Consider the following 144179-nt stretch of genomic DNA (forward strand, 5'->3'; position numbering starts at 1 on the left):
GCATTGATGGGCCTTGGTTCACTGCTGTCTTTCCGGAGGAGTTTAATGCGACACATGCAACGAGGAGGGGCTGTGGGTCCCGACTCTCTACCTCCAGCTATTGCATTGCATCACTCTCTGCTGTTGAACATTTCTCGAAACCCGCCCATAGCCCCACTAGCCGCGGATGCCAGGAACTTTAGACGCGTGGAGAGGGGGGGAGGTGGGGGAGGAGTCAGGTCAGGTGAAGCCTTCTAGGACACCGAAAAACATTCTCGTGCTTCATAAATCACTTGGCTGCGAGTGGAGTACTCACAACTCCTGAATCTACTGTTGTGAGAAAAACAAAGAAGAAGCCGAGAAGTCGTAGCATTGCTTCACTCGCATCGACACTACCAATTTTTTCTTGCGTTTTTCATCTTCGTTTTTTCTCTGATATTCAAACCGAAAAAAAAACGATACGCTTCTTCACAGTTTTTGTAGATCAAGAAATTGCATCCGATTCCAATAATTGCTGCAGAGGTAGGATACCGAAGCGAGGGTACTGAACGTTGTCAGATAAGAATCTATATTCAATCCATATATTAGGTGTCGAAGTCAACCACCGATTGATCTGACATTCCGATCCTCTTTGTTTTTGTAAGGTGCCATAACCACCTCCACTCCTTGGGAAGTTACAATACTTGAAGTTTCCTTTCTCGACTTCGGCCAACAACCTTACAAGTCAGGGCCATCTCTGACCACAACCACAACGAAACAAAGAAAATAAAAACTAAAACAAAATCAAAACTCGGCAGCAGCAGCAGCACTAGTTCATTCTGAGTCTCACTGTATCTGGTCTCATGAAGGCCGTCCAGATTCATTCCTTTGTGTTACTACATCTGGACTCACATGTTCACAGGAAAAATCTATCCTTGATATCTCAAACAGTAGTAACAATGTGTGTATGATAAAAAGTTGAGGTGGTTATTATTATTTGTTTGTTTATTTTGGATCATGGAAGAGTTATGACCTAGTATCCCATTGGCAAGGTTTAAGTTTTTACAGTTTGGATTTGAATCATCAGCTTAATGATATCAACTTGCCATCATTTGGTGGTTTGAAATCATTGCAGAATAATAACTAGAAGCAGTTTGATAAAAGAAGCCTCAAACCTGGATCTTGTTTTTAACCATTCGAAGCGGACAAGTTGAGACAGGTTGTCCTGTTTAATTTGCTATTTTCATTTTTATTTTCAAGCATGTGTCTCTCTATGCAATTTGAGCTCAAAATTGGGAGGGCAGGAGAGGAGAACGAAGAGGACATTGTGATTGTTGGACTTTGCACGATGATGCTCTGCAAAATGCAGCCGCTACCCAAAGGCAGGGGAACACCTTAGACATGCTCCCCATAGAAGCACAACCTGTTTTCTCTCTTTCTTCCCAATTGTTGATAGTATGACATAAGGAGATAATACATTTGCACATAGGTTGCCACTAGCTTCCCAAAGAATTAAAAATCAACGCTGACAAAGTAGTGACATAAGAACTACCCAACATCCTATTTTATTTATTTATTCATTTTATCATTTACTTATTTATTTATAATTTTATATGGATTCTTTGTTTATGTTTATGTTTATGTTTTTTTTTGTTCAAATTCACCACAATCTTTGTAGGTATCTAAACTATATTACATCTTTCAAAGGAGGTTTTGCCATGGCAAAATCCATAGCACCTACATAAGCCTCAATTTAGACAAGGACACTTAAGTCTATTTGTACCACACTTTTTTTTTGTCTAATCCAATTTTGCAACCTAGCTTGTTTTCAAATATGTGAGTCCCACTAATGCATTTTAATTTGCAGATCAGTTAAAAATATGGTTTTAATTCATTTAATTATATAAATATTTAGATTAGAGAGTCTTTTTGAATATTTAAGTATTTATTAGAATTTAGAAGTATTTATAAGTTACAAAAGTTTTATAGAAGAAAAGTTACAAAAATTAATTCTTAGTAAGTCTTAGAGGCAATTATCTTAATTAGTTCAATATTTTTACTTATCATTAAGTATAAATGGTTAATTATTGAAACCAATGTCTATATTGGCCTTCTATCTACATGTATTATTCATAAAAATCCTATCAATGATTATTTAATAGTTAGAAGAAGTATAAAAAAGAATATCATATCTTTTTAACTAATTATATAAAAAATATAATTTTTAGTAGATTTAAATTGTTTTTATTATTATAAAAAATCACCAAGATAAAAATAAAAATTTAAATGAATATTAGTATTATTAAAATATTATATTTTTTAAAAAATTTATTTAGAATTTATTTAGAATGTTTTAGGAAGTTTTAGAGAGGATTTTAAGATTTTGATTAAATTAAGTTTTATCACTTTGGAAGCCATTATGAAAAAATGGATCAAGATTTGAAGGCCTTATAAGATTCTTAGGTAATTTGGATATTTTTAAATACTATGATGAATTAAAAAATATAAAAATATGAGTTCTATTAGTAAAAAATAGGAGTAATAGTTAGTCTAAACTTTGTAGGAAATGGGGTATATAAGTCTTGTATGGGTTGTAGCACCTTGGTTGTAGGTAGGAAGATAAGACTAAGACCTTGAGGCCTCTTTAAGAATCCATATAGACTATATATGAGCCTTAGTAAGGCTCAAATCCTTGATCTATAAGTAAATTATGTTTGAAGTAAAATATTTTTACTTAACTTTTTAATTATTCACTTCATATCTTAAAACTTTCATAAATTACTCATAGTAATTCGGATTTATAAGTTTTTTTATGTCATTAGAATGAAAATAAAATTAAATATCTAAAAATATATTTTTAAATATTTAATTTAATTTTTTATTAAATAAAAAATCAATGAATAGACTATGGACTACTTTTGTTGTATACTTGATTGTACTTATTTCACTTATTTTGTATTGTTCTTTCTTTTGCTCTTCTTTATTCTATCTTCTACGTCATACCACCAATTACAAGCAATTTTTAATTAAAGCCATCTTGTAATTTGGATTAAAGGAAAAATTTACATTCATACAATATGCTTGCCTTTATTGAAAAAGATGCAGTAACCATATTACAAACTATATTGATCAGCTTTGCTTCCACAAAACACCTCTTATTCATCAAACTCCAAGAATGTATCAACATCAACCTTATGGAACTTGTAATGGTAATAACCAAGATTTGGATGCTAATTTACAACTACTTCATATTGATATTTGAAGGTGTAGAAAAAAAGAATAATTCATTTATAGGGCCTTCTTTATTTTGGTATACATCTAATCTATTTTCAACCTTGGTAACTTTAATTTGATCTTGAGATATCAAAAAGCATCCAAATCTGATTACAAATTTATTTTTCAAAGATTGATAATATTTATTATCAAACCTTGTCAACAGTCTATTCTAAAATTGAAGAAGTTGTGTAAATTTGCAAGCAAGATAATTACTTAAGTAACTCATCTACTCTCTCAATTTTTATTTTGGTTGCACAAGTTAAAACCATTTCTTCCTCAATTATCCTACTAATTTTTATAATATAGAGGAAATTAAGATCTTCTTGGAATACAAAGACATTCTTCAAAAGTATAGCAGCTCTTTCAAATTAGAATATGATGTAGAATAATGTTCATAAACTGAATAAAGTGGGTAAAAGAAAGAAATAAATAAAAAAATAAAAAATACTATGCCTACTATGAAGATAGGTAAAATTAAGCTTCTTTATATATCATTACAACTTTTGAATTCAATGAAGGTTAAGAATTACAAAAACACTCCTTTTATTATTCTAGATAATGACATAGTATCCCATTTTATACTCACATAAGAAGTAGAAGTGAAGATGATCTTGGACAATGTCACATTAAATAGAAGTAGCTATCTTTCCACAAAATCCAATTTCTCTTTATAATATAAAGATGTATCAAGGACATGAATCTTGAAGAAAAAAAATCCTCAATACACTCTTATGTCATTGAAAAATACTACAAAATCACTCAAAGATGATATATTCTTAAACTACAATGGCTATTGCCAAAAACAAGAAGACAAGAAAGTCTTAGAATAAGACTAAGGACTAAAAAGGCATTGATATGAGTGAAGAAGGTTTCACCCTTGTCTCCATGTATACTCTTAATTAGGAATTATGTGGCAATGTCCTGTAGAACCTCTAAAATGTGTTGACTTTGCATGACATATATCTTAATTTGTAAGACAAGTTTCCTATATGTATGCCACATAGTTAGCTTGTTTTGTAAGCTATCAATACGTGGTTAACTTGTTGACCAAGTTTCTAACCTACTAATCAACTACAAACATATGTAAAGTTAAAACAATGTCTATGAAGCTTCTAAGAAGCTATTCTAGAAGGTATTAAGAAATTAACCTATTTTTTTCTACTTCTATCTAATCATATATGTATTTACTAGGATACCTATGTATATCCATGACATTATCTCTCTTTTTAGGAATGAATTCCATGAGGAGCGATCTTCATATGTTAAAGAATTCTAAGATGCAAAAAATTATATTTGCCACATATTGTGATATTTGTTTTCTTTGAAGATGGTTGATAGGTTTTCTCAGCCATCAATAGTGTCTCTTATTAGGACAAGAAGACTATCCTGTTATTTGATTATTGTTGAGGCCTTTGTATCTTCTTTCAAATAAAATATTTGGATTATTGTCAAAAGTTGTTCCTACCTCTAATAAAATCACCAAACATTGAGAGTGTCTTCCAAAGTCGTGATACCAAATATGTTATATCTTGCTATATATTCAAGGAAAGACATGATATCCATGTACGTTCATTAATATCATAGCCATGCCAATAAATAAGATATTTCAATCTATTTCGGCCCGACCTTAAATCCAAGACTTCTTCTACATTGAATTCTTGATTATTATCTATTTTTATAGGAAGAGGTGATATTTTTCTTCTTCCCAAGATATTCATTATCTTATTTAAGTCAAGAAGAGACATATTATTATATTACATAAAGTCTTGCTTGAGAATGTGATGGGCACTTGGTTGTGGAAGGTAAAAGGAATTTGCAACAACAAGTCCTAACCACTCTAATAAAATTATATATAAATTACCATTGAAGCTTAATAAACATAATCAAGCATTAATTAAGCTTAATTTATTATTATTATTATTATTTTATTTTTAAAATAAATTATAAAAAAATATAAGAAAATTTTAAAGAAATCTAAAGAATCCTAAAGAAATTCAAAAAATCTTCAAAGAATCTTAAAAGAATCATAAAAAATCTTAAAAAAATCCTAAAGAAATTCTAACCAAATCTTAATCTTAACCAAATATTAATCAATTTTTAAAATCTCAAACAAATTTCTAACAATTTTACAGCAGATTTTGAAATTCAATAATTAATGTTTGAATCATTGATTTCAATTCAAAATTTTCATATTTTTTATTAATTAAATTAATAATAATTACAAAAAAAAATTAAAAAGGATCGAAATCACCAAATAGACAATAATCTCAAAAATGTACTTGGGTGTTGTTGGCTTCTTTCTTTGATCTTGATGCCAATTTTTTAGAATCAATTACTCCCGATTGAACTATAACTTTGCTTCCAAACTTTATACACTTGTTAAAAATCAAGCTAACTACCTATATGAAAATTTTTGCTTCAATCTAATAGTTGGATTGATACATATCTAAGAAAACCTCATTGGTCCTCAAAATCCAAAATTCTGAGTTTATAACTCACAAAAACCTTCATGCTTGCCAATCTAACTATTCAATCAAATCCAAATTCTTATCATGTATCTAGCATAAGTACATCCAAAAATCCAAAATTTTTCACCTATAGATCTATTATGAAACTCCTGAAATTGCCCAAAATGTCAACCCTATTTTATTTTCCAAAAATCCAGAGTCACCAAATACAACTTCAACTTTGTAAAGCTCTTACAAAGTCATTATCCACCTAAAATCTTCAAAATCAATGCTTATAGAAATAATATTAAGTCTGTTCACCAATTCCATTCTCCGATTAATCAAAGAATTTTAGAATTGTCGTTAAGGCTTGATTTTGTGCCTCAGGGTTTGATTTCGACCTTGGTTAGTAAGTGGTCTTCTCTGAGTATCAATTTTTGTCCCTTCTGAGGTAAATTCTGCTATAATCAATTCTTAATTCTTTCTTATATATGCCTATATCTTTTATTTTTCTAATCTATCTTATTTTGCTTTATTTGTGGTCCTATAATATAAGTAGAAGCTACTTTTCTAAAAAAGTAGCATTTCTATTAAAACTTTTACTACCTTCTTATCTTTTATCTATATTTTTTTATTTTATCTTTTAACTTGGATCTTCTATAATAAGATCTATATTATTATCTTTTACCATATAATCATATCACAACATGACAATGTGAAATATGGAGTGGATCTTCATAGACTCTAGTGGATATAATCGATAAATATTAAAATTGTCTTGTTCACTAATAGGAAAAGGTCCAAGCCTATAATAGTCTAACTTATCATAAGGACGTATGTCTTGATATTATGACAAAGTAGCCATATCTTATCACCTATGTTGAATTCTCATTGTTCTTTGAGATATGCATCTGCATTAATTTTTTGTCATTTTTGAGCTTCTAATAATTGCACCTTCATTATTGCATGTAGCTTTGATAAATGATTTATCAAATATTTTGCAATAGGATTATTAAATTTTAAAAAGTAAAAAATATGAAGTCATAGATGATAACTATAGTTGATAAAAAAAAGTGTTTATTGACTAGAAGAATGTATCAAATTATTGTACAGAAATTCCACCAATGGTAAAAAAATTATCCAATCATTTTGATCATAGTTGGTGGTATACCTTAAGTACTACTTCAAAACTTAATTCACTCATTCTATTTTTCCATTAATTTATAGATGAAAAGTCAAAGAAAGCTTTATATCTATCTTTAATATCTTGAAAAGGGTTTTCTAAAATCTTGATATAAATTGAATTCCTCTATCTAATATAATATCTTTAAATAATCCATAATAGTAATAGATGTTGTTAAAAAAAAGCTTAGCTATTTCTTCACCTATGATAGATTTTGTACATAGTATAAAATATACTATCTTGTTAAAACAATCTACTACTATAAATATAGAATCATACAAATTTGAGACTGAAAGATCTATAATAAAATCCATAGAAATGAAAGACTATGGTTGTTCTGAAATAGGTAAAGGCTGAAGAAGTCCATAAGATTGATGGCGAGGAGTTTTGAATCTTAAACAAATATCACGTGATTGTACAAAGTCTTTGATTGCCTTTGACATTTGATGCCACCAAAAATCTCTTAATATTAGTTCCATCATCTTGTTGTATGCAAAATGTCAGACTGTTGGAAAGTCATGATGAGTTTGAAGAACACGTAGTTGTGTTCCATCTTCTAGAATGTAAAATCGTCCCTTGGAAGAGAGTAGGTTGTTTTTAAATAAAAACTTAGAAATATTATGAGACTTAGAAGAATTATTCTTGATTTTATGGATAAAAAGATCAAAGGATATACTTGATTGAATTTGCTTGACAAATATCGGATCAACAATTAATGTTGATTTTGTTGCTCGAAGGTGAAAATATTCCAACTTGAAGAGAATTATTCTTTATTGATCAAAAGATGCATGTTCTTCTTTTGATGTAAGATAAGAATATCTAAAAAGAACATTTGACAAATCTTGTTGTTTTTTAGGTTGATAAGTGATCTTCAAATCAAATCTTAATAAAAACATGCTCCGACAAGCTTGGTAAAAATTTAAATATATGGTGATATGAAATATTTGAGGTTCTTGTAATCTATATACATGATGATTAGACTCAAGGCACCTTTAAAATAATAACACCATTCTTGAAATAAATCCATAATTACTAAGAGCTCTTTGTTATAGATCTCATAATTAATCTCATTTGCTAAATTTTTTCTAGAATAGAAAGCTATTGGATGGAGTTGTCATCTGCTCCCATTTGTAATAATATTATACTCAAGTCAAAGTCTGATGCATCTATTTTCATAAAAAATACCTTGGAGAAGTTAATATAATATAAGATTGGTGTAGAAGTAAAATCTTTTTTTAAAGCATCAAACAATGCTTCAACTTCTTTACTCCAGTCAAGTTTGCCTTTACAAGTCAAATGTATAAGTAGAGCTGCAACTTGATTTTTTTTTTTTTATGAAGATCTAATAGTAATTGACAAAGTCCAAAAAGCATTGCACGTTCTTATTATTCTTGAAATCTTTCAATCTATGATAGTTTGGACTTTCTTTGAATCCATCATTAGTCCTTTATTAGAAATAATGTATTCTAAAAAGTCAACTTGAATAGTGTAAGAGATATACTTTTTAAACTTTGCATATAATCCTACACATCTAAGTTTTTGTAAGACATGACAAACATGAACTTTATGCTCTTTTGTATTCTTAGAGTAGATTAAGCTTTTGTCCAAATAAAAAATGACAAAATCATCAAGAAATTCACAAAAGATATCATCATTAGATGTTGAAAAGTAGCTGGTGCATTCGTAAGTCCAAAAGACATGACATTATATTCAAAATGCCCATACCTAGTTTGAAACATAGTTTTTTATTCATGTCCTTCTTTAATATGTACTAGATTATATGCTCTTTGTAGATCTATTTTTGTATAGATCTTTGCTTAATTGAATTGACGAAGAAGTCCTAAAATCAAAGGTAGAAGATACTTATTTTTTATGGTAATCTTGTTGAGTCCTCGATAGTCCACATACATCTTCAAAGATTCATATTTTTTCTTCACAAATAAAATAAGAACCTCAGCTAGAATTTTTAAATGATGTATAAATTTTTTAGCTAAGTTTTTATTAATGTATTTCTTGAGTGCAACCAACTCATTTAGTAATAGGCCATAGATTAGTCCAAATAGTAGTTGAGTTCCTTCATGAAGATCAACAGAATAATCATAAGGTTGATGTTCTAGAAGAATATTTATTTTTTTTGTTTCAAAAATATCTTAGAAATCTTGATATTTACTAAGAATACCACTTAATGTCATTTTGCCATTAAAAATGGGCATCACATATAAACCAAAAGATAACTCTTCTTTTGTGGCCTACATAAAAGCTCTCGCACATATTACTAAGGATTTGGATGTACTAGACTTATATATTTCCACTTAATTAATGGAATTTTGGATTAAACTATCAAAAAATTAAGATTACAAGAAATTCAATCTATTTGAGGATTATAATTTTTAAATTAAGTTAATTCTAAAATAATCAAATTAGATAGAGATCTTGTTATGCTTAATATTACTATACTATTATAATCTTTAATTATTACATCTAAAGAAACAGTCTCATACATAACATCTTCAAAAGATAGCAAACAACCATCTATGATTTCTACATGTACATATTTAGTTTTTTTGACAAATGATATCTCTTGCTTTTTGATAAAATATTTATTTATAAACTAGGTTGACGCTCTTGATTCTAACAAAGCTAAGATTTTGTCATATTTTGGTCCTAAATAAACTTCTATTATAAAACAAGGTGAGAAATCTAAGGAGAGAATATGATCTTTATTAGGAATTATACAAGATACTAGCCACACGATCCCTATTGTAGTCGAAGAAACTTATTTTTTAACACTTCATCTTCTTTGATAACCATGCTTTTTATTTTGTGGTTGCATTGTTTCTTTGAACAATATTGAGCAATGTATTTAGCTTCTTTATAATATAAGCATAAGCCCTCTTGACATCATTAAGTCTTTTCCTGCTTTGTGAGTGATTTAAAACATATTTTATCAATTTGTATTGGTTTTGGCCTTAATGAATAAGATTTTGAAAATGTGGGAGCTATCGTCATTATTTGATTTGTTCCTCTTCAGCCAAATCTTTGTTTTTAATATCTTTGAAATAAATGATTGTTACATGGAATGACTTGAATAATAAATTGTTTCAAAGATTCTATCTTTCGTATTGTTAACAACAAATCTTTGACATTATCTTTCAATTCATATTGAAATTGATTAATAAGGGCTTTGTCATTGTAGTCCATGTCATAAGTAAGGTTTTGGAATTTAATAGTATATATGGTGGCTAACGATGATCCTTGCTATAAACATAAAAACTTAATCTTTGCTACTTTTTTTTATTACTTTCTCTAAATGTGGCCGTAAATACTTTTAAGAATGAATTCAAATCATAAAAGAATTACAAATCTTTTTTCATTAAAGGTGCAAATCAAAAAAGAGCACTTCCTGATAGAAGTGTAATTATTAATCCGAATTGAATAAATCTATTATGATATTGGAAAGGATGCAATCTTAGATAGAGCTTGACTTGTTGCAAAAATCCTCAAAATTTTGATCTTGTTCCATCAAACTTCTCAAGCATACTAATCCTTATCTCCATCATACTTGTAGAAGCAAGACTCTTTGGATTTAGTTGCGAGATCAATTTACTTTCTTCTTTCAACAACAAAACTATTTCTTCCAAACTCTGAATTTTTTCTATAGGCATAGGTATATTACTTCCATGATTCATGTTGAAAATACATGAAATTTCTACTCTTAGAATGTTAACAAGTTCATGAAGATGTACAATAATTACAAATCTATTCTCACTTCTACTGAAAGTAGCATCTATAAACTTTCTTTCCATGTACAATTCAAATAAATTCAAAAAGTTAAATTAGAAGAAGATAATCTACAACTTCTAATATCAAATAAAAATTTCTACAAAAAAGGATAATCTGCTCTCTTTAAAGAAAAGTTCAATGTTAGAAATAAGATTTTTTGTTTAAAGTTGGGTAGTCCGCAACCTTTAAAATACAACAATAGAGAGATAATCTACCTAATTCTAAAATAAGAGAGAAACGATAAGTTAACACTCTTATCAAACTGTCATAGACATAAATCTTGAAGAAAGAAAATCTTCAATATACTCTTGTGTCATTGAAAAATACTAAAAAATCATTCAAAGATGATATATTATTGAATTAGAATGGCTATTGCCAAAGACAATAAGACTAGAAAGTCTTGGAATAAGACTAAGGACTAGAAAGGCATTGAGAAGAGTGAAGAAGGCTTCACTCTTCTCTCTATATATACTCTTAATTAGAAACTACATAGCAATATCCTATAGGACTTCTAAAATATGTTAACTTTGCAAGATATGTATCTTAACTTGTAAGGCAAGTTTCTTACATGTGTGCCACATAGTTAGCTTGTTTTACAAGCTATCAATACGTGATTAATTTATTAACCAAGTTTCCAACCCATCAATTAACTAAAAACATATGTAAAGTCAAAATAGCATCTATGAAGCCTCTAAGAATCTTTTCTAGAAGGTATTAAGAAATTAACCTATTTTTATCTACTTCTACCTAATTATATAGGTATTTACTAGAATACCTATGTATATCCATAATAAGATGTTGTAGGTTGATAATTTAATAATTATAAAAAATAAAAATAAAAATAAACCTCATACAAACAACTAGCTAATGCTACTAGCTCTATCTCCAAATATAAAGTGGCCAATTTCTTCTAATCTATTTGAAGAATAAGTCTAAAAAATCTTAGTTTTCTTAGATATCTTATATATAAGAAAAAAATATCTATAATTCTAGTTAATTATAAATAATATATTTAAAGACTTGAGAATCCAATTATTTAGCATAATTTGTAGTGAATTATAAATCATATGTAACTTCCTACTATCAAATATGGAACAAAACTTTGAGAGCCTCAAAGAAATATGTTAGAAGCAACTCAAAGCAAATATTGTTCTCAATTCCAAATTAATAAGCAAAACTTTAACCAACAAAAAATGAAAAAAGATTCAATAGATTATTATTTTATATATCCTTAACAAAAGCTATTTTATATGTTATGTCTTAATCTTCATGGAAGCGACTTCCAAAGATGAAACTTTTTATTTTTTTCAAATATAATATCAATAAATAGATGGTGAAGACCTAAGAATGTATCTATATCTTGATTGGAATCTTTTACAAAAAAAATGACATCTAATGAAGATATTAGCCATCCATTAGAGAATCAATTCAAAAAAGAAACAATGAATAGTTTTGGATGTAGAAATTAGACATCTTGTCTCCTTAAAAAAGAAGCCATATATAAAAAAATGATTCTTTAAGACGTCCAAATATAAAAAAATTCATTGTTGAATTAGAAGAACAACTCAAACCTTTTAAATTAATAAATGAGATAGATCAAGATATCATGGCTACCTTCAAGAGTTGCCACAATGGAATCTCATGGCCAATCTCACATCTCATACAAGGTCTAGTTTTGTACATTTCTTCTAAGACCAAAGCTGATTTTCATACATGAATAAAAGATATTACAAGAATTTTATAAAAAATTTAGAGTCTTGGAAATAAATCATGGAAAAGACCTCTAAAATGGGATAATTTAGAATTCCTTCTCTAAACAATTTTGATAAGAAAGAAGAATTTTCTTGAATACTTTGATAAAATACAAAGTAATAGATTTTAGGATGTTGATCTTAAGAAGAGCCTAATAGATAATCTTGAATCTAAATAATAAATAAATATATTTATTAAATATTTATACTTCCAAATGAAAGAGTAAAAGAACAACTTTTCAAGATGCAATCAATACCGGACTTCTAATAGTGTTTTTATAGATATTAGAAAGAAAGATCAACATGATTAAATATGACTTAGACCAAAGTGGAAACTACTCCACTAATCTATGCTTAGAAGAGTAATTGGCATGAGATAATTTGACATTGTGTTATGGACTTATTGATACTTAATTACATAATAACTTTGACTACTATAAATTCTTACTTTTTTCATGGTCAAACAAATAATCCTCCACTGATCACCACATAGCATACTTAGATCATTTTTATGCATGCAATTGAGGTACAATCAATGAGGATTGTATTACTATACTAAATGATTATAATCACTTCTTTAAACACTTTCTAATTTATTGATTGATTTAGAATTCAAACCAAAATGTGACTAAAGACATGTTATTTTATTTCAATATTTTATTTCAAGATGACTCAAACATAATCAAGCACTTAATATACTACTAAAAACTAGAACCTAAAGTATTGCCTAATAATCTTGATTAATTAATTTAAATAGTTGAAGTACTCCAACAAGTAAAAATATATAGCTAAGCTACAAAAGTGCATCAAGCCTAAGCTCATATAGCAAGATCGATCCAATTATGTATAATATTCTCTTCAACAGAGTAACTCTTGCAAGTCAACTTTAATGACATTTTTTTATCAAATGTACATGATGTTTTCTAAGGCTTCATAGAACAACAACTCTACAAGTCCAAATGACAAGTTATCTATAGCTCTATTTGATAGGCGCAACTTAATGGCTGAATGAAAATAAACTTCTTTCTTAATGTTCAAAAAATCAACAAAGCACCTCCAATTCAATTACTCAGCAATGAATATGGTCAAGAATATAACACTAAAAATTCTATGGCCACTTATGCAACTACATATTATCAAGAATTATTTGTAACTCAAGGCTCTTCTTTAGCCTATCTTGTTGCCCAAAATTACTATTGGTGCAAAGTTCCAAAATTAATCTTAGCTAAGAGGAACCAAATACTTATAACATCATTAACTAAGGCCAAAGCTTACAAAGCTATAAAGACATTCTTGAGTAGACGGGCCCTTGTAACCAATGAATTGCATGCCAAATTCTTCTTAAAAATTTGAAACATCTTTAGAGACAATTTACTAGAAGTCTTTACTCAAGCACTTTATTCAAGTATTTTCTTTTGCTATTTCAACTCGAGGCTCTTTTGCTTAATTTTTAAAGAGAGATATAAAAATAACTTAAAAATTAAAGATGAATGATTTTATTATTAAATTTATAAAAAAAATTAACTAAGTTGTTTGTAAAGAGACTACAATACATGCTAAATGAATTTATTAGGTCTAATCAAATTGGTTTTGTTATATAAAAAAGAAATTATAGACAATGTCTTTTTAGCCTTTGAAATCATGGATTAAAGAATAAAACCTAAACAATCTATAGTCATGTTATTTCTAGATTTTGAAAAGACATATAATGGAATTAAGTAAATATTTTTAAAAAAGAACCATGGTAGCTATGGAATTTGACATTGACTGGACTACATAGATTAAAGTTCTTTATATTAACTTGTGGTACTTGATGAAACTAAATAGTCTAATTAGTATTTTTTTAAAATTAATTAGGTATTTCAAACAAAAATATCTACTTACTCTCTTTTTTCTACTTCTTTATAGTAGATTGTTTTGATTATTTAGTAGAAAGCAAAGGTGGAGTTGAGGACATTTTCTTCCTTGGTATGCAATGAAAAGTCATTGATTAAGAATTTTTTGAAGATATTAATTTATATTTATTAAAAATTAGAAATAATTTTGATTGTATAAAACCAATCTTTATTATTTTTGCTACTACTACTAATATAAAGATCAATTAGAATAAATTCCATGTAATATAGATCTCACAAATACAAAAACTTTTTACTTGAAGAGAAGAAAAAAACCTTCAATTACTAGCACAAGATAAAATGACTATATATTTATATTTCATGATAGGTTTTGAAGTATCTCTAGAAGATAGATTTAAGATTTCTTTTAAATCCTTCAAACAAAAATTAACATATTAGTACTCCACCAAATCATCTTTAGGTAGTAGGGTACTAATTTTTAATCAATTTTTACTAATGTTAATGTGATATATAGCTTCATGTTAGTGCATTCACTTATGTTTTCTAAATAAGATACATATTTTAATATAAAATTATATATGGTTGGAGAAGGACAAAGAAAGAGTATTTCAAGCCAAAGTAGTTTAAGACTCCTTGATTTTTGCTTCAAAAACTATATAAATTAAAATTATTGAATCTTAACTTATAAATATAGGTTTTTTTGGATAAATTCTTTAGTCAAGGATTGTTGCCTAGTTTAGTACTATAGTAGGTTTTTATTAAGTATATAATCACCTTATTCCATCCAAAATAAAGAATTATATATTAGCCTTATTTATATTTTATTTTTTATGCTATAGAAGTAAAAAGATCTAAATCAGATTTATATTAGACAATTTAGAAAGCATGATCCAATATGAGACATAGACTAGACTTTCAATAGCCATTCTATGCCAACTTCATTACTTGTCAATGATTCTTTTACAACATGGAGATACTTAGCTCATAAAAAATTATACTTGGAGATGCTCCATACTCAATTTAGAGCTCAAGGATGTAGAAAGGTGTTCTCCAACTAAAGAACTTGTAGTACAATCAAAGAAAAGTTTAAAAAACCATAGAGAAGTTGTATTCTATAATAGGAACCTATAATATAAAACAACACATGTGTAAAATCATGATTTCTATATTAAATCAATGTAGTATGATATAATAGCTAGTCTTCAAACCTTACAACTAAGTAGCAGTACTGGACTCCATAGGAGTAATATACATACTTATTCAAACTTGCAATTCACACAAAGAAGCTTCTTTTGAGCAAACTAAGCCTTTATATTACTCTTGCTAGAAAGTTGATTGAGTAGTAGACATTATAAGCTTCAACCTATATAGAGTCAAAGTTGACACTTTTGTAGGGAATCTATATATTATACACATCAATCAAGATTCACCATACAACTGAGCTATTTAGAGTATGGGCCTAATTTAATCTCTTATATATAATTGAGTAAAGTAAAAATGGTGCAAGGTCTTATTTCTCTAAGTTGTTGATTTTTTCAAATACTTAAGAAAGTACAATTATCATACAATACTTGTTAATAAGTTGCAAATTACAACATTATATTCTAAACATACTGCTCTTAGACTCATGCTATTAGAAATGACATGATCAATCAAACTCTTTGTAGGATAAAAATAAACTTGTCAAGTTACAAATCTTCTTATAATTACTTAGCTCAAGAAGATTATCAAATGGCAATTGAAGAGTGACAATAGACTTTTTCAATATATATTTATCTTGCAATAAAGATATATAAGAGATGCTCGTCAAATTTAGTATCATTTTTTAAATATATGGAGATCTTTAGATATGCCTTATTATAGGTGTGGTATAAAAATACCACACAATCCAAGTGGAATTATGCTAAGTCCATTGATATAGTTCCATGGAAGAGCTGAAGATCAAAACAAAAGTACAAAATTAAACAAAAATTCTTATTATTAGCAACTAAAACCTCATGTTTTCTTTTCAAGAAGATGGAGAGAAGTTCTCTACTTCTATAGCATAACTAAAACATCTTGATGTCTCTTTAGAAAAGACTCTTATCAAAGCTTACATTTAAATGTAAATACTCTCGATAGATAGGCCAATAGAAATCATCAGACAAAATCTATCAATACACACCACTAGGTCTCAACTAGAGCACAATGAGGTTACCCAATATTCTGCTCAAGATGGCTATCTGCATCCAAAAAATCCTATAAAATACAACTAAATTCTAGCTATGCAACTATTCAAATCAGAGCTCAGTCTTGCCATTTTCCAGTCCTGAAACTTTAGGTTGTCACACCCTGAGAATGCTTGCTCTATATACTGGTTTAATACTCACACAACAAAACTTCATTAAAAACCCAAGAAAGCAACAAGCTGGAATCCAAGAATGTTTGAATAGGAGCGTATCCATGCCAATCATCGCCTCCAACATCTGGGCAGTCACAGCTGATCGTAGATCAAGTGCTCGGTAGAAATCACTTAGAACAGCCTCGCTTAGACCCGATTGTTCTCCTAATGCAGCAAATTTGGAGGAGGCCTGTCTCCAAACACGGATTGCATCCTACTTTGAAGGTTCGAATCATTGTTGCATGAAGCAACAAAATCTACCATTGACAACAAAGTATCCATAACTAGTCGCTTGTGTGATGGTTGTAATCCCTGCCAGTAATTCTTTTGGAGACTATTCTGAATATTCTGACTATTTTGGATACCCAACAGCAACAGTTGTATCTTTCATTTCGTCATCATGTCCTGCAGAAACGGACTCTTCGCTTCGCTCCTGTCGGGACCAATCTCTACCACATTCTGCGAAGAAATTTGCACACCACCATCTGTGGGTTTGCTCTTCCCACTCTTGAATGATGTGTTCCTCATCAGCAGTGTGTCCTTTACATTGCTCATGAATGATCGCCCACTCGCCAGATTTGCTCCCTTGGCATCCCCCGAAAAAAGTCAGCAATCCTGGTGCTTCAATACCTTCGGACTCCACAATGCTTAGTCTTTCTACCTTCTCCTCTGCCACTGAATTGAAGCTCAACCAACGGTTCATCTTCTATGCGTCCCCGTAGCTCACGCTCTTCAAAACGCCACCGGCTATCTGATCATCTTCCAGCCGATCCTCACAGATTTGAAGAAGAGCAATAGCCTTTAGACTCGTTTGTGGGTTGATCTTGTTGCTTGCAAATGCAATCAAGCAATTTATGCAGTCCATGAAGCAATTTTCAACCACCTGATCAAAGTGTTCCAACACAGCTAATTCCACATTCTCGAAAGCAACGACGGATACGGATACCACGCCATCGTACGCGGCTGTGGTGAACACCATCAATACGCTCCGCCACCCGGATTTGATACTCTCAACCTTCGACTTAATCATTTGTATAATGTAGCCTACGATCAAAGCCTTGATGCTTGGATTCTTGTTGCTTCGCATTATGACAACGAAAGGCTTGAGAATGTCTTTCTGGAATGTGAAGTTAGCCAACTCCGCCCTCTCCAGATAATCACTAGTTTCCTCAGAGAGCCGATCGCATACATTGCAATTTATTCCTCCGATAAATCTTCATAGCATCTCAACTGCTCCACGTAGGCTTCCTGGACCTGATAACAACTCTATTAAGTTTTTCTCGTATGTCTGTGGGAATAGACTTTGAGTGGGTTTATTCTAGGGCAAAACTCAAAGAATTTTGGTGGTTTGCTTGCCCTGAATAATCACATTGCTTTTTTGTATTGTTCCATCACCCTAGCAAAGCTTAGCAATGCTTTTCTAAAACGGACTTCCACCTCCCTCCCATTGTTGATGACTTTCCAAAATTGACATGAACAATCACCACAATATTGTAGAGTACCTTCTCTTTTCCTAATTGTGTCAAGGACAAAAATCCATAAGAAGATACATAAACAAATGAGATAAGTATCAAAGAGAGATGATAAAATGATAGTAAGAAAGTATGTATATTCAAGAAGAAATTAGAATGACTATTGCCAAAGCTTAGAAATTTAGAAACTCTTGAAACTAAATTAGAAGTAAAAAAGACAACAATGAAGAAGGCTTCACTTTTACCTCTATATATACTATCTACCAAAGAGATATGTAACAACATTTTATAGGACCTCCAATACGTGTCTAATTTGCAAGACACATGTTTTATTTTGCAAGACAAGTTTCATATATGTCCTTCACATTATTAACTTGTATGCTAAGCTCTCAATATGTGTGATATGAGGCTAACTTATTGGCCAAGTTTTTAATCTATCAATCACCTATAAACATGTATAATGATAAAATAGTATCTATGAAGCTTTGAAGAAGTTCTTCTATAAAATATTATTAAATTAATTTACTTTTACTTACTTCTATATATTCATATTATATTGATAACTATTAGAATAAATATGTTCGTGACAATCTATTCTCTTTTTCACTATTCCACTCAATTGTTTATACTCTTGCGTATGTTCTCGCAACAATTACCACCATTATAATATATAGCACAGTGTTGACTTAGCAAAATCTCCATCAACCTCAATGTCCATTGCAGCATTTGGTTCAATCAATCCAACAAATTGATGGATGTAGGTCCCTTCAATGTAAGTTATACAAGTATACAATAGATGGACTTCTATCCTTAACAATTCATTTTGAATCCTATGAAAATATCCTCTATCATAGATATATAAATCCATTCGGTTTTTTTTTTTTCTAGTCCATCTTATCTTTGTACTTATAATTTATGAGTGATCATGTGGATGGCTTTCTTTCAACAACAATCCTAAATTCATAAAATGTAACATGTCTATATTTTCCTAAAGCATTGATGCTATGAATGCTAGAGATTAATCAAATCCCTTCTTGAGATTCTTCAAAGATATCAGTGATGATTTCTCTTCATCACTACCTTCAATGCCTTCTTCAATATCTTGTAGGTTGAAAATAGAAATATTACAGTTGCTTATTGATGGAGGCTTCCTCTTCTTTATTACAACTTTTCACGACAATGCCACCAACTTGTTGTTCACTACTTGATTTCAACAACAAGCATAAATGCATTGGCATTGAGACTCCTTTAGACATAAGCATTTTTTTTCAAAATACTATACATAATTCTTTTTTATACACCATACTTTATCCAAAAGATCAATAACAAATCATGTCCAACTTGTAGCTGCATATTATCCAATGTCATGTAATAATATGACTATATAGTGAAAAATTTAAAAAATTGATGTTATTATAGAAGAACCTAGTAGAAAGATGTAAAAAAGTAATGATAAGTTATAGAAAGGTAGTAAAAAGATTTAGTCTTAATGCTATCTATTATAGAAGAAACTTCTATTTACTTTGTAGAGGCATAAATGAGGCAAATCAAAGTAAATAAGATAAGAAATTAATATAGACATATTCAAGAGAATATTATCAATAGTTTAAAGAAAAATTTACCTCAAACTACTAAAAAGTAATACTCAGAGAAGATCAATTATTAGCATGGATTAAAATTAGATCTTAAGACATAAGAATATATACCTATAGTAATTTTAGGATTTTTTTAGAAAATTAAAGATTAGAATTTGAAAACAAACTTGAAGAGAGATGTTTTGGCTTTGATTTCATGTCATTTGGATTAATATTGAAATTTTGAGGGATTTTCAAAGTTAATAATATTCTTAATGGATTTAGATTTTGAAAAATAAAAGTAAGTTTAAAAATTTGAAGATTTCTTGAGTTCTATGGCATATATATGAGTGAAATTTGGTCAAGTTTTTTTTGTGCTTATTATTAATGTGTGTGCAAAATTTGAGTCAATCAAGCAATTAAATTGAAGCATATGAGGATTTTTGTGGATTATAGTCTTAGAAATTTGAGACTTGGAGTTAGTGAGTGATTGTGAGATCTAAAAATATTTGCTAATTGGATTAAGGAAAAATTTAGAAAGTTTACTTAAGATTTAAATATTTACATAAAATCAAATTTTTGGAATAATTGAATAATTTAACAAGAAGAAATTAGTATTGAAAGATTAGCATTTGAGTTAGAAAAGGAGAGAGATCAATGATTGAGAGGTTTTGGGAGCTTTTCTTGTAATTGATAATTCTAATTCTTTTTAATCTTTGTATGCTTGTTAATTTCTTCTTGATTGAAGTTTGGATAAAATTTTAGTTAAGATCTATAATTCAATTAATATTTATTGAAGTTTCAAATAGCTATAATAATTGATTGAAATTTATTTGAGATTTTCTTAAATTATTGAAGGTTTTGGATTTCATTAGGATTTGATCTAAGATTATGGTTTAGAATTTGTTTAGGATTTATGATTACTTTAGGATTTAGGATTTTATTAGGATTTTATTAGGATTTGATCTTAGATTTGATTAAGATTTATTATGGTTTTAATTAGAATTAAACTAAAATTAATTAAGATTTATTCAAAGACTTTATTTTTAGTATCTTTTTATGATTTTTAATTATTTAATTATTTAATTAAATAATTAAAAAATACACCAAATATCAAAACAAGATTACATGTAATATGATACCAACTCTAATTCGACCATTGCTACTCTTATAATCTTCACACATGCAATGCGGATTTCACAAAGTATAGAATGTAATACACCCAAAATGTCTTCATAGCCATACTCCACATAATATAAAGAAATCCCTCTATGGTATACAATACTTTAATCAATAGTAAATGTTACATCTTCTTTTTTGCTATCACAAGTGCCAAGATTATTCTTTGTCTCTTTCAAAGACTTAAAACTTATCATATCAATTAAAGATTAGGAAAACTCTATAGAAAATTCATTTTCATGAAGAGATATTATAGTCACAAGCCAGTGTTTTTTTGTCATACAAATGAGCAATATAATGTCTCCAAATTTCATCTCCTAACTTAATGACTGAATAATGTGATCCGCTAATATTACAAAGTGTTTTTGATTTGTTGACAATTAGATTGTCCAAAACCATTGAATAATTTTGACACAATCTAGACAAGACTTCAATGGCTTTTCTTGGATTGTTCCTTTTTGGTGGTAGTATCTAACATACCAAAGCTCAAGAGCATAGAGCCTTATATATAGTTTGCCTTGGATACAAATAAATCCATTCTACGTTTATAGTCAAAGCTACCTTGAAATTTCCTTAGAATTTTTGTCACCTCCCAAAATCCTAAAAATTGGTTGCTAAACTTAGAAGTAATCTTACTTATAAGTTTTACTTAGAAGTCTTCTAAATAATATCTAAATTTGGCTAAATTTCCAAATTAGCAAGATTTTTGATATAGCCCTAAAGTCTCTTCTATAATAAATACTAAAACTACTAAAAAATTCTTTTAATTCATATTAAATATTTTGCATTCTACATTAATATTTTTTTGCTTATTTCAAGCATTTTTATCTTAATTTTTTAATCTTCTATTTTCTAAAAGAAAGAATTCTTACTAATTCAAAGTTAGATTCAAAAGGCCTTAGTTTCTAACTACCGTAAATTACTTTTACACTCTAACTAGACATTTAAGCTCTATAGTAGTTGTTCTACTTTCACCAATCTCTTTTATTAAATCTAAAAATTCTCAACACCAAGTGTGGCATTTTCTTAAAAGATGCACATGCCCTAACAATTTCTATGGCAAAAAATTTCCACATAGATCTTAATTAGTAGCTAGATTAGTTTGTAATACACATTCTTTTTTTGCACCCTTGTTTTATCAAGAAATGTCCTTTGAAGCACTTTATTGTGAAGAATTTGGTACACTAGATATAATTTTATTTTCTTTTAATAAAAAATTAATATTTATTCAAATTTTCTATAACACTTGACAAGATAAAATTCACACAAGCATGGCGTGTAGAAGCCATATACTTAGTTATATACAGTCTTGTAGCAAGAAATGATAAGAATAGCTTATCAAAGATTTTGTCATTGATATACATATTTACGTAGATAAAAAGTATTAAGTATAAAGTAAATGTAGCTAGATTTGATATTATCTTGTGGCAAAACTTCTTAGAAGATTTATAGATACATAGTTGACTTAATATATATTTATAATTGATTAATAGGTTAGAAACTTAGCCAATAAATTAGCCACATATTGTACATGTTAGTAGCTTGTGGAATAAGCTAATTATATGGCATACATATAGAAAACTTCTCTTGTAAATTAAACACATGTCTTGCAAGTTGGACACATGTTGGAGGTCCTATAAAACATCAATATATAACTTCTAGTTAGATAGTATATATAGAGGCAAGAGTAAAGCCTTCTTCATTCTTCTCAATACCTTTCTGATTTTTAATCTTATTTTTAAGACTTTTCAATCTTCTTATTTTTGGCAATAGCCATTTTGATTTGTTATTATCTCATCTTTGAGTGATTTTTCAATCTTTTTAAATGATACAAAAGTATACTGATTTTTTAATTTTTTAAGATTCATGTCCTTGATATGTTAGTATACTCAAGCATTAAAATATTTTTCTACTAAAAGCTTTGTTTTTTATTACAATTATAGATAAATTATTTCAATATCTAAAATTTTTATCTTTATTTTTTAATTTTTGGAAGTAGTAGTTATAATTAAACAAAGTGCATCTCCAAACTATCATAGATTAGAAGGTTCCAAAAAAAATAAGAGATATATAACATTTTTTGAAATTTTTCAATTATTATTAGACCTTCATTAAAAACTTTTTTCAAGTTGCGACTCTTCTTACATATCTTACATATAAAGACAAATTTAAATGGAGTAAAGAAATTGAATCATCTTTTAAGCTTTGAAAACAACTTTTATTTTTTACACGAATTATATATCTTGTTGACTTCTTTAAGGCATTTTTTAAGAAAACAAACATATTAGACTTTATTTTAAGAGCAATATTTTCACAAATAGGAATAGATAACAAACTCCATTTAGTAGCTTTTAATTTTAAAAAAATTTGAGCAATCAAAATTAATTATAAGTTCTACAACAAAGAACTTCTTGTAGTTGTGGATTTGTTTCAAAAATAACATCATTAATTAAAAGGCACTTTGAGTCTAGTCTATCATAAGAACCTCAAATATTTTATATCAGCATGTATTTAAAATTATTTCTAGGTTTGCTAGAATATGTTTTTATCAATTTTTGATTTTTAGATCATTTACGGATAAAAAAATTAATAAGATTTAATAGATGTCATTTTTAAATATTCTTATTTTGCACTAAAAGGAAATATAATTTTTGATCAACAAAGAATAATTTTCTTGAAGTTAGAGGATTTTTATGTTCAACCAATAAAATTAACATTGATTATTGATTCAACCTTTTTTAAGCAACTTCAATTGAATATGTTTTCTGATATTCTTATTAATGATATTAAAAATAAAACTTCTAAGTCTCATAATAATTTTAAGTTTGACTTTAAGATTAATTTACTCTATTTTAAAAATTACTTATATGTTCTAAAAAGTAATTCATAATTACATATTATTCAAGTTTGTTACAACTTCCTAAAAGCCAAATATTTTGGATATAATAAGACTTTAGAGCTAATATCTAAAGATTTTTAGTGGCTTCAAGTATAAAAAGAAATCAAAGATTTTGTGCAATCATGTGACATTTATTCAAGATCAAAAACTTCTCATCATCAATCTTATGGACTTCTTCAACCATTATTTATTTCAAAACAATCATAGTCTATTGTTTCTATGGACTTTATTATGGATCTTCCAATCTAAGTTCTTATGACTCTATATTCATGATAGTAGATCAATTTAGAATTATGGTATATTTTATATCATGTATAAAATTTATTACAAGTAAAAAAATAGCTATATTTTTCTTTAATAACATTTATTACTATCATGGATTACAAAAGAATATTATATTACATAGATTGACTCAATTTATTTTTATATTTTAGATTTTTTTTTTTTTTTTTTTTAAGATTTTAAAGATGGATATAAAAGTATCTTTGACTTTCTATCTTCAAATTGATGGCCAAATGAAGAAAATGAATTGAGTTTTGAAGCAATATTTGATGTGTGTTATCAACTACTAATAAGATAATTGAACAATTCTTTTTCCAATAGCAAAGTTATTTTTAATAATATGATTCATATTTCAAATTAATGAATATTTTTTTTATCAATTATGATTATCATATATAATTTGTTACTTTTGACTTTTCAAAAGTTAATAATCCTATGTTAGAAGATTTAACAAATCATTTATCAAAGCTACATGTAACAATAAAGGTACAATTAAAAAAAATTGAAGAACAATAAAAGATCAATGTAGATGCCTATCACAAGGAACAACCTTAATTCTATACTGGCAATAAGATATGATTATTTTGTCTTAATATTAAGGCTATTCATCCTTGTAACAAGTTAGATTATTGTAGATTTAGACAATTTCATATTTGTGAATATATTAATTAAGTTGCTTATTAATTGTGCCTATTAGGATCTATGAAGATCCATCTTTTGTTCCATATATCTCTTCTTAAGCCATACAACACATTAGATACACTAGAAAAATAAAAAATGCCACCTCTTTTTATAAAAATGGATAATAATCAAGAATATGAGATTGGAAAAGTTTTAGACTCAAGGCGGCAATAAAATAGGTTGGAATATCTTGTTTATTAGCATAGATATGATATCAATGAATGCTCATAGAAGCTAATCAAGAATCTTATAAATGTAACAAAGAAAGTTGATACTTTTTATAAATAGCATCTATCAAAATCAAGATAAATAATTAACAAATATTTACTATACAAGAAATATCATTTAAATAAAATTACATTCTATCTTCTATCTTTGTTTGTAATTTTTCTATATTTGTAGTGATAAGAAGATTAAATCCAACAACCAAAAGATTCAATTTAAGAGCTATCATTATTAAATTATTGGATAAGACATTGCAACTGTCACAACCTTCAAGACAATACAATAGAGATGAAGATCCTAAAAAATGACATGTTTTTTTGTCAAAGAGATAATAAAATATAACATATTTGGTATTACAACCTTGAAAGATACTTTCAATATTTGGTGATATCATTAGAGGTAGAAACCACATTTGATGGGTTTTCAAATGGTTTATTCAAAAAAAGTTACAAAAGCCTCAATAATAATTAAATATTAAGATGATCTTCTTATCTTGGTATAGAATAATATCAATGATTAAGAGAACCTATCAACCACCTTCAAAGAGAACAAAGATCAAAGTATGTGGCAAACTATGTTTGCCACATCTTAGTCTTCTTCAATATATAATTGTTGCTCTTAGTGAATTTTTTCCTAGAAAAAGAAATAATTATATATATATAGATAAAAAAAATTTAAGTATAAGATAAATGTAGATAGATTTGATATTATTTTGTAACAAAGTATCTTAGAAGTTTTATAAATACATGGTTGATTTTATACATATTTACAATTGATTAATAAGTTAGAAACTTGGCCAACAAGTTAACTACATATCACATATATTAATAGCTTATGGAATAAGTTAATAATGTAGAATATATAAAAGAAAATTTATCTTATAAGTTAAACACGTATCGAAAGTCCTATAAAATATTGCCATATAGCTCGTAGTTAGTATATATGGAGGCAAGAGTGAAGCCTTTGTCATTCTTGTTAATACCTTTCTAATCTTTTGTCATGTTTTTAAGACTTTTTAATCTTCTTATTTTTGGCAAAAGCCATTTTAGTTTAATATTATACCATCTTTGAGTAATTTTATACTCTTTTATAGTGACAAAAGAATAAATTGATCTTATAGTCATTTGAGATTCATGTCTTTGAAAAATTTTAATTAACTTTGATACAATCACAAAATCTACTGCATGGGAAGCCTTCTTTCACCTTGATAGATGATTGCTCTAATTTTATTAATTTTGCCAATCCACTCATGGATTCTATATAATACTTTTATAACCTTATATACCTTCTTTTATATATGATTTTTATAAAAAAATCTTTATTTGATAAGAATTAAAAATTAATTAATTTTAAAATAAAAATCCTTTTTTATATATACAATATTTATATAAATATATAAATAAATATAAATAAATATAAAAATAAAAATATTAAAAAATTTGATTCAATAAAAATATACATTATTTGGTTTTTTGGCCTAAAATAATTTGTTTTAAAATTAAATTAACTTAAAAAAAATTGACTTTTACAAGTTGATTTTATATAAGATTATTATAAAATATTATAAGATTAATGTAAAAATATTTAAAAAAAATCACTTCTATTTCAAGTTAGTGATAAGAAATGGTTACTTTGTAAAACATCAAGACTAATTAATATTGTGAGAAGTTCCAACATTAAAGACTTGATTTTTATCTTATTTATAAAAATATCATAATAGTTTAGTATTGATTAAATAAATTTTTTAGTTATAGTTTTTATATATTTGTTCTATTTTTAATTTTATAATTAATTTTATTCCAATAAATAACCAATTTCTAACACCTTTACTTGATAAAGATAAAAGCTATGAATTTGAAGCAAAATATGCCTCAGATTTGAGGCAATGCCAAGAGATATTAGAATATCTTGTTTGTTGGTATAACACAACATAAGTTTGCATACATACAAGCCATTGCAATGTTTTAAAAATACATCAATTAAAAATAAATAAAAATTAATGATTATATTTTATTTAAAAAAAAGACCAATTATAAAAAATAATAGTAAGGTGATGTAAAAAATGTAAAAATTAATTTAATAATTATACAATTTTATTTATATTTTGCATTTAAAAGATAAAAATCCATCAACCAATAGATTTGAATTTATAAGTTATGATATATTATAAAAAATAAAAACCATGAATGATATTAAATTTTTTTAATTTTTTTTCGAAAATAAATTAAAAAATAAATAAAACTTGTATTAATAAATATTTAATATTTATTAATTAAAGGTTGTTATGAAGTTATGAATAGTAATCAAATGATTAGATAATTTCTTTGCTTAGATATTAAGTATTATTAATAATTTATAATAATTATTAATTAATATTATTATAAAAATATTTTTTAATTTGTAGAAAATAAAATTTAATAGAAATTATATTTTATTAAATTTTGAAGTAAGTTAAAATCTAACTTAAATTTATAGGTTTTTTTTTCAAAAGAAATAAAAGGAGATGATGTTGCAAAAGCTCATATAATATAAGTAAATAGAAGTAGAAATATAGTTGTTTCTTTCTTAATTAATGTTATATGTTGTAGAAAAATTAATAATTATAAAAGGTTATTAATTTCTAAGTAAATCAAAAAATACATATATATATATATATATATATATATATATATATATATATATTTTTAATATATAGTTAAATAAATAAATACTTTTAAAAAAAAAGAATATCTATCAATTAGTTTTTTTATAAATATTATAAACATATATATATATATATATATATATATTATTTATAAAAATATCAACTTAACAATTTAATTTCTATTAATCCAATCTATTTTTTTCTCTTTTCTACTTTCCTTCTCTATCTCTTTCTTCTACCTCTCTTCTATTATGCTCTTCTAATTAAACTTAATCAATATTAAAAAGATCAAGATCTTCAAGTATAAACAATATAATTTTAAGATGTCACAAATTTTTGTTGCTAATTGTGATAAAGAGCAATTCTAATTTATAAAATCACCAATCTAAGATACAATCAACATCTTTAGCAAACATTAATAATATTTGGAAATAGTTTTTCAAAACTTGATTGCAAAGTGCACTTATATTTTCTACAATTTTCAACATTATGAAGTCTTTGCCAATTAGGACTTATAATGCCAAATAAACAAAATTCTACTCTATTTATAGATCATCAAACAAAAAATAAGATACTCTATAAGAATGTTGCAATTAGATCAAAATGCACTAAAGTTCTCAAATAGATGGCCATTTAAATTCCAAAGTCTCTATAGATTCGATGCCTTCAGACTAAATAAAGAGAATGGATAAATCCATATTGAGACTTTTAGGTAAATCATTTCTGATATCAAATTAAAGGTTGCACAATATATTAAATAGGATATCTACAAAATGGACGAGACAAATCATTTCTATTAGATGGCACTAAACAAGACTATTATACACTAATAAATTGTTGGATCCAAAAAGTGTAAAATTAAGATTATTATTGCTTTGATGGCTAATGGAGATGGATTAGATAAATGATTATAACTTAAATTTTATTATTGTCATAATATTGTAGCATGGATGACAAGACTACTTTTTTGAAAAGACTTGGATTGTAAACTAAAAGGCCTTATTCTTATTGAATAATGATTTATTACATAGAACAAAAAATCTCTAATTAACAAATATTGATTTTTTTTTTCCCAAGTATTATTTCCAAGATTTATAATAGATATTAAAATTACTCTTGCATTCAAAAGAAGATATTGGCACTTCTAGTTCTAAGATGTTATTATCAAAAATCAACAAGGAAATTCAAACATTTATAAGATTGACCAATTAACAAAAATAAATTAGTATTAAGCTAGATGAAATAATATCTTAAAGGATATTATTAAAAACTACTTTTAATATATTTAATACTTTTAAAGAATAATAATTAGTTTCTATTTATCAAGCAAAAGAAGAAATCAAATGATATCTAATGGATGTTATTTACCATATTCTAGTTGCAAATGCTATGTCTATTCAAGTCTTATTTAATTTAATGAAACAAGATGCATAGATGTAGTTTTTTTGATTAAGATCTACTTGCTATTATTCTATTAGGAGAAAATACAAAAGATGCATTGAGAGAAGATCAAAATGTGGGACCAACTTTATCCCACATATAGAAGTTATATGGCCATTAAACTATTATTTTTTTACTTGCATCTACAAAATATAGACATTTTATGATCTATAAGATTTTGCAACAACTACAAGAAATTCAGACTATAAGATATTATCAAACAATAATAGATAGATGGATTGTATAATTACTTTTATCTATTAATTATTAAATTGAATGAAAAAAATAACTATTAGATATTATGGATTTTTAATTATGTACTTTAAACATATTTGATTTATAAAGTATGGATTAATTATTAGAGATTAATACTTTTTGGAAGATAAATTTTTAGAATGATAACTTGAAGTAAAAAAAAAGTAGATAAAAAAATAGCTTATTTATAAAATATCAAAGATTTTTTGGATAATTATTAGATCTATAATGAATCATATGACTAGGTTAAGTTTTAAAGAGGTTTTGTACTTCTAATAAGGTGTCACAGAAAGATTTTAAAACTTGGATATATAGTCTACTAGCTTTGTGGTTCTAAGAAATCTTAGATATGAAATTTTTAGTTTTGCAAATATATTATTTTTATTCTAACCTTAATAGAAAACTTTACTTTTTTAATTTTTATTTATTTTTATTTTTCTCATTTATACATGAACATCTTGATTTAGTATGTCTTTAATATAGATTATATATCTAAAATTAGAATTCAATAATAAATTAAAATTAGTAAATAAGATTTTTGTATTTAAATATAAATATATGTTGATAAATTATAGACCATTTTTATACATAATTTTTTTATTATATAAAAAAATAATAATATAAGATGATTATAATCTTTGGAATTAAATTTTAATATTAATCTGAAATTGATAGTAGTAAATTATATTGAAGAACCTTTATTTTTATTATCTGTATAAGATTTAGTTATGATAAAAAAACGAAATCAAGTTCAATATAATTTGAAATTAAGGTCACATTTTTAAAATCATTAAAAATAGTATAGAATAAAATTACAAGCTTATTTTAAGTATAAATTATCTTAATAATATTAGTTGATATTTTAGATGTTAAAAGTTATTAAAATATATTAAAATTCATAGATAAAAAAACTCATCTAATAAATAAGATTATATCTAAAAAAATAAGATTTAAATATAAATAATCATAAAATATAGAATTAAGAAAAAAATTATAAAGTTTGATGAAATGCCAATCTCTTATTTTAAGTATAATTTAAAAGTTAAAATTATTACAATTTTTTAAAAATTATAAAAAAAATTAATAAATTTTAATTGATAAAACATATCTTTTTTATTCTATATCAAGGCTTTCTATTTAACTAAGTAAAGTTTTAATCTATGTTAAAATAGATATGGAATAACATGTAATTTAATATTTATTAAATAAATATTTAAACAAAAGACTATATTATAGACTAGATATGGCCATTTTGGATATAATATCATATTTCTTAGACTCAAAAATACTCTATTTTATTTTCAAATTTTAATAAATAATATAAAATTTATAAAATTTAAAACTTATTTTTTTTAATTTTATGGGAAAAGAATTATTTATTCAAATAATATAAAAGAATATAACCAATCTTTATATCTTGTGTTACGAGAACTCAAAGTAATAGGATTATATGCTAAGATAGAAGAATATGTATCTCATACAACTTAAGAAGTTTTTTGGATTACATTATTTTCAATGATACTTTGAAATTAGATTTGAAAAAATAAAAACTATTATGAATTAGATAACTACAGAAAATTTACATAATAGATGATTTTTTTGAAAATTTATTATACACTATCAAATATTAAATAAGAATATTTTATAAAATGCTACTCTATTTACAAAAGTGAATTGCAAAACAAAAAATAAAGTAGATTCAAGGTGAAAAGCAACATTTAAAGGTTTATAAACAATCCTATTACAGTTCTTACTTTATACAATTTGTTTAAAAAAAATTAATTTCTTTCTACAAATAAATGCAAAAGATTTTGCATTATATGCAATTTATTACAAATGAAGTTAGTTAAAAGACTTTATTCTATTTCTTTTTATTTAATTTTAAAAAAAACTGAATTTAATTAGTAAATCTATAAAAAATAATTTTCTTGTATCATATATTTATTATTAAAAGAAAAATATTATTCAAAATATGCTTCTAATTTAGCTACATTTTAATTGATCATAAGAGCCTTGAGTATTTTATTTTAACATGTGCCTTAATCTATAACTAAAATCCTCTTAATATATTTCTTTTCAAATACGTAATTAATATTATACATTGTTTTAAAAAAAAATACAAGGCTTGTAAAATTCCATGTCAAAACATTCTTTTCTTGCGCAACATATGATCAAAATAAAAATACCTTTTTGAAACTAGAATAATTGCACCTAGATAGTATAATGTCCATAACTCCAATTGATAATACATTTTTTCATAAAGCCTATTCAAACATGCTAATAGATTCTCTTATTTTCTATGTTAAAAATAGTCATTTTGATAAATTAATAAATTTGATTTCAAAGACAATCTTCTCTACAAAAAAAAAATTGATACATTTTAAAAGGTTAAGTACAAGTATGTGACTTTGAGACACAACATGACTTTCCAACAACAAGACATTTTTAAATACATCAACATTTGTCCATCAAAAATTTATCCATCAAAATGTTTTATTGGCACACATCAAAAAATCAACATTTATTGGCACACATCAAATTTTTCCATCAAAAATTTATCCATCAAATTGACGTTTGTCCATCAAAAATTTATGGTTTGTTAAATTTGAATGTCCAATATTTAAATTCATTAAACAACCCCTTTTCTTGGTGTTGTAATGCAATATCAATATCTCTTGAAATGATAAACAGTGCATCTTGTTTAAAAACTTTAAAAACGAAATCCCAACCTCATATCAGGTTAAATTTTTATTTATTTATTTAAGTATTTATCAATCATTATTTAATAAATATCACAAGACATGTTTAATTTTATTCTTGATATTTTTAAAATTAACATATTTATTTTTCTATAATCAAATATCTATTATGTTTAAAATTTTAATAACATATTATTTTATGATAGATATTTACAAGTCAATCAGGCTTCTTAAGATTAAAAAAGATATAGTTACAAATTTATTAAAATGTTCATGTGGTTAGAATATAGTCTTGTGTTGTATTGTAAAAATTAAAAGCCAATAATGATTTTGAGTGGAAAATTTACAATAATATTTTGGCCTTAGACATATTATATGATATATATATATATATATATATATATACACACACTTCTTCTTTCCCTCATTTATATCTATATTTTCACATACATTTAAAATGACCAACAAATGCAAATATGTTTGCACAATTATTCTTCATTTTACTATTTGATTTTGACATATTGCCCACTCCACATTTAGCATTCAACAAATACCCACAATTTTTTTTTTTTTATTTTCCCCTTTTCTAATATCACATATTCATACACTTCTCTATCCACGTATATGTTTTTTTTCAGCAACATTGAAGAGGGACTAGTTCTATACAATGCTCTACAAAAGAAATGGTTACCAATGTAAACTTATCCTTGAGGACCCCAGATTTGCAGCCCATAATTTCACATTCCTGTCCCAAAATCCACAAATAAATAAATAAATAAATAAATAAACAAGCAGGCAACTATATTCATGTCCCACCCAAGGTTTGGCGTGTGACTGTGAAAAGCACTTTAAAAGCAACGAAGTAAAAAAGCAAAAGTAGCGCACCTCCCAAGCACTCGCCATTGGCTGCCCGTGCCAAAGTCACGGCAGAGAGAAGACATTTTTAGGGCTTGATGCACGTGAATTTTTTTCTCTGAACCCAACAAAACCCAACAATTGTGAGGGTTCAGATTTCGTGGAAATTCAAGGTTTGCGCTTCCCCGATGGATCCCTCGACTTGTGGTGAAGAAAGTGGATCATAGAAGTCAGAGTTGAAGTCATCGCAATTATTTTTTATTTTTTTTTTATTTTTTTTTGTTTAAAACAGTTTGTTGCGTGTCGTAGTGGACGATACGAGATTCAACGACGGCTGTTGTGGTTCTCGAATGGAGGATTCAGATAAAATCTGAGCCCTTGCTCGTTTTTTCGTCGGAGATGATCGACACAGTAGACGATGATGCTGATGGGACAAGTCTTCTCTCCCTCCATGCTTTTGAGACAACTCGTAGGGCGGTGGACTTTTATTTCATATATTTGCAATGATGTGAGAAGATCACATGATTCCACACTATGTTCGTTACAATCCAGGCCGCCTGACAATCGGAGTACGTCCGTTGGGTGCATTCACATTGCCGCAGAGAGAGAGGTGTGCTGGGTGGTTGTACTGGAGGTCACGGTCCAACAGGCGAGTTTTTAACAGGTTACTGTCGTCTGTTTGTTTTTCTTTTTGAATAAAATTAAAAATTAATGATATTGTCTGATTTTTACAAAAGAATTTCCTCTCGTACTTGCGGGCTTTTTTGTGTTCGAATTGGGCTCTATGCTAGTAACCAGATTGTGCAAGTGCGTGCTACTTTTTGGATGTGTCATAGTGAGAGCATTTGTGGTGTTTTTCGACCTTCTGGCAACTTGAATGTGGGTTTCTTGGGCTTGTTTTTTTCTTTATCTTCTTTTTCTTCTTCTTCTTCTTGTCCCTGTTACCTGTATTTGAGTTTTCTTCGTCGTCTTCCGATTCTTCTATAATTTTCTTTTAAATGTAATTATCCATCTTGTTGTTTTTTTGCCCTGCGAGAACACCAGCCGCGGGCAAGTTCAGTTGCGTCATCTCAGTCAAATTTATTCGTGTCAACAAATTTGAAATTTGTGAAGGTGATGGACTAGATGGTTCAAGGTGCATTGGTGTTGATGCAGAACTTGGAAGTCTTCAAGACTACGTCAGACACCCAAAGTTCCAAATAGTTAGAGAACTTTTGGAAGTTGCACCCAATTCACTACATCCATTTGCAATCTCTGGGGGGAGTAATGAGTTCATTGCAGCGCAACCCATCCTGTTTGGACTTTCTTTCAACACAAGAGAGAAGAGAAAAAGAAAAGAGAAGAAAATTAAAGCACCGTTCGTCGAAACCCTCTAGATCACCATCTTGTGCAGAATGGAAATGCTCACATGCCACTGAAAAACTACAACTGAAATGACTTCATTCCATTGAACGCACTTGAACAGTCAACTCAGTATAGATCACACCAAAGTGTTGGAGATGAATGGTTAAATAACCAGAATCGTTGTTATATTCATTTTACTGTATCAGAAACTATGCTATCTGCAAGGCTGATGACAGGAGAAGACAGTCTCCTTTTTTATGTATGAACAACTATGAACATTCTGCACAGCGCAATGAAATTGAACGACTAAGCGGCGGAGAGGTTCTTCTGTGTGGGAATACTGCCTTCATAAGGGCAAGATGGGCAGCCACTACGGGTGATGAGGCGTGGCCCAACTGGAGGTCCTCCCTTCTTAGGACGAATGTCCTGCACCACCATCGATTGATATCACAAAACTAACCAGAGAGAGCACAGATTTGAACCGGAAAAACCTCATAAAACAATAAAAATGAGTCTTGCTCCAACTATTCGCAAATAAGCGCAGCAGTAGTTCACACCTGGTCGAAGATGTTGACAGGAATTGCGAGAGTGGCGCATGCGTTGGGCACGTCCACAATTCCGGAGATTCGACCCTCGCATGGACAGCAAGATAGCAGCAAATATACCTGTAATCGAACAGATGTGAGTGCACATTATATCTGTAGCCTGAATGCGCATCTCCATCGAAATCTGTAAAGGAAGAAACGGTATCAAGGCTCAAATCGATTCGAATCTTTTGAATTCAAATGGCGCCAACTTACCTGTTCTTTGGAGTAGCCGAACTTGGAGAGGTAGTCGATGCAGTTCAGCACAGCACGTTTGTACGCAATGCTAGCGTCGAGGTAATGCTGCTTGCCGTCCTCGTCGACGCTCAATCCCTCGAACACCAGCCACTCGGAGAATCGTGGCTCGAGTGGACCGATCTCGAAGATGGGATTCACGTGAAGCTTTGTTGGGCCCATGGGGGTCAAGTATTGCTCCATTCCACCCCGGATGATCGAGCACCTGAAATGCGTCCGTCATAGCCGGATCATTGATGCAAATGGCAACGGAAGGGATCCAGAAACATTTATGACGGTGAATGTGATAAATGAGGAGAGCTTGAGAATATCGGCTTACTTGAGCTCAAGGAATCCGCTCATCTCGATGGCGCCGCAGAAGGAGACTTCGCCATCACCCTGCGAGAAGTGCATGTCTCCCATGCTGAGATTGGCGCCCTCAATGAAGACGGGGAAGTAGACCCTGCAACCCCTGCTCAAGTTCTTGATGTCGCAATTTCCTCCGTTCTCCCTGCCAGGAATGGTTCGACATGCCTCCGCTGCGATTCTTTTCCAGTCCTTGCTCCCTTTCTCGACCTTGCCCAGGAGAGCCCCTTGGGTTTGGGGAAGAAGGGCAAGGGGGCGCGTGTGCAAGTGCTTTCCCAAAGTAAGAGCGTTTTCACCGTCATCAACGAGTGCCTTCTCACGTTTGTTCCAGATGTCGAGCAGCTCTTTAGATGGGGCAGTGCCAATGAGACCAGGGTGAATGAGGCCGGGAAAACGCACACCTGCAATCAACCAGAAGGATTGGTTTTGAACAACTTTTCGTCTTAAACACAAGCCAAACCCGTGAAAGAATGTAATTGCAATTGGCGATAGGATGAGTACCTGGGATGTGACGAGAAGACGCCCAGATACCCTCGAAGTCCCAGATAGCCTTGCAAGCATTTGGGAAGTGGTCAGTGAGGAATCCTCCACCGTTCTCACGATCGAAAATTCCAGTGAAGCCCCATTCATCACCAGGAAGAGGGCCGAGGTTAAGAATCTCGACAACGAGCAGATCTCCTGGCATCGCAGGTTTGCCTTCGGTGTCGTTCACGCGAATTGGCCCACTCAGGTTATGAACCTGGTGATTCGAAACGAAATTTTAGTATTCGAAGTTCCATGTAATCTAAAATTGTACAACAATTTTAGAAACTTTTTGTTAAGATTTGAAAGAGTTCTATGGCGATGGAGCATTGTAAAATCTCTGCTAGGGGATTGAACAGGCGAGAGAATTTGGTTTGGATACCAAGGTGAGGTCGATGTTCTTCATATCCTCGGCGCTGTCATTGTTGAGGATCTGCCTGCCGGTCCAGTCGACGGTCTCCACTCGGAAGACCTCGCCTTCTTCTACCTCGCCCACGGCGGGGATATCAGGGTGCCATCTGTTGTGGAGGGGGACGGTCTGCTCCCATGGCCGCTTGTTGGGGTTCACGGTCACAATTGCCCTTGGAGTCTTGATCGGCGCCATTCTTGAGAAGGAGACTTACAAAAATTCTCGGCAAATGCTTCCTGCACAATTACAACGAAAATGTTACTCATGAGTTCACGATTCCCTGCATCGGGTGGATTGTATCCCTCTAACCTTAAAAAACACAAATCTAAAGGTGGACTAATGCGCTATCGATGACGAAGCTAATGATACGATCTTTGAGAAGATGAGAAAATAATGTAAACTTGGCTATGGTCTGTGCTCTAAGCCATGAATTCTGAAGCGCACTTGAGCAACTGTCTCAAGCTTGGTAAGAGAGATCCCCAGGTCAGCGAAATTCACCGTGAATGAATCGACCAGAGGAGAGGCCCAGCAAGACCGTGCAAAGGAGCCCGATGTTCTCACAGCGATAAGATACGAAATCAAGATGAGATGCTGCGAGAGAATGGCCTGCCGAAGCATGAGTTCCAAGCATGGTATTTATACATGCAAAGGATTATCTTCCACGATGCAGCGCAGATTAGACTAAGCTGATTACTCGCGAGAATTCCTTCAAGGAGTACTAACTGGAAACCGCAACTGCCGCTTCCGCCGATAAAACAGGATGTAACTGCTCTTCGAAGGCGTTCGTGACCAACTCACTTTCGCGGCGCTAGAACCCACAAAACAGGTACTAAATATTTCCATCCATTCAGTGACGTATCTACTTGGCTCTTTCAAACAAGAATAAGGAAACACCCCAGGTGTCGGTTCTTCCCACCCTTGACAAAATGGAGTTCTCGGACGCGTACACAAACGTACCTTGAAACTCAGGACAAACAGCTTGCAACAGAGGTTTCCAAGACCAGTACAGTCGTCTAGGTGGCGCTGTCAGCTGAGTTGCGAATCTTCTCAATTGTTGAAACACGAACATTCGTCGTCTGCAACGAACCCAGATTTTGGAGAGCATGAACTTCGAAGGATGCGAGCACTGCGGCAGGGAAAGCGTCGCCTCAGCCAGGCGCTGGAATGCTTTTCTAAGAAGGAAATTTTTAGATGCCGAGAATCTGGAGGGGAAAAGCCTGGATTTCAAAATGCGAAACCAAAAGCAGGATGCTCGACCCTATTCCTCACAGAGCGAGCTGCTCAGTGGAAAATTCAGGAATTTTCACAGTGAATGATCGATCGCAGCAGGCCAGTTCGTTTGCTGAGGTTATTCCGAATTACATCGATACAGCTTTTGGTCAGTTCCTTTGTACTGCATCCTCTGTTTTTTGTTCTATTTCTACCATGTTCGGATCAGCATCCCATACCGCTGTCAAATTAGCTTCATCGGTGCCTCTACATGCAGAGATTTCTGCGGTCTACATTCCAGTTCTTGTGCTCGCATCCACACCATCGTCTCTCGCTTCGAAATCGTTTTCGGCTACCAAACAACAGACCATTCGCCGCATCTGAACCTCGCACAACCATCATCTCCATCACCACCTCACAATTGGCATGGCTCTACGAGATGGGGTTCGAACCACAATTGGCATGGCTCTACGAGATGGGGTTCGAACCACAATTGGCATGGCTCTACGAGATGGGGTTCGAACCACAATTGGCATGGCTCTACGAGATGGGGTTCGAACCACAATTGGCATGGCTCTACGAGATGGGGTTCGAACCACAATTGGCATGGCTCTACGAGATGGGGTTCGAACCATCCATGTCACAGCCCAAGGCTCAGCAAGACGCCGAAGCGCCAATCCGCTGCTAACGAACTCCAATCCTGCTTGTAGCGACAAATGGACATAGGCTAACCAAAGAGGCTCCATAGGTTAAAAATCAGTTTTGTAATTTGTATTACAGTACTGGAATTGTTACGAAAACAAGATGTGTTGTGGAATCATTCTTGATAATGAAATGTGAACAAAGCCAAGGGGAGGGCATTCTACTGTCTTACTTAAGAGCCGGATAAGTCACAACTTTTGGCATGTATAATATGGAATATTCAACACTCTTTTTCCAAAAGTGGGACATAATTCTCTACTAAAACAAGACCTAACATATCCCTAAAAGCTAGAAACTTATCTTAAGGGAGAGGTTTTGTCAAGATGATTGCTGCCATCTTCTGAGTGGGACAATACTCCAAATCAATCTGTCCTTTTTCAACACATTGCTTAAAAAATGATGTTTTGTATCCCAATGCTTTGTATGACCATGGTGTACTAGATTCTTAGCAATAGCAATGACATTTTGATTATCCTCATAAATGAGAATCCTTTTTGGCTCAAGAATGTCATAATCCCTAAATACTTAATGAAGCGACAAAGTGCCTTTTGCTGCAACAGCCAAAGTTGCATACTTTACCTCTGTTGATGAAATAGAAATTAAAGATTGTTTCTTGCTTGACCAAGTGATAGTTGTCTCACCCAATATAAATACATAACCACATACTGAATGGTGTGTCTCCACATAACCTGCTCCATCTGCATCACTGCAACCTATTAGTTACAAATTTACTTCTTTTCTTCCATACTCCAATACCAAATATTTTATTCTTTGCAAGTAAGATTTTTTTTTTATTATTATTATTCTTTCCTAATAGAAAACATGTAGGTGTGCTATGTATTGAGCAAATTGTTGACAAGCAAATGCAATGTCATACCTTATACAATTTAGAAGATACAATAATAAATTTAAAGCTTTTTTATAAAGTTTTACACCTTTTGCATCTGAAAGATCATCATTTTCATGGTTAGTGACATGACTTCATACTATTGGTGTAGCAATTGCCTTTGCATCTTTTATCTCAAATTCTTCCATCTTTTGATAAATGTACTTAGTTTGGCTCAAATTTATTGTACCATTTTTCTTATCTTGAGAAAAATCAATGTGAAGAAAATCACTAAGTTCACCAAGGTCTTTCAACTTATAATACTCTTCCCATTCATCCTTGCATTTCACAAGGATCTCAAAGTTCTTGCCACTAATAAGTATGTCATTAACATAGATAATTAGTGTAAGAACTAATCCCTCAATGTATATTGTGTACAAATAAGGATCTGCTTTTGAGCACTCCTAACAAAGTTTCAATAAAGATTTATCCAAACTTTTGTTCCATCTACATCAAAATTGCTTCAAATCATATAAAGCCTTTGGCAATGGCAACACCTTGCCTTTATGTTCCAGTGGAACTTTCAAACCTTTCAAAATCTTTATATAAAAGCCCTTTTTTTTACATTTGACATTTAAATAAGCTAAAACAATACCAAGTTGCAATATATTCTAATTAATTGTAGTGGCAATTTGTAACAAATATGCAAATTATTGCAAGTCAAGCAATTGATACAAAAGTTTCTTGGTAATCAAGACCCTTCACTTGAATAAAGTTTTTTGCAATCAATTATACTTTAAAATGTTCAATGGAGCCATTACTAGTAAGTTTTTTCTTAAAAATCCATTTTGAATCTATAGCCTTCCTACCATTGGTTAAAAATGAAAATTTCCATATACCATGATCTTTCAAAGAAACAAGTTTTTTCTTTATAGCATGACTCCATTCTTTACAAAAAGATGAATTAATAGCTTGCTCAATAGTCTCTAGTTGTATATATTCATCAATATGAATCACATCCACTATTTCAATTGGCAAGTTATAATCTCTTCAAATAAAGTTATCATCTTTTTTTCAAGGTGTGTGATGCATCTTACTACCACTTATAATATTTTCTAAATCAATGCCACCTAAATAAAAACATCTTGGTGGTAGAACTTGAGTGGATGCTTCCACTTCTAGTTGATGGAATTCTACTACTTTTGTTGGTATAGGATTTCATTCATCTTCAACTATTTTTCCATCTAATCCATCACGCACATGTAATCTTAAGACTTGAGGTTGGAATATTTCTATTTCATTTAGATGTTGAAAATCTAGAATATCTAGATTATTTCTATGATCCATATCTTCTTCAATTTTTTCTTCATGGATCAATGGCTCACCAAGTAATTCATTCTTGTTATCAAAAAAAATCACATCTCAACCAAAGATCATCTTCTTCTCTTCGTATAGAAGTTTTTAATATCTTTTTGCTATTTCTAAATATCTAACAAAAATATCCTTCTTTGCTTTTGCAATGAGCTTTTGATGGTTTTCCTTTAGTATGTGATACCAAGTACAAAAACCAAAGCAATAAGCATTTTAAAGAGAAGGTTTTTCATTGTAAAAAAACTTTGTATGGGATCTTGCGACTAAGTATTGAAAGTGGAAGGCAATTGCGAGTCCAAGTTACAAATTTTGTTGCAAATATCCAATATTAATGATCCAACTTGGTATTGTCTGGAATTATTTATATTCCTTTAAAAATAGTTCACATCATATACCCAGTCATGGCGACAATTTCATATGTATATGTAAAAGTGATTATGTGCTCATGTCATGGATTTAAACATGTAAACCAATAATTAATTATATGATTAAATAAAAGTAGGTAAAAGTAAGTTAATTCCATAATATCATCTATTGAAGCTTCTTAGAAGCTTCATAAACAGTGCTTTGACTTCATAAGTGTCTATAATTGACTTTTTAGGTTAAAAACGTAGTCAACAAGTTAGCCATGTGCTACATATGTTGGTAGCTTGAAGAGCAAGTTAACTATGTGGCACACACATAGAAAACTTGCCTTGTAAACTAAAGCATGTATCTTGCAAAGTCAACACATATTAGAGGTCCTATAGAACATTGCTTCATAAGTCTTAGTTAGATAGTATATATAGAGGTAAGAGTGAAGCCCTCTTCACTCTTGTCAATTTCTTTTTTGCATCTAGTCTAGATTTAAGAGTTTCTAGTTTCCTTATCTTTTGGCAATAGCCATTCCATTTTCTTTTTAATAAATATACCTCTTTGTTTCTATTTTTTATACTTATTTATTTACTATCATCAAGTTCTTGTTCCTGACAATTGAATGCTTTCAATTTTGAAGTAAGAACTAAGCTTACTATTTAAGAATTCAATGCCTTGATCAATAAGAAAGTTTTTGCCATTCTTCTAGTTCTTCTTAATGCCTCTACTTACCAAGTCTTATAAGCAACATGTACTTAGTCTTTAGTTTGAAGAAATACAAGGCTATAATAGCTAAAATATTCATCAATCTACATAGCTAACTATTTGGCACCACCAAAGCTAATTGTATTGGAATAACCAAGGTCAAATATTATTACATCTAAAATACCATTGGAATGCTTATACTTATGTGAAAAAGGTTGTGTATGAGCCTTACCAACAATGCATGATTTACATGTAGGTATTTTATCCTTCTTCACATTGATTTTTAATCCTTCAACACAATTCATCCGCTCTGCTTTACATATTGTATGCATTGAAGTATGGGCTAATTCTTGATGTCATTCAATTAGTGTATGATCTAAAATAGATGAATTAGAAATTATAGCAACTTCTTCAATTTTACAAGGCATAAGTTAAGCTTTACAAACTAGCATGCCTTATGTGAAAAAGTCATCTGAAGATAGAATCTAATTGATTTTATTGACATTTAAGTTATATTTGCAACCTTTCTTATATAAAGTTGCAGATGATAATAAAATATCATGTATTCTAAGAACTTAGTGGACATCCTTCGTAACTACAAGAATATGTTTTTTTATAGGGTCTAAAATTATGAGATGCATCTCACCTAAGCCTTGTAATTTGCTAATGCCACCATCATAATCTTAAAGTTGGATAGTCTCATTTTTATCAAAATTGAGAAGCTTATTCCTATCATCTTTGATGTATACATCTATTATATTATTAATACATACATAATGTTGTAATTGAAACAACAATGCAATCATTATTTTTGAATTAAATGATGTCTTTCAAGCTGAAAGAATAATATCAATTCCAACATCAATATATTGATTTCTAAGATCAAAAATCTCTCCAAGAAAAATCTCCATAGATTTTCCATCCACATATCAAAGATTATACAATTTCTTCAATAAAAATATCTGAATAATAACTTTTGAGGGCTTATGGATCTTAGCCAATATGTCCCACATCTCCTTTGCAATATTACATTTGTGTACACAAGTTAATTGCAAAGACTTAAAATTGAGTGCAATCAATGATTGTGCTTCTACTTTGCTTGATTTCCATTTTAATTTTTCATCAATATCCTTAGGACATTTAATGTCCCATCTACATGCATGTAGAGCTTGTGAATGTGTATCAAGTATTTTATAACAAATGTCCATGTGCCATATTTTTTCTCATCTAATCGATCAATGCAATGATCCATTGAAGATGCCATTGTTACATACAATTAATGCAATAGCAACAAATAACCATAAAGGGACAATTAACAAATGGTTTATAAAATACAATATTTAGAGAGTAGAAGTACCAAGTTATATTAGAACAAAAGAAAGCTTATTTTCACTATTAGCAACAAATAGAATTTAATAAAATAAAATTCAGCATCAATAGAATTAAACTCTAGCTCTTGCTGCTCGAGAAGGGCTTCAGTAGCTCCTTGGCTTCAATAGCATTGTAGCAACAATGGAGCTCCAATAGGAAGCAGATCATCTAAGTTTTCATCTACGAAAACATCCATTTTCATCTAGACTTTATTTAATGATATTCATCCATGACACTTTTCATCTAGCTTTGATACCATGTTATGAAAATGGGATGTGTTATGAAAGCAGGATGAAAAAATTAAAATAATGTGTGTAGTAAAGAAATACAAGCAGCATTAAAATACTGTTATAAGACAAAATGATTGGAGTTAGCAGTTTAGAAAATTGAGCATGTTTTCACAACCCCTCTAAAAATCAGGATTGTCATTGTCGCCCACCATTCATCGTCAAGCTGGCGTTGCATAAAAATCCCAAGCATTTTCTCTTGGGTAATAGGTAATGTTCTGATCGGTCGATAAACCGATCGGATGAGGATGGATAAGCGCTATAGCTGTGCCGACTGACAATTCTCATGATCATTTAGAGCACTGGAACTGCTATTCGGTGCTCAGGAACTGGCTGATGCTGCAGTTGGAACGCAACTTGCGATCGACCAGTTCAGTTAGTTACCCATAACAAACGTTCAATTCGATTCAAGTGTGACTGACGACGTGTGGAGGATGATTACCTGCTCTGAGGAATTTGGATTCGGTTGAAATCCTGCTTCGTGGGTTCGGTCCTAGATTTCAGGATGAAGTGGGACGTCCTGGAATTGAAAGGGTGACTGCGTCGAATCTCGCCTGACTTTTAGATTCCAATTCCAGTGAACGAACGGATCTCTATCACGAGGAGGGCATCCATCCGCAAATTTGCCAGACCAGGCGGTCACTCCACGGAACCAAATTTAGCTTGTTCATTGATGCACTTATTTTGGATACTTCCATTGATACACGATGACTACGAGCTGGGGTTTTGTTCAGTCATGATTCCTTGCGAATTGCACGACTCCTGATTGGAAGATCTCTATATTCTCAGAGAATCGTGTATCATTTTTTGTTCTCATGCGTGGGAATCTGTAACCGACCAGTGTTGCGGGTGCTGTGACTATCGAAATTGGAAATACAAGCTCCCTGTTGGTAATTGTTGGGCGTAGAGCATAAAACATACATACTGAGAACAAGCAGCATATGCATGTACATGCTGGAAACATATCTGATGCTGAAGTAATAATCCCAGAAGGTATGAAACATGCTGAATTATTTTACGTATTTTACAAAACTGAAATACAAAATATCTCACAGAATCTCACCAACACTTAAATCATGAATCCAGTTTGAGGTATCAATCTACAGGATGGCTCGGAATAATGCAGCACACTATTGACAATATGTACGATATGACGTCAAGATTAAACCGCAGCTAATCTCTGGGTTCCAGTATGACATCCACACCCACTGTCTGATCCCCACGGAGAACCTCCAAGTTCACCTGTCATCACATAACATGACACACAACATATTAGTTGTGCCTTATGTACTACGCCGGAAGAATTCACTAGAACTTATACAATCGATTCGAATTTATCACTTGAACAACTAGAAGGAAGGATGGTGGTTGCAGGAAGTTTATTCAATTTTTTATTATCAGGATTATACCGTGTCTCCCACTTTGCAACGGTCCAGGATCTTGTAGAGATCACTGCCATTAGAAATCTTCTTCCCGTTCATCGAGGTGATAACATCTCCAAGCACCAGGCGCCCGTAGGAGTCTCTCCTCGTTGAATGTAGCCCCTGCTCCCACAAAACAAATCCGGTCCCAGAACATTAGCATGTGAAGCATACCACAATCACAAATGCCAATCAGAGAAAGAACAAAAGAGGGAAAGCAAAACATCCTCAAATTTTATAATACTGGGAACTTACTGCTTTGCCTGCTGGTCCATTCGGTGGAGCATCCAGCACGAGCACGCCACTAACGCCCAATGGTTCTACTGATTGATCAGGTGCAAATGAGATTCCTAGAACGGGACGGGTTACTCCCCCATATTTCACAATCTGCTCCACAATGCTACTCACCTGGATATAGCAATCGCAAAATCCTGAATTCAGTCTAATCCAGTGGCTTAAGTCAATAAAGTTTGCAAATCATGAGCTCAGAGTTAGATTTCACTGAAAGTGAGTGCATCGAGGGCATGTCACACATCACCTTTCAACATGAAAAATGAGCTTTCACTTCCTCTGTAAGTAGATGAACCTGAAAATATAGAACTTAGTCTTCGACATAGAAACGGAGTATAGTATACCGTGTCAACGGGTATTGAGAATCCCACACCCGATGATGCGCCAGATGGTGAGTATATGGCAGTGTTGATCCCAATTAGGTTGCCACCACTATCTAGTAAGGGGCCTCCACTGTTACCAGGATTAATTGCTGCATCCGTCTGTATAACGTCCTGAATTGGACGTCCAGTTGCTGCCGAACTGATTTCTCGCCTTAAACCGCTGCGTACAATACCAACAAGATAAACCAGTTTATGTTTACGTACTCAAAATGTGAACTGAAAAAATGGCTCCAGATCGATGAAAACTACAAACTTAGTAGAAAATTAAGTATAGTCACTGTAAATACCTTATCACTCCCGTGGTAAGTGTGTGATCAAGCCCAAACTGCATCCAAAAGAATAAATTATAAAAAGAAGTAATGACACACACACACACACACATATGTATATATATATATATATATATATATCGATCTAAACATTGAGGAATTGGCTTAGCTCTTTGAGATGTGATCCAAATTCAATAAGCGTTGACAAGCCAACTCCGAGATCACGACGTAATTGGAATTATTAATTGGCTGAAATTTATCTGCTACACCACCTTGAAAGGGCAAGAAAATGGCTGGTGGGATGTAAATAAGTACCGGATTGCCGATTGCAAATACTTTCTGACCCACTAGTAGGTCATACGAGGTGCCCACCGGTAGCGGACGCAACTCCTCTTCAGGTGCGTCAATATGAAGCACTGCCACGTCCTTGTCCTCGTCATATCCAACTATATCGGCTTCATACACAGTCTGGTCGCCCATTGTCACCCTAATATGACACAGACTTTGCCTTTAGAAAACAGTAAGAAGTGAATTTCGGATGATGTTTTGTAAGGGCGAAGCAACACAAGACCAAATTCAATTTAACTCTAATAATCTTAACAGCTCTGTATGCGTTTCAAGCTTTCGAGAAGATCCAGGACAACAACAAGTTCACGGAAGAATTAAACCAAAAATTTGAATCGTACCGCAGGTCCGAAGCCCCTCGAATGACGTGATAGTTTGTTACAATGTGGCCCTTCTTATCCCAGACAAACCCTGATCCCGAGCCCTGCGGCACTTGCATGACATCAAGAGTAAAGACGTCCCTCCTCCTGCACGCACATCCTCACATCGTTTTCAACTTCTGTAACTCTTGCTCTTAAGACACACCGGAAATACTCTATTTTCACCATGCTCAGCAACTCATTCTTGATCGTTTGTGGTATGAATCAATACATCGCTATCCACGACTGAAGAGTTCATTCCATTTCCGCAACAAATTTACAACTCCGGTCTCTTTCACCCAGCACCTTTCAAAATACTTGCATCGCTAATTGCAAGTACAAAACTGAGTCCCTCACGAAGTATGACAATATTTTGGTAAATACTAAGAAAAGTACTACTCTTGCAAGTCTCAAATCCAGAAGCAGATAGAACAATATTTCGGACAAGGTTATGGCAGGTATCCAACCTGGATGCACTTTGTAACTATGAGAATTTTACACTTCTTTCTACGGAATGTCAAGCTGAAAAACACTGATTACATGGCCCTTGGGATCGGCTCATGCTCATTTTTGTCCTGACAGAATCAGAGCGAATGAAAATTTGCAAGGCCGTCTGAAATTTAGCCAAAAGAAAGATAGGAAGGATACACACCGGAAAGCAAGATTGGTGATATACACAACGGACGGAGTATTGTCTTGAAACAGTTCCACAGTGGCCAGCTCGTCGCCTTGCAACTTCCGGGGCACCAGAACAGCAGCAGCAGCGGCATCCAAGGGCTCGCTCATCAACGACACCACGATCGCGGCTGGAACCACCCACAAATACGCCGCAGACCAGGCTGCGGCCAATTTCTCCTCGAAACTGTCCCATCTCCTCTTCACTCCATCCGAACTCTCCCCAAATCGACTAAAAGAGGCATCCCCATCACCATCCTCGACAGATCTACCCAATTCAAATCTCCCGCCCACAATCCGCACCAACCTTGGAACCTTGACACCAAATTCAAATCCACCACCCGCCTTCCGATTCACCTCCAGCTTCCCACTCACGAACCCAGAGCACTTCCGCGTTCTTCTGAGAGAGGAAAATTGGGGAACGCCACGACACCTCAGCGCAACACTCACACACGCAAATTTACGACTCGACAACTGACGATGATCCAAGTGGGAGGCAAGGGAGAGCGCCATCACTTGGAAACTACAGTTGAAGGCGGAGGTCGAGTATTGTTCGCATTCACGAGAAATTGAGCTCGATTGGGGAGAGAGCGAGGAGTAAGGACATCGATCGATCGATGAGCAGCTCCTCCTCTTCCTCTGCTGCTGCTGCTGCTGAGAATGTGAGACGAGACGAGACGAGACGACAAGGGAAGCGTGTCAGGCGAATGCAATAGTTACCGTAAACAACAATGTGCCTCCACGTCGCCATTGGTGGAATCTGCAGCCAATGGGGAGATCGACGGACATCGGAATGAATGATCCGGATCGGAGAATAGAAATCAGCGAGCGAGAGCGAGTGAGTGTGAAGACAAAACAAGCAAGCGAGGGGGGGCAAAGCAAGAGGGCCAAGCAACCGGTGCTGTCCAGACACTGCCCGCGCACCTTTCATTACCATTCATTGACCCAACGGGACAGGTCCCAGTGGCGCTTCCAGAGTGGTTTACCGTGTGCTTTCACCTCTGGCGGCGGCTTCACGCTCCTCCCTCGGCTTTGGTCACCGCTGGTCGCACCCTGTTACCACTGCAACCTATTACTGGCATTCCCCATTACCGACACAAACTGTTCTCGTTGTAATCTATAACCGTCTATCCTATTACCGTCGCCGGCTCAGTCGATTGCCTCTGTTTACAATTGGTTTGAGCTTCGAAAACATCCGCTCCATTCTAGTTGCACCACCTCCGTATTTTATGTGTATATTTTTTTTCTATGTTTCTGTAAAATAAATTATTATCATTATCTCTGATTTATTTTACCCTGGATGACATTATTTGTTATTATTATTATTATTATTATTATTCAAGATTTGAAAAGGGATAAAAAAAATTAAAAATTAAAAAATGGGGGAGAGATGACATGTAATGTTTTTCCATGTGTAAAAAAACATGTGCATATAATATAGACACATGTGTGAGTTTGATTTTTCTTTTTTTAAGATTAAAATTAGACTCAAATTTCTGGTGCTTGTGCCTTTCCAATAGTACATAGTTGAACTAACATGTAAATATTTTCTTTTTCTTTTTCTTGTCTCTTTTTTTTCTTTCATCATAATTTCTATTATTAGTAGAGAGGTAATAGATATATGTGTGGTTAAAGAAAAAAAATATATTCTTATATTTTTGAATAAGGTGGAAGCAAGTTTGTCTTTATTTCTTGTAGATTGGATGTAATGGGGGATGGATAAGTTAATTATATTATTGACATGTAGAAATAGGTAATTGAGGCTATTTTTGGAAATTTTTTAGAAGTTTTTAGAATTGGGGCCAAGTTGGTGGTCTATATAGGATCCACCATAGAACATTCTAAAAGGTGGTTATCTTGGTAGGATCCATTATTAGGGATATTCTAAAAAGTTTTAAGATGGTGGAACAAAGTATAAATAGGACAGACTAAGGTCATTTGGGGCATTTGATTAGATATGGATTTGGTCCCTTTCTCTCAATAAAGTTTACTTTAAATTTTTTGTTTTGTTTTGTTCTATTTTTTTTTGCTCAATTTTGTCTTTTATGTTCTATTTTATTTAGTTCTATTTAGTTTTGTCCTACTTTATAATAGAATTTATGTTATTATAGACTAAAAGGGTTTTAGATCTTTAAGAGAATTCAATCTTCTTTCATTAGTATCAAAGCGAGTGTTAGTCTATTCTTTAGTAATATATTCATAACCATTGTCTAGTTAGAGGTCAATTGTTGTAATTACACCAGTTATAATTTTAGGACTACCACAAGCTACTTTTAAGAAGTCAATTGGAAGGGTAGAAGGCATTACAATAGCAAAATTTGGCAATGAAATTGTAGCATAGGAGATATAATAGAGCCATCCTAGATGGAGGCTCAGGTGCAACATCTCTTAGACCAAATAGCTACTTTACAAGGACAACGAAGTTGAGATCTACTATGCTAAAATTAAGCAAGTCCAAAATATATTTTAGAACTTCAAGACAAGAAGATGTATGTCAATAGCTCTTTAATATGCGACAATGCTTCCAACTATCTAGGGCAAGCACCACTCAAAGAATTATGTATGTAGCCAACTATTTGAGAGGTGTAACAGCTATTTGATGGTGACATTGAGCTCAAAATTATAGAGCTCTAGGAAGATTTTGTAACTAGAAGGAGTTTGAGACCAAACTTAGGAATCAATTTTGGCTCATCAATGTAGAAAAATTAGCATATAATAAATTGACTAACCTTATATAATTCAAGTTAGTACAAGATTATGTCTCCTGATTGAAGTCTCTATGTTTCGAAATTGACAATGTTTTTGAGGCGAAGATGATGGATCAGTTTGTATGAGGGTTAAAACTTATGGTTCAAGAAGAGGTGGAATTAAAGGATGTGCAAACATTTGCGGAGGCAATTAAGATTGCAAAGAGGATCAATGCTAAAGATTTTAGAAATAGTAGAGCACGACTTATAGAGCAAAATCTTATGCCATTATTCAATATTATAGCACAACAACCAACACTAATGGAGATTAATGCCTTGCAAGGACCATTGATATAATAGAAACAAAAAATATTGATATAGAAGATATTTTGTTATTATTGTTGTGAGCCAAGCCATCAAATTGGAGATTTTCTAAAGCATCAAAATTTAAGTAATAACAAATCAAGGTGGATTCATAATCTTGATGCTCACCAAGATGATAAAGAAGTGGAATATGAAAATATGGCTCCTTAGTAAAAACAACAAGGACTAGTACTAGGAATAATTGTTATCTCTCAAAGACAAATGGCATGACCTAAGGCAACTACCTAAAGGATTGACTAGTGTGTCTAATGGATTGACTAAGAGGACAACCATGTCAAGTACTTATAGATTGTAATTCTATAAAAAATTGCATCTCGACTTAGACTATCGATGGATTTGGCATTAAAACTAAGGTAATCAAAAGAGGAAGTATATACTTAGTTGATGACTAAAAAAATCTATTAAATAAAACATGTAAAGAAAAAATCTTGTAATTGAATGACATCTATGCCTTGAAAGAGAAGTTCAAGGTAACAAAGCTTAGATATGACATTATTCTTGATTTATCATTGCTAGAGGTAAAAAATAAGCAAGTTGATTAATTAATAAGGATGATTTTCTTCAAAGACAATGGATGCAAGATGATTCTTTGTGCCTCCGTATTGAATGAGGTAACAAAATGATCTTCGACTAAAAGCTTATTCATAGAAATGACCTTTATGAAGAAGCAAATACAACATAAGTAATCAATATCTCTAGTATTTCCAAATCTTGCCTCAATGGTGGGAAAGACATTTAAAGGAGCAGAATGAGCAGAACAATTCATACGTGAATATTGGGATATTTTTCCAACTGACTTATCTAGTGGCATGCCACCTAATTGAGGCACCTCCTTTCAAATAGAATTATTGCACAAAGTCAAACTAATAAGTCGGCCAAATTATTGCCTAGCATCAAATGAAATTAAAGAATTAAAAAAGATATTGGAGGAACTCTTAGAGAAGGACCTTATTTGAGAAAGCATATTACCATAGAGAGCACATGTATTCTTTGCACCCAAAAAGGATAGTGGACTTCGACTTTGCATCGATTATTGAGGCCTTAATAAATAGACTATCAAAAATACAAATCTACTTCTATGTGTAGATGTTCTTCTTTACCAACTTCAAGGTGCAATCATCTTTAGCAAATTAGACCTTTGTAATGGCTATGAGCAAATACCTATTGCAAAAGAGGATAAAAAAAAGATAGCATTTTTTATGCACTATGGACATTTTGAATGACTTATTTTAACTTTTGGCCTCACCAATGCTCTATTCTCTTTTATAAATCATATGAACATACTATTTTGAGACCTTTTGGATAAATATGTAGTTGTCTTCATTGATGATATTCTAATCTATACTAAAACTCATAAAGAACATGAGCAACACCTATGGCAATTACTGTGCTAGCTACAAGATAATTGCTTCTATTGCAAATAATCAAATTATGAATTTTGGAAGTTGGAGGTCACCTTTTTAAGGTATGTAGTGTCCTTTAAGAGCGTGTAGATGGAGCATGATAAGGTAAAAGCAATGGAAGATTGGTCAACCTCCAAAGATATTTTTGAAGTTTGCTCATACTTGCCATTTTATTTGACAATTTGTATTTATTGTTGCCTTATTAACAAGCCTATTAGAGAAAGGTGCTCCATTTAAATGAAAAGTGGAGTAGCAAAAAGCCTTTAATAGATTGAAAGAACCATTCATTACTACTCCAATATTACAATTATATGATCCCAACCTTCTCTGTACGCTTGACATTAATACTTCTGACTTTGCTATTAGAGCGGTCTTTCAATAAAACTTTAATAAGGGCCTTCAATCCATGGCATATAAATCATACAAGCTTAGAAGAATAAAGTGCAATTACTTTAGATATGATTAAGAGCAATTAGTGATTGTACATGCCACAAAAGTGTGACAACACTATCTATTGTAAAAGCCAATAATTATTTGGATTGATCATCAATTCCTACTATACAATTTGCATCTGAAAAATATGAAATCACAATATCATCATTTGAAATAACAGTTGCAACTTTTTAACATTCAACTTGAGTACAAGCAAGGGTGACAACATATTATGCTAAACAGCTTATTGTCAAGACCAGACTTGAAGATCAAATTGGAAGACAAGACAAAAATCACTACTATTAGTAGTGTCATTTCAAATCTAATCAAAGAGCCAAAATAGAAAGAAATTATGTATTATTATGCTTATTTTAAGATGATTAGTAATTAATTGAAGATGAATAATATATAATATCAAGATTACAGTCTTAAAAATAGCTTATTCTTTTTGAAGAAGTAGATTTATATATCTGATGATGATATATTTTGGACGCCCATATTTCAAGAGAGACATGACATTCCAATATTTAGGCATCTAAGGCATGAAAAGATTCTAAAAAAAATCTCAAGGACATGATTTTGAATAGGTTTGGATAGTGATGTTTGAACTTTTATGCACTCTTGCAAGCTATGTCAATATAAAAAAGCATGCAACATGACATCTCCTAGGCTATAGCAGCTAATTTTGTTATCTAAGGCTTGTTAGGAACAAGTAATCATAGACCTCATCATGTGTTTATCGTAGATGCCTCATAATCACACTGTAATTGTTGTCTTTATGGACTGATTTTCAAAACAACTTCACTTGGTTATTGTGCAATCTAATATTGATGCTCCAGCACTTATACAAACTTCTTTGATATTATCTTTTGTCACCATGGATTATCTCCTATCATTGTTTTAGATTGGGATCGGCACTTTACGGGGAGTTTTTGGCATGACTTATTCAAGCTATTAGGTATACAACTTGCCGTATCCATAGTCTTCCATCATGAAATGGATGGACAAATTGAAAGTGCAAATCAAACTTTGGAGGATATGCTATAAGAATTTGTGGCAGTTCACCATAATAATAGGGATGAATATTTGATGCCCTTGAAGTTTGCTTATAATGATAGTATTTAAGCAAGTATTGATCATTTACTATTCTTCTTTAAGATCAGTTAGCATCCAATTATGCCAACAATTCTCCATTGTCCCATCTACATTGACAACTTTAGAACGGAAGAGTTTATATAATGGCTTACAATTGTCTTGCAGGAAGCACAACATTGCCTCCTTATCACACAGAATCAGCAAAAGAAATATGCAAATAATCACCAACAACATAAGACCTTTTAGGAGGGTGATCAAGTATTATTCTTCAATTCCAACTTTTCACTTGCTACATCAACCCAAGTTCGTAAGTTGGTACTTTGGTGGCTTGGACCTTTCTGCATTTCTACATTGATTTCTAATGTTGCATATTGCCTTGAGTTTTTCCTATATAATTAAGTCTATCCGATCTTCCATATTTTACAATTCAAAGAGTTTCATATTGAACCAAAGAGCTTCTTAAACCAACACCAACCACCATCACTATTGGTTGTAATTTATGACCAATAAGAATATGAATTAGACAATATTTTGGAACATTCCTACTTTCATTATGATAATGGACATCTGCAATTTCAATACAAGATTTTCTAGAAAAGCTATTCCATCCACGATGCAATATGGGAACTTGTACAGAACCTCACTTATTATCAAGAACCAATCTGGAAGTACCATCGGGAGCAAAACAAAGATATTTTGCATTAATGGAAGGAGATTAACTATAACGGGGTATGAAAAAAGATAATTCTATTATTGATACATAAAAATAGGTAATTGGAGCTATTTTTGGAAAGTTTTTAGAATTTTTTAGAAATGGAACTAGATTGTTGGTTCATATAGCATCCACCATAGAATATCTTAAAAGAATTAAAGGTGGTTATCTAGGTAGGTTCCACTTCTAGAACCTTTTAGGAAGGCAATTATCAAAGTAGAGTCTACCTCTAAAATCTTTTAAAAGATCATTATTTTGGTAGGGTCCACCATTAGGGACATTCTAGAAAGTTCTAAGATAGTTGGACAAAGTATAAATAGGATTCACCAAAGCCATTTGAGATATTTGGTCAAATATGGCTTTGGTCTTTTTTTCTTAATAAAGTTTGGTTTGTATTTTTTATTCCATTCTATTCTATTTTCTTTTGCTCTGTTTTGCCTTTCATGTTTTATTTTTTTTAATTTTATTCAATTTTATTTTTGTCCATTTTGTCCTACTTTGTGATAAGATTTATATTGCTATAGACTAAAAGGGTTTTAAATCTTTAAGAAAATTCACTCTCATTTCATTAGACTACTGTGATTTGTATTTCTTTTCAAGAACTTTACAATCTAAAATGGTCTTAACTTTGCAAGAAGTATACTACCATTACTGCTCATGTGGTTGTTGTTTACTTACGAATATAGTTGGATACTACACAAAAAATAGTTTGTTAAAGATTGATTTTTTTTATTTTGGAAGAGTTACTACATTGTAAGTAAAAAATCAATATTCAATATTGAAATCATATTTAAAAGTGACTATTAAAGACATGTGAGAAGTACAAATTTTTCTTGTTTTTTTTTCCATAATACAATAAAAGAAATCAAAATAGAAGAGAATTCAAAACAAACCTATGTATATCATCAACATAAGATTGGTTTTTTTTACCAATGTTCTTAAATACATCTCTTTGTATGCTTTCAACCTTGTTTTTGAGCAATTGAAATATATAAAAGTACTACTTCATGATAACAATTCATTATACATAAGGACATTGACAAATATATTAGACCTTCTATGTAAGCATTAAGTTTGAGATTTATTAAGAAATGGTGGTATTTTGACAATTGATGATTTTTATTATCACTATTATTTGGTAAAAAAATTTGAGTTCTTATTTATAATACTGCCATAGATCCAACTTGCTACTTTTAAAGATCTATGTCCTCTCTACAATGTTGTCAATCAAAAAAACCACAACAATAAAAGATGTATTAAAACTTGTTATTTCTACAATATGCAACATAGGCATTTTGAACCTAATTGTTTTGTATATACAATCTATAACAATAGATGAAGAATATCTTTTTGTAAGTTCAACACACTCAAAATATCGAAAAAAAATAAAAATTATCTTATTGTCTTTCTTAAATTGATATATAAAGTGGTAATTAGTGGCATGTAAAGTTTCATAAGGCAAACAATGGGTGAACAACCATCACGCACAATATGAAATAATCTTTGCTGCTAGTTGTAAATAATATGAACAATAACTATGCTATTAAAATCTCTTTTTTTATAATGCAATTACAACGTTTTTTTGGGACTACTTCTATGATAAGCAACCATAATGCCATCTCTTTCTTTGCTAGTTGAAGACAACAAGCAAATAAATCGCCTATAAAAAAAACAAAAGAATTATAATTATAAAGACCATTCTAAATTATGAAGTGCCATTGTATACTACTCCATAAACAACAAGCATGTAACTCAAATGGACATCTAATTAATTGAATTACAATATTTTATTGACAAATATAATTATTTTGTTCACAATAAAGTCTTTTTTTATTATATTTGGAATGAATGCAATGCTTGTCAAGGCAACATTTGCAAATAATATATTCTTAAGTATATGCAAATATATCTATATTATCTTTCATCTCTTTAATGTATTCTAAATATCTTTCTAGTAGAGCAAACATGAATGCCTCAATTTCCATTGCAAATAATTCTAATATATACAATTCTCTCTCTAATCTCTATACACTAGACATAATGTCAAAAAATGCTAACTCTATATTAGAAGATAAGCATGAAGAAGATTGAGTATATAAAAACTTATAGACATGACAAGGTAAGACAAATAGTAGTATCTAATAATTGTAGCTATTAATAACCACTAGTATTAGTCATATATTTATGATTGTATAAACTATATTTTAAAAAATTCATGATTCTTTCAATCTAAATACAGATGATGGTTTTAATGATAAAGAAAAATTGAACAATCTATGTACCAATTTGTGATGATGGATGGATTGATTTCGTAAAAGATAGAATCTATTTAACATTCTCTTATTTTAAAAGATATTATTTTCACACAAAATATGATTAAATGTGTATAAAATTAAGTATGTGGAAAGATCTTATTTTTATTTTATATTTATATCACAATAAAGAAATTATTTCATTAGTCAATTTTTTCTCTACTTACTTATAATATTTACTATTATTTATTAATAATATACAACACAAACTACAAATTATATTACATCTGTTCTTTCACAACTTTAATATAGAAGCCTTAATTAAGTTCAAAATCAATAATATTTTAGTTTTAGAAGCTTGATGTTCTTTTATGACTATTTATTATTTTTTAGATAAGCATATATATATATATATATATATATATATATATATTATTTATATTACTAAAACTAATAGATGCATTTACATCTTTTTTAAGAAAATAAGACAATCTAATACAAAATATTAATAGAAATGGACTTTGGAGTCCTTTAGAATTTGTTTTGTGAAATATTAGTAATTGTTTGTACATGAATGGTATCATTGTCTAAAAAAAAATCTCATCACATGTATCTTTTCTTTTTTGTTTTATTTTTATTTTTTTGGATTGAATGGATTTATTTATTTGCTTATTTTGAACATTGTATTATACTAATTAAAATTCAACCCAGATCTTTTTAGTCATAAAATGCCACCACCACTTGTTCAAGATTTGTTTTGTGTACTCCAAGATTATATCTTTATGATCAGAAAATCTTGTACTCACGACCACCACTATTCAAGATATATGATCAAAATTTTGAAGTATGATAATAAACACCAACACAATTCAAGTTCTATAAAAATAGAGCACATGTTCTACACAATTGGTATGATTATAGAGTCATTGCAACAAAAGAGATTTAAAGTGGTAAGTCTTCACCATCACCGACGTGAGAATTAGGGCCACGATGGCACCACCCACTCAGGAATTAGGGTTTCCAGCAGAGCAATGGGAACCAACCAGGCACGACGGGCGAGGAGGTGACATAGGAGGAAGGGAAAGACGAGAAACACGATTTTGCCGAGACGGGTGCGGTGAATGCAGTCCCTCCTCGCGTGTTCAAAATCCGAGGAACTACCACGCGATCGATCCGTGGCGATGGTGGTGGTGGTGGCAATGGCCCGATTCGGAGCAGGCCGATCTCGTCGCGCTGCCAAAGAGGAAAGTGCCGCAGACAGGGGGAGGAGGAGGAATGGATGTTGGCCGAGACAGAGCAGCAGTTCGGAACCACACTCGCTCCCAGCGATTTTGGATGCAGCAGCCACCCCGTCGCCAGCCAATTCTTAGTTCCCTGCGCTGAGCATCGTCGCATCCGCGTCTTGACACTCCCTCACTCTTCGCCGCGCGGATGCTCCTGCCCATCTACCCCCGCCGAGTAAGTAAGCATCTCCTACCCTGGACCATCTCCTCCATTTTCCGTCCACTTGCATTTCACTTCACCCCTGTGTGGAATTTGTTCTGCGGAAAATTCTGGAGGGATTGCTTGCGTCTCAGTAGAGAGGGGGGTGGGTGAGATGTGTAGTGTGACGCATGATCGTGCTGAGTAGACTGTCTGAGTTTTTCGACGACGAGTCAGTGTGAGTTGGGTTTCAAATTTCGGACTGTGTGTGGGCGTGTCGGTATGTTGTGCTTGTGATGGTTTGTGAAATTTTGAATGGGGAAGTTTTTTTGAGTATGTTCAATGTGGTGGAAGATTGGTGCCGCCGCTGGAGTTAGTGTGGACTGAGATCTTAAATTGCATCAAGTGCTTGCGTGGTCATTCATTTGCACGTGGTTATTGGGACGATAGACGACTCTGTTCACTCGTGTTTGTGGGAGGGATCTGAAAGCAATCTCACTGTTTATTTTTTGGAAGTTTGGTCTGTGGGATATGAGGAAGACGAAGGATTTTGTCTTAAATCTGAAAGATATACCTTCGTATTTGTCTGCTTTGTTCAGCTGTGAGCTGGTCGTCAGGTGCCCGATGCTCCGTGTTGCGGAGTTAGTGCTTGCATTATGCTCTTGCGAATCTGAATTCTTTGAACATTCGATAGTCTACAAGGGTTCTGGGTACAAGGCTCCGACTGCTGCTTCCTCCGCTTCGCGAGATACCTAAATCTATGCATTGAAGCTTGCAAAGGGTCTAGTAGATCTTAAGACGTTATGAGGAGTCCGTGAACATACGAGGAGAACCGTTAATAGATCCTATTTTATGCGCTTGTTCAATTTACTCTTCGTGTTCCAGGACATCTGGAAGAATTGCATATAGAGTGGCAGTTGGAATATGAGACTGTACCGATTCAGCAAGGACGGGGTTCTGATACAGAACATACCAAAGGGGACAAATACCTGGGTGGATATAGAAAATAATTCGTTTGCGTGTCCCCTAAGAGACTCTCAAGATTGCTTTGGCAAATGTTGCTGGAAGCTTCGGCTTTATACGTAAACAGCTTTATGCAATGCAGTTTGTGCCTGATTTCTCCCATGCTGTATCATTCCTCTGTCAAAAATATATCCTAGTACATCTCTATACCTCATCCCCAGTATCGGATCATTAAATGAATAAGGGTTAACTTTTATCGCTCTTAAATGGTGTTATTTGAATAGGTGATGGGGCAGCATTTCTACCTCCAGTTCTGAGACCATGTTCCAAATTGTTGTGATTTCTCAAATCTTTACAGCAAAACTTATTACACACGAAGGCGGATTGCTGTTTCAAGTTTTAAACTTCTTGTTTCCATTTGTGAGCTTAACCATGTAACCAATGATCGGGACTCTAATGCCTCCACACCACAAGGACCCTTAACTAGCATCGAGAGAATGTTTTAATGGCATGGTTGTTCCCCTTTACTTTGACATGCCTCCGCCTTTCCTTAATTGTACATCTTTGGTTACTTTTCTCTTCCTCCAAGGTAGGAGTGGTAGGACGGGTGCCTGAATTACCATCTGGAGTCAAGCAAGTAGCACACTATTGACTTAAAGTAAAGTGATTTTAAACTCCGAAGAGGTGTGCCATGGCTGATCTGGCTGATTTCGATGCGATGCATTGCGTTCTAAAGCACGCATGTCATTTCTGTGTGCAGAAACTGGTGGCATCGGTGAGCGAAATACGTTGAAGTCCATTCCCTGTGATGCATCTGTAGGTGGTGAGGAGCAGATGCCTGGAGCTTGACATCGTGGTGCAGGTGGGACGAAGGGCGATCAGCGGGGTCGGAAGGCCCCAGGCGAGTTGAAAGAAAGAGGTTTGGGGAGCGTGGGGAGGTCGAAAGATGTCGAAGGCGATGGCCGGGTGGTTTGGGCGCACCCACAGCAAGTCCATGTCCAAGAACATGAACAAGCAAGACGCGCAGACGGCAGAGCAAGGGAACGAGGAGAAGGAGAATGGGAGCGAGAAGGAGGTGAAGTGCCTGACGAAGTGCGAGTCGCTTCCGACGAACTCGAGCAGCGTGGAGTCGGACGACGACGAGTCGCAGGCAGAGCAGGAGGCAGCGTGTGCAGCGTTCAACGAGAAGGAGCTGGGTCCACTGGTGTCGTTGAAAGAGCAGCTGGAGAAGGACAAGGAAGACGAGAGCCTGCGGCGATGGAAGGCGCAGCTGCTGGGGGTGGCAAGCCTGGAGGAGGGGGACGGGTTCGTGGAGCCGGAGGTGAAGGTGGTGTCGCTGGGGGTGATGGCGAAGGGGCGAGCGGACAGCGAGTTTCCGCTGCCGCTGGGGACGAACAGCAGGGGTTACACGTTTTCGCTGAAGGAGGGGTCGACGGTGGCGCTGAAGTACGTGTTCACGGTGCGGAACAACATCGTGTCGGGGCTGACGTGCGTGAACACGGTGTGGAAGGTGGGGCTGCAGGTGGACCAGACGCGGGACATGATGGGGACGTTCGCGCCGCAGCAAGAGGCGTACGTGCACATCGCGGAGGAGGAAGTGACGCCGTGCGGGCCTCTGGCGCGCGGGGCATACACGGCGCGGAAGAAGTTCGTGGACGACGACGGGAGGGTGTACCTGGAGTTGGATTACTCGTTCGAGATTCGGAAGGAGTGGTAGAGTGAGTGAGTGGGTGGGGCGAGGCGATCGGAGGGAGGAGAAGAGCGAGAGGGAGAGGGAGAGGGAGCGGGAGAGGGTCCCATTGTGTGATACGTGAGAGGCAGGGTGGCATGTTGGCAGTCGAACGACGCGAACGAGGGAAAGAACGGATGAGGAGAGTGGAATTGAGCCGAGAGGCGTGACCGAGTCGAGGGAGAGGAGGATGCATGGCGTGTGGGGAGGCGGTGGAATGGAGCAGCAGGGCAAGGGGCGAGGGGTGTGGGGAAGAGGAGGTGTGAAGGAAATGATTTGGAGGAAGGTGTGGAAGGATTGGCGATGGAGAGGGTGTCACGGTGCGTGCAAAAGCTAAGAACGTTGGAACGGACACAGACGGCGAAGTGTGGGTCCCCCCTTGTAATTTACAGCTTGTCCATCTCCTGAGCTTTTAAATTGTCTGGGTTAGATATTCTGGTTGAGTTGTCAAGGAACATTGGAAGATTCAAATTGAAGACTCCTCTCGTAAGGTATAACTTTAGGTCACAGCACTTACGGATTTAGTAGTTTCCTTTCAGGCAAACTGCGTATTTCATCCCCACCTTGGGGACTCGGTACTTGAATTGAACCGAAAGCAGCACTTGGTAAATGGATTATTCTTCTTAATTACTGGCGTTCCGTGCAGTTGTAGAGCGGATTGTTTCGCTGTGGTGGCAGCTGAGCTTCTGTGGAATCAATTTTCATGTTGAGTACCCATACTGTAGTGATGTATTTTGTGGATGTGTTCGCGAGAACTATCTAATCACTCCTCTCCCTCCTCAAAATGCGTATTCGTGTTTCTCTCAAGTTGGCTTATGACAGTTTTTCTGCAGAAATGTGGAGGGTCGTTAAACTTGACAATAACATGACTATTTCGCACTCTGTCCTATCGTCGCCCTTAACCATGTGGCCATGGCCTTGAAATGCATTTTTTAACAGAAAACGTCCAGACTGCACTACGGTAATTAGATGCACGCCTCCAAGTTTGGGAAGACATTCACCATATGCCACCTGCAGTTTCTTTGTGAAATGAGTTAAATCTGGCTCAGAACGGTGTGAGAAAACCACCTACACAAACGCACCGGATTTCCTTAGAGGATCCAAGTTAAATCCTCCGAAGGCGGTAGATTTTAAACCAATGTGGAAGTGTAGTCTATGTCTCCACACTTCCTGATATTTCATGGAAAAGGAATGAAAGTGAGCATTCAAGATGGGATCAACAACCTCACGGTCAAACTGCATGCTAACTAGTTGACAGGCAGGAGGTTTCACGAAGTTTAAGTACCCACTTCGAAAGCTCATCCCAGAGCATGAAATCGGGAAAATGACTTCGAGATTTCTGATCAACTCGCGGCGAGCTGGCACAGATGGGGGACAGAAAAAAACAATACAATACAAACAAAAAACAAAAACAAAAAACAAAAAAAGGCTTGCCTCTCGGTGCAGTGTGTCCATTGCAATTACAACCTCACCCACGGACCAGATCCCTAGGATTTGGAAACACCGCCCAATGCAAACCACGAATAGCCAAAAACCAGCGCAGGTGCACAGGGCTAGTCTCAACTGCTGCAACTGCTGCAGAGAAGTGGCTGGTGGTGTCAGAGCGTCGGAGGCACTGCTACTAATGCTTGCAGCAAATTCAAACACCCTTCCCAAGTAGTCTGAGCATACACTGGTAACTTGCCGTAACAGGCCACCGGATTCAAATTTTGAACAGGTTGTGTAGCTGACAGAAATCCACTGAGACCCCATCTCCGCACCCGCTCTGCAAGTCCGTCCCCGTTTTGGGGCTCACTCAACTAAATCTGCGCCGATGCCGGAGACGTCGCGATTTGCCGGCCGTTGCGGCTGCGGCTGCGGCTGCCGCCAAATCGTTATGCAGCAGAAGGCCCAGCGGGGAGGTGAAGACATTATGGACTGTAATGTCCAATCGAGGGGACATGGTCGTCTGTAATGCCCTCTTCGATTTTAACTTTCGAAAAACGTTACTAGTTACTTCACAAAATACTCAAATCATCAACGCAGTCCGTTACAATAAAGCTGTTAAGTACATGTCAGTGTTTATCGTTTCATGATAAAGTGTTAGAAAGCATTTCATAGAATAATATTCAGTAATTTTGGGATGTGAGTAAGAGATTTGTGTAAAAACATGAAAGATAATCATTTCCCAATTAATTTGTTTTTGAAAATTTGCATACAATGGAATAAAAGTTGGGTTAAGTTTTGCAAACCACGTTAAACATTCAATTACACAAGAAAAGCGCATCCCACTGTTGATAAGGAAACTCCTACTCCTATTCTGATTCATGAGTACTATTTTAAAATTATATAATTTAATCAGCTTTCACAATTTGAATCCAGAAAAAGTATGTTACATCATTTGGAAAAGATCTAAATTGAAGATCACTTAATGATGATTAGAGGTTTTGAAATTGCACAAAATTTCTAAATAACATACCAACATATATTAATTAATTCAATACATTTATGAGTAAACCTTATCTTAGTTGTCACAAATTCAAACTTTGTATTAGATGTATTTTGATTATCTATTGCAGGGTCACATACGTCAAATCGTTCAAGAGTTTCACAAAAAAACTAATTACAAACAATCATGCTTATTTCATAAACTGTTTTTAAAAGAAGGGGGATTTTGAATTAGTTACCATTGTGCAGAACCTTCCAAAAATGATGTGCAATTTTACTTTATGGAAATGAATTACTATGAAGAAAAGGTTTTCTGTAATGACCATATCTCTGCCAAAACAAACATTATTTGTAATTAAAATAAAATTTAGAACAATGTGAATTATTATTCATACTATGCCTAACAATCTAACCAAGTTCACATATTTGGCTTGTATGGTGGCCAATTCAAAACTTTCGAACTGCAAGTAAAATAATTTTGTTTAGTTTTACATTTACAAAAAAACTAATGGATCACATTGAACTGTAAATTGTAGAAATAAAAGAAAAAAAAAAAGAAAAACACATGCACACATACTTTGGACGTAAAACAAGATTCAAACGTACTTAAATTAAATTATACATAACTTTCTTATAAAACTTTATGAATGATTTGAAATTATTATTCAAATTTGCAACTTTTTATATAATAAATTTTAAATCTTTTTATCTCATAAACCACATATATGTTGTTGTTGTGTGTGTATAAATATAAATATAAATATATATATATATATATATATATATATATTAAAATTATGATAGAAACTATGCCATAACTAAAAGAATTTTAATCGATTTAAATATACTGTGGTTTGTGTTTGTATATGCAACATAACTTGGTCAATACACAATGTTTGTCAAGTGAACTAATGCATTACAATTCAATAATCCTATTCATTGATTGTACAAAAAATTAAAAATGTGATATCAACGACATATAAACATATGTAGATACAATTATACATTCATATACACAAACATATATATAATTTATGAACATTGTAGTAAACAGAAAGAAAAACACCAAAAATTAAATATGATTTATATATATATTGTTTTAACTTTAAAAATTTAAGATTTGAGTGGCATTAATATTATTTTATGAAACATGTAAATATAACACAATAAGAAATACCACCAACCATAAAATTCAATAAAGTCCATGTTTCCTATATGTAATATACATTATTTGACTATACTCTTGTGTCTTGATATATATATATATATATATATATATATATATTTTTTTATTATTATTATATTTCACTACTCTATAAGATTTTTATTCATCCAATATTGTTATATTTAAAATGTATAATCAATGAAACTGTTCATGAAATAGTATCAAACATTTAATAGTACATAAGATGATACATTTTTTTTAAAATAATTTAATATATTTTTAGTAAAACTTACAATACACAATTGAGATAGTTTTTACAAACCTTGTCAGTGTTCATCAAATTATGTTACTTTTTTATTTTTTATTTTTTATTAGATGTTTCATTGTGAATAAAAATATGTAACTAATAACTATTTTATTATATTTAAAATCATAAATTATTTCATATACATGAACTCAACTTATATTTCTACACTTTAATTGCAAGATGTGCCAATTTTTTGTGATTGAGTATTAGTTTGCAAAATTGAAAAAAAAAAAAAAAAAAAAAAAAAATCTTGTTGAGTAGTTTTCTTCTGTGTGTGTTTGTGATAAGCATGTGCGTATATGTAGCCGATAACCTGAAAAACGTAAAAGTAAAATATTTCATCTATTATTCTTGCATGCATGCAATCAATGGTTTGGAATGAACTCATTATCATACAAGCCAATTTGAAACTATTACTAAAGTGTTTGAAAATACTAAAGTATTTAAAACGAAACTGATATAAGGGTGAGAACATTTGTATTTGACACTTGAAATTCTTTTTAGTTATGTGACTTTGTATTGAAAAAAGAAGAAGCATAATTCTGTGTATTTCTATCAAATATTGGTGGATAAACTAGTTGCTTATAATGTAATTGCAGTATCACATCTTTAATTTTATAGTTCTGTATTTATCACTCTACAGTGAATGTGTGTATATGTGTATACACATATATATATATATATATATATATACACATGGATGATGTAAGAAAACATATCCTTCCTAATACAAATACTAATCACATTCTTTAAACAACAAGCCCACCCAAAAACAAATCCTAAAATCATCTTTCTCAAATTTGAAATTTCAATTTGTGTTTTAAACATTAAATTTATGTGGATATATATATATATATATATATATATATATATTAAGTGCTGATGAACAAAACCATTTGCTCAAAAGAAATATTTACTTCTAATGTGTGTCCCTCATATATACACATACACAATGAATCAGTTTTAACATTAAAAAATCAAATTTATTGACTAAACTAATGTAATTACAAATACACGTAAGCATTACAAGCTTCAATTTTTTTGATCATTTCAAGTATCATTTCTATTTACATTCATTCTGTATTAACAGTATAAAAATAACAAACAAAAAAAACTTATGCTTCTGCAGAAGTTAATGCGAGATTACACTCAACCCATGTCTTTCCAACATTGCTTCTACAGTCAAATTAGTCCTATGAGTTGAGTTCAGCTCTTTTACATTCCTCATGGTTAATAGACTCATTGTGCTTGAATCTTCTATCATGTAATACTAAGTATGTTTTTCGTTTGTTTTTTATTTAGAAGAAGAAGGAGGAGGAGGAGGAGTGACCAATGTACAACAGAAAAGCAAACCCTAAAATCCATACCTGAAAACAGACCTTCCTCTTGGCTTCCAAACATGGGGCCCCATTATCAATGAGAGCATCGCCAAAATAGTAAGAAACTAATCACCCTCATTCTAATATACCCTAATTCCATCTCATACTGATTGGTGGTGCCTTGCCACAAGACGATTCTGGGCGGAAACCAACATGGCACAGCAGAGGGGGGATAGACCTTATTTAAAAATAATTGCCATGGGTTTCATCATGTTCCCTTTAAGTTTCTTTGAAGGAAATAAATAAATAAATAAATAAATAAAATTTCCAACTATTTTGGTTGCATCGATCAAAGCAATCAGTGCATACCACGAAAAGATTAGACTAACTCGTTCCATTCTTAAATAGACCTACGAGGAGTGATGGTGGTCATAGGAACTGGAGTGGTCATAGGGGCGAGAAGTGAGAGGCTCCGACCACCCACTTGATGGGGACGGGTGATGAAAGGCGCCATGGATGGCAGGCACTGGGGATGATGACGTGGACGGTGACGTGGACACGCGATCCCCTGAGGAATGTGGAAAATGAGGGGAGGGGTTTTTGCATTTTTGCATTTAAAAAGGACACATTTGAGAGCTGGGCGTAGTAAATGAGGCCCATCCGTGCTCAAAATCGGGGGGTGGGGTGGAATTGCAATGGCAGCCATGGCGATGGCGGACCAAGACACCCGCGCATCCCCGAAAGGCCGGGCGCGTCATTTCCCCGAATTATACGTCACTGCAAGCCACCGAGACAGCGCGCGAGCGGGCGAGGGACCGAGACAGAGCTAGGACAGGAGCAGGAGGAAGGGAGAGAGAGCGAGAGAGCGACAGGCATAGAAAGAAAGAAAGCGGGCGCCAGAATCGAGACAGATGTTGTCAGGTTTCGAAGGAGGAAGAGGAGCAGCCTACTTGGTCATTCCCCTTTGCATCGCCATCGCCACCGCATCGCATCCCCGTCAACACCGCGGCATTCGGTGCTTCGATCGTATGTAACAAATCCCATCGCCACCGATCTTATTGGCAGCGGCGAATGCCATCTCAGATTCTCTCGTTCTTTCTCTCCTCTTTGACCCGCTCTCTCCCTTTCTCTCTTTATTTCTCTGCTGCGCTGAGGCTCAACCCTCAGCTCCTGCCATGTGAGTAATCCTCCAGCTCTCTCCACCTCCTCCCCCCACCCTGCCCCACCCCACCCAACCACGCTCCTCCTCCCTCCGTCCCTTGCATTCATGGTTGCCGTTTCAAAGCGTCCGCGACATTGCTCTGCGTTCTCTGGCTGCGGTAGTGTCGCATGCCGCGGAGGATTTTCGGGGAGGATCTGATGCCGTCGTAGTGGAGGGAGGGGAGCGAGAGATTCGTGGTGTGACGGTTCTGAGTTGAGTGGACCGTTTCAGGTGTACGACGACGAGGAGTCATGACGAGGTGGGGTTCAGGCTCAGATGCTGCCCGATTTGAATGTGGACGTGATGACATGTTGCGTTTGTTGTGATTTTTTTTTATGCCCTTTCTTCTTTCTTTCTTATTTTCTATCTATTTCCTTTTTTCCTCACCCGAACTTGTGTAGAATGGTGGGAAGTAGGTACTACCGGCGCAGTGGAAATTTGGGGATTGAGATCCTGGTTTTCAGCTTGTTCGTGAGCTGCTGGGTTGCCTGCTTGTGGTTATTATGATTATAGACGCCACTGTCCACTTGGCTTTGTTAGCGAGATCTGGAACGAGTGTATCGTTACGTTTTGGATGTTCGGATAGTTGGCTGCTGAGAGGGGTTTAGCTTTGTGACACTGGTGGGGAAAGCGAATCTGTCGTGAAAGATACATGTTCTGGTACTTATTTCGTTTATACAGTTGTCAGCTGGCCCTGAAGTGCTGGATTCCGCGTAGTGCGGGGCCAATGTTTTCATTTTTTGCATGTGAAATTATCAGAAGATCCAGTGGTGCACAAGAGTTTCAGGCATGTCGATTCGACCACTTTTTTCCCCTGCGCCTCGAGCTAGATAATTTTGTCCACTCGAGTCCAATAATGGTCTGGAAATGCATTGGAGATTCAGAGGTTTAAGTCAGATACTTGATATGATATTTCTATCCATTCCTCTCTTCGTGTTTCTGAGTGTTTAGGAGTATCGTATAGAATGTGTATAACAGAAACCAAATTGTACCGATTCAGCTAGCATTGCATTGTCTTGGAAGTCAGCACAAGACTTTTCGACACTTTGGATGAAGTAGGCGGTATCGCTTGTATGAGGTTTTCTGAGAAGTCACTAAGATCTAGTTAATGGGAGTATCTACTTGCAGCAGGAAGAAGTGAGTTAGCCCAATGCATTTCGAGTATAATTTTGTTCCTCAAAGCTTCCCTCTTCCAGTGATAGCATTTCTGGATCACGCTGAAAGCTACCTTTTAAAATTGGATATTTTCGGCATATCGTTTTGGTTTTAACCAAGTCTGAGATTGAGAGTGCATCAATCTTAAATATGTGAAGTCCGGCTTTCAGCTAGTGTATTTGCTGTGAAAGTGTACAGTGCACTCGCGTGATCGCTTTTCTTCGAGGCTAGTCTCTTGAAAACTACAGCAAGTTGCTTAATTTACTCACTTACTTCGATTATGCCAGCAATGTCCATCACTGGGGGGGCATGAACACCAAACGCCCTTGCTGCTTCCTCTCGGTAATGCTGTGTCAGTGTGTTTAGTTTTACCCCTCTGCCCTTAGATTACCGTGGTGCATACTTCCCTTCTATTTTCGCTTGAAGGGATGAAGTGTGATTGGTTTTTAATTCATGTATAACTTAATTTTGAGAGAATGTATGTTTTAAATGGATACAGTGACAGCGTAACACATCTGTGAAACTGGGGGAGCAACTGCGCATAGCTTTACATGTGTATTAGAACTCCGAAGAGGTGTGCCATGGCTGATCTGGCTGATTTCGATGCGATGCATTGCGTTCTAAAGCACGCATGTCATTTCTGTGTGCAGAAACTGGTGGCATCGGTGAGCGAAATACGTTGAAGTCCATTCCCTGTGATGCATCTGTAGGTGGTGAGGAGCAGATGCCTGGAGCTTGACATCGTGGTGCAGGTGGGACGAAGGGCGATCAGCGGGGTCGGAAGGCCCCAGGCGAGTTGAAAGAAAGAGGTTTGGGGAGCGTGGGGAGGTCGAAAGATGTCGAAGGCGATGGCCGGGTGGTTTGGGCGCACCCACAGCAAGTCCATGTCCAAGAACATGAACAAGCAAGACGCGCAGACGGCAGAGCAAGGGAACGAGGAGAAGGAGAATGGGAGCGAGAAGGAGGTGAAGTGCCTGACGAAGTGCGAGTCGCTTCCGACGAACTCGAGCAGCGTGGAGTCGGACGACGACGAGTCGCAGGCAGAGCAGGAGGCAGCGTGTGCAGCGTTCAACGAGAAGGAGCTGGGTCCACTGGTGTCGTTGAAAGAGCAGCTGGAGAAGGACAAGGAAGACGAGAGCCTGCGGCGATGGAAGGCGCAGCTGCTGGGGGTGGCAAGCCTGGAGGAGGGGGACGGGTTCGTGGAGCCGGAGGTGAAGGTGGTGTCGCTGGGGGTGATGGCGAAGGGGCGAGCGGACAGCGAGTTTCCGCTGCCGCTGGGGACGAACAGCAGGGGTTACACGTTTTCGCTGAAGGAGGGGTCGACGGTGGCGCTGAAGTACGTGTTTACGGTGCGGAACAACATCGTGTCGGGGCTGACGTGCGTGAACACGGTGTGGAAGGTGGGGCTGCAGGTGGACCAGACGCGGGACATGATGGGGACGTTCGCGCCGCAGCAAGAGGCGTACGTGCACATCGCGGAGGAGGAAGTGACGCCGTGCGGGCCTCTGGCGCGCGGGGCATACACGGCGCGGAAGAAGTTCGTGGACGACGACGGGAGGGTGTACCTGGAGTTGGATTACTCGTTCGAGATTCGGAAGGAGTGGTAGAGTGAGTGAGTGGGTGGGGCGAGGCGATCGGAGGGAGGAGAAGAGCGAGAGGGAGAGGGAGAGGGAGCGGGAGAGGGTCCCATTGTGTGATACGTGAGAGGCAGGGTGGCATGTTGGCAGTCGAACGACGCGAACGAGGGAAAGAACGGATGAGGAGAGTGGAATTGAGCCGAGAGGCGTGACCGAGTCGAGGGAGAGGAGGATGCATGGCGTGTGGGGAGGCGGTGGAATGGAGCAGCAGGGCAAGGGGCGAGGGGTGTGGGGAAGAGGAGGTGTGAAGGAAATGATTTGGAGGAAGGTGTGGAAGGATTGGCGATGGAGAGGGTGTCACGGTGCGTGCAAAAGCTAAGAACGTTGGAACGGACACAGACGGCGAAGTGTGGGTCCCCCCTTGTAATTTACAGCTTGTCCATCTCCTGAGCCTGTAATAGTTATTTGAGGGCATTTATTCTGCAATTTCTTAACGCAAGATGCCCATGCTGTGGGTGTAAGTAAGCGTACGCTATCTTGTTTTGAATCGGACAATGGTGTTGACAACATGTTCAGACACTGTGACAGTTGTTAAGTGTACATTTGGCTTTTTCTTCCACCCTGGGGTAGTTGTCGAGACTGCTTTTTCGTACTTGTTCGTATTTTTCAGTACCTGTACACAACTTTGTGGTTCATGTCTTGTTCTTGAGCATCTGCTCTAGTTTTGTCTTTGTGGAGTCTTTATATCAGTTATCGTATTATTGGCTTGAGATGGAATGGCCTAGAACCTTGGACCTCAATTTTTGTAAGGGTTAAGTCATGGATAAATCATCTGAGAAGATATTAGGTAGAGATTCCTTGTGTTTGGAACGAGAAGGATTGTTAGTAGATCCTGTCCTTTTCAGAATCTGCCGATCGTTGGATAGGATTTTGGTGCATCTGACTCCAAGTCGAATATTCCAAATTTTCTGATCTATACCCATTCTAAGTATCAAGTTTTGATTGGTGACATCGGTGTTAAGCTGAACTTCAATTTTTCCCATTTCATTACTATTTCATACCATCCCAGCTTGCGACAAAAATAATCTCGGTGTAGCATGAAATTCAAAACTCGTTAAAGTTCCATTCTGACTGAAGGGTCGGTGTATCGTCGTCGGCAGTCATGAGCATCTTGTCTCTAATGTGAACGAGATTGAACAGCATTTTGTAATAATATTACATATCTTTCAATATGGAAATCTCGATACAGTACCTTAAATACCGTGAGTGCAGAGTTTGAATTTCGTCTTGTAGCTCTTTGATTGTAACGTGATGATGACGTACCTCCGATCTACCCTAAAATACTTTCGAACTGCTGTTGGCGTATACTAGTTCAGGAAAGAATCGGCTCCGTAGCGGACGAAGTTCCCGCTAACAGACACCGGGCGGAGAATCCATCGCCCGGCGAATGATCGGGAGCAAAGTTCCTTCTTTCGTTCACAATTTCGAACTCCACCACCTCGTGTTCTGGCTTTATGCGCGATGATGCAAAGTTGCAATTGCCAGTATTATTGCGATCAGATGCACATTTGACAGGATTTCTGTAGGTGCGTGTTTGGAAGACACATCAACTGGGAGTGTAGTTTGCTGCCTGAGGATGAAGGCATCCGCGTGTTCTGAAATCATTTTGCGCCAAGAGAACTGAGGTAGTGGCGTAGGAGGTGTTTTGTTAACGTTTTTGCAGTTTTTGTTACTAATAATTTCTGGTCAATCTAGGGCTGGTGCGATAAACTCATGGTCTAGTGACGCTCAGTGAAGGTGGATTGAATTGAGATTCTGTGATGCATACCAGAAATGTGATGGTTGCGAATCCGGTGTTGATTTTAAATGCTTGTCATGGCTTGTAAGGCGAGTAGTAAAGATTGCGATTCCTGTGCAGGTGACTTGTATAATGGCACGATTGCAGCGACAGCTTCTCAGGAGCGTATATTCTTTTTTGAATTTATCATCTGCTGAGTGCTTAGGTGTGGCATGCCGCGGGTTTGCAACGCAGACACCGAAGAGCTTCACATTTAGCACGGGCTTGGTCAGCAAAGAGAGGAATTGCAAAGTCTTAGCGGGATTGGATTTGTTTAAGGTCTATTTTAATGGCAAGTATAGTGCTTCTGGAATTCGAGTATTTTCAGCCGAAAGTGGGGAAGGAGGCGATGGCGAGGAGAAGGTTCATCATTTGACCAAAATTGACGGAGGGAAGAAGTACAGTGTTGTGCAGATTGATACTGATGGTTCCTGGAAGACTGTGTGGCGCAACGCTATGGAACTAGTGAGCCCTCCGCAACCTCTTTCTGGGTGAAATGAGAATTAACGACGAACTCTTTGGACAAGCACAGAAAAGACTTGGCACCTTTGCAAACATTAAATCATGAATCCTGGTACTCAAGTTTGGTTTTTAGGGCTTTTTGTGAGAACGAAAGTTTGATTTATAGGTTATAGAATTTCACACTGTCACTATCTTGTCTACGCTCTCGAGTAGCTTTCAGTTGGTTTTAATAAGATCTAACGTATTTGTCTTCTCACTGAAGATCAATTGACCTGATGAGCACGGTCTATGCTATTTGTTTTTTCATTATCGTTTTGCGCTTGTCGTGTAGGGCATACATCCCCGAGATGTCAGCATTTTGGCAGCTTCAAACCCTTTCATATCGCAGCGGTCCACCATAGCTGTGCAGAATGAGAAGGTGAGGCGAAGATACCAAAGCTATATTTGAGCTTTCTTTAACTGGTTCTCGAGGTTTACGAACTTGGAGCCATTATACAATCACAAACTCATCTTGCTCATCTGTTTTGCAAGAAATATTCAGTTGGCACTCTCATGATTGGTTGGATATCACTTCAATGTTTTTCCAGATCATGGTGCGCATGGAGAACGTGAGGGCTCTGTTGTGCAGGGACCACGTCTTACTTTTCGAAGCTCGGCGCCCACGGTAGATTTTCAGATACACCCGTTTCTTAACTGTCAAAGTCGGGCATACGTCTTGGTTTTTATGCAACACTTTTAGGTTTGAAAAAAATGCAGCAAGTTATATTCTAGAGCATCATGGTAAAGCTCAGTGTCGAACCTATTTGGTTGATAAATTGGTAAGCGTTTTAGCCATTTAGAGTCTTAAACATTTCGACCATCTTGCAGGTCACTCAAGGACCGGGATATTGTGGGCGCAGCTCCTTCAGTTTCTGAAACTCCAGAAAAAGCAGCAGAAAGGTTATACCTAGCCTTTCATCTGAAAATGATGTTCATTCCTGCACCAATTCCTGTCAAATGTAGATTGCAGCATCCTGTGGATGAGGTTGGAAGCCAATATTGAACTGATTTCGACCTGGTATGATATTAATTACTTCGAATATACAGGGCTCGGGAATTGTTTGCAGTTTACATATCGCAACAAGCTCGAGAGCCGATTGAACGACTAGTCGAGGCGATGCCCTTCCATTTGCGAATGCTGGAGTGTTTGCTAGACGACACGAGTATTTTCTTTCACCAAAAAACAGAAAGGTTATTCAATGGCCCCTTGTCCAAATTTGGAGATGGAGTTCACAGCTCACTCTTTGAATTGGACCGCAGTCGGTTCTCTCTATGTTCGGCTTAAGTACACCATACCACTTATCAAAGATGATTGAAGTCGTTATGTGCTGCATTGAAAGGAGGGAGAAGTTGCTTTCATTTGGTAAACCTAGAAAATGCTTTCATTTAGGTGCTTGATGTTACTTCAGATATGTCCTCATTATCATGTTTAGTGCTTCCCAAAACGTAATCATCTTCGACTCCTGTAGCAGCAAGGGAGCCCATAGAGGCTCGATATTGATATACTAAACCTGTGAGTCGGAAACAGTACGATCTCGCTAATAGTAATTGTCATCCCTCAAACCATTTCGGTTAGCTTTTCCTAAAGCTCTTTTTGTAGAGCCAACAAAGCTACCAGCCCTTGTTTTGTCATCGAATTGTTGTGTTAAAATCTAGCTCACATTTTAGGAGCGACTTAAGACAAGTGAATAGCACTTAAGGCCATGTTAATTGAATGCTAATAACTCTAACTCAAACTCATTATTCTTACGTTCCAAGAGATTAGACTAATGCACACTAGCTTTTCAATGAGGGGTACCGTAAACGTGGTGGTCTGCAAGGCTGAAAGTAGTTGTGGAGCGTATGCTTGAAGAACTTACCGATGACGTCAACATGGGCGGGTACCATCTTAACCCAATCCCCTTGTTTCCCTGTTTCTAATTGACATGCAGTCCTATGCGAAGGTGACGTGTGTACTGAAAGCCAATAGTATACTATTCTTCTATTTGCTACCTCTTGCTTTTGTCTACAATTTTATTGCTAAAATCCTGCAGTGCGTGCATGTGGTGACAGATCCGTAGTGATGATCTATGATTTGGATGTTTGATTTACTGTTTCTGGTGTGTTATGGATATTGACATTAGTTACGTATGGTGAATTTTGAATGCCAGCCTCCAACGCTTGTTACCGTTGAAAAGAGCGCTTACAGAAGTTGAGCATGATGTGAGGGACACACATGATGCGATAGAAGAGGTGAGTCCTAACATAACTAGTCCCAGAATTGATTGGTTGTTGGCTATGATGCTTTCATAGGTATTCACTACCTACTTTATGTGAATCCGAGGAATTGAGAAACTCTAGTGAATGTACGTATATCTTGCCTTGGCTGTAGGTGGTAGAAATAGATATGCGCTTTAGAAAGCACCAGGTTGAGATATGTCTCTTAAGAGTAGAGATTGAAGGGTCATAGACATTCATTTAAGGACTACTAGATATGACTCTGTTTGAGTTTATTTAGGTGTTAAGGAGCGATGAGATGTTGGAAGCTGTATGTCTCAATAAAACAGAGTTCCAGTGGTCGTTTGGCAAATACTCCGATTCAGAAAGGTGCAGTACTTATAAGCATTTGATAAACCTGTCTCCCCTTCTGTCTTGTTTCAATCCTAATATCAATGCCGCAACAGTTTGAGGGTTTGTTGTCGAAGGACAGGTCTCGACAAATGTCTTAATTTTTCTCTTCGTGAAATAGGACTAGAGACTCCAAACAACCAACGTTGCGTCAAGCAGCAGCTGACATGCTTCTAACATATCAGCGTCAGGCATGCCTTTCTCATTTATCCTCTTTTTGAATTCCTTTCGCTTTTAGTCAGACACATTCTGGTTTGGATTCTTGTTCTTTCTGTTTATACGTCTAGATTGGGAGTGCCAAATTTATTTAGATCTGTCGTGCACTTTCAAAAAAAATTATTATCGATGTTTTTGTCGATTTGTCTGTGAGCGTAGAAATTCTGATCCAGGCTGTATCTTTCACGTTTGGTTTGTAATTGATTGTACCATATTGAAAACGTCGTGTAGATTGACAATGCCGGTGGTGCCCTGGAGGAGCTCAGGAAAAACATTGATGCTACACAAGAGGTTGGTGAAACTCAAAAACTCTTAGAGAGAAGTACAATTGAAAATACAAGTCTCTCTGGCGTCAGAATTTACTGTAACTAGGTAACTAGGTATTTACTGTAACTAGGAAACTAGGAATTTACTGTAACTAGGTAACTACTGACGTTGAGAATTTCGAGTGGTGGTAACAGATTTGGGAGCTGGGACTGGACACAACTCGAAATCGGATCATTCAAATAGACGTACTCTTTAGCTTGGGAACCGTGTCAATGGGCGTGTAATTCCCTCCCTCTTTCTGATGCAGATGCTCAGAGCATTGTGATTATATTAGTTAGTTATATGTCATTCATTTTTCGACAGATATAGTGGTGAGCATTTTATTAGAAACATTGCTCTGTTACATTCGCTGATGGTTGTAATCCATTATATTGACGTATTCATAACAACTTTGGAACATTGTAGTTCATCAGACATACTGATCCTGCTCCTATGGATGATGCTTGGTTTTCGAATTTATCAGGGCTGCACTTGTAGCAGGATACTTTGGCATGAACATTCCCAAGTAAGTGATCTATTTAAGTATGCCTTGGCTTGGTGGAACTCAAATCGACTTGTGTACACTGGATAGGAAAATCAGGTGTTCCTTCATGAATTCTAGGATATGTAACATTTGTTTGGCAAGTGGACATGATTTGGTTTTCTTTTCATACAGTGGAAAAATTATTCCTCAAAGAATCTCCAAATGGATTGCAGAGGTAGTTTAGCATATGACTGAGGACCCAATTAAACAGTTCCGTGCTAGTTTCGTGTCCAGGTAGTTTTGACTGAATACAAGCGTTCTCTGGTGCAGTAAACTTGAGAATAGTCCAACAGCCTTCTGGTGGGTGGTTGTTGGATCAATGGGCACAACATTTTTACTTGGTGCATTCCTCCTGTATTTAGTCCGAATTCGGCCTCGAGTTATGGACAGGCGACGTGCACGGGTTAGTGAAATATCATTGTACACGTTCATCATGTTTTTACTTCCAAAAATGCATCGTCCGGAGTACTGATGATCGAAGCTCATTCTGCAGGAACTAGCTGCACTACGGGACCTCCTGAAGCATTTGGACGATATTGATGACATCTTTCAAGCTGTTGCGCGTGAAGGTTGAACTTCTGGCTGTAACAAACACATACAATTGATCATGTAATGATTGTTTGAAGTGTGTGAAGGGATCTACGTCCGGTCCTTGTAGCAACTCACGGGCTGTTAATCAGCGGTCTTGATATTTTTCTTGTTTTTGTATTCTATAGGCTTCATTGGCATTACAGTTGCATCTTTTCCAGCGAAGTAAGAATTATTGGTTATTAAAATGGTCCCTTTGCTGAAAGTTAACATTGTTTTGTTGCTACCAGCAGTGGCTGGGAGGGCAGTGACTCCAAATGAATTCAAGAGAATTCTACACTCTCACCCTACTGCAAGATTCATGCGCAAGGTATATCTATGATCCTTGCGTTGTCTTTTGTATATATATATATATATTTAAAAAAGAGTAAATTTACTATCTAAAATTATCCTTTGAATTTATTTTTTTGTATAGCTTTATGTATTAATTTTTTTTAAATTGAAAATGATGTTTGATGTTCTGTCGCATTGTGAGGGTTCAGCAGAATCAGCCTTTTGCTAATTACCTTAATTTCTAGCGTGAATTCCACCATTGATGCTGTCCATTGTGCTTTTTCGTAGGGAGAACTTGATATGATGTTTCGGATGTTTGACACTGACCGTGATGGGGTACTAAAGGTAAACATGTTCTCCCTGTATGCTTTACAAACAGTTTGAGACTTTTGATTAGCATGCCGTGACGATTACACTTTGAGGCACCGGTCTGAGTCGCCTTAGGAAGGAATTTTGAGTGTAAAGGCAAAGATTCAGCTATCACACGTTTGAGAATGCGTTTGAACTGTTCATGAAATACTTTCGTTAGCAATGCATGTGACAAGGTAATTTTATGTATTTCTGAGTCATGGAATGTTTTCTGGGTGGCTTCAGGATGCTGAAATGGAAGGGAAGAAGACAACGAATTAGAGAAAGGGACAGCAAGATGGTGTAACGAAGTTTGTATTATTGGAATCGGCTTAGACCTACTCCTTGGCGGAATCATGTCCCATTTCATAAACTTTTCTCAGTTTCAAGATATGTCGCGGAATCCTCAAATTTCCTCGTTTCTTTGAACAGTATCACCATAGCTGGTTGTTTCCATTGATATTGTATGTTTATCTGCAGAAGCAATACCAATTTAGTTCGAAGTTTCTGGGAGCTTCTTGAAGAAGTTGAGGTCTAGATCAGTTCATCTATCACAATATCGACTTCAGCATGCCTTGTCCCTTTTAAACTGTGATGACCGTGTATTATTTTCTATTACATCATTTTAAGAGCCGTTTCCACGTCGGGCAAAAGGGCGACTCAGTAGCTATGTGGGACAATGTAAGGGGTTTAGGGCTTGAGTCACCTTATTGCTAGAGGTTATTGTAGAAAACCTTAGGCCTTCCAGTTGATGTGTCTCTCCTCTTGTAAAGTACCTCAATTTCCGCCAAAGTTTTTTATAAGATGGAACAGAAGCAAATAATGCTTACGCCATTTACAGTGACTCTGCTCAATGTTATTGACTCTGCTCATATAAAGCTCATCATGTATTTGATCAGCTTGGGTGCAGGACTTTGAGACCATATATTTAAGTACACCATTACGCAACAATTCTAGTTCGGGACAGGAGGTGCAAATGTGTGACACCGAAGTACATGAATCCAAGAGAATGAAACATCCTTGGATGACATCACTGGAACTTGTTCTGGGTACAAATTCTCATCACCAATCTTTGAGCACAAGTCCCAAGTCTTAACAAGTTTTTACAGGTTTGAGTTGGGAGATCTTGTGTCACCAACACCAGGTTGTCCAGAAGAAAAATGCAATCTGCCTCCATAATTGGTGCCATTTTTCTTTGTACTTGCCCTCATCTTCGCATGGAATCCCATGACACCAAGAAGAAGACATCAACCATCAGCTTCACCAACCGTGGAAAGTCTATCAACTAACTCAAGAATTTGTCGACAGATCTTCTGACACCCAGAAGACTATGATGGCGCAGTTCCCTTTCCTTTTTCTGTCAGGGTTTGACTTCTGCAGTTGGGAAGTACTATAAATACACATTTGCATCGTGTAGAAGGGCAGCTTTACATCATGTCCTACATTATTTGTTAATTATATTCACAGAAATTTTAGACTGTGATCAGTGGGAGAAACAAAATAGAATGTTGCAGAAGGATTTGTGGATAATGTATAGTATTCTGTCAAAAAATAAATCAAGATATAACCTACAACCCATTAATTGACCGGAATATCCATGTTACAGGCCGATTTCTTTGAATTTCTTCATATTTCTTCTGTAGGATAAGGTGTGAGGTGGCTCTGAAAAAGGTGCATGATCATCGATTGTCAAATGTATTTAAATGGTTTGAACATAAGATATTGTGATACCCATTTAAAGTGGTTGGAATTCTATTTAACATGGAACGCCTTCTTAAATACAATGTGCGATAAATTTAGGATAAGAGTTTGAAAAAAAAAAAAAAAAAAAAAAAAAAAAACTATATATTTTGAATTTTTTTGAGTCAATAAAAAATCTAATTTCATAATAATATATTTTTAAAATAATAATAATAATACTAATACCTTTTATTGTACATGCATTTTAATTTGAACTTTTGTAATAGATTCTTAATACTTCAGCACAAAATTATAACATTATTTTTTATCATGCTCAAAATAAGTTCTTAGGATTTAGATTTTTCATTTGGATATCAACAAAGAGTATTAGAGTAAAACTTTTTATCATTCAGAGACCCTATTACTCAATGATTATATATTTTAGTAAAATATAAGAATATAATATTTTTTTGATATGATGTCGTAAAGGTTTTTTACTAATTTGAGTTCAATATTGTTTTTCAACAAAGATGTAGTTTTGTTTATTATTCAAATGTTTTAAAGTTTTGTTGCTTGATAATTATTGCCTATTTCTACATACATAGTTCTTTCTAGGTAAATAAAATCCAAAGTTGCAAATATATTGGCATGCAATAAATTAATTATATTTTCTAAAAACTTAAGAATTTAAATTAATTGATTAGATGAACAAATATTAGTATTAAAAATTAAAATTCTAATGACTAAAGAAAGCTTGTAAACAACTTTGTCTTCTCTCTTCAAATTTAAAATTTAAAAGATAATATTCTTAATATTTATAAAGATTTTAACTCTACTAAAGAAAATAATCTTATTTTATTAAATTAAGAATCATATCTAAAGGCAATAATAAATTTGAAAATATAATCTTTAAAAATTATAGTCAAATGTTTTGTTAAACAATAGGAGATTATCTTTCAAACATTTAATCCAATATATGGCTTTATAAACTTATATTCAGGGATTTCAAACATGGTACTTTTGCAAAACCAAATAATTGGGGTTTAACACTTGATATTTCTAAGATCATTCAAAATATCAAATCCAAAATATCATTACTGAAACTTTATTATCCATGATATTTTGTGAAGTATCACTTAATATTTTGGTGATATTCCAACTAATATCAAGTTGACTTAACATGTCAACTTAATATTCTATGTCCATCATTCTTATTCTTTTTTGTTATTCCTTGTGCCTCTGAAGAAGTTCTCGAGCCTTTCAAACAATGGCAAAGGATGTAATTTCTAAATAAATGAGTAATCCATGATTGTGTGTTGGCTAGAAGACTCAATTTTTTTTTCAAAAGTTGTATGGTTCCAATAAGATAAAGGTATGCGGGAAGCAAACAACCATGATTAAAGCTTTGGCATAGTTGACTGCTTAAGTGAACAAGGCATCAAAAAACAAGTTTAACATTTTTGCAACCAACATGCTATCGCAATTGCATACATTTAAAGCAAATTTTTTCAACATGTATGATTGGTCAATTGATACATGTGCTTGTATTGATGAAAAGGATCAAAAGTGAGATATACACACATTGGCTATAAAGTTGAAAGGCACATATCTACTCTTTGAAAGGATACATGCTTTATACCATACAAAGTCAAATAACTCCTCTTTCTACAAGAATGATTCTACCATGGTAACAAATTCAATTTTGCCAATATTGCCACAAGACTCCATGGTAGTATTGATGACCAATTTACCATTGCCATTGCCTCAATTTGAATTTATTGCTTAAAGAATCACTGCATGAGAATATTTCAGAGGCTTTTCCATTGACAAACCTGTTGAATTAGAAGAGGTGTATAAGGAGGAGCATAATCTCTTACTCTCTTTCATTTGTATGTGATTCTCATACTTATCACTAATATTATCTTTTGTAAGATGTCTATTGCTTGGCAACATTGCCACCATCATTTCAAAAAAGAGAAGTCAACTACTTGTTTCAAAGTCAAAAAGAGAATCTTCAAAAAGGCATTGCATAGTGGCCAATACATTACTAGAGTCATAATAGCTGAAAATCTTGTAATAACAAAGCATTAGGCCTTACCAAAGCATGGTAGTGAGATAGCTAAAGTTTTTTTACAAAAAAAATTGAAAATGAAAGAGAAGTTGGTGAGAGATTAGATGATATTTAAAAAGAAGAAATTAGATGTAGAAAAAAAAAGAAAGAGAGATGATTTGAAAATGTGATAGAGAAGAGAAGTTCTTTGATTTGGTTCAATGTCAATTAATTTCAAAAAAGAGCATGCAAAAAATAGAACATATTATAGCCTTTGTGAAGAAAGCATATGAATAAAAAATCAGTTTGTAACTTAAAATGTGATTTATATATAATATCTTCAATTTTAGGATTTGGATTGTGAATTTGTATTATTATCAATTCTAAAATCTAATGTAATGGCTTAGATTTGATTGTGTAGAGTTTGTATAAAAAGAAGTGATGAAAACAATGTGAGATTTTGTATGCCTTGGGTGCAAGGTTTTGAAAGCCTTGAAAGTGAGATTTTGAAGGCCTCATATTCTAGAGATGACATCATTATGAGCTATTTTGCAAAAAAACAAAACTTTATAATTTTTGTCATATATATTTATTATGCAAGCTACAGCCTTCAAAATTAAAGCAAATTCTAAAGATAATATATTACATTTTTTACAAAATTAATAGGCTTACAAAATTCTAGGAATAATACATTGTATTTCTTATAGAATAGCCAATCTTACAAAAATGATAGTCTTGAAATTTTTTCAACATAGAATCTAAAATTTAGCAAAAAAATAAAATAATCCTATGGTTCTATTATTATATTGACTTACTTGGCTTAAAAAAAGACTCTAATTTTTACAAAGTGTTAAAAAGCTGATATTTTGCTCTACTAAAGTTGGACATTTAAGGAATATAATTTGACCAAGATAAATAAATCTCTAAAATCCAACTACAAAAAACTATATGAAACTTCATTAACCCTTTAAAAAATGAGGTTTTTGATATAGACAACAAATCACATTTCAAAGAAGTGTTGCTACTCTTTGAATCCTCTTGTAATATACATGCCTTTTATTGATGGAAAAATAATATGGTCCCATGAAGAATTTACTCTAATTAAAGACAAAAGAATACATTTCTATGATTTAGCTATTTCTATCTAGGCTAGCAGTTGTATTCACATTTTGTTCCAGTGTTCTCTATTTTTCCATTACTCTTGCTTTGAGCTAGTAAGCCACAATATTGCATGGAATCTAGAAGATAGAAGAAAGTACTTAGGGATAGTATTTCACAAATCCAATGAAGAATGAGAAATAGAAGTTAGATAATGAATGGAATCAATTCTACATATGTTGAAAGATAATCATAAATTAGGTAGTTGCCATTATAATTAAATTAAACAAATAAAATTAAAAATAATATCTCATTAATAATAACTCCTCAACAAAACTTTTGAAGCACTCTAAAATTCTATTTTTGTTAATCAATGTAATACTATTTATAATAAAATAAGGTATTGAATCAAGGGAAGGAGAGGGGAGAAAAAGAGTGAGAGAGGAAAAAAAAGAAAAAAAAAAAAGAAAAAAAAATGTATTGATAAAATCTCTTAAATACCTCATATAAATGACATCTTAATACACTCTCTATTCTGCCTATCCATGGCACTTCTCTCTTATCAAAATCACCTACAATAAATCACTTCTCTTGTAGTATTTATCTCTTGTCTCTTCACACATTAAGTAAGTCAAGTATAGAATATTAGTAAAGAGGTTCTTACTTAATGATATAGATGTGTATGCTATACAAGACATAGTAGCCATATAAAAGGAGCTCAGTTTTATTCACTTATTTTGTAATACATTTTTTTTCAAATTACATATTATTTTGTTGTCTATAACTTTGGAGGCCACAAATACAAGATTTTAGAGGCGTCAATTCTATAATGTATTTCACAATAATATAAAGAAAAAAAAATGCAGTAAGATTCAAAACTTTTATTTTTATTTTTTCTTGCACAATACACAAGGAATATCATGTGTAGACAAACTAAATCTTGAATATTGAAGATGCTATAGAAAATCAAGTCACAATCTTCTAGTTTGAATCATGTATTGATAAAACATCCAATGCATAATTGTATGCCATAACTTTGTATCAAACCATTTTTCTAAAGAGAATTGTCTATTCCAATTTTGTAGCAAAATTCTCTAATAGCTCTTAGCTAGTATCAATGAATTCAATTGTCCATACATTATTCAAATTAGCCAATATATTATACAAAATATAATAAGAAATAATCTAGTCTATAATGTATTTCATATCCTTTGTTTGATTATATTGAATACAAATTTCTTTGAGCAAAGTCCACATGCCTTTTAGAATCTCTATGTAGTATTTATTTGTAATATGTGTTGTAGCCAAATAATAGTTGAATTCTCCATTAATCAATCATTTTGATATAAGAAACTTGTAGCTAGAAATAATTGTCTTACTTACACCATCGGCCAAGTTTGTTAAGAAGTACTAAAATAGGATTAGACTATTTCAAAAAACCTAGATCCTTCCAATCCACAACAACATAAGGCTTCTTCACCAAATAAGACAAAACAGACCAGAACAAAATTGAATGGAACTAAACAAAATAAGACATGAAAGACAAAAATGAGCAAACAAAAATAAAATAGAATAGATTTCAATAGAAAGATGCACAACCAAACTTTACTAAGAGAAAGGATCGGAAGCCAAACTTGATCAGATGCCCCAAAAGACCTTGGCTAGTCTTATTTATACCTTGTCCTACCACCTTAGACTTTCTAGAATGTTCCTATGTTGTGGACTCTATTTAGATAATTACCATAAACTCCTTTTTTAGAAGGTTCTATGTGGATCCCATCTAAATAACCGCCCTAAGCTTTCTTCCATAATGTTCTATGGTGGACTCCATCTAAATAATCATCCTAAATCTTTTTTAGAATGTTTTATGGTAGATCCTATGTGGTCCACTAAATTCCAATTCTAGAAAATTTCATGGTTCTAATTATCTATATAATTATCTTATCTATACCCTGTTACAAGTATCATCTAAGATTAAAGTATTTTTTGAGATTTTTGAATATCTTCATCTTCTTAAATATTATTGTGTCTATGCAAGATCCATACCAACTAGTGATAAGATTGATAATACAATGGTCAAGGTTACAAATAATTTGAGCATTCACAACTTTTTTTTTTTTTTTTTTTTTTTTTCTATCAAAGAATTATCTTTGTTATTATTTAGGCGCTCATTGTGGTATAATTGTATCTTGTCAACAAGTCGAATGCAATGTTCAAAGCCAAATAAGCTCAAAGTTTGGTTAATTTGAAGCTTTTGGATAGTATCTAGCTACAACATATAATATTGTTGGAGTGATAAAATGACCTAAATCATCCAATTAATAAAGAGCCATACAATGCTATTGCTAAACATCTTGGGTCTTTCTTAATCTTCTGACATTGGCTCTATTCTAATTTAATCCAATATACTCTAGTGCTAAAGCCAATTACCAAGCAATATTGGCTCGTAGATAGTTGCTTTGGATTTTTAAAATGATGTAGTCTTTGATGGATGAAAGTATTGTTTAAAAGCCCTCTCACCACATTCTCGCTATTTAGCAAAACTCAGCATTGAAATCATTCATAAGATAATTTAAATTTAATAGTGCAATTTAGGTATAGAATTTTTAAGTAACCATGAAACAAGAGTTGTTAATTGTGTCGTGAATCACAACAAGTTTTTTTTGCATCATTGAATTCAAAGAAGTTGTCCTAAAATTTGTTGTCAACCTATTGGTAGTATTCTTTAAACAATTTATCAAATTCCTCATCAACTTTGAAATAGGTCAACTTTTCTAAAACTTGGAGGATTTGTTTTATTTTAGAGCGCCAAAGCATGGTATTAGGTAGTATGGTATCAAGTCAAAGAGGAAGGAGAGCTAAGGCAAGCAACACAATTTTTTTATATTTGACTCGTCTGTCTTTTGATATTTTGATTTCAAATCTATCTACATTACAAGGTGGATGATTTGATGAAGTATCTAGTAACATTTAAAAATATCACAAGATACTTTGAGCTTATATCATATCATCCAAAAAGGCCATGTTTGAAATCCTTTATTATATCATCAAATAGATGTCAAAAAATATATATTTTTAATTTGAGGCTATTATATTAATATTAATATATTATATTCTTATTTATATTAATTTATGAAATATTATTTTAAATTAAAGAATTTGAATATTAGCACATATTTGTAATTGCCAAGTTTTCTTTAAAATATAAATTTTAATGCTTTTAAAAATTATATACTTATGCCATGAAGTCTACATATATTGTTTTTAATTAATCCTCTATTTTCTAGGATAGCTCTTAGTTTGTAGAGAATTCTTCAGTAGTATTTTTAATTTTTCCATCTAACTTACACAGATAATGTACTCTTGCCAATTTTCTGGATTGTTGTATAGAATTTAATAGTTTGATTCTACATTATGTATGTATATATTATACAATGAATTTTTTTGATGATGTGCTTTCCTTTATCATTCTTGATGTTATATGTTCTAGCTTCAAATAACTTATCTTTGATTTTAAGATGTCTCTTTTATTTTGTTTTGTTTTCTCCTTGATTTTCTGTGTTTGAACTCTATATGTATGTATGTATGTATATTCTATTTCTTTCTTTTTAAGAAAGATTGTATATTCTTTGCAACAATATAAAAAAATATTTAATGATGTTTTAAGATTTAATTATAAAGGTAATGAAGTCCTTCATTTTCTTAATGCCCCCAATGGCATTTTATTTTTTATACTTGTAAGAAATGTGAAGTATACCTTCAAATTTACCAAAAGGATCACAGATTGGACTTATTTGCATCACCATGTTAATTGGTAAGTAGTCCAACCCAGAGACCAAAGTGCTATTATTGTACAGCGTAAAATCTGCCCAATGACAATAATAATAATAATAATTAATTAGTAATACCAAAGCTGTTTTGGCACTTTTTGCTTCTTCTTCTTCTTCTTTCCTTATTGATATTTGTTACAAGAACAGCTGGTGGATTCAGGTCTATTAAATCTTCCTCCGACCAATGAAGGAAATAAAAAGGAGAAGACAAGACAAGAAAAAAGCTGCAAAAATTATCACACAAACCAATGCAATCCACTCACTGCTGTTGACCAGTTATCTAATCACTCAGGACTTCCAGATTTTGTTACTTGGCCTGTTTCAAAAAGGCAAACACAAATAAAATTGAAACATATGTATATATATATATATATATATATGTTTATAAAATATAAATATATGTTTATATGTTTATATATGTTTATAAATGTTTATAAAATATATATATATATAAAATATAAATGTAAATATAATATAGTAAAGATAAGGTTGCTCCGAAGCACAATTTTCACACCACGAACAGATAGTCAACTGCTATTTAATATATATATATATATATATATATAATGCCACCTCAATAAGCAAAGAATCATTTGTCACATATGGGAATGAATCACTCCATTTCTCTCTCTCTCTAAATCACTCACTCACTCACCCACTCATGGTCACCTTTTCCAGGATAGAATCGTCCACCTTTGGGGCATCTTTTGCAGGCCCCACGACGTCAGTTCCAACTGGAATTGATAAAATGGTGATGGCTACTTCACCCTTCCTTATCCATGAATCCATGCATAAGGGGGATCCCTATTCTTCGGGCTGCCAGTTGGGGCACTAAAATCATCTCCATCCCCGTCATTATATCCATGGATCCCCATCCTCTTTGTCCAGTTTACCCTATCTATCTATCTATCTATCTATCTATCCATCTATGCCAATATATATATATATATATATATATATATGTATATATATTTATATTTATATCATTGTTATTCATCCAAATTCAACATCTTCATTCGTTTTGGGGCCATTGCCCAAGTGGATGGATAAGCTTTCACTACAAAGTAGGTGAAGTGGGTTGATATTAAATGTCAAAAAGAAATTTGGATGGAAACCTGATTTTGCTTAAAATAAAATTAACCCTGAGTAACTGAGCTGTACACACGGAATATCCTCGTTTAATTTTATATTGACAAGTCATTGTTATTATTATTAAAGGGGTTATGTTAATTGTGTTTGTTAAGCCTCGGGTCCTGATTCGTTTTTAGGTGTCGAATCATTCTTTTTTTCTGAATGGGTTAGAATTTTATATTGCGTACTTAGGACCTGGGATCTGGAATTCAGTCTCACAGCTTGCTGGACAATAATAATTTTTTTCCTTAATTAGTATTCATAATACAGGGAACACTTGAGATTAAGAGTATATTGTCTACGATCAAAGCATGGACTAATTCAAGGTTGGAATTGCATGATTAAAGCATAATTACATCATAAAAACAATAGGAAAATATTATTCTGAAAAAGTTTTAATTGTTTATTAAAAGAAACAGGAAGAAACCATTACTGTTCTGTAAAAAGAATCATATTAAAAGAAAAAATAGTTACTTTATTGTAAATAAAGTTTTCTTTGTTTTTAATTGGTGCAAACTTTTATTTATAAATTTTAGCAAGACTTCTTAACACAGATTTTGACGTGGACAATCAAATTATATTGATTTTATGTTCATTCGAATAGGAATAAAAATCACATATTACATACCTAACATGGTGATAAAAATTATCCAGAAAATGGCTTTTAAACGCTTTTCCAATGAGTTCACTGTGGAAGGTTTTACATGCTTTTTTGTATTTCAGATACTTCATGACTATGATTATTCTTTTAATTGTGATTGTATGACTGATTCAAAAAATATATATGAAGTCTATTATTGTTGTAAGAAGATTCTCGAACCGGGTATATTCGAATTGATTGGGTTTTGACGATTTCAAAAAAATAATAAAAAATAAAGTAAAATAAAATAAAAGTAAGAGAGAGGGGCTACATTATGGTTATTATTATTTATCTTATTAAAAATCCTTACAAATATTGAACCCAGATCATGCTCATGATGTTTATATGTTTGTTTTATGCACCATTCCTCTCAAAAAGTTTGAAAGAGCAGAACCTTAGTCCAGGCAAAAAGTCATTATCTGATCACAATTCACTGAGGGAAATATTTACAACCTTTTCATTCAAAACATGGGCAAATGCTTAAGTAACTTGATTGTCACAATGGAACTAAGTAAATAACTAAATAGCAATAGTTATCACTTAATTCATACTTCACTTTGTGTCTGTATGGAGGAGTATGCAACATGTGATGGAAAAATTACCAAAACCCTAGAGCAATTTTTTATTTTATTTTGTAGAATTCTTTGTGGAATTGAAAAAAAGAGTCATGGACACATAGTATCAAAATCCCCTTGGCCACATGGATTATTTATTGCCCACTGCTGCTGAAGGCTTCAATAAGAGTCAAACACACAAGTCAATATTAAGAAATGACTTCCATGTGTGGATAGTAGAGACCACAGTTGCTTCAAGGGGGCCAATTTTTTTTTATAACAATCTAAACACAATTAACACTTTTTTTTTTTTTTTTTTTTTTTTTTTTTTTAATATTTATCAGCCCCAGTTCAGCAGATACAACTCCACTTTGGGTCCAGCACCACGCACCCAATAGCAGAGCAACAATCACAACAAAGGGAAAAAAATCGAATCAAATCCACCCCTAGCTGCTTGAGTTACAAGGAGTGTTGCCAGGATATATCTGGTAACAGACTTGGTACCAGAAATAGCATTCAGGGTTCTGATAAGGAACACATGGGGGCGAGGAATTCGCAACTGGGTGGGGGCCACGTAAGCCCTATGGATCTGCTGTAGAGCACCTCTAGCTTTAGCTCCATTCTTTCTCACAGAACACCGCAAATCCCTTGTTATGTGTGTCTGTACTTGTGTTTGTGTGAGTGTGTGTGTGAGTGAGTGTGCGCTTCCTTCTCTCTCGGCCCTGCACATTCTGCAGCACCTGAGACTCATCGTTCGTTATTTACAGTAAGCTCTCATCCCACCGTCCCATTATTCATCATCTCGAGAGTGCCGCTAACTTTAGTAGCGATCATCTAGTTCTTTTTTCTGCTCGTTGCTGAGTTGTTCTGTGGGCTAAGGGATCCTCTTCTTAGCTTACGTGTTGCCGATGTGGTTTTACTAGATCGTCGTGGCCACCCAGTATTTTTTTTCCCCTTCTTCCTTTTCATCTTTCTCTTTATTACTGTAATTTGTTATTGTGACAAGTGTAGACGTGCATTTGGAAGAATGATTCTTGTAGTAGCATAATTGATTCCGTGGGACGCAGTCGTCGGGTGGGGGGGAGTTTGCGTGACTTGATTGAACTGGTTGCTGGGTGGGGGTGAGTGTGGAGTTCGTTTGGTTGAAGGGTTTTGATGGGTGTTGAAGAAGCTATGAAAGTAGGTGATTTGCTACTTTGTTTTCTACTGGGTTAATAATAAGAGTACTGCAGTGAGCAGCAGGCCCTGCAACGCACTGACACCGGCTGCGGGCGCGAGGATACTTGCATGCCCAGGTGAATATTATTTTGGATTTCGTAGCTATTTCTTATCCACCCTAAAGATGTCGCGCCTTGCCCGAATGAAGAAAAACAGAGTTCGAAGGACCTTTTTCGTGCGGCAAATTAGGATTGAGATGCGGAACTAAGCCGTTGGGTCATTTGGATTAGCAACCCCGTTTGTCCTATTCTGCCATCGGGGAAAAGTTTTTTTCGTGCTTGGAGTCTACGAATTGGCTCCCAGCAAATTCACACAATCAAGCTGGGACAGTGTTCGTTTATCATTTATTCGTTTAATAAATGAATCGAACATCCCATCAAGTTGCACTTCTTGAGAGGAATGGAATGCTCTCAACAGTAACAATAAAGTTGTATTATCCCCCCACTGAAGCTTTTGATCATACTGCAATCATGTAGCCACAAATTCCTATAAACCTAGACTAATTCAATGTAATATTGTGGGGCCAGTGCTGATGAGTGAATCTCTGTTGATTAGGTCTAATAGTTGACGCTCAAGTCCCACAGTTTACGCTGCTGAATCCCGACCAAGTACACAGTATTATTTTTCACTAATCATGCGAACAGCTTGTTACAGAATTAGAATGAGTTGGGAACCCTAAATGGTGTGAGTGTTTTGTCCAACTGGTAAAACAATCCTCGGAGACTTATTACGATGAATTTTACTGTGAGGACTCTTTTGACGTAGATTTCGTCAGGAAGGGGATTATGTTTATCATGGGGGAGAAAGACGTTGCGCTGGAGGGGATTACTGTTGAGGATGTAATTATGGTTTGTTGTTGTCTGCGGGGGGGGGGGGGGGGGGGGGATGGTGACCAGAACTTGCTGTTGAATCTGGGGGGAGGGGGGTGATCCGAGAAGTTGAGAGCGGTGGTGTAGTAAATGCTATACAAATGTGGTCGTGTCTCGTCATTACTCGCTGCAGCTACTTGTGTTGGAAGGTGACCGAGCTTCAATGTCGAGCTCCTTGTCTTGAAAATTGAAGTTCAGTGATGTGCGATAGTTGTATTTGTACATAGGCAGAGTTTCAGGTAATCAAGTGCTCGCTTTCGTTGTCTCATCAGCTCATGTGTGCAGATACTCCTTCAATTTGGAGTACTGGAAGTGTTGAAGCATTGTTGGATGTTTCATTCTTACTTTGTTATGATAGGTTTCGGTGGGTTAATCGAAACCTGAGATGTCCGAGAGAAGGGCGTGACTCTTCTTCAGGACTGATTGCGTTTGAATTCCGCGAGGGGGTTTTTTCTTGTGGGATGAATTGATTAGTTTTGACGGATGAGAGGAAGAGAAAGAACGAGAGGAAGATGAAGAGAAAGAGGGGAAACGAGGTGTTAGTTTGGAAACCTTTGAGTTGTTCATGACTTTGACACTGTTCTGGGTTTCTGCAGGGCGGAAGAGGATTGCGTTTTGAGCAGAAGGCAACTTCCTTTTTCGATATTCGAATGACCTGACTCTGTTCTATTCGACACACCTCTTGACAGGGCTCCTGTCAAATTTGTAATACTGCGTGGTAAAGGTGTTCTGGGAGGCGCGTGCGAGGGCGGAATACCCTTTGCGAGAAGGTCATCCCGGGTTGGGCGTTTAACCATGGAGACAACAACAGTCGATTGTGGTTCCAAGCTGAGAAACTTATCTTGGACTATCTGAATGGCGACATTCTAATCGGGGCTCGGCTAACTTGTTGCTAGTTTTTATGGGCAATTGGAAGTCAGCTCCACAACGATCTTTCTTTTTGGAGGAAGAAACGCACCACCATCTTTGTACCTGGGACGTCTTTGTTGTACAGAACGATACGAAAATGTGTAGTGAAACCTTGTAGGATGAATCGCTAGCCGAACCACTGGCGTGCAGACCGCAGAATTTAATTTCTTGCGAGAGTGGGGAGGCTGAGGTGGTGGGGCTATCCGTAGGCCTCGCAAACGATGGGCTCCACCATCGAGCAAGTGCAGAAACCTATGATCGCCAGCCCCAGCGCATGGGAGGAGTCGTACAGGCAGCTGCCTTGTCTCTTCTTTGGGCTCTTGGTCACGTGGATGGTACTAGTGTGTGTGTGGACTCTGAACACTTGGACCAAGCGGCAATGGCAGGTACGATTTCGAAAGTACATATGGAATTTTGAAGCTAAGAAAGTACCCATTTACATGTATTGTAATGTAGCGAAAGAATTGAAGTGTGCTAAGTTTGTCTTGTCACAATGAGAATGGATCCCCTATCTCACGAGGAGAGCGCGCTAGTGGTTTTCATTTTATTTTTACTTGTTAGAAGCTTTCGGGTAGTTATGAAGCGAGAAAATAGAATGGATAGGAGAGATTGTAGAACGGGAAGGCTAAGCATATTGCTGCGAAGAAGGGATGGCAGGCTGTAGCATTTTGGTGCCGCTTTCTTTAGGAATTTGTGATCGTGTTCCAGAGGAAATATTTCGTCTACTGTGTCGTTTACTTCCAACCTAGCAGTGAATTTAAAGATTTTAATCATTTGGAAGTCGTTAATAATCAACTAATAGTTAATGATTGGTATATTAACAGTAAAGATGTATCCCTCAGCGGCGCGTTTCGGAAATTTGCAATTGAAAAGATGTAATTCATCTGGTCTGAACTTGTGATATAGTCCATTTGATTATGAACGAGTACCAAAATATTCGTACAACGCCAGAGAGGTGTGGAGTCTTGTCCATTTTCTATCTTGGACGCATTCGACGGAGAATTGACAAGACGGTGACTGTTGGAATTGCAGACTAGTAATTTGCAATGGGTATTGACAATTGTCCCAATGCTCAAGGCGATTGTCCTGGGCCTCTCCTTCATATTCTGGTACCTTTCCTTCGACACTAAGCTAGCCAGGACATTTTGCAAATTCAGTGTTTATTGAATAACCGCATTTGGTAGCACTGGACAGATTGGTACCATCGATGTGATTTTCAGCTCCCAAGCTCTGCTAAAATGCATCTGAACTTGTACACATTTTACATTGATCATTACTTTATTGGTTGTCTTCATCGAACCTGTGATTGTGTGACATTTTAGAGAACTGTTGCTTAAAATCTGTACTCTACTCTATCTTTCCTAACTCGTAAGTTGTTCTGTAGGTATTCGTGCCTGAACTTGAGCACTTGCTCATTCTGGGTAGCCTTTGGAGTTTTTGTAACACGAATTTTCTTCGAGACTGCGTGCTTTGTTGCCTTCCTCCTGATCGCCCATGGCTACTGTACTATGCACGAGCAGCTTACTATCACTGAACGCCGTAGCATCGCCGGCCTTGCCTCGCTCTTGTACTTGACCCTCACTGGTTACAAAGCAGCTGTTCCTCAATTTGGTGTGAGTATCTTCTTCTTCTAAATTTGCCTGCGCTATCTTGTTGTTATTGGACGTAAAAGAAATAGAAAGAAATTTTGGGCATAGATTTTTTCCATGACTACGATGAACTTATAGCGCTCTAAAGAACTAGTGCTTGGAAAATTGTTGAAAGAATTCAAGCAAGGTGAGGGGGCCCTCTTTGTGTTAAATGCTCGATGTTGTTCTGGTTGGGTTCATCATATCAGGCGTACTGTAGAGTTTATGATAAGGTTCTTTTAAACTTGGCAGATTAATCGTAGGAATTGCGAACGGGGGCTGTGTCTTTTAGATATTCCTGCCTTGCGAAAGACAACCAACATTAATTTGTCAGGGACTACTCCTGTGTATTTGCGCAGAACAGTATTTTCTGGCGTGCCATTTGTGAGACAGTTTCTATTTAGGCAAACAGTTAACTCACTTGTTCTTTGCCCATGCAGGTGTTGGTGGTGTTAATTTATGGGCTACTTCTTTACGTCATTGTTGTACACGTTGCTCGGAACCTGTCAGCACTGAGAGCACAGCTACAGCAGATTCAGGAGGAGGGCATTCACATGTTGCATTCAGCTGTTTACACCAAGTACACTATGTTCAAGTAATTCTTCGAATAACCATCTAGTTTTCATATTCAAGGAAACTCAAGTCATCATTCTATTGCGTTGATTGTAAGTCTCGACCTACTGCTCTGATGTCTAGAGTATGATAGATCTGGTCTCAAGTGTTCCTTCTTACTTTTGTTGCAGAAATTTTCAGCGTGCAATGCTGATAATGGCTGTTGCTGAAATTTTGGTGAGCGGTTGAACTCTCTGATGATCTTTTATTTGATTTTTGATTTTAGTTTTTTCTTAATCCTACAAAGAATCATCAGCATTTTGAGGGTTACGATTCGGAAACACTAGCTATAATTGCACAGCCTAGTCTATGTTAAAACATGCTGCCCCTCTTCTCAGCCTAGGCTTCTTTGGTGGAACTCTTGCGTTAGGAATGATATCTAACTTCTAGGCTACTTCATCGTGGGCAGATGTATGGACTGGCTGATGGTATAGGCAAGGAATATTGGGTGCGCCTGCTTCTCCGAGAGTTTGTAGAGATTGGAATCTTCTTCTACATTGGGTGAGTACTTATAACAGTTGCATCCTATTTGTTGAGTGAAAACCTCGATAAGGAATCCACTTGCGTGCTGAAGTGTAAGTAAAGCAGTCTACATGCCTAATTAGGAATTCGTGTGGCAAAGTTACTGATTATTTTGCCAAAATAACCAGGATTATTCATTTTGCACATTCCACTTGACTGTCATGATTCTCTCCTGTCATCTTCCCGCTATCTTCCTTCCTTGTCTCTTTCTATTTTTATAATTGAATGGCAGGAAATGTTATCGGGATGTTTACGTCTTGCAAAAACTGTCTGCAGATGGACCTTCAGATCCAGAGAGCTGACCCCATTTTTCACCGTTATTCCAACTCTGCATCCCTCTGGTCAACGTATCTTGCCACCAATTTACTGTGTGGTATGGTACTTGTTCCTCTCAATTTGCTGCATACTTGAAACGTTTCTTGATTTTGTAAGTACTCTTGAACCCCTCCAGTATAGTGGGCGGTGAACAGTCGTCTGAAGCCGTAGTTATGTCCTTTGGCAGGAAATTAATGAAAAGCAGTTTAATAACTTGGATCACAAAGAATGGCACATTGGAGTGGTGAGTTCCTCTCTTTCTTTGCCGGGTTGCATCCTGATTGAAAACTTCTGATTCTAAGAAACCTGATTTAAATTTTTTATTATGACTCACGATTCAATGACAAACAAATTCATCGGATTGAAACGTGGTTAACTATACAACTTTCACCTGTAAACACCAGGAAGAACCGATATGCCCAATATTCTTAGCAACTTCTGACAGCTATTGTTGCATCCTTCAGCCAGCCTCGATCTCTGAAAACGGAGGTACCCACAAGCCAATGTTGGTGATAGTGCAGAATCCAGGAATGTCTGATTTTGCCTCCAGTGATGACCTCGTCAAGAAACCAAATAAGCTAGAGGACACTTTCCACATGCGCCCCAACTTTCAACGGGTAGCATGTCACACCCAGCCGTCAGTAACGTCCTCCAAGGGGCCCGGCCTATTTTCATCCATGATTGATTACGAACGGCTGCAGCTTCGACAACGAAGTTGTGGAGATCTCTCCTCAAGTATTGAATCTGGTAGCAGGAGAGACAATCAATTTCCTAGCTCTTGTGAGCAGAGTGTAAAAGAGGGAAGCCGATTTCCTGATGGTAAAGACGTCAAGAATCCTATAGTATTTGTTAGCGATGTAGTGGTGGACCTGAAAGGATTGAAAGGCTATTCACTTCTTCAGTGCGAATCTCCTTGTGGTGATTACCGAACGTTGCACTCTAGGTCAACCTCAATTCTGACCTCGCAAGAGCTCGCTCCTCTCCAATCCAGCATTGTTTGATCCAATTTCCATTACACCCTCGTTTTGTTCTTGCAACCAGCTACCTTCTCAAAGTTGGGTTGCTCGTGGAGGAACTGTGAGTCTTGAACCTATTACCGATCATTCCGATGGGCATGCCATCTTCTCAATGACTAGGAGAAACAAGTAGTTGTATGATGTACATATATAGAGTAGATCAGCTTTCCTCAAGGATGAGGTCGACGCGGGGAATTATTTAGGTATAATTCTTGGTGATATTGTAATGTGAAAACCTCGTGCTGGATCTGGTCATCCTAAACCATTAATAGTTGTACCATATCCATGTATACAAAGTATGCTTTGGACAAGAATTCCAGTTTACGAGTACTTGACTGACCATTTCTTGTCCTGGTTCTGTTGTAAATTTGACTGTCGAAGGAAGATTTGTGTAATGATTGGCTCTCGTATGGTACAATGGGTTTGCTGGCTCACTCTACAATAGTTCTCTGGCACTAAGACAACTGATCACTGTGGGAACTTAGTTGGTTACCACTAACAAATGCAACTTCTTACAGTATCTGAGGCAGTCTGGTCAAAATCCCAGTTTCGAACTTCTTAGGGAGCTGTAAGACGACAATATCGCTTCTCCACTGTTCCGATCTCTCCGCAGTCCCGGCAAGTAAGAAAGTATGTCTCGGCCTGTACAGTAATTGCAAATGACTTCACATGAAGATTCGAGACAAAGATGATCGGTCCGATTCACATTTCGCAGAAGTGATAAGCCAGTTAGCAGCTGTAGCTACTCGGTTCTATCTCGATATGCCGAAGTTGATTGACACTGACCATGTCATATTTGTTGCGGACATCAGACATCTGAGATGAAACCCAGTTCTACAAAGCAGATTTGATTACATAAATGGATGCTTCCATCACAAAGACTACATGATGCTCATTGGTACGTCTGGAATGGGACTTCAATCAATTCTTACCCTATCTTGTATTCTACAGTAACGCATTCTGATGCCCCTTGATCAGAGTTTCCTTGCATAACACTTAGCCATCAGCATCCATCCGTTTGATACGCTGTGAGCAGTTTGCATCTATTACTTGATTTCTTCTCGTGACAAGACTTGTTCCCAACATGCGCTCCGGATAAAAACACAAGTAAGCGTTATGAGCACGAAACAGGTGAAAGTCAAGGGTCGGATTCTGATTGCTTTGATTTTGGTTTCAGTTCAGTGGAGAAATTACCAAGTGAAGCAAAACTGCAACCAGGATTATCTGCAACTAATAATGTAATCACATGCCTCACACCTACAAGATCTTATATGTTTAATTCTATCAGAGACCGAAACCTGCATCAAGAAGCAATAAAAGCACCAAAAAAACACATGCGATTCACGAAAAATGATAATGAAAGAAGCAAAACCTTGTAGTCCACCCGCACTGGTAAAATTTACATAACAGAAAGATCATGCATCTTCAGCTACAGTTGCTTGAACGTCTTTTAATTATTCAATGTCAAACAACACCGCCCGCAGAGAAATAAAATTAGTATCCCATGGACCCTCACGATTATGATATTATTCGCCCATTTTAATCTACAGGCATTAAGATTCACAAGGGTAGCAGGCACATCACAATCAACGTACAATTGTTCACACTGAAGTATCCTAATCCGTATCCCTGAGCAGTCACAACACTAGCCCGAATTTACCAGTAGAAGCCCTGTCCTTGTCGCTTCCTTAAAAAGACACGGGCAAAAATATCTATCTATATATCTATCAATGTGTGTGTGTGTGTGTGCGTATATGTATATATATATACCCACATATATATGCCCCTCTCTTCAAAGTATCTCGACAATCCTTGTGGCGGTCCTTACCTGGAGCGTTCGTCAGAAGTGTAGAACAATGTAGTCAAGATCCAGCAGATTCTCTCACGCTCTCAGAGTTCGCGTTAATCAACATACTCTGCTCTTGAGTGTCATGGTCCATATCTTCTAACTTGTACCTACAGTATCCCTTGCTCAAATTAATTTGATGCTGTGGCGAATCCATCTTCTTTTGCAATTGAGCCTACCGTTGCATGCAGTTTGGTCAGTTTTTAATATCAGATCCACTCTAGGGAAGTTCAGTTCTGAGACTGAAAGTAGAACACTCTTCAAATTAGACATCGACTGGTTTACAAGCAATTGACGAACTAGACTTTGATTTACATGAAACAGGAAGGAGATCAAGTTGCCCCAGATTCTTACCATGGCAATGTTGAGTTCTAAGGTGACTAACCTCATCTTCGCTGTTGTGGTCCTGGTATCCTCACTCCTGCAGGTAATGCTTACAGTAGAAGGAGCATATGTAAGTATTGGAAATGGTTTAAAACCTGTTTCTGAGCTCAAGGTCCATTGCAGAAAATCCAACCAAGATTTGGGGGTTCGCGTAGTTCACTCTGAGCAGCAATACTCTGTTAATATTGCCAAGGAGTACCTAGGATCTTATTTGTGCGTCTTTGAGGCAGCTGGCAAGCGAACTGCGACATTTGATGTGTTGAACTCTCGTTGCAATTGCAACAGTTATTATGGGTGCCAATGGGTAGCTAAGAGTGAAGGGTTCTACTGTAACTATGATTTCATTCGAAGATGGGGCTGAGCAGCAGATCCAGCAACATTACAACCCTCACCATGCCCAGTGTACAACAAGCTCACGGGCAGAAAGTTGTAACAGATAAACCTCCTGTCAGATTAGACTGCTCGTGGTTGTGAGCATAGTTTCCTGAGATAATAATAATACTTGAGGGTAATAATGGTTTCGTGTCGAAACCATAGATGTAGGCATTTGCAGTGGACATACTTGTGAATTGTCCCTTCGAATTGAGTTCTCTGGGAGGCGAAACACCCGTTGATTGCTGCGAGCTGTTCCAGAGGATTTCGTCCATTCTTTGCACTAAGTACATACTGAAGCTTCTGTCTTTGGACATATAATTTACCATAATCTTTTTCCTGAACCTTCAACAATTCGCAGACAACAGTGTGATAGTGTCGACAAATAGTGCAATGTTAGATTTGTGAATTTCGCCTATTTCCTTTTCTTCTCATTTTTATGTGCAAGCAAGAAAGTGCACCCTTTGCTCGTTCCTGTTGAGAGGAGATATTAATAACCATGATACTCGACCAGAGTCCTCTCATCCTCATCCTGAAGAGCAAGTATCCAACCGTGACTCCTTCGACTATCATGAACAGATAGGCCTTTTGTACTAATTCCTCGAGACATGTACCACCCCTCCAACCAAAAGAACTTCTCCCAAGTATTTAAAGTAACTTCACGAATGCTTTTTGTATTGCAACACTACTGTAAGCACATTTTCCACTGGAAATCGCTGTGAAGGGTTGCTTTCGTATTCTACAACGCCATGGTTTTAAATGTCTGCCCGGTTTCAAGACGCAATGAAATCCTCTAGTTGTTTTCGAAAGTGCACCATCTGAGAATTGCATTATCTCTGATAGGATACGTCGAAGGCGGCAGCCGCCAAGGTAGAGATGCAAACGGTTTATCTGAATGTTACATTTAACGTTAAACACAAGAAAGCTAAACGTCAACGGCATAAGAAGCCTGTACACAAGGTCCTGGGCTCAAGTGCTGCGATTCCGCATGAGAGACTGTTTTAAATCTCTTGTATTTGAGAGAAACCTCACTAGAAATTGAGGAATCATTATCTCGCGGCTGGTGCGTCTGGAGCTAGGTAATCCCCCTGCATTTGTCATTGTGTGACAGCATGACAATGTCTTTCATGCTGGGCCGATTCTTCAGCAGGTTATAGACGCATGTGAGGGAAACTTTCCTTCGATGCAGCTGCGAAACGGAGTAACTGTAATGGCTAATACGCATGTCAATCATGCTGAGATCCACTTAACGCTTGGTGGATTCTGGTTGAGAGAAACTTTTGCACCAATTCACCATACCAATTCCTTCTTAGGTTCGAACGGAAACAAATTTTTGCACGAAGCCACCAGGGCAACTCCTTTCTGAGTTGCGTTCTAGCCAGCAATGAGCACCACCGGAACCACGCCTCCGCTGAATGCGCCAACCTTGTCGCACCACACGGCACTTACGAGGCACGCCGGATCGACACAACAATTGCTACCGCGCACAGGAGCGGACATTGTCAAAGAAAATGGTTCTAGGGAAGCACCTGGAAAGCACGTGGCATTGCAAGTCCTCGTCAAGCAAGATGTTTCTCAGCGCGAGGATCCTATGCACGAGAGTCAAACAGACTCTCAACAAGGCTTTGAAAATGCTCTAAAACCACGTGCAACCTCAAGCACGCATGTCATCGCATGGCATGGTATCGCAAGCGAGCGAGCGAGCGATGGAGCAATCCAACTCTCTCTCTATCGTTTCAAACATACGGTGAATTGCAAACCATGGTGCAGTGCAAGCATGGTGCCTCTCCTCTCCACATGCCCTTCTTCTTCTTCTCCTTCTCCTTCACACAGTAGCAACACAGTATCCCCCCTAAACCCTTAACCCTCGTCGCTGCAATTGTGGAAGTCATGGAGCAACACTTTCTTGCTACTCATGAACCATTTCACCAAAATAACACGAAAATATGCACACAATTAATTTCTTAATTTCTTCATTGTAGAAAAAAAATATTATATTTAAAAAAGTTTGTACAGCTCCAAAATAGTCCAACAATTTTACTACTTTTGCTCATTATATTTTATGATCACTTATAATATTTAGTTTTATATTACAATCATTAAGGTTTGTAATATTTTTGATTTAAAATTTAGTCATTTCAATTATTAGCTCAATTTCAATTATCCACAGTATGTTTTTGATAATTAAGAATGTAGAACTAAATTTATCTTTAAATCTAGCATCATCCAAGTATTTTTTTTTTTATAAAATTTGGCTGTTCTTTTTGAATACAAGAAAATTAATGTTATCATTTTTAGCATTATTTTTTGTGTTACATGTTGCTAAAATATTGTGTAGTATTACAAGTCTATCTTGCTAATAATTATTTTTTTAGTAAGCCACAAAATACAACCAATTTATTAAATAATATTATTATTATAGTTGTTATAGTTTCAACCTTAGTTAAGATTAATCTACTACTTACAATGTGCTTTCTAAACTTTGATAATTTAATAATAGAATTTAAAAAACATAATAAAAAAATTATTTAGAATTTAAAGAGAATACTATAAGTTTAATGTAAGTTGATTGATTGAATTTTTTATTTAGAACATTCTATAAGTATATACATAAATATTGGTGTCATGACCCAAATTTGATTAATGATAAGTTTTGGCTAAATTACTTATAATGATATTTTTTTTTTCTATTCTACAATTTGTTAGTTGTAAAAATTTTATAATAATAATATTATATTTAAAATATTAAATAAATATATATATAATATTTATATATATAAGATATATAAATATATTTAATCAATAATATATCTATAAATGATCTTTGCAACCTAAAGGTATTTTCTTTATTCTATGCTCAAGTTTTAACCATCTCATAAGCATATTGTCAACAACATGAACTAAGAGATGATACATAAACCAATGAAATCCATGTCAAAGAAAGAGTAACAAAATAGAAATAAGGAAGTAAGTATATTGTAAGAAATTGGAATCGCTTATTGCCAAAAGTTAAGAAAATTTGAGACTCTTGAAACTGACTAGAAGCAAGAAAGGAGTTAACAAGAGTGAAAAAGGCTTCACTCTTCTCTCTATATATACTATCTAACTAGGGGCTACGTGGCGATGTTCTATAGGACCTCCATTATGTAATGACTTTGTAGGATACATGCCTTGATTTATAAGGGAAGTTTTTCTACGTGTGGGCCACATAATTAGCTTGGTCTTCAAGCTAACAACATGTGTGGCACATGGCCAACTTGTTTACCATGTTTCTAAACCAAAAAGTCAATTAAAGACACCTATGAAGCCAAAACAGTGTCTATAAAGCTTCTATAGAAGATATTATAGAATTAACTTATTTTTACCTACTTCTACTTACTTCTACTTATTTATATAAGTAATTATTGGCTTACATGCGTATGTCCGTTATATTATCCTCCCCTTCTAGGGACAAGTTCCACAAGGAGTGGTCATCATATGTTGAAGAAATCTATAATGCGACGAATTGTATTCACCACATACTCGGATCTTTGTTTTCTTTAAAGATCGTTGATAGGGCCTCTCAACCATCGATAGTGTCCCATAGCAGGGTAGGAAGACCACCTTATTATTTGATCATTGTTGAGGCCTTCATAACTTCTTTCAAATAATATATTTGAAACTCCATTAAGAGTTGTTCCTACCTCTAATAAAATTACCAAACATTGGGAGTCTCTTCCAAGGTTGTAATACCAGATGCATTGTATCTCGCCATCTATTTGAAGAAACATATGTCATTCTTGAGGATCTTCATCTTGATTGCATCGTCTTAAAGATTATTGGTTCTCCATCTCCTTAGTGTCACAACTACAAAGAAGCTACAAACAAGGATTGAAAATAGAATGTTATCTTGCCTAGATCTTGTTTTTTTTATAAGCAAGATTTTCATCTTGATTTTGATGGATGTCATCGATGAAAAGCCTCCACTGCCTTTGCTGTATTTGTAAGATTTTTTAGTGGCTCTCATGTGTGTTCACTAATATCATATCGATGCCAATGGACAAGATATTCTAATTTATTTTGATACTGCCTTGAACCTAGGACTTCTTCCACTTTGAACTCTTTATTATTGTCTACTTTTATAGAAGGAGGTGGAGCTTATCTTCTTTTTGGTATATCCACTGTCTTGTATGGTTCAAGAAGAGATACATGGAATACTAGATGGATTTTCATTGACTCTAGTAGGTGTAAATAATATACAACTAGATCGATTTGTGCAGAAATAAAAAATGGTTGAAGCCTTCGATAGTCCAACTTATCACAAGGACAAGTGGTCTTGATATTGTGATGAAGTAACTATACCTTGTCACCCATGTGGAATGATGGTTGTTCCTTTCGATAGACATTCACATTGATCTTTTGATTTTCTTGAGCTTCTTTTAACTATACCTTCATTATTGCATGTAGCTCTAACAAATGATTTGCCAAATCTTCCACTACAGGATTATTAGATTTTGAAAAGTCAAAAGTATCAAGTTATGGATGATAACCATAATTGGTAAAGAAATGTGTTTGTTTTGTAGAAGAATATACAGTGTTATTATAAGCAAACTCTACTAATGGCAAAAGAGTTGTCCAATCATCTTGTCGGTAGTTGATGGTATATCTTAAATATTGCTCCAAAATTTGATTAACACACTCCGTTTGTCCATCAGTTTGAACATGGAATATCGAAGATAGTTTTATATCTATTTTTAGAATCTTGAAAAGAATCTGCTAAAATCTTGATACAAATTGATTTCTCCTATCTGATATAATATCTTTGGATAATCCATGATAGCGATAGATATTATCAAGAAAGAGCTTAGCTATTTCTTCTCCTGTGATAGATTTTGTATATGGTATAAAATATGCCATCTTGGTAAAACGGTCTACTATCACAAATATAGAATCATAAAAACTTGAGATTAGAAGATCTGTGATGAAATCCATAGAACACAAGACCATGGTTGTTTTAGAATAGGTAATAGTTGGAGAAGTCTGTGAGATTGATGACAAGGAATTTTTGATCTTGAACAAATGTCGTATGACTGAACAAAGTCTTTCACACCCTTTCACATTTGTAGCCACTAGAAATCTCTGGATATAAGTTCTAAAGTCTTGTTGTATCCAAAATATCCTAATGCTGGAAAGTCATGACATGCTTGAAGAATATATAATTGTGTTTCTCCTTTTGGAATATATAATCGAACTTTGGAATAAAGTAGGTTGTTTTTAAACTCAAATTTAAAAGCATCTTGAGGCTTAGAAGAAGGATTGTTGATATTGTGAACAAGAGGATCAGAAGACATACTTAATTAGATTTATTTCACAAGGGTTGAATCAACAGTCAATGTTGATTTCATTACTCGAAGATGAAAATGCTCTAGCTTCAAGAAAATTATTTTTTGTTGATCAAAAGATGCATCTCCTTCTTTTGGTGTAAGATAAGAATGTCTAGAAAGGGCGTTTAAGAAACCTTATTATTTTTCAGGTCGATATGTGATTTTGAAATCAAATCTTGATAAATACATGCTCCAACCGGCTTGGCAACGATTCAAAACACGTACTAATATGAAGTACTCGAAATTCTTGTCATTCATATATATGGTGACTAAATTGGAAGTACCTTTTAGATAATGACGCCATTCTTAAAATGAATCCATGATTGCAAGAAGTTCTTTGTCGTGGATTTCATAGTTAATCTTGGTTGCTAAAAGTTTTTTAGAATAAAAAGCTACTGGGTGAAGTTTATCATCTATTTCCATTTGTGATAATACAACACCCAAAGCAAAATTTGATGCATCTATTTCTATAAAAAAATACCTTAAAAAAGTCGATGCAATATAAGATTGGTACAAAATTAAAGGTCAACTTTAAAGTTTCAAAAGATACTTCAGCTTCTTTTCTCCACTCAAGTTTATTTTTGCAACTCAAACATGTAAGTGGGGTTGCAACTCGAGAGAAGTCTTTGATGAAGATCTAATAATAGTTAGTAAAGTCCAAAAAGCATTGGACATTTCTTATCGTTTTTGGAATCTTCCAATCTATAATCGTTTGAACTTTCTTAAGATCCATCATAAGTCCATCATTTGAAATGATGTATCTTAAGAAGTCGACTTGAATAGTGTGGAATACATACTTTTTTATCTTGGCAAAGAGTCTCATATCTCTTAATTTTTGTAATACACAATGAACATGAAGTTTATATTCATCTGTATTCTTAGAATAGATCAAGATGTCGTCTAAATAACAAACAACAGAATCGTCTAAAAACTCTTGAAAAACATCATTCATTAGATGTTAAAAAGCTGTCAATGCATTTATAAGTCCAAAAGGCATGATGTTATATTCAAAATGCCCATACCTAGTTCGAAACGCAGTCTTCCATTCATCTTTTTTTTTAATATGTACTAGATTGTATGCTTCCCATAGATCTATTTTTGTGTAGATCTTAGCTTGATTCAGTTGATCGAGAAATCTGGATATCAAAGGTAGAGGATATCTATTCTTAATGGTGATCTTGTTAAGTCCTCAATAATTAACACATATCCGCAATAATCCATCTTTCTTCCTTACAAATAAGATGGGAGCTTCTGCTTGTGATTTAGAATGACATATGAAATTTTTGGCCAGATTTTTTTTAATATATTCCTTGAATTCAACCAATTCATTTTGTGGTAAACTATAGATTGGTTCAAATGGCGGTTGTGCTCCTTCTTGAAGGTCAATTGAGCAGTCATAGGGACAATGTTCTAGAAGAGTATCCACATTCTTCTTTTCAAATACATCTTGAAATTCTTGATATTAGCTCAGAATACTACTTGAAGTCTTGCCATCATTAGAAATAGGTGTGGCATAAATGATACAAGCTGACCCTTCTTTTGCAACATGTAAGAAAGCTCTTACACCTACATACATATGTTTAATTACACTAGACTTATGACTTTCTATTAGATTAATTTTACTCTTAATTATACTTTTAGAGAAGTCAAGGATAGGAAAAATTCAATCTATACAAGGATTATACTTTTTTAACCATGATAAACCTAAAATGACTGGATTAGAAGAAAATCTAATTATATTAAAGATTACGCAACTACTATAACCATTTATTACTACATCTATAGGAAGTATTTCATGAGTAACATTTCTAGAAGACAATGAATGACCATCTATAACTTCTATATGAACAAGTTTGGTTTTTTGTACTAACGATATTTTATGACTTTTAACAAATTCTATGTCTAAGAAACAAGCTAAGGCTCTTGAATCTATCAAGGTGGAGGCTTTATTATTATTAGGTCCTAAACACACATCTATTATAAAATAAAGAGAGGATTTTGAGGAGAGGATAGGACCTTCATTAGAAATTGTACAAGATTCTAGCTACACAGTCCCTATTGTAGCTAGACAAATTCATTTTTTAACACATTGTCTTCTTTGTCAGATGTACTCATCATTTTGTGATTTTGTCCCTTCTTTGGATAATGTTGAGCAGTGTATTTAGGTTCTCCATAATATAAGTACAATCCTTCTTGGCAGTGATGACTCTTTTCTTGCTTGATAAGAGGTTTAAAACATATTATATCAATTTGCATATCTTCTAATTCTAAATGTATGTGTTGAGGTGATGTTGATATTGCCATAGAATTGTAGTAATATTGAAGCCCATTTGTGCAACCTTCAAATCGAAATTCAAAAAATTGATTGTCATATTTCACAGCAAAGTGAACTGCTTGACTCAATGTTTGAGGATCAAGTAAGTTGAACATCAATTTCTTTACCTCATATTATAATCCATAGAGAAATTGGCTAATAAGTGCAGCATCAACCCACTCGATATCAGTTGTAAGTTATCGAAACTGTAAAGCATATAATATTATAGATCGATTATCTTGTCGCAAAATACGGATCTTGTTGGTTGCAACATGAATTGCATCATGTTTTCCACATGTAGATCGAAATTCCACCAAAAATGCCTCCAAATTACCCAATATTGGATCTCATCGTTTAAGAAAAGATGAAAACCATGATAATGCTGAATTTGGAAGAAGTGTATCAATGAATCTAACTTGTGATGATGGAATTATATAGCTTTGAGGATGAAGTTCAATCACAAGTTGTACTTGATTGATAAATCCTCAAAATTTGAATCTTGTACTATCAAACTTCTCGGACAAAGCAACTCTTGGTTCTCTAATACTTGAAAAATGTTCCACTGTGGGTGAAAGGACATGATTTGGTGCAGATGTTGAAGCAGCTCTAATCATCTTTATATCCTCACTTCCTACCATTCTTATTGATTCTTATGGTGGTAAGCTAAGTTGATGCATCGCAAGCATCAACTCCCTCAATTGCTCTTGCATTTGTGCCATTGTACTCTTCATTTCAACAAGCTCTGCTATAATGATACTCAGAAAAATATCTAATACCACTCAAGATAAGTAGAAGAAAATAACTTGATGACAAAGAAAATACTAAGAACAATATCAGTTTAGAAGAGGGTAATCTGCAACTTTTAATATACTTATGTCTTATTATGAAAAAAAAATAATCGACTTTTAATCAAGACAAGACAAAGCTCTAATATTGTAAGTGTACTCTTATCAATCTGTCAAAGACATGAACTAAAAGATGATACATAAACCAATGAAATCCATGTCAAAGAAAGAGTAACAAAATAGAAATAAGGAAGTAAGTATATTATAAGAAACTGGAATCACTTATTACCAAAAGTTAAGAAAACTTGAGACTCTTGAAACTAGACTAGAAGCAAGAAAGGAGTTGACAAGAATAAAGAAGGCTTCATTCTTGTCTCTATATATACTATCTAATTAGGGGCTATGTGGCGATGTTCTGTAGGACTTCCATTATGTGTTGACTTTGTAGGACACATGCCTTGATTTTAAATAATATAAATCTATTTTTCTAAATTTAGAAAGATCATTTATGCACTTAATTCTAATAGTAATTTTTTGAAGTTCTTTCATTTTTATAAAAAATTATAAATTTTTGAAAGTAATCCATAAATTAAAAAAAATTTATACAACTCTTTGTATTTATTGTACTTTTTGTTCTATTATTGCAATGAGTTTCTTGTGTTGAAGATTTATTCCTTCATTACCTATAAATTTTCCTGCAAACTTGGTTTTATTCATAAAGAAGATGCTCATTTTAAAAATAAAAACAAATCATTCTTCTTTAGTTTGAAAAAAAATTGTGAATAAATTTTATTATATTTTTATTTGTTTTTAGAAAAGATCAAATTTATTATATTAATATTATATACATCTACAAATTTAACACTTTGTTAATGGAAGATTATAGAATTAAAAGTAATAAAGGTAATATGCATTTTATAAAGACATTACAAATCAGTAAATCAGTAAATCTATAGAATCTAAACCTAATTTTGTAGGTCACATTTTTAAAGTCCTCATTTAATAGTTGTGATTTCTTTTTGCACACGATGAAGTCTTCTTTAACAATTTCTCTTACAACTTTATTTGCTTGTTCATATTTTTGCTTAAAAGTGACTTTTCTTTTTTATTTATTTTGCTAAGAAGTCCCAACTTCTTTAAAAACTATAAATCAATAAAAAAAAAATTGTGGCTCTTGTGTCAATAGTATAAAAATTTAAAACCTTTAAGTTGATTTTTTATAAACCAATTTTGCTAAAGAAAATTTATTGTAAATTTTAGAGTATTAAAAATAGCTTAGAATTTTTCACTTCAAATTAATTTTACACTTTGATGTTTATCTTTTAAAAAGATTTTGGCTCTTTTTTGTATTTGTTTGTCGTGTTGTCTTTGTTTTTAGCAAAAATTACAAATACCACCATTGTGCCTTAGTTTTGACTTTTTTTTTTTTCTTTCAACATCATGTTTTAAATTTAAATTTAATTTATTTTAATTTATTTTTAAACTTGGCGTTTGTGGTTAGAATCTCTTCTTATCTTATGGTCTTTTTTTCTTTTGATTAAATATTTGTTTTAATTACATTTAAGATGAAGCTGCGGTTGCCCCGTAGCATGGACTTTTAGCCTGGACTGCGACAGGCGATGGTTGGATCAATGCATGTAGCCGAAGTAGGAGAAGCAGCCATTTGGATATTCAACCTGTCTTGGAAGCGCAGAACCACTTTGATCGCCACTTAAAACTCATAACATTCAGAATTTGCATGAATTGCAGGTAATAATTGGCTCATTTTCGTTGAATTATAAACCATTTGTTGTATTTCGCGCGGTTACATATTCAGATGATCGTTTTTATTTATTTATTTATTTTTTTGTGTACTCCGTCAGTGGCAGTTTTGTCTCTTCACAACGTTTCAACACGACTGATTGCGGTCTGCGAAACTAGTGTACTTCCGAAGACCGATCTAGAGAATGAAAATTGTAGAATACGGGTTTCTGAGAAGTTTACATCGATCAAATGTGACTGGACGGCGCTCACTGCTGTTCCAATGATACATTGATTAAAGATAAACCTTAAAACCAGCCGTGATGCTCCGCAGCTGCTGCTAATTAATCGATTCTCTAAACTACCGTTTTCATCTCACAGAGATATACTGTTTACCTGTACAAAATTGATAGGTAGCTTGTAATTACAATTGGTGTCTAATTTCCTTCCCCCCGATTTTAACTGTTGTTTCTTCGCGGTAAGCTAAAGGCGGTTCAACTATGAACACAAATCAGCTAAATAATTTTCGAGGAATTCCTTAAATCCTAATGAAATTGTCTGTACAAAAGAGAAGATGACCTCAAATCATGGTGTCCCATCTTAGATCAATGACACACCCCTGCAAAGTCTGGGAATACTCCACCTTCGGTACAATGCCATTGCGAATGCAACGCCATGCAGGAGGACTCTGTGAGAAATCGCACAGGACGACGAACCCCTGGCCTTCATTCGCTTGGAAGATGTACACAATGTCCCCATGTCCGGCGCCCTGAAGCTCGTACTTCAGATACGAGGATGGATCGACGTAAGCTGACATGCAAATCTTGGGGCACATCTGATCAAAGAGCGTGTCCGGCATTAGGGTTACGAGTTTCCAGGCCTTTTTCTGGTCGAGCTCCCAGATTCCAATACCTGCGACTACAGAATGAAAACGATCTTCTCGAAATCCAATCAGAAGGAGTCGCCCGTTGGACTCAACCAGATAGGGGGGGAGAACGTCTGCGAGGTATGCTCGCCCCTTCCATATACGCTTGAGAGAGGGGTACCCGGTGAAGACGAGGTTGGGTGGTAGGGGAACTCTCAGAGGTCGCCACCTCGCGGTCTTAGTGTCATAAGCCATGAATGTATGATATTCTGTCAAAAAAATTATTCAAAGCTTGTTAGACTTGCAAAAATTTATCCTCTCTATCGACAATCTCCCTACATACTGGCACTAGATCACCGTCTACTACGAGAAACGTAGAAGTCGAAAAGATGTGTCCCTAAAGACGGGGTTCGATCCAGCACAATGGATTAAGAGAAGAGATAATCTACGTCTTTTTTCCTATCTCAGGTTTGTGGCCCCTCTCTATCTCTGAAGAATTACGAGTGCACATGGCCTGCAATGATTCTTTAAAGAAGAAATGACCGACTATTCATTTTGGATAGCCTCCAGGGGTAGCAAGTGAAGTCGGGATGTTGTCAAGTTCATTTGTTAGTTGTGCGACAGTATCTGTGTGTTTTGGGCATGCTTAAAATCGAATTAAGGAATAGGCGGGGCACAACGAGGTTGAAAATTTTACCTCGGTTGGGATCGAAAGACAGCATTCGAGTGAAACGCATGTGGTACACCACCCCATCGCAAAACGCCGTGGAGGTGCGAATCTCATCACAGACATGGCTCTGTAGATTGTTGAACTTCTCGCAAGTGGTGCGCCAGCATTCAGTTCGGGAATCATAAACCTCTGTAGTTAGCACTTGCTGGTCATACTCGAGACCGCCAGCAACAACCAATCTGTAGCCAGAACCCTCCGCGAACATGCTGACGACGGGCCTCTGTCTGCGCTTGAGCAACGGAGGAAGCTTCTTCCATGATCTAGTTATGGGATTGAAGACCCCAAACCGGATGAAATGGCTCTTCAGCGCACTAATTTTGTACACCATCAGACCGGAAGCTGCTCCACATAGCGACAGTCCTCCTATTTTTTGCACGGTAGCGAAGTGAGGGATAGTGGTAAAGGTTTGCCAGTCGTTTCGCAGAGGGTCGAATGCGTGCAGCTTGTGAGGGTTTCCTGGACCACCGTTCTCAAATAAAAACAGCCACGAACGAGGGTTTTCATGAACAGAACCGTCACCCATCACCCGCCCCGAGTAAATCTCTCTGTCCCAGCTCTTGCTCACGAGTCTAGTGTGAATGAGCGATGACAGAGGCAAGCGTGCGAGAATTCTTGCCACGAGTTCGGGTTGCAAGTTGCTCCAAATCTGAGAATCTAGCACCGGGGAAGAGGATTCTAAAATTCTATTTGTGTGAAACTCGGAACATCCTGCAAAGTTTGTCATGTCAGAACGGTACAAGCTCCAAAAGTTAAGCTTGCCCGTCGACGAGCTCAAGAGGATCTGCCTGTTTTGCACTAAAGTCCCCATAACGACTGGAAATTTTGGCAATATCCTCAAATCGCAATCAACACCTCTGGGGCAGCAGACACGGTGATCAAAATTCGGCGGCCTCACTTCTAGAGATAAGTCTACCCAACAACTTCAAGTACTTTATAATCTACTGACGACTCTATACAAAATTATTACATCTACTGCTGTGAGTTCTCCAATTTCGCATTCTCGTCTTGAATCGAACCTGTTCGATGACGCTCCATCACTGGGCGCAAACTAGGGCGAAAAACTCTTTAAAAAAAATCGAAGCTTACGATTTCAATGAAAAATTGCACTGATTTTCTCGAACCGGGCTGCTTGCACACAGGACTAGTTCAGTACAATCCTAAGTTGTGGAGGCCAAATGAATCGTATCTAATCGCACAGTCTCGTGATAGAACTAATCCTCGAAGCGCCGCGTCACCGAACGAAACCCCTCATCACCCGACTCTAAAACTCCGTATTCGACTGATTGATCAACTACTAGGCATCAATCTGAAGTAGCTCCTAGAATGGAGCACAAGAGCAAGGGAAGAAGCCAGAGAGGAATACGACAATGAGGAAGCCTTGCAAGCTCTTATTCCAGTTGATGTTAACCCCCGCAGCGGATGAAACTTTTGGTGAAACAACATCTGCACACCTGGCAAGGCTGAACGATTCCTCTAGCAATGCTACATCTCCCCCACCTCCTTCATCACTACAAATTAGGAAGCCTTCAGACTCAGTAGGTTAGGTCTCCGCTCCTCTGCAAGCTCATGGTCTCCCCACTGCGAACTGGACATCGAGATAAAGCCATCTTGTACCCACTGCACGAGCAAGCCTTCCCCATCAGGGACGCAGGACACATCAGGTAGTGTGCAGATGACCGATTCGCTGCAGTTCCAGTGCCCTTGCCCTATCTTCGACAAATTGGGTGCACTGGGAATGGCCCACTAAAGCTCTTCCACCCAAACGTAGAGTTGCAGGTGAACACAATCTGATCACAGGCATCGTGAAGAATCATTTTCAAAGGGTTTCAAGGGAACCTTGACGACCGTGGAAAGCGCATAGTCAAGTCCACTCCTCAAGAATTCTTGGATATGCTTCTGGAGGTCAATGCAGGGAATTGAAAGACATTTGCGCACATGACAACAGTGTGTGTTTTGCTTTCCTGAATCGACTAGATGGCATGTCGCTATGTGTTCGCCATGTGCTCTCTTAAGATTATTTTTTTCAAAGCTTTGAATGTTTTGTTTTCCTTTTTTACTTTTTTATTTATAGAAATCTCTTGTAATTTTGTTCGATGAGTACAGTCTAACAGTATAGTAGTCTTTGAATTGTAGAATAGACATTTATATCAGTTTAGAGATAATTTCATTCTTTTTTTTTTACAGAAAAATCAATTGAAAACACATCTTTAGCACAAACAATTAGACTGACGAAAAAAAGTTGAATTACGGATCAAGATACTAATCCAGCTAAATTTCCAAATATCCATTGGATGTTCTGTTTTTCCTTTTTTTTCTTTTTTCTTTCACCAATTTTATTAATTTGTCTATATAAATTAGGTTTCAAAATATAGAATTTCCTGAACTCTGTCCATCTAAATCTAATCCTTCTATCCAAAAAAATAAAAGATACTCCAAACACAGAAATACGCTTTGAATGCACATCACTCACAAGTATTTGAAAATGAAAACTAAAGATTTTGCCTCCTCATAAAAACCTCAACAAGGTACTTGTTAGCTATGGTGATTATTAGCTTTTGAGTGAGTGGACACGAAGATTTCACAAAGAAATTAAACTTGGTCCTGGTCAAAGAGAGGCAGGGTGAGGAGGCCAGCCGCAGCAGGGGATGTGAGCAAGTTTTCTTTTTTAAGAAGTCAAAGACAAGCTGCAATGATTACTTTGGCGAAAAAAACAGCATACAATGGCCCTTTTCCACAAGAAACAATTGCAACATGCGGTGTGATTAACAGATCACAATCCCTTGCATTCTTGATTGCCGGAGTATCTTGGAAGAAGAAGAAGAAAAAAGCCCCTTTCGAGACTCCTCTACTCTCTTCTTCACCAACTGGTCACCTCTATTCCGCCTTAGTCATTGTCTGTGGCCTTAAAGAAGCTACAAAATTTCCTGAAGTTTAGGTGGTTTACTGTAAAACTAGAAAAGCTGGATGAATCGTTGACCAGAGGCAATCGTTCAGATCAACCCTACGATGGGCCGATAGACTGTATATCCAAAGCGGCTACAGTTCGGAAGCATGACTTGAAATCGTGAATAACGCTCGGTTTTGGATATCAGTCGAGCTTTCGGCGGTGATTCTAGGCAAGAGATTTACTTCGGGTTATTTGTTTAGTTGTGCAGAGAGTAAGAAACTTCCTCAGCCAAGCTTGCAAGTGTCTGTCTCGTTTGCCTTTGAAGCGTGAGTGCATCTGCTCTTTCCAAATCCCACGCGTGCGACATGAGATTGGTAATCCACGCCGTCGTGCTTACATTGACTGCTTTCGTGAGAGCGAAGTCGCCTTCCGGCCTCCGCACCACTTGTGATGCATGTTCCTGCGACGACCTCGGCGTCGCAACCCCATCCAGCTTCAAATGGTGGATGATCTGCAACAGCTGGAAGGAAGGAATGTGAACGAATGAGTCATTGTCCAGGTTTCTAGGCAACCTCGAGAATCTCATCGTCTTGAGAAGAAGTTGTGGCTTTGACATTGTCTGGATTGACACGCGACTGTTTTCTAACCAGACATATCAACTTTCACAGAATCATGTAGGATCCACCCCATGGAATTGAAAGCCGCTTTGAAAGACACCTGGCTGTGACCCGGGGTAGATTAGCTCTATAGTTGGCCAATCTTTTATTCTTCAATTGGTGGGTTATCCGGTTGCCTTTTATTAATCTCTTTGAGCTGAGGATGTGGACAAAAAATGTCGTGATCCTTTCTAGACAGCTGAATAGTGGGACATGTTTTTGGGTTACATTAGGCTCGTCTGCTTCTGATGCATCGAAATGCTACATGGGAATCGTTGCGCAATTGGGAAGGGTTGGCATCGCGATGGATGGTAACACTGTATGGTCTTCGACAGTTGTGTTGTAAATTCCGAAAAGTAAGACTTCACGTTGATTGAGGTCAGTGTTATGGGTTGCGCAGCTAGTTCGATGTAAACTTAGTCCTTCCTTTGCTTCTCTTTGCTTGATTTGCAAGGAATAAAAGCAAGGTGCTATTAGCGTTAAGAGTACACTTGTTGTGTCAGGCTAAGGTGGAAATTTTATCAAATCTGTAAGACCCTAACCTTAAATAGAATACGCCACATTGAAACTTGTTACTTACACCAATTCTGCGAGCAGATGTCACCGAAAAGCACCAGGAGACTCGTACCATTTTCATTTTAATAAAAAAATCTTCTTCTTTTTTACATGTTGCTAGGTTCGGATTCGCTTCCAGAAACGAAATATCCGGATTAGACCACCCCTTTAAAATAATAACGTGCGACAGTAGAAGTATCTTTATCCCAACTACGGATTACATGAATTACTGGAATCCTGTCATTTGATCTCCTCGTGGCACTCTGCAACGGTGCTCCTCGTCAGCACAAGAAATCAACTCTTTTGTTCTCTCCCGATCATTACACGTCTTCAAGGCATGCGTGGTGATTGTGCAAGTTTGGCCGTCTGTGTGTTTTCTATATCGGCCAAATTCAGTTCTACCTGGTACAATTACATTCTGGCTCATTATCGGCGCGTGCGCTCCTGGAACCTTAAGTGCACCACTGATTAGTGCGGATGGGGTTTGAATCTTCAATTCATGATTCCAGGAAGACCACTCATTAATTTAACGAAGACCTTTCTTAAGTCAAGAATTAACGAAATTCGCATATTCATGTAACCACTGATTTGGGATTCAGCAAGCTGCACAACCGTATCGAAATGTATTCCATATAGCCGAAACCACGCTGTTTTTTTTCTCACCGTATCTACTTCTTTCTCAAGAGATCAGTTCTTCATCTGAAATCTAAACCAGATTCACAAGAAGTAGCTGTTTCAAATAAAAGCAATGAAACTGTTCTGGCTTTTTGACTTAAAAGGATGGTTCAGTACGTCTGCATGCACAAGACTGGACTTAGATGCTCATGGAAGACTCAAGCTGCAGTGAGAAAAGTTCATCTACACTATTAAATCCATAGTAACATTCGCGACAAAGAATCCCTTTAGACTTTTTGTTGTAGATAATGGAATAGGCTTTTGAAAATGCCCAAGATTTCAGTCCTTGGGAGCATTGTGACTAGGCCAGTCACTGCGGAACTCAATGCTACATTTGCAGCAGCTTGTGAACACCATCTTCCAAAAAATTGACCCACAAAGTGTGCAGAAGAGTGCTCTTACCACACAAATGATTTGAAACAGCATCAAACTAAGTCTGTAAGTCTTCGTTCGAAGTAAGTACCACGTTACCTGAATTTTACCGATACTCATCTCACCATTTTAGTGGCAGCCGTCTAACGTCGCAATACCGAAAAAGCACCACTATCACTTTTGAAGTCCAGTGGTGCAAGCATCTTCTTTTACCATAAATTTATGGTTGAGCACAACTTCAAACACGTGTCATATGAGAATAGTTTAAGTGGGATATCTTATCCTAACTCATCAAAAACACTGGTGAAAATCGCGAGCTAGCTTCGACAGAAACCGCATTGAAGTAATTCCAACAGATCCTTTGTGCAATATTGAAGCACACCTTCAATAACAGCTTATCAGGAACCTTTTCATGATTCATCAATCCACACCGCACAAACTAGCTTCAATCGATAATGTTGCGCTTAGTACTGCCCACGAGCGATGATTTTCTACCAAGAATTTTCAGCAACCCAACTGAGTTTCGAGATTGCCAATTGTCACTTCATTCATTTAGCACTGTTAAACTAACACCACACAACTCCTTGTCGGAGCCTTAATCCACGTAGCACCCTGATGCCACATTTGAGAAGAGAGCCTCCATACTTTGTCTTTTGCATTTAGAACTTCTCACAAAAACGAATCTAGTCCTCAAAATACATCATTGGCCGTACAATGGTAACTCCAACCTTTGCTTCAGCTCAAATTGCCTTCTGTTCTTCTCCAATTCAATTTTAGAACATGATACATCCTCTTCTTTGGGCAATCGATGTCATCTACGGAGGAACTCATATTCTAGAACCAAGCACGTCAGGAACATCCATGAGCTCGAAAAAATGAATCATGGATCCTGTTGTGTCGCGATGCAATGATTTTCAGTTGAAACAAATTTCATAAACACCAGCGAGACTAGCAAAAAACCCCCGAAATTCCTCCATGGTTGACCCAGGGCTCCAGCCTCAAATCCTGAGGGTTAATTCTTCGTATTCACATAAAATACTAGTTGTCTGCAGGGTTCCAAAAGGATGGATTCAACCGATCTAGACAAGCACATTCTTTGCGCATGTCATTTGAGACAGGCAGCGTATTTCCAAAGCATGGAGTCCACTCCGCATGCGCCAACTGGTATTTGGCCATCTGCCCAGTCTCAGCGGGTCTTCGGGAGAAGTTCCACTCACCCTTATCAACCTCGTACATACAAATCTCGGGCATCGTTTCGTCGAATGCTGGCACAAAAGCCAGATAGTTGCGGCCGGCGGAGCAGTCCCACGCCTTGTGCGAGTTAATCCTCCCGAACATGAGCCCGTAGAAGTACTCATTCGGCACCTGCGTGACGTATTTGATCCCCCCTGTGGGCAGCTTGCTGTAGATCTCAAGCTTCCAAACTTGGATAACATCGGGGATGCGGAGCGGGCGCGTCGCGATGTATACTGCACTCTGGTTTTGACACTGCAGAACTCGTGGCGCTTGACAGTCTAGCGTTTGCCCGATGTTTGCAAGATCTGGGATGGAGAAGCTGATCTGGTTCCATCTCGACATCGAAATCTCGACGTAGAATATCTTGTTCACCCATGTGCTCTCCGCCTTGCCTCCCACGCGACGGACCGTGATGTCCGTCCGCGCTTGGCCGCCAAAGTAGAGCCTGTCGCCCACAATTGCGATGTCGGTGCGCCCGTGTGGTGGTAGGCGTGCGTCGTGTAAACTGGAGCATGATAGCCACGAATCAAAGCGCGAGTCGTACGTGAAGAGGCTGATTTTGTTGGAATTGGCTTCCAGTGTCCCGGTTTCAATCACTTCTTCCCCGAGCACGTAGATCTTGAAATCGGGATGGCGCTTATCTCGACGCGGCAGGCGCAAGTCGCTAATGTCGACAGGGCTGTTCTCGACAAGCACCATCTTCGCAACTTTGTTGTGCATTTTGAAGTGGCTGTGTCGGGGTAGGATGTGATACGTTCGTTGTAGGGGATTGCACACAACTAGTGTCGATTGCTCGGGAAAATGCTCCGAGCATGGTTTTACAAGCTCGCCTACTGCTGGCGGGGGAGGTGGGGATTTTACAGTAGGATCAGAAGGAATGGGTTTGTTCTCTAGATCCGGATGCCGAGGGCGAATGCTGCCGTTGACGACCAGAAGCCCACCTCTACCAGCGATGATGTTATCAACGCCGGAGGGTAGAAAGTCCAATGCGGGCTTGTTCATCCACTCGCGCGGCGCACTAGAAACAAGTGGTGCGTGGTTAAGAAAGCGGTTGGAATTGAAGCACACGAGCTTGCGGTTGTCGCAGCGGCTGATGATGATCGGGAAGTAAGTGCAGTATATCCTCAGATGTTCGCTTCCTGGCAAGTACATCCCTGGATTCCAGTCCATGATATCGTGCACCGACCTCCCCTTCCACCTCTCCCACACTGTGCGCAGCTCATGCGCATCATCCAAGCAGCGGTTTAAAATTTCGGTTCTGTCGTCCGAGGTTTGGAGTTTCCAGTCAAATTCCGGGTTTAGTAACTCTACAGTCCTATTGTGACTCATTGTGTCCTGGCACTCGAACGTTTACCACCTTCCCTAATCGAGAGAATTTCAGCAAAACCAAGATGTGCTCAATCAACTGGTTCAAACAATCGTCCATCTTCTCAGTTTCTTTCTTGATCCGTTGAAAAGCTACCGCCTCGAATGTGATATTGGTCGCGGGATTGTTGGGGCCAGATCCATCCTTTCAGATGAAGATGCACTTTGTACACGGGCATTCTAGACACTGCAAATTTTACATAATTCTCACGATCTTGTTCAGGAATTTTAATGCCAAACATCTTCAAGTTTTCTCGCTAATAGTCCGCCGCAGCTAATATCCCCATTGGCAGAGAGATGTCTAACAGGGGTAATGTATTTCTAAGTTTCCAGCTAATAATAAAAGGAAACTTGTTTTGTTGCTTCTGGAGGATGTTGAATGTAGGGTTCTCTGCTCCTGTTTAAATACAAATTATACAGAAACATGTGTACTGGGATATTATCAAAAGTCATGCTAAGCCCTGCTTTCCTAATTGCTTTGATCATCATGTTGATGGTTCTGTGTAAGTAGATTGCAAGCTTCAAGGTGGCTGATTTGGAGAAGAACTACATTCAGCTAAGTTTCCTGTTTCATGTCAAAATCTGTAGAGCATGCACGATTAATCCACAAAGATGAAACTGTTTGTCGGTTCATTTTAGTTATGGGTGTAACATATTGCCATGAATAGGTGTGACGCTTGGAATGGGGCTCCCGTGGCTCAATTTGTAATAATTTTGAAGAAACGGCGACTGGAAGAAATGTTGAACGTGTTTATTCGAAGTCAGATTTCTACACTACCCTTAATGTGTTGACTGTATTGACATGGCAAACTATAGTTGCAATTACGTCTGGAGAGGAATTTCAACATATGTATTAGCAATATTAAGAATTCATCCTCGAATAAAACATTTAAGATTGAAAATTTTACAAAAAATACGGTGTCTTAATGACAAGAACTATGATGAACAAACAGTTTGCTTAGGTCCACAACAGGAAAACCATAATTGCACTTCTTATGACAGCTACACAGCTACCTCAGGTGCTTTCTACTGGACTACAACCCACACACTAACTCGGGAAGAATATGTAGACACTCTAAAACCCAACTTGTTACATAAACATGCAAGTGACGTGCCACGTGCTTGTTTTCTAAAACACCAATTTCAGTGCACGGAAGAAATCAATAAATTTTGCGACTTTCTTCTCAGCTTCAAAATTCCTCGATTTCCGTTAAAATCTACAGAAGGCTTCAACCAATTTTGAAAATAAATTGTAAAAAAACTAACCGTGGTTGAACACTCTCCCATAGGTCCTTTACACCACGCCAAATCATCAGTTGATTGCTGCTCTACCAAACCTATAAATGTCCTCTAACTAGATACTGTCTTCTTACTTGCACAATTTCCACACATCAACAATCATTCTTCACTTTTGGACTTATCAGCAAGTTTTCCCTTGCAAGATTACGATTTGAACACACTGAACCAATCCACAAACTGCTTGACATAATAGAATCAAATAACTAGTTCTGTATTCTATTCTAAATAATATTTAAATATTTATTATGCATTTGTTTATAAGATCATTAATAATGCTGAGAGAGTGACTTATCGAGAGAGATGTGCCCTCTCAATATAGGTGCATTGTTCCTCATAGGTATGCATTGTTTCTGTAATGACTTAGTTTGCTTATTGGTCTATTACGCCTTTGTAAGTAGATTGTGGTGTAGGTCGGATTCTCCTCCAAACATACCAATCAACAAAAGATGAGGGATAAGTTTCAAACCTAATAAAAAAATTGTAAACAAATCGACTTACATGTAGTTAGTAGGATAGTGGTTGAATTTAATTTTTTTTTGAATTTTGAATTGTCAAATAAAGTGATAGTGCATGGCAATTTTCTTAGTGTGGGAGTAAAAATTTGTTGTATTTATTAGTGGAAGCATGGATTAATTATAGTAATGAAAGAGGGAAGTAGTTTTTATGGTTTTGGCTTACCAAAGATTATGAAGAAGATAGCATAATCAAATGGCTTTAGAACCGGTGTCGTATTGTAACACGAGTATACAGTGAAAATAAAAAGAAAGGGGAATTTTATTAATATTCAGTTACCTCGAATATTGGAAGCATCGACCAACTCCAGTACAAATACTGAGTGGTCAGGTTTAGTCACTCCGTTACAGTCAGCCGGGGCATACTGAAACGCTCCGTTCGATTCCAATAACGGGAGTCAGTAGGAAGAGAAGGACCAATTCACATGACGGGTTCGAGGAGCCAATTGGATCTAATTTCGATAATCCAATCCGGATCCTCTTATCCAATATGAGACCTGAATTAGCCGGTCAACCCAATGCAGTCTAATTACGGGGAATCCAGGTCTTACTATCGGTCTTAGCCAATCTGATGCAAGGACCAATTTGACCCAATTACGGGAACATCCAGGTTACTACGGGTATCTTTCCCAATATAGGACCTGAATTGGTCGAGCGACTCAATGTGGTCCCGATTACGGGGTTCGATTCTGTTTCGGGCTGTCCTGTTCTCTGTGCCGTTTCAGGGAACGTTGTTTACGATAAATGGATCTCTTAAAGGTAAAAACGGAGGAGAAAGCTTGACGGCGAGAGCCAATTTCAGATCCAAGCTTGAGGTGGGAGCCAATTCCAGATCTAAGACGGAAGATTGAAGAAATTCAGAGGATAAGGTTAGGGGGGATATAGTTTTGAGGGAGGAGTTTTTTTTTTTTTTTTTTTTTTTTTTTTTTCTTTCGGGGGTTTTTTTGGATCAAGGAGCTAGCTTCAAGCTCTTTTCAAGGTTACTAGTTCGATTTTCATTGGAGGGTTTTGGAGATCAAGGAAATTAGAGAGAGGAGCTTCATGCTTCGGGTCGAGGAAGGAAAGACATAGAATTTGGATTTTTCTTCTTCGTAGAGTTTTGAGAAGACTGAGGCAATCGCTGCTGAAGTCAATGTTGTAATGGTAAATCGGGATTTTTAAATGAAGTGGGTTTGAATACTCTTGACTGTTTTGTAAAATCGAGTTACGTTTGTGATTGAAGGATTAAAGGGGTGTCTATAGGATTGAGTATGCGGAGTGAATGAAATTTATTGGGTTAATCTAACAGGACAGTCAGTGGATACAAGATCGTAAGTACAAAGGGGTATTAAAGATTAACAGTTTGGGTTGTTCGGGATTCTCTGTAACGTCTAGAGACCTATCGGCTGGGGCAAAAAAAAAAAAAAGACTTCGACAAGCAGTCGAAGAGCATCCGTATAGATTTACGATACATTGTTGTAGTCGTTTATATTCCAGCAGTCAAAAACTGATAGACTGCTTGACTATCGGCGAATCTCCATACTACCTTCTACAGCCAGACGCCTGGCGCGTTCTCGAGCAAGAAAGCACATAATACGACATAAGTGGTGAACCCGACGTGAAAGCTTGAGGTAGAAGGTATTGGATTTCGGTTGATTTTATCTTTATTTTTATGGAAAACAAAAATAAAAATTTTGAAGGATTTTTGGGAGAAGTTTCTGGTGGGGAGTCTTCTAAAGGACAAGGTATGCACATAGATCCGTCTATTGCTAGTTTGTTTCAAGCCTTCTCATTGTCAATGCAGCAACAGCAAAGCAATGATCGAAAGGAAGCTTTGGCAACCAAAGTATTGCAAGCAGTGGTCAATAAAATTGATCAATTTGATGGGAGGAATATTTCAAGGTATTTAAGATGTTATGTTCGTGAAATGGAATTAAATCGGGTTTCTGAGAAGAAAATGGTTGCACTATTTGGACTTGCCACGATACTGGAGATAAGGGACCACATTACATCGATTACGGATCGTTGTGGGAATTCATGGGAGGATTTTTCACATGCATTGAAAGACGAATATTTCTTGGAAGATGCTGATCGCGTTACTAAGAAGCTGTTTCTGGGATGGATTGAACGGCCCAATAAGAATTTGCAAGCAACAGAGCTACTAAGGGAATTTGAGAGGCAGTACTCTCAATTATCGAAGGTAGAAAAATTGACATTGGAGCCGAACAAAGTTGATCTATTTCTTCAAGCTGCTGATGGAGAATTGCAAGAGAAATTAGAACCCCTTCTTGAAGACAAAGAAGAAGATGAAGGATTGACAATGAAGTGGAAGAACGTTGAAGATGCGGTGGGGTTGCTTACAAAAAAAGAAAGGAGGAAGGATAGGAGCAATATTCCGAAAACAGTACAAGCACCCAAAGCTCCAGTACGTACAACACCACCGACAATGCCTACAGTTCAACCTTTGACATCCTTGTCAAAGAAAGCAGATATGGGTATGGAAGAAATTATACGAGGAATGCGAGATCTTCAAATCAAATTGGCAAGACTTGAAGAGAATACTTCTATAAACAATTCGAAGAATGTTTCAAAACAAGGATATGTACAAAGATGCATTTGGTGTGATGATACTTCACACACTAGAAAAGATTGCAATGAATTTAATAATATGATACGGCAGGGAATTATTTGCTGGAAAGATGGGAAGATAGCATTGAAAGATAGGGAGGATCTTCTTCAAACCAATTTTGGCAAGGGAAGAATGAGAGCATTGGTTCAAGATTACTTAAAAGAGCATGAAACAGTAGTACGAGAAAGTGCAAGTTATGGTGCTAGAGTAGATGATGAAATTGGTGGAAGTACGGAAACTAGTGAGTTTTGGGCTTCTGCCGTTTCTACAATGCAAGAAGGGAAATTACTTCGAGAAGCGTTATTGAGAACTGCAGCTACAATACGAGGAAGAACAGGTTGGGAGGATCCTGTTGAGTCTCTTTCAGTTCATGCATATATTGCTAAGAGCCAACATGAAGCTTTGATGGAAGAAAAAAGACGAGGAAATTTTGATGATACTAGAGAAGGAAATTCTTTTAAGAGGCAAACTCGAGGAGACAAGGCTCGGGAGGCAGCTTCACAAGAATTGCCTGTAAAGGATACCTCAGCATCATTGGGAGAAAAAACAACGGAGACAAAAGATAAGGGCAAATCAATTGCTTATAAGCTACTTTCTGACATTGAAGCGGCAACAAATTTGAAATGGGTGTTGGAAGAACGTATATTAAATGCTAAGGTGGAATTCACATTGAAAGAAGTCTTGGGAATTGCAAAGAAGGAGTTTCATGATGTTATCATTGACAGCATTAAGCAAAAGAGGCAATTAATGAGCGAAACTGGAATGAGTCATGCTATTGATGCAAGAATATGTAGAGATGAAGAAGAGGTTGATATTGGTTACAAGCAACCAACAAATGAAAAGAATGGGTATAATCAGCGAGTACATTTCGAAGATTTTAGTGACAAGGAAATGGAAACTTTGAGCCATTATACTCGAAAGCATTGGGCAAGGGCAACTACTGAGGTATTGGTGAAGGTAGGAGATATAGAAGAACCATTAGTTGCTTTGGTGGACCATGGTTCTGAAATAAATCTCATGTCTAAAGATCTTTATAAGAAGCAAAAATGGCCAATTGATATGGAACATGGATGGGCAATACGAGCAGCTAATAACACACGAGGCGAATTATATGGAGCTTGTCCAGATGTCAAAATTTGGATTGGGGATGTTGCGACGGAGCAACATTTCTTCGTTCAAGATACAACGTCTTATCTGTTGATTTTAGGACAACCTTATATCACGGCAACACGGATGGAAACAAAGGTACTTGACGATGGTTCTGCTTATGCAAGGGTACGGAGCGAAGATGGGAGGAAAGCTGTATAATTTCTAACAGTACCTCCTAACCATGAACGGAATCGAGATAGGTTGAGGGAGAAACCATTGCCAAAGATTGTTGAAGGATTTAAGGATTTTGGGGAGGTACCACTGTAAAGCGAGATTATGGAGGTACAAAAGAGGAGGTACTCTCGCCAGATGAAGGTGCCTTTGATGCGAGTTTTATTGGTATATTGGAGAATGGAAATATTATGTATAAGAAAGTTGATGATTTTAAAAGAAAAGAAAGAAAAAGATTATATGATATTGAAGGACAGTTATGCAAGATAGGTACATTGCAAGATGATGAGAGGATTTTGGGTGTTTATGAAGAAAATGGGCTGGAAGATTCATTGAAATTGATTACATCTATTGGGTTAGGGGATAATGATAAGATTATTGAGATTCATTTGAGAGAGGTTTATACCATGCTTGAATCTTTTCAAGCACCAGAAGTCACAGTAGAGACGAGATATAAAATGGCAGATAAGAAGGTAAAGCCTGTTGTCGGACCATTACCAGAGGATTCTAAAGAACAAATGGGAGAAGCATCAAAAGAAGCAAGTTTAAGAGATCCAATGAGTATTGGACATCAGTTTACTGAAGAGACTTTTGAAGAATTGAAGATTGGTTCTGATGGTTCTTTATTGCCGGAGGAAATTACTTGCTTCAAAAAGATGTTGGCTAAACAAGGTAGATCGTTTGCCTTCGAATCTCATGAAATTGGGTGTGTGGATCCAAATATTATAACACCTATGGTTATCTTCACTGTACCGCATGTACCTTGGAATCTAAGACCGATTCCAGTACCGAGGGCACATTTACCTAAATTGGTGGAACTATTGAAAGAAAAGATAAAGATGAAAATATTAGAACCTTCATTTGCGCCGTATTCTAGTCGATGGTTTACGGTACCTAAGAAGAATGGGTCACTACGGTTTATTCAAGATATGCAGCCGGTGAATGCTGTAACTGTCAGGAATGCAGGAATTGGACCTATTGTGGATGAATTTGCTGAGGCGTTTGCTGGAAGGGCGATCTATTCAATGGGTGATTTGTATTCAGGTTATGATCAATTTCAACTTGCCGAAGGAAGTAGAGATGTGACAACGATGAGGACACCGCTTGGATTGGTTAGAATGTGCACTCTTCCTCAAGGCGCGACCAACTCAGTTGCGCATATGATGAATGGGATGAATAAGGTATTGAGAGATTTTATTCCGGAAAAGACTATGCCTTTTCTGGATGATGTTCCTATAAAAGGGTGCAAAGAAGGAGTCAAGGATGAAACTTTAGATACGAGGGGGTGTCACAGATATGTTGTTGATCATATACAAGATTGTGAAAAGATTTTAACTCGGCTTGGAGAAATTCATCTTACATTATCGGGTATGAAGTCCGTATTTGGAGTGCGAGAGGTTGTAATTGTTGGACATTTATGCGGATCTTACGGAAGAAAACCAGATCCGACTAAAGTTGATGCAATTGGAAGGATGAAAGAGGATTGTGGTTCTTTAACAGAGGTTCGCAGGTTTTTGGGTGCATGTGTATTTTATCGAATCTGGATCCCTCATTTTGCTCACATAGCGGATCCATTATATGAACTGTTACACAAGGGTTACCAATTTGAATGGAAAGAAAGGCATATTTAGGCAATGCAAAGATTGAAGAAATTATTGATGTCACCTCCAATATTGAGGAAGGTTGATTATAAGTACAATAGACCAGTGATTCTTACTGTAGACGGTAGTCCAATTGCCGTTGGATGGGCTGTGGGTCAAGATGATTCGAATGGGAGTAGATTTGCAGTTAGATTTGGGGCTAAAGTTTTAAGTATTCGTCAGCGTGCATATTCGCAAGTCAAAAGAGAACTTTGGGGAGTCATTTCGGCTATGAAAGATGAAAAGGACTATTTGATTGGGGCAGTAGTAGTAATTGAAACAGATTGCTTGCCATTGCTTGGAATGATTATTAACTGTTCAACGCCAGATATTGCAATGTTGAGATGGATTGCTTATATTAAGTCACTAAATCCAGAATTTAAGCATATCACTGGAAAGGACAATTTAGTAGCAGACATGCTATCTCGAGCAAGATACAAGAGGGAGGACGAAATGGTTGAAGACATTGATGATGTCGGATTGAAATTCTATTCAATATCAAATCTCAACAGAGAAGACAAGCTATTTCTTGAAGAATCTTATGAAGGAGAATTATTGGATATTGGTCATTATTTGAATACCTTGTCTAAGCAGGGGAATTGGTCTACAGAAAAATTCAAACAAACAAGAAAAAAAGCATATGGATTTTTACTTCGAGATGGATTCTTATGGAAGAGACCGAAGAAAGGAATTGGGATGCCACAACGAGTGATAGGCAAAAGGGAAGAAAGACTAAAATTATTAAAGGAGTTTCATGATAGTTTATGGGCAGGGCATAGAGGAATCTGGGCTACTTTTGCTAAACTCAAGGAACGATATTGGTGGAAAAATATGTATCGAGATGTGCTCTCATTTGTAGAGTCATGTGAAATCTGTCAATCGTATTCTAATATCTGACATCGAGATGGTCTTCATCCTACGTACCCTCTGGCTATTCATTTTAAATGGGTTGTTGATTTGGTTATTATGCCGGTTGGGTTATGGCAGATGAGATATTTGGTTTTAGCTCGTGAAGATTTATCAAATCAAGTAGAAGGAAGAGCATTGAGGACAAAATCTACAGAGGGGATTTGTAGGTTTTTGCTTGAAGATGTCATTTGCCGTTACTGGTGCGTAAGAAAAATCACTGCAGATCGTGGAGAATTAAATGCACAAGAAGCTCGTAAGTTCTTTGAAAAATGTGGAGTTAAACTATCACTGACTACTGCTTATAATCCGGAAGGGAATGCGAAAAGCGAACGCGGTCACCCACCGATTGTGAAAGCATTGGTTAAAGCTTGTAATGGAAAAGTTAAAGAGTGGCCACGGCTTTTGTCATTTGCATTATGAGCTGATCGAACAACACATAGTTCGGTGACAGGATATATGCCGGTAGAACTTATGACAGGTCAAAAACCAATTATGCCGATTGAAGAAAAGGTACTTACTTGGAGTATGCTATCATGGGAAGATGGATTGATAAGAGAAGAACTTCTGGCTATTAGGATTCGACAATTGGAGCAAAGAACGGAAGATGTCCAGATAGCATTGGAAAGGTTAAAAAGAGCAAGGTTACAAAACAAGGCGCGATTCGATAAGCAACATCGATTGAGACCAAAAGCAATCGAAGAGGGTGACTGGGTACTTGTTTATGACAATAGTCTGGATAATCAACATAGTACTTTGCGGAAATTTTCAAAACGTTGGTTTGGACCATATGTTGTAACAACTGTTCATGATAATGCGATTTACTCATTACGGGAGTTAGATGGTTCAAAATTGAAAATACCAATTGCAGGGAAGCGAGTAAAAATATTTAAACGAAGACACGCGGAGATGAATATGGAAGACCTTAATGAAAGTAGAGATTCCGCAGCAAGAAGATGAAAGTGATATGGATAATGAAGGTGACGAAGACGAACTGGACAAAGACGTAGGGAATATATTCTGAATCAAATCACAATTGGGTAAATTGGTGCATACCGGAGGATGCACAAGTTCAGAGGGGGTGGATGTCGTGTTGTAACACGAGTATACAGTGAAAATAAAAAGAAAGGGGAATTTTATTAATATTCAGTTACCTCGAATATTGGAAGCATCGACCAACTCCAGTACAAATACTGAGTGGTCAGGTTTAGTCACTCCGTTACAGTCAGCCGAGGCATACTGAAACGCTCCGTTCGATTCCAATAACGGGAGTCAGCAGGAAGAGAAGGACCAATTCACATGACGGGTTCGAGGAGCCAATTGGATCTAATTTCGATAATCCAATCCGGGTCCTCTTATCCAATATGAGACTTGAATTGGCCGGTCAACCCAATGCAGTCTAATTACGGGGAATCCAGGTCTTATTATCGGTCTTAGCCAATCTGATGCGAGGACCAATTTGACCCAATTACGGGAACATCCAGGTTACTACAGGCATCTTTCCCAATATAGGACCTGAATTGGTCGGGCGACTCAATGTGGTCCCGATTACAGGGTTCGATTCTGTTTCGGGCTGTCATGTTCTCTGTGCCATTTCAGGGAACGTTGTTTACGGTAAATGGATCTCTTAAAGGTAAAAACGGAGGAGAAAGCTTGACGGCGAGAGTCAATTTCAGATCCAAGCTTGAGGTGGGAGCCAATTCCGGATCTAAGATGGAAGATTGAAGAAATTCAGAGGATAAGGTTAGGGGGGATATAGTTTTGAGGGAGGGGGTTTTTTTTTTTTTTCTTTCGGGGGTTTTTTTGGATCAAGGAGCTAGCTTCAAGCTCTTTTCAAGGTTACTAGTTCGGTTTTCATTGGAGGGTTTTGGAGATCAAGGAAATTAGAGAGAGGAGCTTCATGCTTCGGGTCGAGGAAGGAAAGACATAGAATTTGGATTTTTCTTCTTCGTAGAGTTTTGGGAAGACTGAGGCAATCGCTGCTGAAGTCAGTGTTGTAATGGTGAATCGGGATTTTTAAATGAAGTGGGTTTGAATACTCTTGAGTGTTTTGCAAAATCGAGTTACGTCTGTGATTGAAGGATTAAAGGGTGTCTATAGGATTGAGTATGCGGAGTGAATGAAATTTATTGGGTTAATCTAACAGGACAGTCAGTGGATACAAGATCGTAAGTACAAAGGGGTATTGAAGATTAACAGTTTGGGTTGTTCGGGATTCTCTGTAACATCTAGAGACCTATCGGCTGGGGTAAAAAAAAAAAAAAAAGACTTCGACAAGCAGTCGAAGAGCATCCGTATAGATTTACGGTACATTGTTGCAGTCGTTTATATTCCAGCAGTCAAAAACTGATAGACTGCTTGACTATCGGCGAATCTCCATACTACCTTCTACAGCCAGACGCCTGGCGCGTTCTCGAGCAGGAAAGCACGTAATACGACACCGGTAATAGCCATGGCCATATATGAGGCTTCTATGCTAGAGAGAGCATTGGATTGACTAAGCTAGAAGTTGAGCATTGCCACAATACATGTTGTCTTGTTTGGAAATGCATTGGACACGTGCTTGTAGAAGACAAAGTTCTATTTTATAAATATTCAAAAAATCTTAATAGATTTTAGCCATATAATAAGAATGCAAATTAAATTTTAATTCAAAAGTGATTAAATCTAGTACAAAGTGCTCAAAAACACTCTTCTTAGTAACCTCAATCATACATAAACTCCAATTGCCTTATTACTTTCATAATTAGGCAATTTTGATTTTTCTTTGCAACCCATAATTTTAATTAGTAAGCTTTGGCAAGATATAACTTCTAATATAACTATCCACTTGGTGCAAAATTTTGCATAAAAATGCCACTATAAGTCTTCTATATGCTTAGAAAATTTCAGCCCAATCCAATTTACAGATTGTAAGAAAAATTCCAAAGTCCACAATGATGTCACTTAGTTGGCAACTTAAAAGTTGATGCAAATGTTTAAATAGCGATTTCTCCTTCTTCAACTATTAACTTCAATTCAAAATTGATAAATTAGCTTGATCTTAAAATCTTCTAAGACCATGGCAAATTCCTCCATGATCCAATAAGTAGATCTTTAGATATCATAGAAATCCTATCCAACCTCAAACTACCAACTTCTAATATTCTCTTGTATCAAAATCTAAATATCTTCTAACTACACTCTTAGATTAATACAAAATTTTACACACATTTAGCACATCTAATCAGCCAAATGCTACCAAATTTTGAACTATAGATGTAGCACCAATTTCATGAACTAGCTAAGAATGTTGGTCCTAATTTTATTGTATAAATTCCAAGTTACCGATACAAATCTTAATTTTGAACAAAAATTGCAAAGTTATTCAAAATCCTATAAAAAGAAGCCTTACACCTTTGTAATAAGCTTTAAGCTAGTTCAAAAATTCTAATTATTGATCTTCAAATGAATCCTTACTTTGCCCTAAGTAACCTTTTTAATGGTTGAAGGTCTGATTTCAATCCTATCCTACAAATGGTTCATTTCCAGCTATCAATTCAACCTATTTTAGGAATTTTTAAGCCTAACTCTACCTTCAACTTATTTCTACTGTCCATTATACTAATCATTTATCTCTTCTATCCTATTTTTATTAATTTATGGCCTTTTTAAGATACTTAAACAAATTCTATAGTCTAGAAGATAAAATTACTAACCAACCTTTAATCTACTAGCTATTAAGACAAGAAAATAGACTAAGAGGCTTTTATAAAAACTATATTTAAATGTCTTGAATTATTATTGAACCAAGGTAATGAAATATTAATTAAAATTTTATTTTTGATTAAATTTTCATTATATAATTTTGTTATAAAACAACAACATTGCTCATCAATCTTATCAATTCAATCAACATTGATCTAGCCAAAGAAAGGTCAAGAAGGTTGTGGAATCCATTGATAGTCTAAAGTATAATCAATAATACTACAAATATAGAAAAAAAAAATATTTACATGCTTAAAAATGTTTCTCCCTTAGATTATGCATGTATTGTACTAGCATACTAATTACAAACACAATGTTGGATTGAGTACATATATTAATTCAATTAAAGTTGCTAATGGTATTGGCACATAAAAACACTATTGTATAGTAATACGGCCATTGAATAAAAGAAGGAAGAAAGCTTTTTATTATAGAAGAGCTTAAGTAAAAAGATATAATAGAAAAATATAGATAAAAGATAGGCAGATAGTAAAATCTTATAGTAATAAAAATGGATTCTACTTATTTTGTACAACCATAAATAAGGCAAAACAAGATAGATTAGAAAAATAAAGAATATAAGCATATGTAAGAGGAAGTTAGAAGTCGATTTTAACAAAAATTATCCCTAAAAAAAAAGAATTGATACTTAAAAAGGACCATTTACTAACTACAATCAAAATTAGACCCCAAGGTACAAAACAAAGTACCTATGCCATTTTCAAGGTTTATTTATCAATAAGAAAGTGGGATTTGAGAGAAAACTTAAGAAGATATTTTTAAGGATTGGTTTTATGTCATTTGGATTAATCTTGAGGTTTTAGAGATTTTCAAAGTTAGAAATGTACTTAGTGGGTTTAGATTTTGAGAAATTAAAATAAGTTTATAAATTTGAAGGTTTTGTGATTTTATAGCATATTTATGAGTAAAAATTTGGAAGTTTGTTGTTGTTCTTTTTTTAAATGTGCATAAAAAATTTGAAGTCAATTAAGTGGTTAGATTGAAGAATACAAGAATTTTGTAGATTATAGTCTTAAAAATTGGAATTTGGAGGATCAATGAGGATTTCTAAGATATCTATTAATCTACTAGTTGGATTGAAATACAATATTGTTCAAAGGTAGTTAGCTTAACTTCTAAAAAATGTGCAATTTTTGGAACCAATTAAATGATGAAATTAAGAGTTTGTGGTTCAGGAATATCAATATCAAGGTCAAAGAAGGAGGCCAATTGACATCCAAATGGAATTTAGGAATTATCATTTATATGGTATAAGCAATCTTCTTTAAATTATTTTTGCTTACTGATAACTTAGTTTTTGCAAAGTTTAAAAATTTTGAATCAAAATCAATGGTTCGAGTATTAGTTATTGAATTTTCAATCTGCTATAGGATTTGTTAAGAATTTGTTTAAGATTTAGGATTTCATTAAATATTAATTAGAATTGATTTAAGAACTAAGATTTGATTAGAATTTACTTAAGATTTGATTTAGAATTTGATTTAGGATTTAATTAGGATATAAGATTTATCTAGAATTTTATTAGAATTTTATTAGGATTTAAGATTTGATTAAGATTTTTTAAAAATTTCATTAAGATTTGATCAAAATTTAGGATTTCATTAAGATTTGGTATAGAATTTGGAAAATATTTTATTAAGATTTAGTTAGGATTGATTTAGAATTTCATTAGAATTTGTTGAGGATTGTATTAAGATTTGATTATGATTCTATTAAGATTTTTATTTTTGATATTTTTAAAATATTTTTTTAATATTTTTTAAGAATTTTTTATTATATATATTTTATTAAGGTTAATTTTTTATTTCTTTATGTTTCTTTTGTAAGTTCTTCAAATTTCTTTTAAATTGGATTAAAGATTGATTAATATTATTATAATTTAATTAGAATATTTTTAGGATTCTATTAGAGTTGTTAGGATCATCTTATTGCAAGTTCCATTTTTCCTTCCACAATCAAGTATCTAGTATATTCTCAAGAAAACTTCACATAATACAATAACGCAAGAGAAATAAAAACAAAATTTGGTGTTGAAGGACAATCAGCGATAAAGACTTTGAAGTCAAGAGGATAGAGTTGAAATGAGATGTGAGTCAAGAAAGCCAAATTCCACCAATTTTTATTTAAGATACAAACCTTATAAAATGCAACACCAAGCATATTGTATACTTGAAGTGACCTCAAGACTTAAAGTGTAATGGACTTCATTAAGATTGGATAACATAAATTGAAAATTGACTTGAGTTTTCACGAATTGAAGAAGGAGCAAGCTATTGCTTGCAATCATGGTATCATATACATACAAAGTAAGTGTAGCAAATTTGGATCCATGACAAAGATAGTACATATTTTAATTAGCAATAGAATTAATGAATCCAAGTGTAGCCAAAAAAGCATCAATCACATGAAACTATAATTTGAAAAAAGCTATTTTAGTATCCATTTTGTGAACAAGAAGATTATGTTGAATGGCAAGTACTAGGATGATGCATATAGATTGAATGCACATGATAAAAAAGAAAGTGTCAATGTAATAAAGCTTGGGGATTTGGTTAAAACCACAAGCAAAAAAACAGGCCTTGAATCTATCAACTTCACTAATGTCTTTGAGTTTTACTTTAAGAATCCATTTGCACTTGATCAATCAGCAATGAGTAAATAATTAAATAAATATCTATGTGCTATTGACAACATGAGAATTTAACTTATTGGCAATGACATTCTTGTATTGTAATACAGCCATTAGGTAAAAGAAAAAAAAACTATATATATATATATATATATATATATTATAAAAGAATTTAAATAAAATTATTTTAGAAAATTATCTTAGAAATATAGATAATAGATAAGGAGGTAGTAAAAATTAATAAGTGTTAATGATACTTTCTTATAAAAGACCCTTTTACTTACTTTGTAGGACCATAAATAAAAGAAAAAAATAGCTCATGAAATTAAATCAAACTAGCATCTTTAAGAGGAGGTTAAGAATAGGTTTTAACAAAATTTATCCTAAAATATCAAGAATTGATACTTGGAGAGGACCGATTGTGAACCAAGGCTGAAATTAGACCTTGAGGCACAAAACCACACATCTACAAAAATTCTAAGATTCTTTGGTTGATCAAAGAATATGATTTAAAAGCAAATAAGTGAGGTTTTTTGAGAGCTGATTTTATATAATTTGAAGATGTATTGAGTTTTTGAAGGCTTTTCAAAGTAAAAGATATACTCAATGGTTTTGGATTTTGAAATATAAAAAGAAGTTTATAATTTTATGTATTGTGTGAATTTTGTAGCACATTTATAAGTGAATTTTTGGAAGTTTGTCATTGTGATTATCTTCAATATATTTGAGAAATTTGATGTCAATCAAATAGTTAGATTAATAGATATAAGAATATTTTTGAATTAGAGGCTTGGATTTTTGGAATTTAAGATCAGTGAGGATTTTTATGATCCTAAAAAATCTGCTAGTTAGATTAAAGCAAAAATTGGTGATAGTAATTTGAACTTTAAAATCTATATATTAATCAATGTTTGAAGAAATTGAACAATTAAACAAGAAAAAATTACTATTAAAGAATCAACATCTAGGTTGGAGAAGGAAGGCAACTAACATCCAAGAGATTTAAGAACTTTTTCTTTTGATTGATGAGTCCAATTTTTTTCAAACTTTATGTGTTTTTTAATTGCTTATAGATTGAAATGTGGATAAAATTTGAATTAAGATCAATAGTTTGATTAGTATATATTGAGATATTAAAATAGCTATGGAATTTAATTAGGATTTAGGATTTTTTTAGGATTGGTTTAGGATTTGATTAGGATTGGTTTAGAGTTACATTAAAATTTGGCTAAGATTGATTTAGGATTTTATTAGAATTTAGATAAGATTGGTTTAAAATTTCATTAAGATTTTATTAAGATTTGATTAGGATTGGTTTAAGATTTGATTAAAATTTGGTTAATACATGTTTAGGATTTATTTAAGGTTTTTATTTTTAATATTTTAAAAATATTTTTTGATATTTTTTAAGATTTTATATATATATTAAGATTAAATTATATATATATATATATTTTAAATTATTTAATATTTCTTTTGGATTTGATTAAAAATAGATTAATATTTTTAAATTTTAATTAGAATTTATTTAGGATTTTATGAAAAATTTTAAGACTTTCTTGTTGCAAATTCTATTTTACTTTCCACAACAAAGTGCCTGATGCATTCTCAAGCATAATTCATGGTATACAATAGCATATTGCTATTGAATGGCTTTAGGAAGAGGGCATCACAAATTAGAATAAGGATACAATAAATTCGGTTTGTAATTCTCTATTGAATCATATAGAGGAGAAACTTCTTTTGTGGTGCATATAAATATGTATTACAAAATTTGACGTGATGATGGAAAAGACAAGTTGGTACTTGCAATGAAGTTGATAAAAAAGATGGGACTAATAAAGAGAGCCATGATAGATTATAGTTGATTAAAAAAGAAGGGCTAGTAGGTAGGGCCATGGCAGAGATGAGGCTAGCCAAAAAGAACAAACTAATTCGAATAGCCACAGTAGTAAGGGGATTAGTTGGGACGGAATATCTAGTATAAGGCCTAGATAATGGTGTGGCAAAAAGAGCATTTCATGATAAGGATGGTGGACCAGCAGATGAAGTAGGCGGCTTAACAATGGCATCAAAAAGTCAGAGCAAGTAAGTCCATAGTAATGCCAAAAAAAAGATGGAATAATTGTCATTGGTAGTGAATATGACTACTAATATGGAGCATAAATTCAAATTCCAAACAAACATCTAGGATATGGTATTGATGGGAGAGAGAGTTGACCAAAGATCTGGGTTGGAGTAAAATTATTGGTTCAAATTTGAACTTAGCCAATGATATTGGAATCAATAGAGGAGATGTTTAAAGTATGGCAAAAGTTAGTGAAGCTAATGGAAGTTGGGTGCCATGACTATTAATTGTTGGTATTATTATAATGGAAGCAAATTAGTTGTTGACTATTGTAGGTGGAGGAAGTGGAAGAACTTTATGAAATATAGCATTGTAAGAAACAACCATGGCATTGTTGTTGATATTTTGAAGTTTATATCCTTTACAAATAGAGCTATAGCCTAAAAGGATATATTTACTTTTTTTAGAATCAAGCTTTATTCAAAAGACATCCAAAATCTTAGCAAAGCACTGGCTTCCAAAAATATAGAGTTGTAATATGTTTGGTTTGCAATTGTGCCATAACTTGAAGACAGTCTTGTCACAAGTGATGGCTTTAGTAGAACTTCAATTTTGAAAATAAGCAGCACATGTGACTAGTTTTCTCCAATATATTTTTAAAAGATGTACTTCATAAACCATACACCAAGTCGTATTAAGGAAAATTCAATTTTTTTTTTCAATACTATTTTGTCTTAGAGTATAAGCAATTATTAATTTTCATTGAATTTCATGTTAGGATAAATATTAATTAAAGTTGGATGAAAGATACTCTCTTCTTTTATCCAACTAGAGTATTCATTGGATATGGCCTGTTTTATTTTCTACCCATATATAGATAACTTTAAAAAATTCAAAACATTCACTTTTATCACAAAGGAGGTAAAGTACCATATATCTTGAGTAGTCATCAATGAAGGTAGTATAGTACTAAAAGACAAAAAAAAATGCAAGTGAAAGAATCCTTCCACCTAAATAGAAATGGATGAGCTCAAGTAGTTGAATGGCTCAAAAAGTGTTGGCTTTGGAAAATTTGGTGAAAGTTTCTTTGTCATTGAGACAAGTAGAACACATATGTTAACAAACATATTTGAGTGGAAATCTTATAACATCCTTGTATTGAATAAGTTGAATAAGGTATTAAACACTTATGTGGCCAAGTTAATGATGCCAAAGATGTGATATTTTTTTCAAATTGATATAAATGTTGGATTCGAAAAGCATATCCATATGAATATTTGAAATATTTAAAGGAAGATGTTGGAGCTATTCATAGACAATGATCTTAGAGATAGAAAGAAACATACATGCCGAGACAACTACAAGATCATATGAGAGGTAATGAAGGTCCAACAACCAATGTGAGAGCTAAGTTGATAGCAACAACAACAATGGCAAGATCAACGTCAATAAAGGAGTTAAGACAAAATACAAGGAGCCACAAATTTAATGATGTCAAGCTTAGTAATAGCAAATTTGGTAGCTATAAATTTAGCAGTGATTTCCTTGATAACAACATTCTTAGTGTTAACGATAGCATTGGGACGAATGTTGGTAGGGGCTATGGTGGCATATGCAATAGCGAGAATATTGGCTATGGTGGCAGCAATTAGAGAGCAGAGTTGGTAATATAAAAAAAATCATTGAAAACTAATTTACATAATGGGACTTGGGTGAATCCAAGAGGAAATGTAAATACAATACATAAGGATAAAGGATGTTAGATCCATGCTATTGGAAAAAAATCTTACAAATCCATATGAACTATCTTTAGATGTAGATTACTATGGATATGGGCGGCCACATAAGAAGATAAATTAATTATCTTGTCAAATAAATATAGATTGTCTTGTAGGAAATAATTTGTAAAAGAATCATTATGAAAATCTAATAAATGATTAATTTGATTTTTAATAAAGAGGCCACCACCTTGTTGACCATATTTACAATTAAAGAATAAGTTTTTACATAATTCAAGAATATAAAGAATATTGGTGATACAAAGTATTTTTCCATTAACTAAATAAATTTTGACTTCTCTCTTTTTACAAATTGGAAATATGGTGTCATTACTAAGATGAATTTTATGTTGATAAGGTGAAAGTGATTGAAAGTTGAAAAAGTTTTGTTTTTTGTGTATTGAATTGTCAATAGTAGTCATATCCACAAACCATTAATCATCTTTAGTGTCACTATTTATAGTAAATTTTACAAAGTAAAAAACTTCGATAAAATACATATATTTATAGAAGGAGGGTAGAATTTCTTTCATGCCTTTGGCCTTCTATGTTGATTTTATTTTTCTAGAATTATGTGAAGTAATTGTAGTATTTTCATTAGCTTTTGATTTATGTTTACAATAATTTAATTTCCAATGGCATTTTTTTTTGCAATGAAAACAAAAAGTGTTTGGTTTTGATTTATTTTTAGAAAATTTTAGATCTCATATATGTGGCTTCTATGTGAATCTCATTTGTTACTTTCTTTTATTTTTTATTTTTATTTTTATTTTTGCTTTTGCTTTTTATTTTTATAAAAGGACTTTTTATTTGAAGAAAAATCTTTAATGGCGGTCTCTTCTTGAAGTAGAATTGCAATGAGCTTCGACAAAGTTGTAGTTGTAGTGGTTAGTAATGTTTGAATTATGGTTCTATATTGAGATAGCATAGATGTCATGAAAATATCTCCATTTGTGGTAATATTTTCACTCCTACAGAGTAACATTGTTGGAGTAGTATTTTGTAATTGTATAAGTATTTTATCGTGGATTTGTCGGGTTTCATTTTTTGTATAATTCTTAGAAATGAGCTTGAGTAACATTACCACTTGCTGAATACGTATTTTCAAGAGCAAGCCAAGGTTTGTTGACAGTTTTATATGCTCCTACATAGAAAAAATTGTATTATCAATACAATCCTCAATTGTTCTAAGAGGACCATGGTCTGTTTTCTTCTATGCAAGAATCGCCATTTGATTTAGTGGATGTGATGTTGTAGTATCTAGTTCCATACTAAGAATTGGCTCTTTTTCAATTCTAGAGACTAAAGCCATATTTCTTCTATCTCAAACTTCATTTGGATTTTTAGTTTCAAAATGGTATACTACAACCCATTGAATTTTGACCATTCTTTTGTTGAAAAACTATTTGTAGTCATGTTAAGAAGTAAGGTATACTAGTTTCTTCATTGAATGTCTTCAGTAAAGACTTCTCCTATTGAATGAGCTATTATTACTTTTTTGGAATTTCAGATTCTTAGAGAGATGCTCTAATACCATAATAGAATCTAATAATGATAATTAGTTTTGTATTCTATTTTGAATAATATTTATATTTTTTGATTATGAATTTGTTTACAATAGCATTTATAATGCTGAGAGAGTGATGTATCAAGAGGAATATGCCCTCTTGATACATGTGCGTCGTTTCTGCAAAGGCGCAGTCTGCTTATTAGTCTAATATGACAAGACCAACTACTCACATCATAGACTCATGTGACTCAAACACCAACAACTACAAGAGAATGGCGACGATTCTTGAAATAAAAAAAGAAATGGAATCCTCTCATATGATTCACTCTCATATGATTCACAGAGGGCAAGTTCACAGTGATGCTGCAGAACAAACCGAAACATCGCGGATACTCTTACTTACAATGTCCGAGAAACAAAGTGAACTAGATGCTCTACCTGGTAGAGCTGTTGCTGCTGCTGCGAGAGGAGCAAGAGAAGCCCTTGCTATCCCAGCAGAATTTTGTCGACGGAGCTGATAAAGCCACCCAGATCATTGAGGGAACGTCCACTCCATCCACAAGAGGGATCAGACAACGGGTAGAGCGGAGCACGGTCTCAGTGGAAATATGCGCAGTGGAGAACGGGAACTTCTACACAGGCCGCTGCGGGTACCAAGACATGACAAGACGTGGACACTGAACAGGAGGTTGAGAACAGAAAAATTAGGCCCCAGGATGGAGATGGCGAGTTTTGAGGTACAAGGGTTTGTTTCTGCAGTCGAGAGGAGCATAATCGGTTAGGAGTGCAAAATTATTGGAGGTCTCTGTCTTGGAGAGGACGAGTAATTCCAGTCTTGCAAGCGTGCGGATTATTTCGAACAGTCAAAATGGGTGAGAAACTTGGAGAGGCAATAGCAACGGAGGAGGAAGCCGCCTCAAAAAGGCTGTTGACGTCATGGCTGGTGATAAGGATCCCTGATGAAACAAAAAATCATGTTGGACACAAGAAGCTGGATTCTTCTAACAGACAACTAGTTTCCCATTTTAAGATAGTTATATCGCAATAAGCAACCACAACCCAATGAACCTTGCAATGAGTTCACGAAGTTCAAGAAAGATTAAGGACTTTGCATGATGTGCACTTCTAAAGAACACCTAAGGTTGAATTGCAACTCTGGTTTTACAACCTCGGAACATCAGATTGTGAGATGATTACAAAGACCCGCACCAAAACTTCAACAACTGATAACTGCCGAACTTTTTACAAGAGAAATTCTACCCTGTAAAGCCTTCGCCTCTACACACAACATATAAGAAAGATACGAGCGGAATTTATCTTCACTCCACCAGAGAGCATAAAAATAAAACTCCTGGTTTACAATTCACATCACTGATTGTCATCGACAAAACGAATAGAAGTAGGTGAAAATTATTCGTCCTCTAATCACAACAGCAGCTGAAAAGAAATTAAAGAAATCTAAGAAAGGAATTAATTTCTCAGAAGAACATAAATATTGATTATTATTTAAATTTTAATGTATTTATATATTTTTTTAAATTTCAAGAAATAATTTTATAGAGCTACATTATTAAAAGATGTAGCAACATTTTTGGCCGTACAAAAGAGGAAGGTTTGTGTAAGTAATTTATCCTTGATTTACTTTAAATTTTAACAAAGAATTAAAATTTTTCATTAAATAGCTAATACGTATTTATAGTTTATATGATATTCTGAAATATTACTAAAAAAATAATATTTAAATATTTTTTTATATTTTTGATATACAAAATCTATTTTAAGTCATTGTAAAAATGTTATTACAGAAAACTTATTGTAATCTAAAACTAATTATTATAAAGAAGTAAATTATTTTAAAATAATTTTTGATTTCTTTCATCCAAAATCATATCTTCAAACTGAAAGCATCTTCTACGTTGGACAGAGCGGATTTCATTAAAATTATTAGGAATTCAAAAATTAATAGGCCAAAATATACATCATTCTTTAAAAGTCAAGTCTGACGCAACATCTTCACAGTTACAGTTTATTTCAAGTTAAATCAAACTTTTTATGTATCCTAATGAGTAACCATATAACACTTGCCACCTCTACTCGTCATTTCACCTTGTTCTTATTATTATTATTATTATTATTTTCACTATCCTAAACGAATGAAATACTTCATCCAAAATCAACATCCATCATCGACGAATTTTGGTTTGAATCCTGACGTCATCTCGATGACGGCACCAAACCCTGTCTCTGGCGATGAGTTCCGCGGCCTCACAGATCGATGAGTTAGTTCCTCAACCTCGCTGTAATTTCAGTCTCGATCTCTCGATAACCCCTTGGAAACCCGATTGCGTCGATCCTTGTGCTGCGAGAATTCTGAGTGAAACCATCAATTTGTGGGGTTCCCCACATTAGATCGTCTTCGTGAAGCAATCCGTGATTTGCAATGTTGTTGTTCATTCTGAGGGTTTAGGGTACTGCACCTCTTGTCCTCATTGGATTTGCCGTGTGCGCTTTTGGGTCGCGTTGATCGTTACTGTGGGTGCAAGGTATTGTGTTGTTACTTGAGGGGCTTGGTTTCCTCATGTTGAAGTTGATTCAGTTTCAGTATCAGAGCGTCATTCTCTGCCCGGGTCTTACTGTTTTTCTGAGCATCGGGAGAATTTGATGTGTGGATACTTCGAAGGTTGGGTACTGGTCAAAGAGCGTTCAAGGTGGGATTTTAAGCTCATTCCCTCGAGTCAATCTCGGTGGAGGGTGTTGAGGCTGTTTAAATGTAGATGAGCCTCGATTGGCATTGCAAAGGTTCGCTATGATAGGAATGGGGATAATGCGGTTGCTGAGACGGACTAGGAGGGTGTGAGAATGGGGTAAGATTGCTTCCAGGCCGAAGAGGTTATAGGTAATAGGTTGAAGAGATGGCTGGAGGTAGGGGTTTTGTTCTCACCTCTCACAAGGTCGCAATGTGTATGCTGTTGCAAGCGTATGCGTCGCCGTCATCCGCATCGCCACCATTTTGTGTGTTGCCGAGCTCTGCCCGCCATCGCCTAGCTCTCTTTCTTCTGGACCAGACTAGAGTGACTGACGGGTTTTTGGAGCCTACATTCGAGGAGCTTGGGAAGGAACTGAAAGATGATTTGTCCGATGTTGGTGGTGTGCTCTTTGAGCAGCTTGGTAGCCGTCTACCACTTCTATGTACCCCCGAAGAGTTGTTCCAGTTTTTTCAAGGTTTGAAAGAGTTGTTGGCTCCCGTTTCCTACTCTGCAGAATCTGGGAGAGGGGAGGATGAGACTCTTCTCATTCAACCCAACAGTTTGCTGGGCCAGTTTTTACGAAGGTGCATCTTGGCTTTCAATGTACTCTCATTTGAGGGTTCAGGCAGACTGGTTGTTGAGTTGAATGCCTACCGCTGGTTGGAGTCGAGTGATCCTCGAGGAATATTTGTAGACAAAGATGATATGATCGAAGGAGAATTTGATGACGAGTATGAGTATGAGGAAGACATTGATGACGTTAACATGGATGGAATACATGACCTAGAGTTTCGGTTTCGGGGGACCGCAGCTGGTAGGAGAGGGATGCAAGGTCGACAGCAGTCAGGCGGAAGGAACGGTGCATCTGCCTTCCCTGTTCCAAATGCAGCCATCTCAGGAGATAGTGGAGTGAAGACAAGGTCCCTGCGAACTGTGGAGCAAGTCGAAGGATTTTTGAAGGAGCAAGCAGGTCTTCTTGAAAAAGGAGTTGGGCAGATTCCAAAGGAGGGACTGGATTCTAACCTGACGCAACTCGAGAAGCTAGCTCCAGATATGATGAAAGTCCATTACCTCCGTTACCTTAACCACCTTCAACAAAGTGATTATCCTGCCACAATGGATGATCTGCATCGCTATTTTGATTACAGTGCTGGGATGGGAGGCATGAGTGTCGGTGGTGCATCGTGTGATTCCAGTGTGGGTAGATTCCAAGCAGGCCTTCTCAGTTTGGGGTCAATGCACGCCCATTTTGGTCATGTCGATCAGGCTATGCAAGCCTTAAATGAGGCTGTGCGAATTGCTCAGCAGTACAATGACGATGCATGTCTTGCGCATGCTTTAGCTGCTCTTTGCCACCTGCTCTTTGACGTTGGAGCTGCCAATGAAGCTTACGCCAAGGGTGAATCTGCCGGCCTTCGAGATGTTGGCGCTGGCCCTTCTCTCGGAATCCAACAACAACTATTACTTTTGTTGAGGCGCTGCTTGCGAAGATCATTGGAGCTTAAGCTGTCCCAGTTGGTTGCTTTTAGTCGTCTTGCCCTTGCGAAGTTTTATTTGAAACATGTTCGCAGGTTCTCGTCTCTTGGTGGGTTAGAGAATGGTGGAGAATTGGGTACATCTCCACTGGAGGTGTGCAAGACTCTTAGGTTAAGTCCTTATCTCCTAGGTGATTCCATTAGCAATGGCATTTCGCCCCACGTAGCAATCTCAGGCACCACAAATCAGCAGCGAGGAAACGGTATGAATATCAATCAGCCGCTCACAGCTCCTGGGACTATGGCTGGTGGGGCTTGGACAAGCTTAACTGGCCGCCTAGGTCGTACGTCGGACGCCGTTGTCAAGCTTGCAGGAACCTCACACTTGCTTCGTGCAGCGTCGTGGGAGCTTTATGGTAGCGTCCCGCTGGTCAGGGTTAGTGCATTAATCCATGCAACTTGTTACGCGGATGTGGCTAGCTCGGACGATGTGCTCCTTTCGTATATCAAGCTTGCTCAGCATCAAGCAGCTTTTAAAGGTTACGCAGCTGCTCAATCCGCTTTTGAAGTCGCAGCTAAGAGGTTTCCGGCTGCTGCAAACTCATTGGTTAGGACAGCTCAGCTGCAACTCGTCCATGATCATGCCTTATACCGAGGTGAGCTCAAGCTTGCTCAAGTGGCTTGTGGAGAGCTTGCAGCCTCGGCATCTCCTGTCTTTGGCGTGGACATGGAGCGCAAGACAGAGGCAACTATCCGTCACATTCGCACGCTCCTTGTGGCAGGCCACCTCGACGAGGCAGCTGCTGTGGCACGATTGCTATTCTCTCAGTGTTACAAAGCGAGTATGCAGCTCGAGTCTGTGCTTGTCCTCTTACTCCTGGCTGAAATTCACAAGACAGCCGATAGTGCCGTAACGGGACTCCCGTACGCCTTGGCAGGGCTCACGCTGTGTCGAGTGTTTAACTTAGACTACTTGCAAGCAAGTGCAAAGGAGACCTTAGCGGAGCTCTGGTTAGGCCTAGGAGTTGGTCATGCACCCCGAGCCCTGGCTCTCCTGCAGGAATGCCTGCCGATGGTGCTGGGTCATGGTGGACTTGAGCTGCGTGCACGCACTAACCTCGCTCTTGCAAGGTGCTTCCTCTCCGATCCAGCATTTTCAGCTGAGTCCCAACTGGCGGAGGTTCTGGATCTCCTACAACAAGCAGCTGAGGAGTTTGAGTTACTGGAGGACTATGCTTTGGCCGGGGAAGCATTCTACCTCCAAGCCCTTGCATATAATAAGTGGGGCAGCGTAGAGGAGCGCAACTCAGCGGCTAAAGCTTTTCAGCGGTGCATGCAGGCTCTCAATGTGGCCCAGGCATCTGAAAATGCTGTACTACCTTTGTGATTTACTACCTGAGCACCTCAAAATTCTTTAAGAATAGGCTGCCTCGAGGAACAAGGTATCAAATTGGTTCTAATAGTGATAGTGGTAATTGGTCCCCTCACTCATGCTTGGTGGACTGTGATTCTTAGCCGCACCTCAAATTGTATAGAAACACCACAAGCAAATGTATGATCTCCCAACTGAACTCAGAATCGTTCGACTGTCGCATAATGTCAAGCTGCCTATCACCAGATGGTTACCAAAGAATTTAAGTGTGTGCGCTCTTATGTTTTTGATACCCTTTTTTTTGCGCTTTCTTGCTTCTGTTTGTTTTTGTTTTTGTTTTGTTTTGTTTTGTTTTTTTTTTTTTTTTCACTTTCTCGTTGCAACATCTGTATCATATCTCCTCGCGAATTCTGGATGCATGTGAATAAAGTTCAGAATGAACTTTATCATATTTAGAATCATACATAATCATATTTTACAAGTATGGTCAATATAATAATTTTAATTTTTTATATCAATGTTTCCTGTTTTTTATCTTTTAAGTAAGAAAAAAACACCAACACAAACCATGAATTCATTCAATTGTATTATGCCAATGTAACAATAGACTCAATTCAATTTGCTACTGTGATTAGAAATTACTTATATCATTATGAATAACATAAAGATTATATTCATGAAGTAATAATAGATGATATATATATATATATATATATATATATATGGGTATTGCTAATGCTATCACAATTTTTTTGCTACATCTACCACAATCTTCCACATGCTCAATTTATAGTTTCTTAATTCTAATCAAATATGTATAAGAAAAGAAAGTAGTTTTAATATTAATAGAATTAAATTAATAATAATGGTGGCAATAGTAAAAACTAAAGGTGGCATTAGTAACATTTTGCATTTATATGTGTTCTTTAATGTTGAATAATTATTACAATAAAAAATGATTAATTTCATTGTATTCAATGTTATTATTGGTTGCATTCATTTATATAACCAATATTACAACATAATATTTTATATTAAAAAAACATATAAATAATATGAAATAAAATAAAATAAAAAGATATGAACATGATAAATTATAATAGATTGAATTTTTTTGCATCTTTAGATAGATAAATAATGATTATGTGTTGTTAAAGCTTCAATTAAGATCTAAGACAACAATAACAACTACAACAATTGTTCCAAAAATTGTTGCTAATAGAACTTTCTAATTGAAATTAGAACTTCATATGATTATTAATATAATAAGACCACCATTAGATATTAGTATATTTAATATGTATTAACTTGGTTCATAACTATATTTGAATTTTCTATTAAAATTCATCTCTTAAATTGTAAAATATGTTTGTTAAATTTAATGTTTGTAAAATTTGTTTGTATAATCTTTACTAAATCTTTATCTTTTGTCAAATCTTACTATTTGATATGAGATAAATCTTGTGTATTTGTGAAAGATACTATCATTTCTTTATTTTTTTTCTTTCAAAGTATTTGTAATAAGGATACAATAATAATATTATGGATGTAGATTGATAGTTAATACTTTTCTTCTATTTTTATTTGTTTTTGTGCTATTTTTTTAAATGTCTTTGTTAGAATAGATAAACATAGATGTTTTTAAATATTTTTATTGTCTCTAGTATTACATTGTGATATATTATTATTACTACAAAATCACTTTGTAATTTTTTATTTATCTCTCATAAATTATATATCTTATAATAAATAAAATTTTATATTAGATAAAAAATATCTATTAAATAAATAAATTTAAGAATTTATATATTTAATTATATGTTTAATTATTTATTTATACAGATTTGAATATTAATTGTCTTTAATTCTTACATAAGTCACTTAAATAGATATTATGTTTAAGTAAATAGTTGAAGAAGTTAATAAATATATAAAATATTATTTATTAAAAATAATTTTATTATATTATTATAGAATATATATATTTATATATATATTATATTTAAAGTGTAAT

General features: G+C 35.0%; 10 protein-coding genes, 1 long non-coding RNA gene and 1 pseudogene across 19 annotated transcripts; 8 read left to right on the forward strand and 4 right to left on the reverse strand.

Annotated features, from left to right (window-relative positions):
• Window positions 1-34332: 34332 nt before the first annotated feature.
• Window positions 34333-36493, reverse strand: LOC112279244 (uncharacterized). Of its 2 annotated transcripts, XM_024513467.2 has the most exons (6): window positions 36272-36493; window positions 35869-36106; window positions 35342-35768; window positions 34984-35227; window positions 34741-34848; window positions 34333-34609 (listed from the first exon to the last, which is right to left on the reverse strand). In XM_024513467.2, exons 1-6 carry the CDS (start codon window positions 36491-36493, stop codon window positions 34490-34492), a joined length of 1359 nt encoding a protein of 452 aa, XP_024369235.1. In that variant the 3' UTR covers window positions 34333-34489. The 2 variants fall into 2 exon arrangements, with proteins under 2 accessions (XP_024369235.1, XP_090105389.1); XM_090249263.1 differs by lacking the exon at window positions 34333-34609 and having other exon boundaries at window positions 34735-34848.
• A 1043-nt stretch (window positions 36494-37536) lies between these two features.
• On the forward strand, window positions 37537-38380 carry LOC149989593 (uncharacterized). The gene is made up of 2 exons (XM_090249264.1): window positions 37537-37676; window positions 37785-38380. Exons 1-2 carry the CDS (start codon window positions 37611-37613, stop codon window positions 38193-38195), a joined length of 477 nt encoding a protein of 158 aa, XP_090105390.1. The 5' UTR covers window positions 37537-37610; the 3' UTR covers window positions 38196-38380.
• A 5737-nt stretch (window positions 38381-44117) lies between these two features.
• On the reverse strand, window positions 44118-47553 carry LOC112279256 (protease Do-like 1, chloroplastic). Of its 2 annotated transcripts, none has more exons than XR_016502306.1 (8): window positions 46844-47553; window positions 46174-46299; window positions 45803-45974; window positions 45506-45543; window positions 45083-45378; window positions 44800-44952; window positions 44533-44667; window positions 44118-44365 (listed from the first exon to the last, which is right to left on the reverse strand). XR_016502306.1 is itself a non-coding variant. In XM_024513503.3 (8 exons), the coding sequence occupies exons 1-8, from the start codon at window positions 47377-47379 to the stop codon at window positions 44297-44299; spliced, it is 1428 nt and encodes a 475-aa protein (XP_024369271.1). In that variant the 5' UTR covers window positions 47380-47553; the 3' UTR covers window positions 44118-44296. The 2 variants fall into 2 exon arrangements, 1 of the variants encoding a protein (XP_024369271.1); XM_024513503.3 differs by having other exon boundaries at window positions 45180-45378.
• Window positions 47554-56724: 9171 nt separating this feature from the next.
• LOC149989594 (uncharacterized) lies at window positions 56725-58376 on the forward strand. Its single transcript, XM_090248653.1, has 3 exons — window positions 56725-56781; window positions 56904-57289; window positions 57853-58376. Exons 1-3 carry the CDS (start codon window positions 56725-56727, stop codon window positions 58007-58009), a joined length of 600 nt encoding a protein of 199 aa, XP_090104779.1. The 3' UTR covers window positions 58010-58376.
• Window positions 57151-60572, forward strand: LOC112280655 (rho GDP-dissociation inhibitor 1). Its single transcript, XM_024516388.3, has 2 exons — window positions 57151-57293; window positions 58977-60572. Exon 2 carries the CDS (start codon window positions 59163-59165, stop codon window positions 59931-59933), a length of 771 nt encoding a protein of 256 aa, XP_024372156.1. The 5' UTR covers window positions 57151-57293; window positions 58977-59162; the 3' UTR covers window positions 59934-60572.
• A 5221-nt stretch (window positions 60573-65793) lies between these two features.
• Window positions 65794-69715, forward strand: LOC141044385 (rho GDP-dissociation inhibitor 1 pseudogene; annotated as a pseudogene). The gene is made up of 2 exons (XR_016502308.1): window positions 65794-66623; window positions 68170-69715. The product of XR_016502308.1 is annotated as a rho GDP-dissociation inhibitor 1 pseudogene (transcript).
• Window positions 69716-70472: 757 nt separating this feature from the next.
• Window positions 70473-77160, forward strand: LOC112280652 (magnesium transporter MRS2-I). Of its 3 annotated transcripts, none has more exons than XM_024516379.3 (18): window positions 70473-70781; window positions 71015-71398; window positions 71727-71813; window positions 71983-72059; window positions 72263-72334; window positions 72482-72625; window positions 73255-73314; window positions 73585-73666; window positions 73932-74020; window positions 74163-74232; window positions 74489-74548; window positions 74719-74804; window positions 75048-75089; window positions 75378-75510; window positions 75601-75676; window positions 75926-76005; window positions 76257-76313; window positions 76563-77160. In XM_024516379.3, exons 2-18 carry the CDS (start codon window positions 71027-71029, stop codon window positions 76596-76598), a joined length of 1623 nt encoding a protein of 540 aa, XP_024372147.1. In that variant the 5' UTR covers window positions 70473-70781; window positions 71015-71026; the 3' UTR covers window positions 76599-77160. The 3 variants fall into 3 exon arrangements, with proteins under 3 accessions (XP_024372147.1, XP_024372148.1, XP_024372149.1); XM_024516380.3 differs by having other exon boundaries at window positions 75929-76005; XM_024516381.3 differs by having other exon boundaries at window positions 70481-70781; window positions 71015-71507.
• Window positions 77161-89442: 12282 nt separating this feature from the next.
• On the forward strand, window positions 89443-94728 carry LOC112280536 (uncharacterized). Of its 2 annotated transcripts, none has more exons than XM_090249265.1 (10): window positions 89443-89625; window positions 89983-90681; window positions 91328-91404; window positions 91680-91908; window positions 92364-92518; window positions 92667-92712; window positions 92945-93036; window positions 93334-93430; window positions 93560-93616; window positions 93777-94728. In XM_090249265.1, the coding sequence occupies exons 2-10, from the start codon at window positions 90517-90519 to the stop codon at window positions 94371-94373; spliced, it is 1515 nt and encodes a 504-aa protein (XP_090105391.1). In that variant the 5' UTR covers window positions 89443-89625; window positions 89983-90516; the 3' UTR covers window positions 94374-94728. The 2 variants fall into 2 exon arrangements, with proteins under 2 accessions (XP_090105391.1, XP_024371902.1); XM_024516134.3 differs by having other exon boundaries at window positions 93837-94728.
• A 1412-nt stretch (window positions 94729-96140) lies between these two features.
• Window positions 96141-97344, forward strand: LOC149989595 (uncharacterized). Its single transcript, XR_016502309.1, has 2 exons — window positions 96141-96340; window positions 96662-97344. It is a non-coding gene; the product is annotated as an uncharacterized LOC149989595 (long non-coding RNA).
• A 10048-nt stretch (window positions 97345-107392) lies between these two features.
• On the reverse strand, window positions 107393-110717 carry LOC112280564 (F-box/kelch-repeat protein At5g15710). The gene is made up of 2 exons (XM_024516189.3): window positions 108755-110717; window positions 107393-108326 (listed from the first exon to the last, which is right to left on the reverse strand). The coding sequence occupies exons 1-2, from the start codon at window positions 109593-109595 to the stop codon at window positions 107773-107775; spliced, it is 1395 nt and encodes a 464-aa protein (XP_024371957.1). The 5' UTR covers window positions 109596-110717; the 3' UTR covers window positions 107393-107772.
• A 2198-nt stretch (window positions 110718-112915) lies between these two features.
• LOC141045226 (uncharacterized) lies at window positions 112916-117140 on the reverse strand. Of its 3 annotated transcripts, none has more exons than XM_073532983.2 (2): window positions 114032-117140; window positions 112916-113329 (listed from the first exon to the last, which is right to left on the reverse strand). In XM_073532983.2, the coding sequence occupies exon 1, from the start codon at window positions 116495-116497 to the stop codon at window positions 114971-114973; it is 1527 nt and encodes a 508-aa protein (XP_073389084.1). In that variant the 5' UTR covers window positions 116498-117140; the 3' UTR covers window positions 112916-113329; window positions 114032-114970. The 3 variants fall into 3 exon arrangements, with proteins under 3 accessions (XP_073389084.1, XP_073389085.1, XP_073389083.1); XM_073532984.2 differs by having other exon boundaries at window positions 112916-113336; XM_073532982.2 differs by having other exon boundaries at window positions 112916-113591.
• A 21692-nt stretch (window positions 117141-138832) lies between these two features.
• Window positions 138833-142426, forward strand: LOC112280694 (anaphase-promoting complex subunit 5). Its single transcript, XM_024516503.3, has one exon. It carries the CDS (start codon window positions 139484-139486, stop codon window positions 142178-142180), a length of 2697 nt encoding a protein of 898 aa, XP_024372271.1. The 5' UTR covers window positions 138833-139483; the 3' UTR covers window positions 142181-142426.
• The last annotated feature ends 1753 nt before the right edge of the window (window positions 142427-144179 follow it).

This window comes from Physcomitrium patens, chromosome 3 (assembly GCF_059467195.1).
Source record: "Physcomitrium patens ecotype Gransden chromosome 3, ASM5946719v1, whole genome shotgun sequence".
In the NCBI taxonomy this organism is placed as follows: domain Eukaryota; kingdom Viridiplantae; phylum Streptophyta; class Bryopsida; order Funariales; family Funariaceae; genus Physcomitrium; species Physcomitrium patens.

Excerpts from the sequence above, each read along its gene's own strand:
- LOC112279244 (XM_024513467.2), bottom strand. The coding sequence starts at position 36,493 with ATGGCGCCGATCAAGACTCCAAGGGCAATTGTGACCGTGAACCCCAAC. Across the intron at positions 36,107-36,271 it reads AGAACATCGACCTCACCTTG|GTTCATAACCTGAGTGGGCC; the intron begins GTATCCAAACCA and ends TCGAATCACCAG. Across the intron at positions 34,610-34,740 it reads CTGTCAACATCTTCGACCAG|GACATTCGTCCTAAGAAGGG; the intron begins GTGTGAACTACT and ends ATGGTGGTGCAG.
- LOC149989593 (XM_090249264.1), top strand. The coding sequence starts at position 37,611 with ATGATCGATCGCAGCAGGCCAGTTCGTTTGCTGAGGTTATTCCGAATT. Across the intron at positions 37,677-37,784 it reads TTACATCGATACAGCTTTTG|AGATTTCTGCGGTCTACATT; the intron begins GTCAGTTCCTTT and ends CTCTACATGCAG.
- LOC112279256 (XM_024513503.3), bottom strand. The coding sequence starts at position 47,379 with ATGGCGCTCTCCCTTGCCTCCCACTTGGATCATCGTCAGTTGTCGAGT. Across the intron at positions 45,379-45,505 it reads CTTACCACGGGAGTGATAAG|CGGTTTAAGGCGAGAAATCA; the intron begins GTATTTACAGTG and ends TATTGTACGCAG. Across the intron at positions 44,668-44,799 it reads ATGGACCAGCAGGCAAAGCA|GGGCTACATTCAACGAGGAG; the intron begins GTAAGTTCCCAG and ends TTGTGGGAGCAG.
- LOC149989594 (XM_090248653.1), top strand. The coding sequence starts at position 56,725 with ATGTTCTACACAATTGGTATGATTATAGAGTCATTGCAACAAAAGAGA. Across the intron at positions 56,782-56,903 it reads AACAAAAGAGATTTAAAGTG|GAGGAAGGGAAAGACGAGAA; the intron begins GTAAGTCTTCAC and ends GAGGTGACATAG. Across the intron at positions 57,290-57,852 it reads TGCCCATCTACCCCCGCCGA|CTGTGAGCTGGTCGTCAGGT; the intron begins GTAAGTAAGCAT and ends TGCTTTGTTCAG.
- LOC112280655 (XM_024516388.3), top strand. The coding sequence starts at position 59,163 with ATGTCGAAGGCGATGGCCGGGTGGTTTGGGCGCACCCACAGCAAGTCC.
- LOC112280652 (XM_024516379.3), top strand. The coding sequence starts at position 71,027 with ATGGCACGATTGCAGCGACAGCTTCTCAGGAGCGTATATTCTTTTTTG. Across the intron at positions 74,021-74,162 it reads AAATACTCCGATTCAGAAAG|GACTAGAGACTCCAAACAAC; the intron begins GTGCAGTACTTA and ends TTCGTGAAATAG. Across the intron at positions 75,090-75,377 it reads TTTGGCATGAACATTCCCAA|TAAACTTGAGAATAGTCCAA; the intron begins GTAAGTGATCTA and ends TCTCTGGTGCAG.
- LOC112280536 (XM_090249265.1), top strand. The coding sequence starts at position 90,517 with ATGGGCTCCACCATCGAGCAAGTGCAGAAACCTATGATCGCCAGCCCC. Across the intron at positions 92,713-92,944 it reads TGGCTGTTGCTGAAATTTTG|ATGTATGGACTGGCTGATGG; the intron begins GTGAGCGGTTGA and ends CATCGTGGGCAG. Across the intron at positions 93,617-93,776 it reads AAGAATGGCACATTGGAGTG|GAAGAACCGATATGCCCAAT; the intron begins GTGAGTTCCTCT and ends TGTAAACACCAG.
- LOC112280564 (XM_024516189.3), bottom strand. The coding sequence starts at position 109,595 with ATGGGGACTTTAGTGCAAAACAGGCAGATCCTCTTGAGCTCGTCGACG. Across the intron at positions 108,327-108,754 it reads GTCTTTCGATCCCAACCGAG|AATATCATACATTCATGGCT; the intron begins GTAAAATTTTCA and ends TTTTTTTGACAG.
- LOC141045226 (XM_073532983.2), bottom strand. The coding sequence starts at position 116,497 with ATGAGTCACAATAGGACTGTAGAGTTACTAAACCCGGAATTTGACTGG.
- LOC112280694 (XM_024516503.3), top strand. The coding sequence starts at position 139,484 with ATGGCTGGAGGTAGGGGTTTTGTTCTCACCTCTCACAAGGTCGCAATG.